The sequence below is a fragment of the Acomys russatus genome, chromosome 21 (genome assembly GCF_903995435.1).
Source record: "Acomys russatus chromosome 21, mAcoRus1.1, whole genome shotgun sequence".
NCBI lineage: Eukaryota > Metazoa > Chordata > Mammalia > Rodentia > Muridae > Acomys > Acomys russatus.
This window is the reverse complement of record NC_067157.1, coordinates 59211132-59355310: the sequence shown is the minus strand read 5'-3', so window position 1 is coordinate 59355310 and position 144179 is coordinate 59211132. Positions and strand designations below refer to the sequence as shown.

General features: G+C 42.4%; 2 protein-coding genes and 1 pseudogene across 4 annotated transcripts in view; 1 reads left to right on the top strand and 2 right to left on the bottom strand.

Annotated features, from left to right (window-relative positions):
• Rgmb (repulsive guidance molecule BMP co-receptor b) overlaps positions 1-6003 on the top strand; it is a 25449-nt gene extending 19446 nt beyond the window's left edge. For all 3 annotated transcript variants that reach the window (XM_051164392.1, XM_051164391.1, XM_051164393.1), the window contains one exon: positions 5345-6003. In XM_051164392.1, coding sequence (XP_051020349.1) covers positions 5345-6001 — 657 coding nt within the window. In that variant the 3' untranslated portion in view covers positions 6002-6003. The remainder of the gene's footprint in view (positions 1-5344) is intronic.
• A 28836-nt stretch (positions 6004-34839) lies between these two features.
• Positions 34840-35097, bottom strand: LOC127205204 (U6 snRNA-associated Sm-like protein LSm1; annotated as a pseudogene).
• Positions 35098-45341: 10244 nt separating this feature from the next.
• On the bottom strand, positions 45342-120523 carry Chd1 (chromodomain helicase DNA binding protein 1). The gene is made up of 36 exons (XM_051164394.1): positions 120414-120523; positions 118285-118481; positions 99169-99346; positions 98286-98375; positions 95164-95225; positions 92314-92463; positions 91905-92173; positions 91067-91292; positions 90482-90582; positions 89386-89564; positions 88083-88210; positions 86263-86479; positions 84949-85038; positions 83321-83511; positions 82179-82367; positions 79524-79686; positions 78664-78816; positions 73042-73113; positions 72308-72457; positions 70636-70784; positions 70064-70160; positions 69883-69978; positions 67152-67328; positions 64156-64316; positions 62310-62351; positions 61284-61414; positions 60670-60808; positions 60372-60522; positions 59437-59559; positions 58477-58605; positions 57484-57624; positions 53821-53999; positions 49938-50034; positions 49034-49091; positions 48000-48210; positions 45342-46588 (listed from the first exon to the last, which is right to left on the bottom strand). The coding sequence occupies exons 2-36, from the start codon at positions 118335-118337 to the stop codon at positions 46261-46263; spliced, it is 5070 nt and encodes a 1689-aa protein (XP_051020351.1). The 5' UTR covers positions 118338-118481; positions 120414-120523; the 3' UTR covers positions 45342-46260.
• Positions 120524-144179: the final 23656 nt, after the last annotated feature.

Here is a 144179-nt window from a genome sequence, read left to right as displayed (position 1 = left end):
CTCCTGGGAATGTACCAAAGGACTGAGAGCCTTGCTCTCTGCCCTCCTTCTGCAGCCATGCACTTAAACAGCCTCTCTATGGACCTTTACTAAGAACAGAAACGCAACCCATTAAGTGAAGGAGTTGAGTCTGAAAGCGGCAAAGGAGCTGAGCCCGGCACCCTCAGGTCAGGTAACTTGGCTCCTGTGGAGCCTGTGAGGTACAGCACGGCCACTGCCATATGCTTCTCTGGAACTGATGAGGGGTGCCTGCCTTTCTCCCCACAAGAAAACTGCTTCTCCTCTCTAGACCCCTAACACTGCCAGTCCTAACACCAGTCCCCTCGTCTCACTTTCTCAGGGCCTGCATGCCTGCAGCTGCCTCTCACAGCCAAAGGTGGGGAAGATGTGTATCTGAGAAGAGGTGAGGTGTGTAGGTGTGCCAGAAACTCTTGCAGCCCCAGGGTGGAGAGATGAAAAACTTGCCCTGGCTTCCCACCTTCAGTAACAGACCTAGCTGGCAAGCTGGCCCACCAAGCACAGCCTCCTCCAGGGAGCAAGACAGCAGCAGGCGAAGGGCAGGAACAAAAGCATGGAGGCCGGGAGAAAGCATACTTGTGCACACCATGACCATCCGGAAAACAAGCCCTTATTTTCACATGGGGAGGGGAGGGCCAGTGTGTAGAGAACAGTGGATGGAGAGAGAGAGAGAGAGAGAGAGAGAGAGAGAGAAGAGAGGAGAGTATCTAGGTAGAGAGGGAGAAGGGAGAGGGAGCAGGTATAGGAAGATGACGGGAGCATATTCTAGAAGGCGACATTAGATGGAGAGAGAGAGGGGGGAGAGGAGAGAGAGAGAGATGGGAGAGAGAAGAGAGAGAGAGGCGAGGAAGAGAGAGAGAGGGAGAGAGAGAGAGGAGAGACAGAGAGAAGAGAGATAGAGGTGAGAGGAGCGTGAGTATAAGCGTCCTATCAAGACTAGAGCTATATCGCCTACTCTCTCTTAGGAGCTCCCTTCCCCCTTCTGCCTCCTCTGTCTCTTACTCACTCGTCTCCACCTGAAACCCTTTCTTTTATACTATGCCCCTTAGTCTCCTTTGGTCATCTTTTTTAATTCTGTTTAGAGTTGTCCGCGGTGACAGGTGGGAGACCTCACTAGTTTAGCTTGCAGGTGGCTGGCTCAAGAAAGCAGGCTCTCAGAAGCCAGCTGTCTTAGTGACCTCATCGAGTAAAACAGCCAGGGGTCTAGCATTTCTCTTCAGATTTCAAGTGCATGGAGTTTTAAATATAACACTTGAGCTTCACAGTTGGCCTTCCACAGGGGCATTAGTCAGTCTTCAAGGGCAGTGAACACCGCACACAGGTCACACAAGCCAGTTAGTAAGAGCAACGCACAGTGCGGAGAGACTCAGAACCGGCCTAGGTAATCATAATCCAGAAATTCTCAGTGAGACAATGAAGTATGCTCCAGACTGGGCTGGCAACCCACTGCCCATCAGAGGGCTCTAGCGACAAATTGACCTTTCATGGATTCAGAGTAAGATAGCATGGGGGGAGGGGTGGACGCAGGTGGGACCTAGGTAAAGAGAGGTCACCTCCCCAGAAAGTGACACCCTGTCCCTAGTTCTCTTTTCTTCTCTTTCTGTCCAGCCTGATGCTCCCTAAATCCGGTATCCTGTCTTGCCTGAGGCTCAAAGCAAATAAAATTCCAGGGTGTGTTAGGAATGGAGACAAAGCCAGTGTGGTAGACGTGTGTGCTGGTGCTGGAAAGGTCTCGTTGTTCTGTCTAGAAGACTGAGCGTCGACTGAGCGTCGAGGTTGTGTTCCACTTAACATGTGCAGACATGAAGGGGTGCTGAGCCCAGTCTTGGTCTCCTTGAGGGTCTACTGTTTTTTCAACATAATTATACCCAGACATATCAGCTAATTAAATGAAGTAGAATTTATTTTAACTTCCTTGTACATGGGCAGGATTTTAACCAGATACAAATCAAATTGCATTTCAAGCCTATATTTCTTTGCTTCAGTTTCATGACTAAAGTTCAATTCTCTTGTTGAAGATTCATTCTAGAAAGTTCTTTGCATTCGCCCTAACCCTGACTAACCACTGGTAAATGTGTCTTCCACTATATCTGCAGAGCTGCAGTACATACAGGGAGCTACTACAAAGCCTTTGGGGAGTTGTGTTTTAAGACCTGTGCCTGGTGTTCTCTGTGCTATTGTACCTTGGGGCGATTTCTCTGTATCCTGGTTAGGCAGGGCCTGGATTTTCCTCATGGACTTGTTCAATTCCATTTCATATATTTCATTTTCTTGCTGGTGGGGGGGGGGGGACGCAGGCAGGTGCTTCTTAACCAGTGGTTCTCAACCTTTGGGTCGTGACCCCTTGGGGATGTTCAATGACTTTTTCACAGGGGTTACTTAAGAGCATTGGAAAATACAGATATTTGCATTACAATTAATAACCATAGCAGTACAATTAATAACCATAGCAGATTTACAGTTAGAAGTAGCAACAAAACTAATTTCATAGTTGGGGGGTCATCACAACATGAGAAACCATATTAAAGGGCTGCAGCATTACAAAGGTTGAGAAACTTTTACAACAGACCTTAAATTCTTGTTGCCTTTTTTTTTCCTATGTGGAAAAGTTGATTTGTAGCTGCTATCTTTCTCTTCCTCATAGGCCTTGTTGTGGGTGGTAAGGTCTCAGGAGTGAGATGAAAAATGAATGAGGAGAACTAGAACAGTCTGAGGTGAGGCTGAGCGGGACTCGATGGGGGAGGGTTGACAGAAGACATTGATGTTTTAAGTGCACAGAAACGCCACCATCAATAATCCATGGTGTGGCGTTGAGCAGATGAGCCGTTATTAGTGCATGCGGAGCAGTGAGTGGCAGTGAATCCAGCAGCACAGCCAGTGTTGTATGGTTTATAAATGTTGCTGAGTGAATGCTGGGTATAAGTTTAAAGACTCATTTTAGGCTTTTGATGGCTGAAAAAGTTTGGAATTTGCAGAGAGTCAGGGGAATTTTGTACATTTTTGAAGTGAGAATTATCACAGACGAATGAGTTTGCTCTTCTGGGGAAGGAGACGATCTGAAATGGATTTCGTGCTTTTCACAGCGGAGAGCATGTGTGTTGTAACTGTCCCAAGGAGTGACACTGCATTACAACACTCAGGTCATGTGAAACTGTTACACACCGCTTTCTCTACCTTGCACTGATCACATGTCTAGTGCCTACTTAAACTGCCGGGGCCTTCTCAGGGCCCTTCCTGTGCTGTGGATTATTTCATCCCCTCAGCGTGTTCATTCAACAAATAATTTTCTACGCATGCCCAAGTGAAATACCCTTGTCATTTCGTCAGAAAGAAAGTCACTTCAAGCAAAACATAGAGTAGAATATTTTTAAGTGCGAGTCCTAGAGAAGGGCCAGCGACACCTCCATGTGCCCTGTGTAGCAGAGACTACGTGTGTGAGGTGTTTAAGTGAGTCCTGAGTTCCAGAGCTGGGGTCGCTGCGCCTTGTGCACACACCAGGCTTGGTTAACACGAAAGCCCCCAGCCTGTCTGCATCTGTGCCCCGTCTGCAATGCTTCGTTACCCCAAACAAAAGTGAATTCCTAAATGTTCACAGTTCTTGTGTGCAGTGCCAAGTTGGTTTAAACTTAGTTCGTTAGACTAGAAAGACACATTCCCAAGTTGTTGGACCTTCTCAGCTTTTGAACATGTTTCCGGTGAGAGGATTTTCCTGGCCATGAACATCAAGACTGTGGAAAGGTATCATTGACTTTAATTGTTGACTGTCAGCCATCTGCACTGGTTAACTGTCAGCGTTTCCTAGCCTTCCTCCAGTGTTTTCAGGTGCAGAATTTACTTGAAGTAATCTTTTCACCTCCTAACAATCCCAGTGTGTCTTAAAGGACTTGTCAAACTGACTCTAGAGCCACCAAATAAATCTATTTTATAGTCTCTGTAGATACCCACTTCGGAGCCCCTCAGTGGAAGGTCCCGTGCTTGGAATCCGCAGCTTTCCTGAAGTCATCTCTGGTCACCTTCGTGGCGTTGTTAAGGAGGTGGGGGTAATGTGAGAAGGCTGGTAGTGAAATCAGATTGTGGCGCTGGGTAATTAGGAGAGAAAGCCCAGCGTTTTCACAGCACATTGTCTGGTTTTCAGTTGCAGCTGCAAACAACGGATATGAAGGTCGCCAGTGGCTGCAGTGCAGCTGTCTCAGGTCTGGCTGAAGTAAAGTGAAATGGCTGGAAAATTCCAGTCAAGTAACACCAGTGGGAGCATGTGGAATTAAATAGTGTGAGCAAAAGCTGGCTGGGACGGGGGAAAGCTTGAGGGTGGCAGTCGGGACTGGGGGCATTTCTGGCCTTTTAAACAAGGCTCCATTGTTTTGACTAGTTCCCTTGGAGGGGCCAAGAGGCTCTCGCCATCAGTGTGTGGTTCGGCTGTCTGCCTTCTTGACTCACCCCGTCCTTTATTCTCTGTTTTGTTTATTTTGATTTGTTTTTAATTAAAAAACAAAAACTGTTACCACATAACGAACAATAAACTAAATCTCTGATGCCATGTCAGATGGCACTGGGGAAGTGCTCCCACTCAGGGGGCACAGCGAAACTGTTCCTTCCTAGTCACTCTCTCTCATCACCATCATGTGTTGGCTGCAAAAAGAGGGAGCCAGTTCCCTTGTTTCAATTGTTTCAAGTGTTATGAAGGATTCTTAAGGAAGAAAGTGGCCTTACTACAGGACAGCTTTGTGTTATCAGTGGGTAGGGCTTTTTTCTCTCTGAACTGTTTGCTTCATTTGGAAAGTTAAGTGCTTACTGGGAGAAGATGTAGGAGGGGGGGGGGGGGGGGCAGGGGCGGGACAAGACATTTTCTGTTACCAGGTTTGGGGCATGTTATCTCTGCCAGTGCTTGAGAGCTGCACTTGCCAAGTAATCTCTGTCACCGTGATGCAAAACATTTGATGAAGACTTAAAGAGATCTCTCCTGAGGTGCAGACATTCTCCTAAAAAAATAAATAAATAAAAGCCTGTTTTGTCTCTTTAATATTTATGTTACATTTATAGTGATTGAGTCATGCAAAATGGTGACAGCCCAGTGAAGGGTCTCTTTAGAAGGCAGGGATCTGTTAGATTTATCACTAATTCAGTCCCTTCGAGCTTCTGTATTGTGTATTCCATGCTGTGCCTTGGTGATCATTAGGAGGAAACAAACGAGTATTAATAAAAAAGGACTGTTTCCCAACAGTGGTACTGTGCTAGGAAAGCCAAGCCTCCATTCCAAAGTAGTTGTAGGGAGCTCTCTGTACAGTCCCCTCCAATTACACTAACTGGTACATCTTCCGTCCCACAGGTCACTATTATCTTCAAAGCACACCACGAGTGCACAGATCAGAAGGTGTACCAAGCTGTGACAGATGACCTGCCAGCCGCCTTTGTGGACGGCACCACCAGCGGGGGTCATGGTGACATTAAGAGTCTGCACATTGTGGAGAGAGAGAGCGGCCGCCACGTAGAGATGCACGCCCGCTACATAGGCACCACAGTGTTTGTGCGACAGCTGGGACGATACCTAACCCTCGCTATTCGGATGCCTGAAGACTTGGCCATGTCCTATGAGGAAAGCCAGGACCTGCAGCTGTGTGTGAACGGCTGCCCCACGAGTGAATGCATTGATGACGGACAAGGCCAGGTGTCCGCTATCCTGGGGCACAGCCCGCCTCGCAGCACGTCAGTGCAGGCCTGGCCTGGCTACACACTGGAGACGGCTACCACCCAGTGCCATGAGAAGATGCCGGTGAAGGACATCTACTTCCACTCTTGTGTCTTTGACCTGCTCACCACTGGTGATGCCAACTTTACTGCTGCAGCCCACAGTGCCTTGGAGGACGTGGAAGCACTGCACCCAAGGAAGGAACGCTGGCACCTCTTCCCCAGCAGCTCTGCCGGACGCAGGGATCTGCCTGTCAGTCTCGGACTCGCATGCTTCATCCTCATTCTGTTTCTGTAGGGGTTGTTCATTGGCTTTTGTTTCTCTGATTTTTTTTTTTTCCTTTCTTTTTCTTTTTTTTTTTTTTTTTTTTTTTTTTTTTTTTTTTGTCTAACAAATTTTTAAAATATATATTGTCATAATATATTGAGTGAAAGAGTATATATGTATATACCATGTATATGGCAGATGTTTGTCCTAGAACACCAGATTGTACATTATGTGTTTGGCTGTTTTCACATGTGTTGTTGGTTGTAGTGTTTTTTGGGTTTTTTTTTTTGTTTTTGTTTTTTGATTGTATCAATTTTGTTTTTGAAGTTTTGTGAAATGTTTTATAATGTCCCTGCATAGGGATCTCTTAGCACTTTATTTTTTATATATTAAATATTTATGTGTGTACCTGGTTAATATGTACAGTGCATATACACAGACACCACAGCAATTCATTTGAAGGTGACCAGTTTGTAGCTACTCTGGGTGTCCTTCCTGCACTTCCACTGCTACTGATCTGCCAAGGTACGCAGTTCCTGTCTGCTTCCTTTGAGGTGTCGGTCTGGGAGGAAAGTTGTCCCCTCACTTGTAAGTACTTTTCATTCTTAAAATGTGGAAATCACCACAGAGCCGTCCCTAACAACTTGATTTTTCAGAACATGGGGACAGTAGTGCTCCACCTGCAGCCCTTGTTCCTCCTGATTGTGACGTTGGCCGATGAGGTTGGTCACGTTGCCCCTTTTGAAGCTACTGTTTGCTAACCGTGAGTCTAGTGATGGCCGTTTCAAGTAAATACCAGGCATCTTGCTATACCTGAACTAGTAGCTCTTTCTTGTCACTTATCCCTATTTAAATTGTAGTTTTCCCCCTCCTTTAACTGTTTAAGCAAAACAAAATCATTAGCTTAACAGAGATCATGCCTTGCCCCTCCCTCTTTGTAGTTGTAGAAATCACATTCTTACCTGTCTCCTCCTTGGCTGCTCAGAAACAGTGCTCCCTGGCTCTGCCCCAGCATCTCCTCAAACTCCCCTCGGGATTGCAAATGTTGGCTCTTAATGGTTCTCTGATACTGAGCTCCAGGAGTAGGGCCTAAAGAACAGAAGATCGTCCTTGGTTTATATTAGCACGCATTTGCCCATGGATGCGTTGGGCATCGTGCTGCCCAAGTAGTGTCTGTCTTTTCAGCTCTCTGCCATCTTAACACCTGTAGTTGAACATTAGGCAGTTGTACCTGTCTTTTAGTGAAATTCCCATAAGGTAAGATCTTGCCTCTTCCATCCCATTGCTGGGACCAACGATAAAAGGAACATAACAAAGGCAGTGAGACTAGCAAAGTTAACTCCTAAATAGGTAGTTGTGTACTGTTTATCTAAATGTGAGTGTTTGGTTCCAAGAAGTGATACAATTTGTGTTTTAATATTTAAGGTTTACATTAATGCAAGCAAAAGATACAAACCTTAAATACTCTAGTTATTTAGGCTAATAATAATAGGACATTTACCATGTCCTATTGGCCAGTGGCACCGCCAGACTCAGGCTGGCAGCGAGAAGTGTACAGTATCGTTTTGTGAAGTTGTATTTCTCAGAGAAGTGATTATGAAAAGGCGGGCTTGTGTGTTTATCTAGGGTGGCAAACTCACCTTGGGGCAATTATGAAGGCACCCTGCTTCTTAAAGGCTGAACTCCAGAGAAGTGGAATCCAGCCTTGTAAAAGAGTGTTCTTTTAAGAATGCTGGGTTAAAACTGACCAATCCTGAGCTCTGAAGCATGGCCACTTTGTTCACCTACAGAGCCATGTGCCGAGTGCAGGAGCTACCAATAGCTAGTGACTTGTGACTGAGTAGAATGGGCGAAAGTGTTGAGCACTTAACAACCACTATTTTTGTACAAATAGTATGAAAGTAAAAACAATAGAAGTTGCTCCAGCATCTGGCTTTATAGTGTGTGTTGATAACCACGTTTATGCTTCTGAGGAGACATGGAGAACCATCATGTCTACTCATAGTTTGGAGAAGGAAGTTTGCTTGTTTAGCTGTACTGGTTAGCTGGCAGAGGGTGTCTGTGAGTGCCCTGCAGCAGTGTGGGTAGAATATAGTAAGAGTGTGAGGGGTGGTCCTCCCTCGTGTCCTCTATGTCCTTTACAGGCCCCACAGATGTGTCCTCTATGTCCTTTACAGGCCCCACAGATGTGAGGGGTGGTCCTCCCTCATAAGCAGCGTCCTCTATGTCCTTTACAGGCCCCACAGATGTGAGGGGTGGTCCTCCCTCGTAAGCAGTGTCCTGTATGTCCTTTACAGGCCCCACAGATGTGAGGGGTGGTCCTCCCTCATGTCCTCTATGTCCTTTACAGGCCCCACAGATAACTTTTAGAAATAAAAGCACTCGTGTAGAAAAGTGCTGGGTTTTCTTTAGGGTTTCTAAGGAAATTCTGACTTCTTATCCAGAAGAATTTCAGACCATACCAGGATATGAATAGGCTATAACTCTTCGCAGGTCTCCCGGGAGAGCTTAAAACTTGGGGCAAAACACTTGATTCTCTCAGATCTCTACATGGCTCTTTTAGAAAAAGACTCAAAAAACACTTGCCCTCTTCACTGTGCGTGGAAACCCCCACACTGTGCCGAGTCTTTGCAGAAAAACCTGTAGATGTAGTTCATAAGTAATTGAGTAAGTATCTGTGTAAAAACAGTGTGCAGTATGTAAATACTTTAATAAGTTATGCCAGAAAAATAAAGTTATAGACCACGCTGTTTTGTTTGTTCTGTGATAATAGTGACACCTACTGGGAGAGCTGAGAAACCTCTGCAGAAGAAAAGGAGCAAGGAATTCAATCCTAATAGTTTTTGACAAGATATACTACAACTTGCTCACCCCCACCCCCGCTCACTTGACTGCTACTGTAGTTTTTCCTTTATAACTTTTAAGCAATTACAAATAAAGCAGTGCCTGTGACACTGGTGCTACTCCTGGAGATTTGTCTTTAATGAGTAGCTTTGCCCCTTAAGGACACGGCACTCTGATCTCTTGCAGGTGGCCTGAAGTGCAGCAACTTGCCTTGATAGAAGGCTGTAGGATGTTTGTTTTGTCTTTGAAGACTTACAAGCCCTCATTTCCTGGGTATTTTAAAAGGAGGTAGGGATGTGGGTGGGTGGGTGTGTGTGTGTGTGTGTGTGTGTGTGTGTGTGTGTGTGTGTGTGTGTGTCTCGGGAAAGCAACTGCTGTTGCCAGGTGGGATGTAAATGGGGTGGGGTGGGGGCTCATAATTCTTAAATAGCTCTGTGTGTATAGTAGTTCAGAGCACATAAATGGGAAATTTTATGTCGATCATGTGAGCTACAGAAATCCAAGGTACACTTCTAGTACTGAGTGGCTACATGTCTAGCAAAGGAATCCACGAATTCACATTCAACATGAGACCTCCAGCTTTCCAGAGAACAAAGCTAGAGAAACTCCAGAATCGCAGAGAGGAGACTTCCATTTTCTTAAACAGCAAGTGAACTTGTGTTTTCTTAAACTCAAAACCTGAGAACCCTTTTAGCTGCCCGATTTATTTCTTTTTTTTTTTTTTTTTTAATACATATTGGTAAAACAGCCTTGGTTCGCTACAGATACCCTGTATTCCCAAATACCTTTCTGTGTGAATCAAGGAACACCTCCCACCCCCTCAAGAAGGTAAACAAAAACTAGTTCAAAATTCTATTTCTCGAAGAGATCCAAGATGGCGGCGCCAATCACATTTTGCTTCCGATCATCAGGACTGCACAGCAAGCTAAAGACCAAACAGATCTACAAAACACCAGTGCTGCTGATTCCCAGGTGAGAGGGATCTCACTGGGGAGCATGGGTGTGTCCGACCCCTGGCCACCCAGATAGCCCACAGAAAAATCCCGAGGGACAACCCACATTAACCGCCATCTTGAGAAAGACTGTGAGACATCCGGGCAGCGTAGGGCTCTCACCGCCCAACTGCTATCTACCTGATCTAAGACACAGAGTAGACAGACAGAGCTGAGTCCCAGCACTGGCCACAGTCTACATTAGCTGCCATCCTGAGAAAGAGTACGGGCAACCAAGCACCCTTAGGCTCTGATCTCAGCTTCCCGCTCCCCTGCCCCCAAGCTGCTTAAGGGCATAGCCTAGCTGGGTCACAGAGCAGATAGGCAGAGCCCTGCCATTTCAAAAAAGGCCTGTGGAGCATCCAAACAGCTTTAGGCTCTGATCTCTCAATCCCCTAGCCACTTACCAGCCTGGACCATCAGTGACACAGAGCAGACAGGCAGAGCTGAATCCAGGCACCAGCCACAATCCGCATTAGCTGCCATCCTGGGAGCAGCTTCGGGCCTGGGCCTGTCTCTGCCAGCCCACCTTAAGCATGCTTCTCTGACACAGCTAGGACACAGAGCAGACAGGCTGAGCAGAGACCCATGTAGGCCACACGCCACATTAGCTGGCATTCCATGAGCAGCTTTGGCCTGTGATCTCTCACCTCCAGCCAGCTGCTTACTGTCCTAGCTCAACTACGACACAGAACAGATAAGCAGAGCCATGTCATCTTAAGGCCTATGGAACACCCCAGCAGCTTTGGGCTCTGGTTCCCAGTCCCCCAGCTGCTGACCAGCCTGGCCCATCTGGGATACAGAGCAGATAGGCATCTCAAAAAGAACTGTAGGGCACATGAGCAGCTTTGGGCTTGGAAACCTGTCAGCCCACACCTCTCCTGCCTGACCCAACTAGGATACAGTCAGGGAACCCAGCTGAGCTGAGCTGCGTAGAGGCTCTAACACCCACCCACTGTCCACCATCCTGAGGAGGCCTCTGGGGAGCCCTAGCAAACAACCTTCAGCTTGGAGCTCTCTTTACTTGCTCCCAACCTGCCCGACCCACATGAGACACAGACAGTGACCTGATTGGAGGAACCTCTAGGCCTGCTAACACCAGAGACAGCCAGATGTCTAGAGGCCAATGCAAGAAGACTAGCAACAAAACTAAGAGCTATATAACACCACCGGAAACCAGTGATCCTACCACACCAAACCCTGCAGATATGAACACCCATGAAGTACAAGGAGAAGACTTTAAATCTGAGGTGATGAAAACTGTAGAAGCCTTGAAAGAGGAAAGTAAATCACTCAAAGACACACAGGAAAATACTTTAAACAGATGAAGGAATTGAATAAATCCTATGAAGAATTACAGGAAAATTCAATCAAACAGGAGAAAAAGAGGAATAAGACTATTCCAGACCTAAAGAGGGAATTAGAAGGAACAAATAAAACATAAACTGAGGCAAACACTAGGCTACTGTACCCAGCAAAACTTTCAATTACCATAGACGGAGAAAACAACAGATTCCATGACAAAACCAAGTTCAATCAGTACCTCACCACAAATCCAGCCCTACAGAAGGTACTAGAAGGAAAACTCCAACTCAAGGAGGCTAACTATAACCAGGAAAACACAGAAAATAAATAGTTCCACATCCACAAATCCAAAACACACACTACCACCACCAACATCAAAATAAAAGGAACTAACAAAAACTTGTCATTAATGTCTCTTAACATCAATGGCCTCAACTCCCCAGTAAAAAGACACAGGCTGACAGAATGGGTGTGAAAACAGGACCCATCATTCTGCTGCATACAAGAAACACACCTCAGCAACAAAGATAGACATTGCCTCAGAGTAAAGGGTTGGAAAACTGTATTCAAAGCAAATGAACCAAAGAAGCAAGCTGGAGTAGCCATTCTAGTATCTAATAAAATGGTCTGGAGAGATGGCTCAGCAGTTAAGAGCACAGGCTGCTCTTGCAGAGGTCTTGAGTACAATTCCCAGCACCCATGTGGCAGCTCACAACTGTCAGTAACTCTAGTTCCAGCGAAGCTGACACCCTTTCACAGACATACATGTGGGCAAACATTAATGCAAATAAATTAATTTATTTTTAAAAAACAATAAAATAAAATAGAGTTTCAACCAAAACTAATCAAAAAAGATGGGGAAGGTCACTTCATCCTCATCAAAGGAAAAACACACCAAAATTATATCTCAATTCCGAACATTTATGCCCCAAATGCAGGAGCACCCACATTGATAAAAGAAAAATTACTAAAGCTTAAATCACACATTGAACCTGACACATTAATAGTGGGAGACTTCAACACCTTTCTCTCTCCAATAGACAGATCATCAAGACAGAAACTAAGAAACAAGGAAACTAAGACATCATGAAACAAATGGATCTAACTGATCTCTACAGAACATTTCACCCAAACACAAAAGAATACACCTTCTTTTCAGCACCTCACAGAACCTTCTCCAAAATTAACCACATACTTGGTCACAAAGCAAACCTCAACAGATACAAGAAAATTGAAATAATCCCTTGCATCTTATCAAGACGCCATGAATTAAAACTGGAACTCAATAAAACAACCAACCAAAGCCTACAAACTCATAGAAGCTGAACAATCTCCTACTCAATGACATCTGGGTAAGGGACAAAAAAAAGAGAGAAATTAAATACTTCCTAAAATTTAATGAAACTAAAGGCACAACATACCCAAAAGTTATGGGACACAATGAAAGCAGTGCTAACAGAAAAGTTCATAACACTAAGTGCCTTTATAAAGAAACTGGAGCGATCACATACTAGCTACTTAACAGCTTACCTGAAAGCTCTAGAACAAAAAGAAGCAGACACACCCAAGAGGAGTAGACTGCTGGAAATCATCAAACTCAGGGCTAAAATCAATAAATTGGAAACAAAGAAAACAATAAAAAAAAATTAACAAACCAAGAGCTGGTTCTTTGAGAAAATCAACAAGATTGACAACCCTTTGGCCAAACTAACTAAAAGACAGAGGGAGAATATTCAAATCAACAAAATCAGAAATGAAAAAGGAGACATAATGACAGACACTGAAAAAATCCAAAGAACCATCAGGTCTTACTTCAAAAGCCTATATGCCACAAAATTTGAAAACCTAAATGAAATGGACAATTTTCTTGATAGCAACCAACTACCAAAACTGAATCAAGATCAAGTAAACAAATTGAATAGTCCTATCATACCTAAGAAAATAGAGGCAATCATCAAAATCTCCCAACAACAACAAACACCCAGGACCAGCTGGATTGAGCATGGAATTCCACCAGACCTTCAGAGAAGAGCTAATAACAATTCTTTTCAAACTATTCTGCAAAATAGAATCACAAGGAATATTACCAAACTCATTCTATGAGTCTACAGTTACCTTCATACCTAAACTCAACAAAGACTCAACAAAGAAAGGGAATTTCAGACCAACTTCTCTTATGAACATTGATGCAAAAATACTCAATAAAATACTTGCAAACCGAATTCAAGAACACATCAAAACTATCATTCACCATGACAAAGGCAGCTTCATTTTAGGCATGCAGGGGTGGTTCAAAATATGGAAATCCATCAATGTAATTCATCATATCAACAAACTGAAAGAAAAAAAACCCACATGATCATCTCCTTAGATGCTGAAAAGCATTTGACAAAATCAAACATCCATTCATGTTAAAAGGCCTGGAGAGAGCAGGGATACAAGGCACATACCTAAGCATAATAAAGGCAATATACAGCAAGCCTGCAGCCAACATCAAGCTAAAAGGAAACTTAAATCAATTCCACTAAATTGAGGGACAAGACAAGGCTGTCCACTCTCTTTGCATTTCTTCAATACAGTACTTGAAGTCCTAAGGTAGAACAATAACACAATTAAAGGAGATCAAGGGAATACAAATTGGAAAGGAAGAAATCAAATTATCAGTATTCATGGATGATAGGATAGTATACATAAGTGACTGCCAAAATTCTATAAAGGAACTCCTACAGATAATAAACACTTTCAGCAAAGTTGCTGGATATAAAATCAACTCAAAATTCAGTAGCCCTCCTTTATACAAATAACAAATGGGCTGAGAAAGAAGTTAGGGAAACTACACCCTTCACAATAGCCACAAATAATATAAAGTATCTTGGTGTAACTCTAACCAATAAAGTGAAAGACATGTATGATTAAAAAAAAAAAAAAACACTTCAAATGTCTGAAGAAAACAGAAGATTTCTGATGGAAAGATTTCCCATGCTCGTGGATTGGGAGAATCAACATAGTAAAAATGGCCATCTTACCAAAGGCAATCTACAGATTCAATGCAATTCCCATCAAAATAACCACACAATTCTTTACTGACCTTGAAAGATCAATTCTCAACTTCATATGGAAAAACAAAAAACCCAGAACAGCTAAAACATTCCTGTACAATAAAAGATCTTCTGGAGAAATCTCCATATCTGATCTAAAGCTGTACTATAGAGCAACAGTAATAAAAACAGCATGGTACTGGCATAGAAATAGGCTGGCTGATCAATGGAATTGGATATAAGAACCAGAAAAAAACCCACACACTTATGGACACTTGACTTTTGAGAAAGAAGCCAAATCCATACAATGGGGAAAAAAGACAGCATCTTCAACAAATGGTGCTGGTCTAACTGGTTGTCTACATGAAGGAAAATGCAAATAGATCAATATCTATCACCCTGCACAAAACCTCAACATAAAACCAGACACACTAAATCTGTTAGAAGAGAAAGTGGAGAAGAGTCTCATTGGCACAGGAGACAACTTCCTGAACGCCAACAGCTCAGGCCCTAATATCAACCATTAATAAGTGGGACCTTATGAAACTGAAACGCTTCTACAAGGCAAACGACACGGTCAACAGAACAAAATGAGAGCCTACAGACTGGGAAAAGATCTTCACCAACCTGACATTGGACAAAGGGCTAATACCAAAAATATATAAAGAACTCAAGAGATTAAACACCACCAAACTATATAACCCAATTAAAAATGGGGTATAGAGCTAGATAGAGAATTCTCAACAGAGGAATATCTAATGGCTGAGACACACTTAAAGAAATGCTCAATCCTTAGACATCATGGAAATGCAAATCAAAACGACTCTGAGATTCCATTTTACATCTATCTGAATGGCTAAGATCAAAAACTCAGGTGACTGTGGAATACTACTCAGCTATTAAAAACAAGGAAATCCCAAAATTTGTGGACAAATGGATGGGACTAGAAATGATCATACTGAGTGAGTTAACCCAGAAGCAGAAAGACTCACATGGTATATACTCACTTATAATTGGACACAAGCCCAAAAGGCACGTCCCACGAAAGTCTTCACTTACCAGGAGATTAGGATAGTTGTGAGGACATCCTACTGAGACTCTAGATAAGAGAAATATAGGAGATGGGGAAATAGAAGGACCCAGAGGGTCCTAGAAACCTACAAGAAGAACATCATGACGGGTGGATCAGAGCCCAGGGGGCTCTGCTCAAACTATTACACTAACCACAGACAATACAAGTAGTAAATATCAAACCCCTACTCTGATCTAGCTAATGAACAGGACATTCATTCTCCACAGTTGTGTGGAGAGCAGGGACTGATTCTGACATGAACTCTGATGCCCCATATTTGACCACCTCCCCTTGGTGGGGAGGTCTGATGGCACTCAAAGAAAGAATAAGCAGGCTACCAAGATGAGACTTGATAGCCTATGACCATATAGTGGGGGAGGAGGTCCCCCTCGGTCATAGACCTAGGGGAGGGGAATAGGGTGAAAGAGGGAGGGAGGGAGGAATGAGAGGATACAAGTGATGGGAGAACAACTGAGTTGTAATCTGAATCAATTAAATAAAAATAAAAACTCAGGTGACAGCACATGCTGGAAAGGATGTGGAAAGGGAGCACTTCTTCATTGTTGGTGGGAGTGAAAACTTATACAACCACTTTGGAAATCAATCTGGTGCTTTCTCAGGAAATTAGGAATAATTCTACCTCAAGACCCAGCCATACCACTCCTGGGCATATACCCGAAAGATGCTCCACCACACAACAATGACTTTTGCTCAACTATGTTCATAGCAGCTTTATTCATAATAACTAGAATCTGGAAACAATCTAGATGTCTCTCAACTGAAGAATGGGTAAAGAAACTTTGGTACATTTACACAATAGAATACTATTCAGCTATTAAAAACAAGGAAATCTTGAAATTTGCAGGCAAATGGATAGAACTAGAAAAGATCATCCTGAGTGAGGTAACCCAGACCCAGAAAGACACACATGGTACGTACTCACTTATAAGCGGATATTGGCCAAACAACACCAGATAACTACACTACAGTACAGAGACTGATACATCAACCACGGACCAAATGTGGTAGCACGGTCTCTTTGTGGGTCTCACAATGTGGAGAGTAGGGACTACTTAGGACATGGACTTTGCCAACGAACTTTGATCACTTCTCCCTGGCAGGGCAGCCTTGCCAGGTTACAGAAGAAGAGGTTACAGGTGGTACAGATGAGACTTGATAGGCTGAGGTCAGATGTTAGGGAAGGAGGGCTCTTCTTTCTGAGGACTAAGGGAGGGAGAGGGGATGACAAAGGAGGATACAATCAGGATGTGAAGAATTTAAACTGTGGAACACAGGTAACTTATAGTGCTAATCCCACTATATGGGAACAGCTCTGAGACTGGCTGAGACATGAATGTCTAGGCATAGACAATGCTTCTTGTTGGCTACAGAACCCCTGTGAACTACTATTAGATGCCACTCTTTATATGGCATGAATGAAGATTTATAGATGTCTTTTTTTTTTTTTTTTCTTGCTCATACAAAGAGCAGAGAACCAGCCTTAATTGTTCTGTGCAGCATGCACACCTTATACACTTATAGCCTTGGGACTGTACAATGCTTGTGAGAAATTATATCTTTTCAGAACAAAAGAACTGGACACTGACATTGGATCAGACCTGACAGGATTCATTTCTCTCAGCATGCTGGACACTGTCATCCTGCATCTTTCGTGTTCCAGCACCAAGTGCTTCCGTTGCTGTTCCTCATCAGAACAGGATAGCTCCCAGGAGACCTTCAAAGAAAGCTTCCAATCCCAATTGGTCCACCATATCAGACTGTCCCACACAGGACTCTAATTAAGCCTGGAATTTCTCAACATTTAGAAATTGGACCACAGATGATATTCATAGCTTGTTTAACCATTTTCCCAATTTTATTTGGGCCCAAACAAAAGTATTATTTGTGCTGAATCAGCTGGAAGAACCCTTAAGAGAACGACGCCCCATTTCCTTTAGGGGGGTCAGGTAGGTTTTTGGTTGCTTTCTTGGGCCATAGAGGGTTGTTTTCGATGGGAGTTGGTTATAGGTTATTATTGGTCTTACTTAGACAGAAAACAAAGTTGGACTCAGTGATGTCTCGCTTTTCCTTTATCTTCCATTCTTAGGTTTGGATCTAGGGGTTGCAAAAAAAGAAGGGAGAATATAGAAATATATAGGGAAGATAGAACAAAAAGTAGATTAGTGATCATCTACTCCGCAACTTAATGCCTTAATTGTGACTCACAAGGTTATTTTTAATTCACTGGTACAGAATTTTGTATATAGATGCAAAATAAGTTTAATTTTAGAATCAGTGGTCTATAATTCAAATGTAAGATTATTCTTCACACACATTATCTATATTTCTACTCTACTATGAGGTATTGTTCCCATACAACTCAATTATAATACAAGGTTCACTTCCAATACTTTGAAAGTGCTATTGCAGGCTGTTTAGGGTAAGTAAGTTATATAAGTTGGTTAATTGTTAGTTGATCAAATCATGGTCCTATCAATTACTAGTCTATTTTTATCACAAGATTATACATCTTAGGTGTAACAGATAGATATAATTCTATAAAAAGATAAGGTAAAATAATGACATAAGGTCTTCAAAAACCTCAGAGACTTACATAATATGGTGTTTTAAAATGTTTCTATTATTTTAAAGATTCATTGACAATGAGACAAGTTAACTCCTGGCAGCACCCAGCCTACCTCAAAGAAGATGAAGGTCATCAAAGAACCTCCTTATGGAGATGGCCTCAAATGTGGCAAAGTAGCCACTAGGCAAAATGTCCTTGTTTCTACCACAAATAGAATTCTGCCTAAAAAAGGGCAAGCTTGGATGCAGGTGGAGTCAACAGCCAAACTCTGCCAAGACAGGGTAAGCAAATCCTCAATAGTTCCTGCCTCACAAATATGTCTGTCAGATATATTGGGCCAGAAGGCTGAAGACGATGCTCCAATGTTATAGAGAGCTTTGGGTGACTATTCAGGTAGCAAACTGTCTCTGTCATCTTCTCATTTGGGAAGCTGCTAACCTGCACTTCCTGTATACTCAGGTAATTAATTCTATTACTTCTCAAGTCTCTGATGGGGTTGAAGACCAGATAGTTTAGTTTTACAATTAATCTTAGTTGTTCAGGGATTAAGATGGTTTTAGGTCTAGTTAGATGTTTTAAGCTGATAATGATGAGATATGATAGATATTGATTTACATTCAGAAATTTAGATGCACCAACAGGAAAGATATTTTCTTCAAGGCTGCCAAATACAAATAGCCAAAACACTAAGAATGTAACATTTATATAATTCCTGATTGTTTCATGATTCTTCTTGCTGTAGGTAGTTCACTATATATATGTGTATAATAATATAAATGTACATGTAAAAAATAAAAATATTTAATTAAAAATTTTTAAGATATACAAAACTGTAAAAAAAAAATCTATTTCTACTTCCATTTTCTGTATGTCTTCTAAAGGGAAGTCAATTCAATTTTTTTTAATTCACTCCCAGAGAACCTCTAGTAAGATATTCTACACTGTCCACTAAATAACATAGTGGCCGCAACCAGGGCCAGAAGGACACACTGTACACAGCCAGATCTCACTTCATTTTCATTGGAATGATGTCAAATTAACTGAGCAAGTTGGTTCTGTTAACCAGAACTTATATTGAGGTACATCTACCAAACTCCCATCAGAGGAAAACACAAGTAGGGCAGGGTTTCCTAATTGAAGGTTCTTTTCTTTATGTTTGTGAGCTGTCGCTTCATCCCTGATTGATTTTTTTTTATAAGTGATATATTTATCACCTCAAATTTTTAAAAAAATGGATTCTGTAATCAGATCAGATAGATCAGACTAAACCACAAACGAGTTTGCGAAGTGCAAATGCACCGCCATAAATAAGCAGTCTTCACAACTAGGACTGTTTCAAGGTCTGAGACAAGGCCCGGCGTGGTGGCACACGCCTTTAATCCCAGCACGCGGGAGGCAGAGGCAGGTGGATCGCTGTGAGTTCGAGGCCAATTTGGTCTACAAAGGGAGTCCAGGACAGCCAAGGCTATACAGAGAAACCCTGTCTTGAAAAAAATTAATTAATTTTTTTTAAAAGGTGTGAGACGATAGCCAAGTGTTTGCCACACAATGCTGAGGACCTGGACTCAGACCCAGATGTAGTAGCACAGGCTGGTGGTTCCAGGTCTGGGCACATAAAGCCAGGATGATCTCCAAACTGAGTTGGTGAGCTCGGTGTTTAGTGAAAGATGCTATCTCAAAAATTAAGCAAGTAGGCCACAGAGAGTGACACTCGGTGCTGACCTCTGGCCATTGCGTGCATGCACACACACATCAGCAGAACCCTGCAAACACCACACACCAAAAAGAAACTGACGGCATGAATAAAAATGACGCCGCCCCGTCCCCATAGGCTTATATGTTTGTATCCTTGGTCCACACCTGGTGGACCTGCTTAGAGAGGATTGGGTGTGTCCCTGGGAGTGGGATTTGAGGTTTAAAAAGCCATTCTCGTTCTCTTGCTCTCTTTGCCTCTTGCATGTGATGTTTCAGCCACTGCTCCAGCACCATGTCTGTCTGTTGTCAGTCCGTCACCATACACCCTGTCACGTTGGCCATGGAGCCGTAAGTGAGGCCCCAATAACCTCTATAAGTTGCCTTCTTCGTGGTGTCTTTTCACATCAGTAAAATGTAACTCAGAGGTCTAGGAACATTTCAGCCAACAGTGTAACACCTAATAGGGAAATGTTGCTGTTAGTGTCTCATTGGTTACCAGTGTTGTGGAGAGTGATGGGAGAAATGCGGATTGACTTGCTCTGAGTTCAGGAAAGACCAAGCGTGTGCCTTGTGAACATCACATTCTTCCTTTCTTGGCAGGGATGGGGAGGACGCTGAAATAAGTTGGAATACTACAAATACACAATCATTAGCTCCAACCGAATTGGAAAGTTATGGAGTTCAGGGTGTCAAAGGATGCCTAGGAAAGGGAACAGCAGCAACAGGTAGGAGACGTTTACAGATCAAAACTGGGTGCTTTGAGCTGCAGGGCCGTTAAGGGGTCCTTGTAATAGTCTGCTCAGGAGGCAGCATGACACCGTGGTCAAGACTATGGGCTGGGGGACTGCTGAGTTTCAAGCTTCACTCATTGCGCCTCCTGATGCATTCTAAATCATATCTAGACTTCTGTTTTCTCATCTTTCTATTAAGGATTCTAACATCATGCCTCAAACATTCCCTGTGAGAAGTAAATCTACTACTTAATCTAAATTTCTTAGCACAGCACTTGACTGTTTACCAGTCCATACCCTACTTAAAACTGCACCTGAGGTGGGACGTGTGTAGGTCCACCTTGGGGAACAGGCAGGCCCCTGGGTTATCCATAGAACTAGATTTAGTTTTAAGTCCCCATGAAGATTCAAGAACTTAGGACTGGGCCAAAGCTATGAAGAAAGTTTGGACATCCTGAAAGGAGACATTTACATCACAGCTTCCAGGAAAGCACCTGAAGTCAAGCCAAAAGCAGGCACACCAAGGACCTTCTGCTCCCTTCCTCACTGCAGCTGCACCCACAGTGTCATCACCAATCTGCTGAGGCTCTCACTAAGACAGGAACATTATCTTTTGAGCAACCATTTACCCTGAATTGGTCTTTGGGGATCAGGAATTGTCTGAAGACACAGAGAGCCCTGGTGAACTCATTGCTAAAGAGATAGTAGCCCGTGCATTTGTGCAATTCAGCAAATCAGAGTCCCAATGGAGAAGCTTGTAAAGACTTCCTCGAGTGTTTTCCTTAGACTGGGTGGTGATAGATAGAGTTACTTGGTGTCTCACACATAAAGCAAAGCTAATCCTTAGGCCTAGATCCTTCTAATTGTACAAACTAGGCCAACAACAATATTTTCATCTTCTCAGAGAAGAAACAGAAAAGGTCATCTGTAGAAGGCTACGAGATGCAGGCTGGCCTGACCAAGCAAAATCCTTTCCCTCTGATGTTACTATCTCTTCCAGAAGCTGAAGAGATAGCTCGGCACTTAAGAGTGCTTCTTGTTCTTCTAAGGATCCAGGCTCAGTTCCCAGCAAGTACACTAGTCAGATACCACCTGCCTATAAGTGTAGCCCCAGGGGATCTGACACCCTCATCTGTCCTCCCTGGGCATCCACACATACATGACATAGCCTCGTACAGACAAACGCATACACACTTTTTAAAAAGTAAATCTTTAAAATAATATGTTTTTCAGCCAGATGGAGATGGTACACGCCTTGAATCCCAGCACTCAGGAGGCATAGACAAGTAGACTTTTGTGAGTTCAAAGCCAGCCTGGTCTACAGAGCAAGTTTCAGGACAGCCTGGGCTACACAGAGAAACCCTGTCTGAAAAAAAAAAAATGGTTTTTTCAAATGTGAGAGGTGAGAGTGGAGAAGTTATGAGAAGTTGCGCACACACACGTTCAATGAAAACACAACAAATAAAAAAATGTTAAAAAGGCTAAAAAGCTTATTAAAGGGAAGGGGTATATAAAAGGTGTCTGGACAGAAAGGTTATGGAGACATAACCATGAAACCTATAAACAATGAATATACTGAATTTAAAATCCCAAGGTGCAGGGACTACTCGAGGTTTCCAAGATCAGAGTAGTGACAGAACCACTTGTTGGGCTGGAGAGATGGCTCAGAGGTTAAGGGCACTGGCTGCTCTTGCAGAAGTCCTGAGTTCAATCCCCAGCAACCACATGGTGGGTCACAATCATCTGTAACGTGCTGTGATGCCCTCTTCTGGCCTGCAGGTGTACATGCAGGCAGAGCACCATATACATAATAAAGAAATCTTTTAAAAAACAAAAAACAAAAACAAGAACACTTAATCTGCTGTAATGTTTTCTTTTTAAAATGATTATATATCTCCTGGGCACCAGGGAGTGTGACAACTAGCCCAGATTGTCCAGCATGAGCTATTGTCTCCAGCCTCGGGGTGGACAGGAGAAACTTATTGCTCTGTTGTAGAAGGTACCTCGTGCAATCTAAGGGCAAGAAGGCAAAAGCCGAAAGACAGAAAATCGAGCCTGGGAGCTGCTAGGGCGTCACTCCTGCTAAGGCTCTGCAAGCCCTTCCTTCTCCCACTACAGCTGATTTTCCGTCTCGTGGATCCCCTTTGTAGAACAAGGGTACCTTCAGTTCAGTGTAAGCCGCATAAAACAGCACAGCACACACAGAGTCATCCCCCAGCTTTCAGATGAAATTTCAAGGATTTTTGCCATAGAAAAGCAAGCATTCTTCCTCCAGTCTTGCCCATCAGAGACTTTTTGGTTAGTATTTGTAACATGAGCTACTCTGCTGGTGGAGTGTTTGCCTGCCGTGCACAAAGCTGCCCCGGCAGGGTATAACATCATCACTGTCATCCTGTTTTACAAATCAGTGGTGCCACAGATGAAAGACTAAATGTGTAAGTATAACCTGGTCAGTCTGCGCAGTGAAACTCGTCTGTGTGTTTTCAGGGCTGGCCACTCAGTAATTCATAAGCAACTGCTGTGCTTTTCCACAGGGGAGACTAATTCTGCGGCTGTCAGCAATCCTTAGTTGCCTCTAGGGTTTTGGGTAGGGTTGGTACTTCCCAGGCTTTCCCACCCCAACACCCCTACCCACATCAGCATGGTATGTGTCCTCATTGCTCATCTCATGTTTATGTCGTCACACTGGTGAGCCTTATGATGTAGCTTCTGACATTCCTGGGAGACACGATTTTACAGCAAACTCACTGACCCTCTGGCTCTTACAATCACTATGCCCCTCCTCCGCAATGATCTCCTGAGCCAGATTTGGAGGGAGTGAAAGGAAAAGGAGAGGGGATGGTGTGATTATATTGCAATCTCAAAAAAAAAGAAAAAAGAAAAAAATAGTTAAAATAAAACTAAGTCAGGTGTGGTGGCGCACAGCTGTAATCCAAGCACTCAGGGAGGCAGAGGCAGGTGAATCTCTTAGAGTCCAAGGCCAGCCTCGTCTACAAAGTGAGTCCAGGACAACAAAGGCTTCACGGAGAAATCCTGTCTCAAACAAACAATCCTAAAGACTAGCTAGCCTGTTTTGTGTGTAACACCAGTATAGAGGCATTATTATATTCAAAATAATTCTAAAGCCTTATGTGGGTCAGGGTTACTAATCACTTCAAAAATACCTGCTGGAACTTTTTTCAAGAGCATCAGAATCATGCTCATCGGCAATAACGGGAGATTATTAATTTGATTCATAAATCTGCTAACTATAGCTAAGTAAGGATTTCACTGACTAAGAAAATAGGGTCGAGTATAATACGGAGGGGATGTTACATATTTAACAACAACTGAATACTGGGGTCCAATGTTGAAAGCCCCTAATTCCTTATCTAGAAGAGCTTATAGCAGGAAAAATAAATATTATTTCAGTTCTCAGTGCCCAATTTTGAAATGTTTTAAACTGAAATATTTTATATACCAAGTGTAATTCATCTTTATAATACATAGCAACAATTTCAATAAAAAGCACTTACGTTCATGGTCTGTGCACTGGATGGCCTCAGCTGACTGCTTGTTCCGGGGATGAACTCGTGCAGAAGTAGGGTGTCAGTGACTGCAAGCCTCGGTTGAACTAGACGTCCAAGATAGTCCATTCAGACGGCTCACAATCATGGAAGCTCCCTCTAGAAGATCAGCCGGGGCTGTGAGATTGAGTGCCCTCTTGTATTAGTGAGGGTTTTGTTGATAGGATAAAACTCCAGACTAAAAGCAACTTGGGGAGGAAACGCTTGCAACTCTTACTGAAATCACAGTTTGTCATTGAGAGTAGTCAGCGCAGCAAAGCCAAGGCAGGAACATGGAGGTAAAAACCAAAGCAGAGGCCATGGCCAGGCGCTGCTTACTAGCCTGCTCTCTCTGATTTGCTCTGACTGTGGGCCCAGGGGTGGCACTGCCCTCAGTGGGCTGGGCCCTCCTACACCGATCATTAATCAGGAAAATGGCCTACACTCTTGCCTACAGGCCAATCTAGAGTAGATATTTTCTCAACTGAAGTTTCCTCTTCCAAAATGATTTCAGCTTGCATCGAGTCGACAAAAGGTTTTCCGGTGCGACTTTGGTTTTTCATAGCGTGTTGGCTCTGGAGATAGCATGGTAAAGGCAATCATAGGACAGCAACAGCTTCTTAATGACCATGGAAAACACAAGCACAGTTAACGAGCACGCCGAAGACCAGCGTGTTTTCACTCCCATTATCTCCTTCTGGCTTATCCAAATTCAAGGAAATGCACAGTAAACCTCACCTCTTGAGAGGAGGGGAGATGTGTGTCAAGGCCAGACTGCATGCAGTAAATCGCACAGGATTACAGATATTTTGGGATGTCTTCAAAAATGCCATGTGCTGCAGGCATAAAAGTCATTGATTCATGCCGTATTTCATCTCATATTATTTTAACCTAGTACTAAACTTTTAGATGCACTAGATCACCATAAATCTAACAAGACGGTCCCGTCTATGATTTCTTACTGTAAATAAGGGAATATCTCAGTTGGAAAAAAAAAGGCCTCCCACAAATAGCAAAAAAAGTATATACTCTAGCTTAACATTTGCCCAGGAGGTACCCACACTCTCTGTATTACAGAAAGTAACTGTGTAATATTCTAGACTAGATAACAAGTACAAATGCCTTCAAAGGCTCACCTCAGGACAGCCTTTCAACTCAACCTAACAAAAACTAACCTGTAAAGACCATTTGTTTGATACTGTTTCGGGCAACTTAAGAGCATACAAGCCAGAAATCCTGTCTTCCTGGAATTAACAACAGAAAAAAAACGTATCTTCTAGAGTATATGTTCAGAAAAAAAAATGTAGCAGCTCTCAGAGACAGCTGATGTGTCTCTTATTATTGAGTGGGTGACTCCATTTCTTCAAATAACTACCTAAATAAGTTGCATAGGGTACAGAATTAGATTTATGTGGGCTGGATTTTTAACTTTCATCCATTCAAAAACAGTTTTAAGTATCTCTTGCTTAGCATTCAACAGAGTGTAGGGAGCAAGTGCACCCTGTGAGAACACTCCTGATCACAGCCATGTCAAGGACATCCACACCTCAGACCCATGGGTTTGGCAAGACAGGCCTTCCCTTGATCCTAGTGTGGATCCCTGTATGCAGGGAGTACGAACCACAGCTCCCTCCCCCCAGAGACTGCAGCCCTGGGTCTGCTCCCCTACAGAGAGCCGCTACTAAGATTAGCAAACACACCACCTCCTTCAACCATATAGAACAAATGTATTGAGTGTCCAGGCTGTGTCTCCACCGGAGTGTGTTCTCCACCTGATGCCAGATTTTTTGACCATAGGCTTTTCATTTCTCTTGCCCTGTTGCCCATCAGCTCTTCCCCACAGCTACACAGGACCTCACTATTGAGGGATCTAACACTCACCTCAGGACATTATATCATTTCCATTCAACAAAACTAATGTGTGAAGACCATTTGTCCAAAGAAACAACACTATTTTTATTTACTTACTTATTTATTTATTTTTTTACTATTTTATCCCTGAGTACTCCACATTCAAAACATAAGCAAGAGGAGTCTGGAGAGACAGTTCAATGATTTCAAAACTTTTGCAGCCCTTAGAGAGGCTTTGGGCTCAGTTCCCAGCACCCACACGGTGGCTCCCAATCACCTGTAACTACAGTTCCAGGAGATTCAGGCCCCTCCCCTGGCCTCCACAGGCACCACACATGGTTCACATACATATATGCAGGCAAACGCTCATGTACATTAAATAGAAATATATATATTGGTTTTTCAAGACAAGGTCTTTTTGTGTAGCCTTGACTGTCCTGGACTCACTTTGAGGACCAGGCTGGCCTTGAACTCACATCAATCCACCTGCCTCTGCCTCCCAAGTGCTGGGATCGAAGGTGTGCGCCACCACCACCCAACTGAAATAAATATATTTTAACTTGTTTTCAAAAAAGGAGGATGAATGCATTTTGTAACTGACATGATCTAGCGTTAGGAAACTGTTAGCCCACAGCAGGGGGAAGGCTTGGAATGTTAAACGATTTCCCCAATGTTTTGAAACACCTGTGTGTATTTTAGTCTTGTTGAAAAGAACATTCAATGAAGTAGGGGCCTCGAGCAGCCTAGATGGCAGTAAGAGGCTCTCACGCAAGATAAGAGGACAGCATGTCAGAAGCTCCTCCTACCTTGCTGTTTGGATCAGTCGAGAGAAGCTTGTCCGGTAAGTCTCATAAGCAAAGTTCCAACCCCTTTCCCTGGCTGTTGGCCCAGTGTGACTCTTGCTGCTGCTTCTTCTCCGTATAGGTGAGCTACTTCCAAGCTTTCTGAATGGCATGATTACAAAAACTGTACCTGAAGACTGTGTCATTGGAGGACACTGGGATTAACTGTGAGCACATGCTGTACATGGGCCAAACGCTCTTGTGGCTCAATGGGCTTGGTTGCTTCTTTGGGATATTTCCAAACTCAATTTAAACAACTTATTTTATCACCAGGATAAACTGGAGAAGCCAATGGACAACGCAGGAGTTGTGCACTTTGAAGCCTCTCCTAGGCCCACAAAGATATGACACATTTAGATCTTTGAGGTGAAATTAATAGGGACCAAAAGCAATAGAGGTGTAGAAAGAAAATTTAAGACCTAAGATAAACCATGTGTTTTTCAGAAGAATAGATGAGTCTGCGTTCTGAACATTGTATGTCATTCATCAACTTGACTCTGTTATCAACAAGCTGGGCCGCTGGCGAACAATTGCCAATAAAGTAGAATTTTCCTTCCAATCTGCCTCTACCCAATAGGTACATTTTAAAAGCACTGAGGACCAAACCCAGGGCACCGTGCACACCAGGCAAGTGTCCCTCCATTGAACTGAACCCCCTTAGCGCTTGCAGGTTAACATTTCTTAAACCGATTTGCACTCACTCACTTGCGAGTATTAGTTCCTTTCTCCAACTCACTGAGCTAACCTTGCCCTAAACAACTACACTGGCCTCGGTTGCCCTCACCCACATCTACTGCCTTGTCCCGCCTAGCTGTCCCCAGGTACTTAGGCTACACAGGGAAACTACTGAACGAAAACTGAGGCGGCGTGCCAAATTTCAGAGAAGAAAGGGGTAACTGCTCTCTTCACTCCACCCATGGAATATGAAAATGATAAGAAGAAATGTGGGCTTACAAGCCAAACTCCTGCTGCAGGCAGGGATGCGGTGTTTCCGGCAGGGATCTGGGACACTCTAGCCCTGGGCAGTCAGTGCCGCCATCTCCCACCTCTACAACCTGGTTGAGCTGGCCTTCCCCATCTGCCACTCTCACAGAGTTGGTTTGTCATGTAAAACAAGATGGGCTCCCTAGCAGTGCTTCTCTCTCAGGAGATGCTGTGCAAGGCCACTCTCCCTCTGACATGTATAACACAGCACAGTATTGTGTAAAGTGTAGACTAATGTCGCATGCATCTCAAGAGCAATTACCAACCAGATGGCTTTAGCTATCTCAAATGCACCTGAAAGTAGAAAATGATCGGTTATTTGAACCACTAAAGAAATCTTTCGTGTGTGTGTGTGTGTGTGTGTGTGTGTGTGTGTGTGTGTGTGTGTTCATATTTGTGTCAGTACACATACGTGCATGTGGAGGCCAGGTGTTGTACTCTGCTGCCATGTAGCTTGCTTTTGTTGGTGTGTGTTCCTGTGGGTTGATGTACACGTATATATGACGAGTGTGCATTCAGACATGTTTTGCACACGTGCAGGCCAGAGACCAACACCTTCCTCAGTCGCTTTGCATCTTACATTTCTTGAGACAGTCTCAGTGATCCCTGGAGGTTTGCTCTCTGCTTAGCTCCGGCATCTGCCTGTATCTTCTTACTCCGTGCCCAGGTGCCCAGGCGCCCAGGTGCCCAGGTTTTTGTGTAGGTGTTGCCCATCTATTAAATAAATTAAATCCTTACCATGTGGCTACACGCTCCACTCACATCCTCTACCTTTTGTTTCTCATTTAAGATAGCTAAGGCCTGAAAGATAAGCTGTCTAGATAGTACTAATGGCAATCTCAAAGTTACTTTTAGTCCAAGGCAGGCAATAAAGACACAGAACTTCTCAGTGATGCTCTTGCCCTCCGCAGGTGGGCCCGCCATGGCTCCATTTTCTCTCAATGGGCTGTTTATGATGTGATAGAACAAGGTGATAAGACACAGCCCCAAAATAACATTGCCTGCACTTACTGTGTTAATCAGTAGAAATAATAGATACTAGAACCTCAGGGTTCATTTTCTCGTATTACGATAAGGACCAATCACCTATTATTGGTGTCATGAATCCACTTCTCCTGTGTTGCCTTGTGTTATAAAGCTCAAAGCCAAGGTAATGACCCACTGCACTAACATGAAAGAATCCAGGACATTTTCTTCTTGCATTTTACTTTCATGCTTTTTGTCTAGTTTTTCCCACCTGTTCTGAATTTATATTTGAGATGTTAAAATATTAGCTATTAGATTATTTTTGTCTATTTATGATGTTATGGCAAAATTCCTGACCCTGAGAAATTTATAAAGAAAAGTAGCAGAGCTGGAGAGATGGCTCAGAGGTTAAGAATGTTCCTGCTCTTCCAAAGGTCCTGAGTTCAATTCCCAGCAACCACATGGCAGCTCACAACCATCTATACTAAGATCTTGTGCCCTCTTCTGGAGGGCAGGGGCACATGCAGGTGAAACACTGTCTATATAATAAATAAATAAATCTTTTATAAAAAGAAAAGTAGCTTATGTAGCTCACAGTTCTGGAGGCTGGATGTCCAATGTAAGGCATCTGATCAATCTTATCTTCTGGGAAGAACTTCACACTGTTCAGGGCATGATCAGAAAACAAAAGCCTGAGCAGGGGCATGTGGAGGGAGTCTGTGTGCAAAAGAGCAAAGGATGGGAGCCTGTTGTTACCACACTGCCACGGGGATTTCACTGATCCCTTCACAAGGGTGCATCCGGGACCCAGTTACCCTGAAAAGTCTCAGTGCCTCTCTCACACTGGGGACTGAATCGCTAGCATGAACATTCAGGCAACAGATAAGTCACATAATATACAACTCTCAGTGTGAGTAAAATCTTACAATCCGCAATTAGTTATTAAATGGACTACATAGAAAATTCATCTATATGGGTATTTCCACTTCCCAGTAGGATCAGACGTATCGGCATGTATATGTGCACATGCGTGCATGTGTGCCTGTGTATACGCACACGTGTGTGTATGTGCACATGCGTGCATGTGTGCATGTGTGCTAGCTTACATTCACATGACAAAGCTGGACATGGTAGTGCATACCTATAATCCCAGTTCTTGCGAAGTAGACACTAGAGGATCCGGACTCAAGGTTATCCTCAGTTCCACAGTAAGCAACAACAAAAAAAGAAGAAGAATACGAGGGGTATTGACTTGTCTGTGGTTTTGAGGAAACATGAAGTCAGTGTTTTGTAACTTTTCTGGGGTGCCACAGAGAAACACCTATTTCACCTCAGATAGGCACTCACAACAGACCTAAAGAAACAATCCTACTCAAGTCTCACTTAGAGCGACAGTGAGTTTATTGGGGTTACACTAAAATCCCACTGCAGCACAGATGTGGACTCACGGAGGCCACTCAGCTCCCAGCCAGCTCTACCAGTCCCAGCCAGTCTCCTCTCTAAAGCTTGCTAATGCTTGTTTAACCCTGGGGAGGAGCCTTGTCAATCTAGCTCCGTCCTTTCCCAAGACATGAGTTCTTTATACTTAATTTCCATTCCCCCCTGAGTCTTAAACAGATGTCCCCTTTGGGAAGGAATGTTTCCATTAGATTAAAAACCAGCTATAGGACAGACAGACAGATAGACAGACGCTGTATTGGTGCTACAGGTGTGTTCCACCACATGCACTAATTCAAATGGTTTCAAAGTACTTTTCTAGTTCTGGGGGAGTTTAAGATACTTTGTGTTATAGTAAAAAAACACCTGGGTAATTAAGTGTGGGGAGGCCCTGCAAGCTCTGCTGCTGGAGAAATGAATCGTCAGGAGAGGCAAGAAAGAACTCTAGTTCAGCACAACTTAGGTTACCAGTAGGGATGATAGGACAAAAAGTAGATGATTGAATCTGCTCCTCAACTTGAGGCCTTAATCGTTACTCACAAATAGGGTTAATTTTGATTCATTGATATAGAATTTTGTATATTGATGCAAAATAAGTTTAGTTTGGATGCATTAAAATAAAATTCAAGTTTAATATTATCTTCACACATCATATTTCTGCCCTATTGTGAGGTATTGTACATATACAACTGAATTCACACATTGTTGCTATTGTAGACTTTTTGGATAATTAAGTAATACAAATCAATTGTTGATTACTTCATAGTCATGTCAAGTATGAGAATACGGATGCAAGGGTTAACAGATAATTCTATAGATGCTTTTGGTAAAATAGATAAAGTCTTCAAAAACCTCAGAGACTGACAGAATATGGCATTTAAAAATATTTTTATTATTTTAAGGATTCTTTGACAATAAGACAGGTTAACTCCTGGCAGTACCCAGCCTAACACAAAAGATGATAAACATTAAAAAAAACCTCCTTGTGGAGATAGCTTTGAGTGTGGCAAAACAGCCACAGGACAGAAATGTCCTCGTTTCTCCCACAGACAGAATTCTGCCTAAAAATGGGCAAGCTTGGATACAGGCTGAGTCGACAGCCAGACTCTGCCAAGACAGGGTAAGCAAGTCCTCAATGGTTCTGCCTCACAAATATGTCTGTCAGATGTGCTGGGCCAGAAGGCTGAAGAAGATGCTCCAGCATTATAGAGTTCTGGGTGACTGTTCAGGCAGTAAACTGTCTCTCAATTTTTCATTTTGGAAGCTACTAACTTGCACTTCCCTTTTACTTAAGTAATTAAATTTATTCCTTCTCAAGTCTCTGATGGGGTTAAAGACCAAATAGTTAATTTTAAAGATTTATTTGTTTATTTTTATTATGTATACAGATTTCATTATAGATGTTTGTGAGCCACCATGTGGTTGCTGGGAATTGAACTCATGACCTTTGGAAGAGCAGTCAGGGCTCCAAATAGTTAATTTTAAAATTAAGCTTAGTTGTTTAAAAATTAAAAAGATACTTTTAAGTCTAGATAGATACTTTTAGGGTGATAGATTTGAGCTTTAATAGATGTTGATTTAGGTTCAAAACTTTAGATTTACTAAGATAGAATAGATAATATTTTCTATAAGGTTGCCAAATACATTTTGATTAAAAATAATACATGTAAGTCTTACCTATTGGTTTTTATATATACTTACTATATATAAAAATGCCCTTTTTTATTTAAACAAAAAAGGGGAGATGTTGGGATAATCTGATGTATTTTGATTTTAATTACTGCTTCCTGCCTGACTCACCTTTTGCCTAATAAAAAGCCATCCCACCCGGGCAGGACAAAGAAGATAGGTGGGGCTTGGAGAGAGAGAGGAATTCTGGGAAGACCGCCATGAGGAGAAAAGAGAGAGACCTAAAGAGAGGAAGGCTGCCATGGGTTAACTGGTGGAGAAGCACATGGCCAGCGGCATGGATGGAGAATCCAGCCCAGATGAAGAACACTAATAAGTATTTGGGGTTATGGATGGGAGGTAGCTTGATAGAAGTCATAGAAGTAGATGGCATGGGATTGAGGCAGGGATCCCATGCCTGCCCCGCTATGGGAGGTAGTTTAGAGGATTGATATCTGCCCTGCCCCAGGTTAACTAAGGCTATTTTAAAATATAACAAGTGTCCGTGTCTTAACTGATTGCTAGCTGGGCCTACAGGTAATACAGATAAATTTTAAAAACAATACGAGTCTGACTCCTAAACAGTTTACCTTTGAAATATTTAAGCAAAGCACAACTTAAGGGAAGAAGTTTCCTCGTGACAATTATCACAGTAAAGCCGAGAGCCCAACTGCACCTAAGCTCCTTTGTGTCTTTTGCAAAGTACCTGTGACCTCTTCCACAAGCTTGGGTTCTATTGACTGGGAAACAACACTCAGGATAAGGGTGAAGCGAGCTCTACCGAGGAGCTAAAGATCGCCAGGCTATTAGGCAATGCCCACTCCACACTTCTGAAGAAAACAGGTTGCACATCCCTTCTGTTGAAGAGGAAAGCCTGCGTGCATACATTCCTGCTTTCTCTAGAGCTTATCTGAGAGCACGTGGGCTTCGTGCCCTGTACAGTTAGTTAGTCACTACTATGATAGCTGCTTCAGGCTTGTCATCTGAGGCATGCTTGTCACACCTTCCCTGGTTGTCTGTAGTCCTAACCATGGACCAGCATCATACAGCTTTTTACCTTGTATGATACACTGAAGCCACAGCAGGTCACAGAGCTGAGACTGGCACAGGCAGAACAAGCTCTTGAGTTCTCGAAGCTCCCAACGTGCCAGGGGCCAGCACAGAAACGCATTCTGCAATTGTTTCAAGAATTCTCAGATGCTGAGACTCACAGCCAAACATTGGGTGACACATAGGGAGTTTTGGGGAAAGTGGGGGGTGGGGGGAGGAGAAAAGGACCTGAAGGTGACAGGAGCTCCACAAGACCAATAGAGCCAAGTAACCAGGGCCCAGAGGGGCTTGTGGAGACTGAAGCACCAAGTAAGGACCATGCATGGCCCCCTACACAGGTGTAGCCAGTAGGTAGCTCAGGCTTCATGTGGGTCCTGTAGTAAGGTGGGAACTGTCCCTGACATGGACTCTGTTGCCTGCTTTTTGATCACGTCCCCGTGGTGGGACTGCCTTGCCAGACCACAGGGAAAGAGGATGCATGCTCAGCCCTGATGCAACTTGAAGGGCTGGGGTGGGTGAGAAGGGGGGGTCCCCTTTGCTGAGGAATAGGGGAGGGAGCGGGGAGAGTGGAACAGGGAGAAGAGGAGGAAGGGAGCTATGACCAGAATGTAAAGTGAATTAATTAATTAATTAATAAAAGAAAAAGAATTTAGCACAACATGCTGGAAATAATTTCTTAAATTAATGAAAACCATAGAACCGTTGGGTTAACTTCTGGAGTACACTTGAGCAAGTTACCTGGTGTATAAAACCTGGCATCCCTTCCCTCCTGGAGCTTGACTTTGAAAGTTCAGAGGCCTCATGAGACGCCATCAACTCAAGCAAAGCTAATCTCACTACAAAGTACAAACTGTCGAGGAACTGACTAGTCAAGTCACTTTAAAGAGACTCAAATGTGGTCAACAAAAGCAGAAATCTAATTTTTATGAGAGTGAAAGAAATCCATGTTGCTCAGATCCTATTTGAGTAACAAGTCAGAGGGGAAGATGCTGCCACCTACCCCTGTGAGGAGGTTTGGGCCGCAAGGGAAGGTGACTGTGAGAAGTGACTGACTTGGCACAGTTTCTCAGCCAGCAGGCATGGAAGGCTTGGGGAAGTCTGGCAATGAAATTAGGATACTAAATATAACGCAATATAACTCTGCATCTCTACTTGGAAACAAATAAACAAACAAAAACCTGGTACAGCAACAATAGCCCTGTGGGTACTGCAGTAGATGAGAGCAGTGAAAAAAATAATAAATGTGCTCCCAATAACCCACCAATGAGGGTCATAGACTGTGTCAGGAACACCCACCATGTTTATGCAGCTTTTCGTAAGTCTCTGAGTGTCCTAAACATGAACAGGAAACCAAGATTTGCCAGCAAATCAAAATACCACCCTGTAAATGAGGTGAGTGCGCCACCTCACTCCAGACCTTCACCTGAGAGAATGCAGAAGGAGAAATGCTGACATCAAACCTATTTCCTGGCCAGGAAGCTGGATTTCGATCCTAAGAACAAATAACAAGCTCTTGTAAAATATAAACATTTAATGTTGGAAGTCAGTGACTCACTGGAAAACTGAAAAACTGGCCAAAGAAATCTCCAAGAGCAAAGAGCAAAGTGATAGACAACAGGAGGAAAGTTTTGTCCCTGTTTTTCATGTAAAGCAGCTAGTCTGGCTTTGGATATGTACTTAGCAACTAACAGAAACTAAGCTTAAGTAGCACAGGAGGAAGAGAGCTAGGGAATGTCAAAAAAAAAAAAAAGGAAAGTTGAAGTCAGTTCACTGGACACAAAAAAGCTGTAGTTCATTGTTGAATTCATTTTTAAATTAATTCTTATTTTATTTTATTTATGTGTATAGGTGTCTTCCTTGAAATTTTTTTATGTGAATGACAGTTCTGAGGTTCATTCTTTATTTACAAGTCAATGAAGAAAGAAGTGTAAACTCTGAGACAAGAAAAGCAATATAAAGACATGATTCTTGGCTCCACAGTGGCTTGTGAGGGGAGGTCATGTCACTATTTCTTTAAACAATAAAGCTGGGCACAGTGGAACACACCTGCAATCCTACAAGTTAGAGTCAGCCTGGTCTACAGAGTGAGTTCTAGGTTAGCAATGGTTATGTACTGCTTGAAAAAGCAAAGCAAAGCAAAATACATAATGAATGGTTTTGTTAAAAAAAACAAAACAAAATCCCATGATTTCTTCACATTGGCATATGTGAAAGACCACTTTTCAATTCTGCACTCTGGTCAGGTGTGTGAGGTGAGGAACTCAGTACTCATCCGGAGTATGTGCCCGGGGAACGGAGAGGCCCCGATCTTTGAGGGCTGCCTCCAGGCTGCTCTGCTGCTCTACCCTATGTTCTAGGATCTCTTCAATAGACACTTGCTGGAGGGGCGTGTCACTCTCCTTAGCAAACTGATCAATGCGTCTTTAAAAAACTATAAGTGTCCTTCCATCTCGAAGTAGGACCAAATGCTTTTTGTCGATGTCCTCAATGAGGCTTGTGGTGCCCGGCATATAGTTCATTTTGACCTCTCGCAAGGCAGCAAAGGACAGCGCGACCAGTTGCCCGTCAGCGGAACGCAGACAGGAACCCACGGCTCACCTGCACCTCAATCCTCTTCCTTGAAATTTTGTCTGCATACCATGTTCATACATGGCGCCTTCATTTAAGTGAACAATTTTTAAAAGTTTGTTTCATCAAATAGAAGGGTGAGGCTTGACTGGACACAAGAACAAGCACCACACAGGTGGGGCACATGTTCCTGGGTGTCCCCCATTTCTTGCACTTTGCCATACAAAGTTTAAAGACAGGTGAAGGCTATCAATGATATCTATGATACATAGATTTCTTTCAGCATGTGGAAGTGGTGTTATTTATTTTAAAATGTCAACATTTAAAATACACCAGAATTTATGTTTTATTATAATTCTGTATGTATCTCGAAAAATGTTTTATAGAATTTTAGGATGTCTGAAATGAAATATTTTGCAAACACCACTCCAAGGTTGATAGATGGCTGCAAATTTAATTTATAGAGTCATGCTGCCCCCTGGTGGTTAAAATGGTCAGCAGACCACTTGGTGCATAGCATTTGGGGGGACATTCATTTCCTTTTGTGGCATTAGATAAATAGAAAACTTTGTAAAGTCTGGATACACAGAAGAAATGTTCTGAAAATCAGTGTTTGCAACTAACTGGGTGGACCGTGATAACTACGTGTCTGCCCTCTGCTCTGATCAACAGTCCTGTTGCAATCTTTACTGGGTCATTTCAATAGTAAAACACTTCTTCACTTCCAAATATTTTGCTTCTGCTTCTTTTAAAAATAGCTCCCCATTAAAAACAATTGTTTGAGCTTGCCTTGAACATACCTCATCGTCCAAACAGCTGGGTCTTCAGGCATAGTGGCACCATACCGGGTCTCCACACTTTTAGAGCTGTGAGCCTGCTTCTCTGCCCTGCAGTGTTGACTTTTTGGAGAAGTTGCTGTAACCACATTTTGTATTTTCTCACTGAATTCACACCTGGGTTGCATTTTTCTTTCCACTTCGCTGAAGCTTTCCTGTTAGGCTCTACAATTAGTTCACTTATAACAAATTCAGTGAAACCTTCCCTGCACACCTTGGTAGCTTTGGACAGCTGATCATTTAATTTAAAAAAGATATTATGTAAAAATGGTCTCCTAGGAAAGACTTAATGGCTTAAAAAAAAAAAATCATTCAAAATAACTCCCGAACAAAAGGACTTTTTAGAAAACTCATATGCACTCTCACAAAATACCGGGACACTGATTCACTCTGTCTGTTTTCTGCCTCTTATCTGTCCCTTTGAGGATTGCCAGCGGGTGACGACCAGGGTTGAGGAGGCGGGGCTCAACAACAGCTCCCATGAGAAAAAACCCAACGGACCCAGCGTGCAGCATCCATGGCTTCTCTGCTAGCTGTGTCAGTCCTCTGTGATGGCAAAACCTTGCATATTGTCTAGTCTGTTCAAGAATCAACCTATATGTTGTGTGGAAGGCATCTTCTTAGGTGTGTCATATTTCCTAACTGCCCTGACACATAACAAGTATATTACAAATACACGGTCATAAGAAAGGCATTCACTATTTTATAATTTTTGCATATACCAAACAAAAAGAAACAAACCTATAATTTAACTTAAAAATGTGAACAAAATAGTTTTCAAATAAATTGATATAAAGATGATAACGCAGGAAAATGGTTTGTGGCCTATGTATGCAGAAGAGACTTAATTAAAATCTAATGCTTTACCCATAAGAAAAAAAAAGGGGGGGGAACCGTTTACTATCATTAAGAATTTCTGGATAACCATTGAGATGTAACAAGAATAAATTAATAAAAAAAATTTTTAATTTAAAAAAATTAAAATTAAAAAAAAAAAAAAAGAATTTCTGTTCATACTCCAAGATGACTGTGCACACAGTCTCTTAGTAGTGGGTCAGAGACTGCGGACCAAGTGAGTGATCTCGCTGCTGACTCCAATAAATGCCAATGGCTGTGTTCATGGAGGAGAGCACACATCCGGTGAGATGGCACACACAGATGCAGGCCCTCGTGGACAGCTCCCGGGTCCAAGAGGCACACACAGTCCTAGGTTCCCGGCCCAGGCACCTTCTGTCTCAAGTTCCAGAAACACATGGCTCTAGCATCCAGGCCCCAGCCTCCTCCCCCCTCCCCCAGGACAGCTCACAGATAACCAGGGGCTGGATCCCAGCCTTCAGTCCACGGTTCTACCTGCCCCTCAGTGGAGACTGGCTAAACAGTAAGAGCCCAGTGCACTGGGAATACCAGGAACGCAGTGTCTGCAGGACTACAAGACGCCTAACTGTAGACGCCAAACCACCAGCGTCCTTTTGTGTTTCCCAGGAGAGAGGAGAAGATCCTAGCTGCCAGACACAAGCGGTACCACCCTCAGACCTCCCAGCTACTCCCAACAGCCTGAGGATGACACCGGATTGCAGAGAAAGAGCCAATCCGACCCACAGTCCTACAGTCCGTAGCTCTGCTAGCTTTGAGGAGACTTGCAGGACCTCAAGGTCACACAGGTTAGAAACCCACGCCCCAACACCCTACCTGTAGGTCCAGCTGGGACGCAACCAGCAGAGAAGAGCTGTAGGCTATTTAAGGGGAACCAGTCCATGACCTAGTCCCCCACCCTACATGCCTGAAAAGTCCAGCAGGCTCCAGGAATAACCAGCCGATGGCGAAAGGCCAGCCTAAGAACACAATCAGCAAAAAGCAGGACAATGTGGCAACAAGCTCTGTTCATCCTAACACAGCTGAACCACAGGAAAAGAACCTTAAATCTATGCTTATGAAGGTGGTAGACACCCATACTTGCAACTTCACAGCTCACCAAACAGCTTTAGAAAAAAAGCTAACACACCCAAGAGGGGTAGATGGTGGGAAATAATCAAGCTCAGGGCTGAAACCAGTAAATTAGAAACAAAGAGAACAAACAATACAAAGAATCAATGAAACCAAGAGCTGGTTCTTTGAGAAAATCACAAGATACACAAACCCTTAGATAAAAATAACTAAAAAGGCAGAAAGACAGGATCAAAATCAGAAGTGAAAAGGGGAACATAACAGACACTGAGGAAATCCAACGAATCGTACAAAAGCCTATACTCCACAAAATTGGAAAATATGAATGAAATGGACAATTTTCCCTCATAGATTCCACTTACCAAAGTTAAACCAATATCAGGTAAACAAGTTAAATTGTCCTATAACTTCTAAGGAAATAGAAGCAGTCATTAAAAGTCTGCCATCAAAAATAAAATAAAGCCAAATAAATGGTTTCAGCACAGAATTCTACCAAACTTTCAAAGAAGAGCTAAACCCAATACTCCTTAAACTAGTCCACAAAATAGAAACGGAAGGTCATTGCCAAAAACTCATTCTATGAGGTCACTTCCTGATACCTAAACCACACAAAGGCTCAACAAAGAGGATCCCAGAGCAATTGCCTTTACAAACATTGATGTAAAAATACTCAACAAAACACTTGCAAACCAAATCCAAGAACACATCAAAGTAGGATTCATCCAGGCATGTAGCAATGGTTCAATATACAAAACTCCATCAATGTAATCTACCATATGAACACACTGAAAGGAAAAAAAAAAAAAAAAAAAAGCACATGTCATCTAACCAGGGCCCAGAGGGGTGGGGCAGACTGAAGCACCATCAAGGACCATGCACAGACTGGACCTAGGCCCCCTACACAGATGTAGCTGATGGGCAGCTCAGGCTTCATGTGGGTCCCCTGATATGGGGAGCGGGGGCTGTCTCTGACATGTACTCCAATGTTTGTTTTTTGACCACTCTACCCTAGTGGAGCTGCCTCTTCAGGCCCAGGAGAAGAGGATACACTCAGTCCTAATGCAACCTGTCGAGCTGGGATGGGTGGAGCTCCCCTTTTCTAAGGAATAGGGGAGGTGGAGGGGGACAGGGGAGGGAAGGCCAGGATGGGTGGAGCTCCCCTTTTCTGAGGAATAGGGGAGGGGGAGAGGGGTGGAGAGGGAAGGCAGGACCATGATGGGAGGAGGGAGGGGGCTATGATTGGGAAGTGAATAATTAATTTTTTAAAAGGAATTTCTGTTCTGGAGCAAGGGAGATGGCTTGGTGATTAAGAGCACTTGTTGCTTTTGCAGAGAACCTAGATTCAGTCCCCAGCACCCACATGATGGCTCACGACCCTCAATAACTCATTTCAGGGGGATCCCGTGCCTTGCTCTGACCCCCATGGGCACCATACATAGTACAGAGACATACATCAAGATTGTAGTCATTTGAATAGGGATGGCCCCATTGGCTCATGTTTGAATAATTTGCATAATGGTTCACTTGTTAGTGAAACAGTTTGGAAAGGATTAGAAGGTTCCTTGGAGGAGGTTGAGTCACCAAAAGCAAACTTTGACGTTTCAAAAAGACTCCATTCCCAGTGTGCTGTCTGTCTCCTGCCTGTGGATCAAGATGTGAGCTCTCAGCCACTGCTCCAGCACACACTTGCTGCCATTTTCCCCATCATTGTAGACCAGGCTGACCTTGAACTCACAGAGATCTACCTGCCTCTGCCTCTCAAGTGCTGGCATTACAGGCATGTGCTACCAAAACCCCTGGTCATGGGCTCTTAAACCTTCTGACACTGAGCCTTGGCCATGGTGTCTTTGTGAGACTAGAAAAATAACTAGGGCACAAACGCTCAGCACATGAAAAGAAGAATGGATAAATCTACAACAACAAAAATGTTTTACTCAGAAGGGCTGATGAGCTACTCTGCTCACCAGATCCTTTGGCACAGGATCTCTCACTGTTGGGATGTAGTAAAACGGCTTACAAGCTGTGGTCCAGCTAGTCCAACAATGGCTGCCTACCAACGGAAGGTTCAAGAGTCCAGAAGTCCTTCGCTCCAGGAGGCTGTATGTCTCGGCTGGTCTCAGGCTATGCCCGAATCCCGAGGGAGCAGATTCTAATGCCAGTGAAGAGATGGACTTGCCAGCAATTGCGACGGCAAGCAAAGGGCCAAAGCCTTCTTCCTCCATGTCCTTTGTCTAGGCTGCCACCAGAAGATGTGGCCAGACTAAAGGGGCATATTCCCACCTCAAAAGATCTGGATTCAAATGATTGAGGTAAGAAAACCCTTCACAGGTGTACCCAGCCACTTAGGTCTCAGATGATTCCAGGTGAGATCAAGTTGACAGCCAATGACAGCCGGCACAACAGGTCAGACATCATGTCCCAGGACATACGTGCATGGCTGATAGATTCTTGGTTCTAAATAAAGTGGCTAAATAACCAATTAGAAAAGAGTACTGTTTTCAACAACGATGCCCAGAAACTCCAGTCTGTATGGGGGACTGACAACTATCAAGTTGCAGTTCTCCTATAAAAACTAGACTGTGGGAGCCAGAGTGATGGCTCAGTGGTTAGAGCACTGGCTGCTCTTCTAGAGAACCCGGGTTAGATTCACAACGCCCACATGGCAGTTCTCTGCACAACTGTCTGCAACTCCATTTCCAGAGAATCCAACACTGTCTTCTGGCCTACAGAGGTAACAGGCAGGCAATTGGTGCACAGTCATACACACGAAGGCAGAGCACTCACACACACAACATAAATAAACCCAAAAAGGTTTACTTAAAAAATGGATTCATGAGCTGGGCGCAGTGACACATGCCTGTAATCCCAACGCCCAGGGAGGCAGAGGCAGATGAATTTCAGCCTGGTCTACAAAGTGAGTCCAAGATAGCCAGGGCTACACAGAGAAACCCTGTTTCAAAACAACAACAACAACGGAAGAATGGATCCACCAAGTCCACACTTATACCGCACTGTAGCATTTTACTATATGTAGCATTATCAGAGCTCACCAAGTCCACATTTATAATGTACTGTATGCATTTTACTATACATAGAGTTTCTGGATGAAGCTGACAAAGAAAAAGAACAATTCATTTTAAAGTTTTGCTTCTTAGAACATGGACAATTTACAAAAGAATGCCCCTCTCATTTAAAAAAAAAGGAGAAAACTAGAGAACCATATATATATATATATATATATATATATACACACACACATACATGCTCATGACAGCAGAGATCACCAAGCAGTGAATCCCAAAGAGTGTCAAAACCCTTTAAGTGGAGCTGGAATACACAAACTGTATACTCAAGTTATGGCAGGAAGAGTGCAGAGAGCAGACAATCAGACACATCACAGCGATTACTTACGACTCAGCGTGAATGGGAGCTCTCTTGCATGCACACTGGTCTTGCAGGAAACTGTCCACTGGAAAGCCAGTGATAATATTTGGGTACCCAAACGGTATGAATGAATTCCCAGCTTCTGATGGGTCAACATCACCAGAAGATTCCAGAATATCAGAAAGCCCTTGACTGGTCATTTCTCTGAGACAGAGCAAGTACTGTGAGATCAACACAATAAAGGAAAACAGTGTGGCGGGGCCAATGGGCCCTGTGACAGTCACTTAAACAGCTGCAGATGCTGTCACAAATTAGTACATGGGGCTAGGTCAGGCAGTGGTGGCACAGGCCTTTTATGCCAGCACTTGGAAGGAAGAATGAGACGGATCTGCACTTGAGGTCCAAGCAGGCAAGGGCTACATAGTAAGGCCCTGCCCAACCCTAGCTACACCTCCTCAAAAGAAAAAGAGGAAGAGAAAGAAAATTCATGGGTAGCAAAGTCATAAAAGAAAGTATTTTACGAAATCTTAAAAATTACAATTATGTAAGGTATTAAACATCTAACAATACATATAAAAATTGTGTAACACAGCAATGAAAGAAAACATAAAATAATGGAGAACTATATTAATGACTTGGAAGTCTCCATACTGTGAGCGACCATCCCCAATGTGACCTCAACTAACACCCCAGAAAACTGCTTGTCAAATGTGAAAGCAAAGAAATTCAAACACTTGTAATCATTCTGGAAAAGCACACAGGACTCACACTTGCAAACTTGGGAGCTTCCTGCCAACAGTAGTGAAAATATCATGTGCTGCTACTGTAAGGACAGAAATACAAACGGGCGGTGCAAAAGAGAGAGCTCGGCGACAGACTGGCATGTGTATGGTGCCTGTTCTCAGAAAGAGTGAAAAACGAAATTCAGTGTTCAGCAAACTGGAAAAATCTGGTGAAACAGCTTGTACTATTTTTGTAATAAATTCATTGAAAATCTAACGGTTACCTGGTTCTGTTTTGCATGTGTAAAATAACATTCTAAATGCTTGGTAGTTGTGTTTTTCACTTCCTTAACTTAGACCATATCGTGCACAGAACACTGTGTATCTACTAAAATTATGTGCTTATTTCCTGCATGGTACCAATATATTTATTTGGCCTCAGTTTAGGTCAGCAAAATTTAAAACTCATATTTAAAGAAAATTTAAGTAGAGTAGATGACAGAATGTAAAGTATTTCATTTGGTAGTTTGTTCCTTCTTTGCTGATACAGGATGAGCAATGGCCTTCTGCATAAATGTTACAGCAGAGGGTGTACCCTGGAGAATTTATGTCTCTACTTAGGCTTAGTTTAAAAAGCAAACATTAAGTTTTTACAAAAATTATTCACTGGAGAAAACATAATTTCAATGGAACCTATAACTGAACATTTAACCCAAAAGGTATCTCCGGATATAGGCATGATGTTACGAGTCAACACCATAGCAAAGCATAAAGATTTGTTTGTCCTGAATTTTAATATGTTTGGTAAAAGTATCTATTAATGTTTTATATACAGATTCAAAAACATCTAAAACTTATTTGCTACGAAATAACCACTAAGAATTTTAACCAAGGTTCCTTCGTACTAAGATGAAGCTGGTAGATTCTAACAACTCCCAACACCATGACTGGGTGTTTTCCCAAGCTCCAGCCCCGACCCCTGTAAAGCTGTTGTGTACAACTACAACAGTTACTTATCATCCAAAGATAATTTTCTAGCAATTTTCTAGTTTTTTTAGTGCAGATAAAATGACCTAAACATGAACTAAACAACAATAGATATGCCAAAGTTGACAGGGGAAAGGCCACAAGGCCTCAACTACACACAAAGAGCTAGAGACAACTGAGGAGTGCTGAGGGGAGAGAGGTTGTCTTCCCCAGGGAGGAACAGGACTATGCCCTGAAAACATACAAACAAGGAACATCACACAGACTGACCAGGTTATATTTAGGAATACTGACACACACACACACACACACACACACACACACACACACACACACACACACACACACACACCACATCCTAACAACAATAAGAATGAGACCATGCCATGATGTGACCGCAATAACACACTGGGGGTGTGACGTAATTATATTGTAACTTCAAAAACAATTAAATAAAACTGAAAAAGAATCACGCCACTTCAGTGCGACAGCTTTTCTCAAAGCTGGCCTGTGCTGCATGTAGTTAAGTTTCAGATATAGAGAAAAGTGTCACAAAACAAAAACCACAGAAGGCTGTGAATATCCCTCGATAATCTCACCAGAGTCCACTCAACTTTTCATTGTAAGCTGCAAAAATAGGTAACTGAGATGACCACAGAGTTAACAGGCCATGTTACACAAACTGCAGTGGTTCTGCAGCACTGTGGAACTGCTGAGGCTGTTCTGGTCTCGCTGGTCTCACGCCCTAAACACAGAGGGTTTTCTTTATAAGCAGACAAGCCATTGCTTTTAATAAGAATCTTTTATTGTTTATTATTAAAATGGAAGGTTAGTTGGTACAATGCTATGCATAATCTCTCATGTTTAAAAAAATTAAACAAATGGATAAAAATAGAATAGCAGAATGAGCATGTAAAAGACCAAAAAAATCAGCATTTTCATCACGCCCCTGTCAGACCTGCGCACTGATGCTGCTGCCTCATCACGCCCCTGTCAGACCTGCGCACTGATGCTGCTGCCTCATCACGCCCCTGTCAGACCTGCGCGCTGATGCTGCTGCCTCATCACGCCCCTGTCAGACCTGCGCACTGATGCTGCTGCCTCATCACGCCCCTGTCAGACCTGCGCACTGATGCTGCTGCCTCATCACGCCCCTGTCAGACCTGTGTACTGATGCTACCCAGAGCGTCCTAGTAACTTTATGGCTTGCTCCTTTACTATGTAATTGTTACTTTTTACAAATAATTAACAGACTCAATAAATGTTACAGTTTTAGAAGTTTCTTCATTCAACTCAGCTAGTTAACTCGATTACTCAATTAAATGTCAAACTTTTTAAAAAAAGAAATTAAGAGCCCATTCTCCAAAAAATGCATTATTTTCCTACAAAAGCTGTACAACCAGCTTTTAAGCAAATGACTTAGCTGCAAAAGCATGTACTTCCAACCCTGAGCTATTTGCTGTGTTAATATCAGGATTTATGGGAAATGTTCTTTGGAAATAAAATGATCATTTACATTAAATGTGGACAAAAGTGAAAATATAAAAAATTGTGTGCCAGCACTGAATTCTACCATCATTTTCATTTTTAATTATAACTAGATGTTTAAAAGTTGAGTTATTTCCCAACACATATCAAAGACAAAAACATATTGTTTGCTTCAGGTCAAACATAAAACTGCTTTTTTAAAAAGTCTGTTTTGAACACAGCATAAATTTTATATTTAACCATATAAAAGGAAAATATGAAAATACAAATCTAGATTACCCCACAGCTAGGGGGACATGTCCAGAAGCAAAGATTCTAATTGGTTACATAACATACATCCAAAATTCCCACTGAATATAAGGAGGAAAAATTGTCAACAAGTAAGGCATCCTAGAAGAATGACGTCTATATGATCTGTTTTACTTCACAGAAAGACTCAGAGTCATCAAAACAGATATAGTTTAGTACTACATATTATCAATTTTCAATTGTTTATGAAAATACCTTTTTTCTGGCAGCTGTTACTTAAAACAAAAAGGAATAAATGCTTGAGGGAACAAGAATGCAGCATAAAACTACAGGAGCCCACATATCCTTTTTCTTAAAATTTAATTTGTCATATATAAGGCTTTTATGTACAATCAGTGTGCACTGTAACAGTTTATATCAAAAAGTCGGTCAATTCATCTAAAATTTTAACCTGGCTGCATAGCGCACTTGACATTATTGCCCGTGGAAAGGGGGAACGAGTGGATTTACAACAGCGTTTGGCCAGTTTGGACTCTGAAACTGTTCGTACACCCAACCCTTTAAACCCAATGCACCTGAAAAAGTCCCAGAGCATCAGGCTTACATTTCACACATTACCCTCCCCATTTCTTTTGCAAAACTACAAACAGAATATTGACTTTCAAAAGGAGTGGCAAAACAGGTATCTAATAAAAATATTCAATATGAAAAGGACTAAAAGAAATAAGTGGCCCCTTTCCCCATTTTTACATTCTAAACAATGATTCCATCAAGACAAATCATTAAAAAGTGTTATTACACTGATTTTTTTTTTTTAATAAGAAGGCCTGAGTTGGTAGGGAAAGGAACAGTCAAGAAAAGCCTGAGAAGGGCTGGGAAGGAGCTCCTTTAATACATTTACAATAATTTACAGCCATCTTCTTGTAAAAAGGCATAATAATAATCACAAACAGGAAATTCCCGGCTATATTACAGACATAGGTACAGGGTTTAAATATTCAAGCTTGTGATGGGAAGCGGCAAGGTGGTCGCAGGGTACAGTGTAAACAAGTAGCTTTGGAAAGTGAACAAAGTCCTTGAGTGTTTTTCCTTAATTAAGAAAAGAACTCTCTTTCATTCCTTCCTGAAACATGATCACAGGTCAGAGCAAAGTTCATATACAAACATAATTTAAATGAAGTCAGTCTAAAAACACTGACATATAAACAGTTTCATTCAGCCTATACGGGGAGGGCAGTGTTTGAGGTCCCTGTTATAGTAAACATTTTCCATTTCTTTAAAAAAGAAAAAAAAAGTACTACAGTATTTGCAGTACAGTGCAGCATAATCGTTAAATATAAAAATATCTTCTCTTCTGTTGGGATAATAGGCCTTGCGTCCTGGAAAGAAGTAACAATACTGCCACTGATAGAAGAGCTGTTTGTCTTTCAAGTCATGTAAGGCAATCACTGTGTTGGTTTATGATCTATGGCTAAAATAAAAGTCCAGAAAGACCAAGTATCTGTTATGTTTTCCGACTACTCCAGGTGTGCTCAGGTGTGCTTCTGTGTTCAGCTGAATGCTCAAATGGAGACCTTGAGCCATACGGAGACCTCTGATCTAAAGGTGACCTCGGGCCACTGCCGGCAGCTCTGTGGTCCATCTGCCAATCTGAGAGATACCTGTAATCCCTGGAAGATTTATGATGTGTGTATTCGGAACCTGAGCGATGGTCTGAATGCAGTCGGTGGTCCGAATGGCACCTGTCCTTTACGCTTCCTTCCAAACTTGACCTGTGCTCTCGACTTCGGTGGTCATCCAGTTTTCTGTGTTTCTCTCTGTCACTATAGTATCTAATGAAAAAGAAACTTAGCCTTTTAGTCAAATTAGTAAGTTCCCAAATAAAACCATACAGAAAATCATAAATACTTTAAAGCGCATCCTAATCATGCAAAAGCTGACAGAACTTCATGAAAATATTTCAGATCTCCACAGAGCAGCTGCCGTCACTAGCCCTCTCCCTGCACAAGACTGACGAGAACCACACAGGGCACCGGAAGCTCTTTAAGGTCACTTAGAGATCCTTTTACCGGTGCCCCTGATGTCTGAGCCCAGCTGACAGCCACCAAACCCTTAAGAACCTCTAGGAACTCAAAATACTACAAAGTAGTTTGAAAATTATATCAAAGAAACTTTTTAATAGTTTGTTGATGTCAAACATTTTCTCATTCAACTAGTTATGTAATAACGTACCAAGCAATTCACCCTACACACAATGTGGCAGCTGAACCAGCAGCAATCTCTAATATGTTGCCTTTTCAAATAAAATGCTCCTGTGAACCAAAGAGTCTGATCACAAACACTTTTTCCAGAAGTTTGTGAAATTACTGTTATAAACAGTTACAGACAGGGCTTTTCTTTTTATTATAAGTCTCTAATAGAAAGTCTTTCTATAATTAGTGTACTTATGGTGATGGCTGTGAGTACAACTGAGTCACAGAGTTACTTGGGACTTCTATAATTTAAGTGTGTGATCCCGGGACGCTCTCCAGAATATCACACACACACACACACACACACACACCACCACCACCACCACCACCACCACCACCACCACCCACATTTCTCTCTGACCCTTACTTTTTTTTTTTTTTTTAAAGATTTATTATTTATTATTATGTATACAGAGCTCTGCCTGCAAGTACACCTGCAGGCCAGAGGAGGGTATCAGATCACATTATAGACAGTTGTGAGCCACCATGTGGTTGCTGGGACTTGAACTCATGACCTCTGGAAAAACAGTCAGTGCTCTTAACTGCTGAGCCATCTCTCCAGCCTTGACCCTTACTTTTATTTTTCAATTTTCTGAGTTTAATTTCACCAATGGTCATAAATTAGTAAGGAAACTCTTTAAACTATAAAGGAATAAAAATGTATTTTGCAGTTATGTCTTCCCTCACAAGGATTTCAATATCCAAAGTAGAATTCTCTCCATAAATACCTTGTACTTGCACCAACAAACTGCACTATTTAAATTTACAAAACCTTCAACTCTCATTGCATATTCTGATGCCAATTTAATACTTAAAAAAACATTTTAAAGAAAAAGTTATATAAACATTAACATGAAAAGTGTTACCAATTTTTTTATTTATAAGCAAAATAACACTTGATGTTCTCTCATGAAAACAGACTAGGTTTATCTCTAGTGCAGCGAAGGAAGTTACACAGAAGCAGAACACCAGCAGCTGCTGCCCAGCCTACCTGCTGTCCGGCTTGTAGTGGCCCCGCTCACGGTGGTCTTTGCCGTTGCTGAAGGAGGAGTAGGGCCTTTTCCTGGACTCGCTCTTTTTATAGGAGTCTCCCTGATGGCGGTCTCTGTGGTGGTCGTGGTGCTGAGACAAGTGTCGGTCCGAAGAGCAGCTGTCCCTGCTGCTCTCATCATGGTTGGCGGTCTCCTTTGCCCTTTCCACATCTACAGACAAACAAGTAAACTTAATGGATTCCAAAATGTGTTACAAACACTTAAAAGTAAGCAACAAAAACTCCAGCAAAAAGAAAATCAATTCTCAGATGTAGGTACCTAAAGCATTTAAAGGTGTTTTTTTATTAAAAAAAAAAAAATTATTGTTATGTACACAGTGTGCTGCCTGCATGTGCACGTGCACACCGGAAGAGGGCACCAGACCTCACTACAGATGCTTATGAGCCACCATTGGTTTCTGGAAGAGCAGACAGTACTCTTAAACCTCTGGGCCATCTCTCCAGCCCCTAAAAGTGGTTTATAAACACAGAACTAAAGCTTTTAAGAGTTTTCAAGTTGGGTATAGCTACCAACCCTCATCATAGCCTCTTTATAGCAAATGGAGACCATCACAGAAAACCCAACTGGACACACCGAGGACTCAGCCCCAGTGGATACATCGACATCACAACTCCTCATCATGGCTGAGAGGACACTGCTGAAAAGCAGGTACAGGAGCCAGAACACCAGCAAGTCTGTGGTAACACATGTCTCCTAGAAATCACTGCCGGAATACGGCCACAGCAATGGCAACATCAATGCACATGGTAATAGTGGAGGGAAAGTATAGTGGGCCCCACCCCAGACAAAGAACTACAGGCGACTAACGACTGCCCAAGGAGAATGCTGAGCCTCTCCCAGGGAGGAGCCTGTACCGTTGTCAGCGCAGAATGGCCAGCCCTGAAACTACACACAAACCACAAGAACAGATTCAGCAGCTTCTATTTATAGATGAGAGACAGACAGACAGAGTCAGACAGTAAGTTTTCCGTACCTGGATTCCTAATCACAGGAGTCGCAGTAGTAACGTTACTATTCTGGTCACTGTTTTGCTGAAATCAAATGCATACATATTAGACACATTTAAGTAGCCTAAAAAACTCTTATAAAATAGTGTTAAGGGGTTGGGTTGCGTATCCATAAGAAAATCCTAATGATGAATAAGGTCTTCAAATACCACATAAACCTAAATATAAAACGTACATATCTTTTTAAGCAAAGCAATTTCTGCCATGTTTTTTGAGACTGATTCAGTAATCATTCAGTAGTTTTATTGAGGAGCCCTCCAATGCAGTTTATCTGAAATTTTCTAATGGCTAGATTAAAATTAGACATTATTGACAATGCCACAGAGAGGGGCTGCTTCTCTATCCTGTAGAGAGGGTTTCACGCTGTCCTGTGTGCATCTGTCTGTCACAGCTGCCGTCTCTCGGAGCCAAGACTGAATCTCCTGCTCTCTTGCCCAATAACTGAATGTTATGCTTTGGATCTTGTTTATACCAGGCACAGTGCTCTAACGGTGCTTGGTTTAACATGCTCATTACTTCTACATTTACTAACTGAATTCCCCACTTAGTACTGGATAATAAAGACTACATGTATGGCAGACATAGCTGATGGGCGGCTCAGGCACCAGCAATGGGAGCATAGCTGTCTCTGACACAGACTTTGTTCCCAGCTTTTTGATCACTTCCTGCTGGCAGGCCACAGGGCAGAGGACACCTCAGTGCTGGTGCAACTTGATGAACTGGGGTGGGTGGGAAGGGGGGCTCCCTTTTCTAAGAAATAGGTGGGGAGGGGAAGGTGGGGCTGGAGGAGGAGGGGTGACAACCAGGAAGTAGAGACTGGGGAGGTGCGGGTCTTATTAATATGACTTAAGAGAGTGAAACATTATATACCTGAGATTCTTGTCGTTTTTTAATGGCGTGCTTATATAATTTATGTAATTTTCTTGCATCAAACTCAGTAAACTTAGATACAAAAATCCACAGGTTTCTAGAAGAAAAAAAAATGGCAAATAAATCTGGTAATAAATATTTAGCTTTATCACAGACCTTCTTATAACCCTCTTTATGCACTAAATAGTCATAGCCTTCTATGGAACAAAGTCTATGCCAAAGAAATTAATTAGGCTCAGCAGGCAGAGGCGCTTGCTGCCAAGTCTGACAGCCTGAATTTGAACCTAGGAGCTACATGGTGGACAAGGCTTCTTCATACTTGTGGGCGTGCAGGGAAAAGGGGGGGGTGTATGGATTTTTTAAGTAATAAGAGAAACTAATCTTCATGTTTCCTTTTCAAAATTTCATACATGTATAAATCTCCAAACACATAAATGGTTTTATTTCTCTTTCAAAGCCTTCATTTTAATCTTGGAATGAAATCTTGTGTTTCACCCTAATGTGAAATGTAGCAAAACTAGGGAAGCAACCAAAGATTCCCTTTGTAATGCAGATATGTGTGCAACATTAGATACACTCATAGTTGAGTAAGAAAAGAACAATAGCAGATAACAAATTAAGTTTGCAAAAAATGGTCCTAAAAAACATATTACAAAAATTATCAATTTTTAATGGTAATGAAATGGCCACAAAAATAATATGAACAGGGCCACCACAGTACATCAAGTGTCTAAGGTTTTTTCCCGTCCAAAGGCAGACATCAATATAGCAGTCACAGCTGTTATTTCATAATATACATATGTGCATAGTCATGCTCTACACATTAAATACAGTTCCAAAAATAAAACATGGTAAGTTAGTGTCTTAACATATAATTTGAAGGCAAACTTGGTTGAAATAACAAATTGAATGACACCCAAAATCTACAGAAACACAAAATTCACCTACCTTTTAAATTAATTTATAGCCTAGCTTCAACATATATACATTCTACCATTACAACAATACAAGTCAGGGTATTAGCAAATTGCCTTTTTGTTAATTAAATTCTTCTATAAAATACATTTGCTTTAGAAAACTCGAGCTAGAAATCAAATCTGGGTCCTGATTACACGTCACTTGGACAACTTCTCACGCTGGCACAACTCCAGCTCTGCGAGTCAGGGCTGCGTCAGAGCTCATAGGAAGCAAGGAACAAGCAGCTCCTCCAATGCTGAAAAGTGGCATTTCCTGCTGCCAGTGCCTCTTCTTCCCACACACGGCTTCCCTTTCCCTAGTAACAAAACCTGAAGCATGTGAGTGTGTCAGTCACAGAAAGTGGGCATGCCTCTCCATACGCCTCTCCATAACCCTAAAGACCGAATACTAATTACAAGGCTATAAGAACTGATATCTAGTGTACAGTGAGAAGCAGCCCTCAGGAGTTCTCCCAAATGGTAAACCATTCTTGCCAAAAAGGCAGTATTTACAAGTATTGCCAAACTTTCAAATCTGTACCCTAAGAAAAGAGAAAACGTAATGGAACTCTTTAAAATAGCTAAATTGGCTTTAAGAATAGTTTATCGCACTGTCTTCACTTTTCTAGTTTTTATCAAGGGCAACAAGACATGTGTCTGAAACATCTGGAAACCACTGAAAGCAAAACAAACTTAGATCCTGACATTATTGGCTGTTACTGCTTTACAGTCCATGGTTCTATGCCTTTGGGGCTACTATAAATTGATGAAGTTAAAAAAAAGAAGAGAAAAGAAAGAAAGAAAGAAAGAAAGAAAGAAAGAAAGAAAGAAAGAGGGAAGGATGTATGGAAAGGGTACAGAGAGAGAGAGAGAGAGATAAAGAGACCCCCTTAGGAAGGGCTAATTCTATTTATACTAAGGAAAAGCATTGAACTCTAATATTTTAGTGCTTCACAGAGCCTATGGTTTCTCTTCCTGAAGTTTTAGCTACCAAGAGTCTGAAAATATTAAATTGAAAATTCCAGAAATAAACAGCGTCTACATTTTTAACTTGCATGTCACAACACCATTGCATGAGGAAATCGTGCCCTCCCACATAACCCAAAGACTAACTGCCCCGTTAGTGCACCGGAAATGACCTTCTGTCTTCCTCCAGCACACCGGTGCTGCACACACCGCCTGTGGCTGTCCTGAATCAGACTGACTCTGCTTAAGTTCAGGCAACCTTATTTTAATGATCCCTCATTTTAATGTTGATAATTTGGAAATACCAAAGAGGCGCTGTTAAGTCATTTCATTTATATGAAAGATGTGAATATTTCTAATTTAATAAAGATAAAAATCATATGATAAAATTGGAGTTGTAGTGAGGTGAGTGTGTGTTTCTGTGGAATTGTAAAAGAAAAAAAAGCACTAGTTTTGTTGTTGACACCTCAAACTAAGTTTACAGCCACAGCGTGTGGTAGAAGGTCAATAGAGTAGAAAGAGAGCCAGGTAAGGCAGTGCAAATCAGGATTCAAAAACATGCTCGGTGAGGAAGGAAGACAGGAAGTGTGAAATCAGATGAGGTCACATAAGGAGTTCAAATTCAGCCTTGGCTACAGAGAGAAACACTGTCACAAGAAGAAAAAAATAAAAAATAAACAGAGGTAGAAGAAAGGGTGGGGGGCGGCGTTTCATCATTTACTGAGCCCAATTTACTAAATAAAGGTTGTTGCAGGTAATGCACACATAAGGACATGATGGTGCTGTGGTGTCAGGCATCCCCGGGAGACAGCGGTCCCATCGAGAAGCGGATTACTGCATCCTCAAGTGAGAGCCAGACGTTGTGAATATAGAAAGAACTTCAGGGTTGTTTCTCATGCTTGTAACATAACAAAAGGATACAACAGTTGAAAAGTGAGCCAAGTGACCGTGGAAAGCCTAACCCAATCCTAACCCATGGGACACCAAGGTGGAGGCTGAACAGCACGGCAAATTTTGTGGTCACTCCATGCCTGCAGGTGTGCGGGTTCTGGCTAGTATCTCTGTCCACACACGGCTTTCGTTTTTCTAAATGTGACGGCTCAATTCTTATTTAAACACAAATGCTTTATTTAACCTCCTAGCTTCTTTTTACAAGTGGGTCCTCCATGAACGTGAGAAGACGTGGGGGCAAGAACAGGGAACTTCAGTCACCGTTACCCTTACACAAGTGGCATTGGCTATGGTCGGCTGCGCAGCTGAAATGACCATAGAGAAAAGCAGCCACCAGGTTAGCAGGCCAGCACCACCCAAAGGTGCCTGTTTTCTTTCTTCCTAACTTGGATGATTGAACACATCCCTGTCTGATAACCTTTAAAGTGGCTGTCCTGTAAAACAAACAACTTATCAGATTTGTAATTGTAAAACTGTTTCTACTAGTCCTAAAAAAAAAAAAAAAAGCTTGTACTTTGCACTGTCAATAAGTTTGCAACATAAATATTAGATGCTGACTTAATTTTGTGAATGTAAGCACATTTTAAAGTAGAATGTAACCTGGATTTTAGTGAAACTACTTTTCACTATTTTCTAAAGGCAGAGATGCTTTTAGAAGCATAATACTCATGAACAACAACAAAAAAAAAACTATAGAAGAAAAAACTGAAACGAGGTGCTGGAGAGATGGCTCAGAAGTTAAGAGCTCTAGCAGGGCTGGTTCAGTACCTAGAACCCCTATCAGGCGGCTCACAGTGGCCCGCAACTCCAGTCCAAGGAGACAGAAAACCCTCTTCCAAGGAGACAGATAACTGCATACACAGAGACATAAATAAAAATAAATCCACTCACAGTTTACTTCTCTAAGCACTGTTTTTCACCTCAAGTTTAGAAGCAGAAAAAGAAATCAAGAAACACAGCTAACATTTAAAACTGTGAGTTCAGCACCTCCTCAAAGGTGCAGCACTTACTTTCTCCACTGCTTGATGTGCTCAGGGTTGGAATATTCCTTCAGACACTCTGTGATGTGGTCTCCGATCTTGATTAAACACTGCCTGGTGTGCTCCAGCTGCTCTCGTTCTGAAAGGCCTTTCTCAGGCCGGTCAAGTTGTTTCAAAGCTGCTTTTACCGGCCTCATTCGTTCTTTACACTTGAAAATGAGATTGTAATTTTAAAAAAGAAACATTTAAAAAAGAAAAAGAAAATGGCAGAAATATATGTTTAAAAGCCAACATAAAAAAAAAATAATAAAAAATAAAATAAAAAAATAAAAGCCAATATAAACTCATGATATTTACATAAATGAACAATGCACTGCCTCATTTCAAAATAAGTAACTGTGCATCACCTCACACGTGCACATCACCTCACACATGCACATCACTACTTTTTCCCTTTGGCTTTTCTTCAGGCCTCCCATTACCACCCGACGTCGGCTTCCGTGGTGCTGGAATGACCACTCCAAGTGGCCTTCAACACTAATGACTACAAGTACAGCAACAGCACCTTCCAGGCCGCGCGCACTATGACAGACACAAACTGTTAGAAAAGAGCTCCACATAATTAGCTCACTAGCAAATAGAGGAAAAAAAAAAATTAAAATGAATTAAGCAAGTAGTATGAACTGGCACTGTTTAAAGCCTCAGGGCAGAGCAAACTGACTCTGCTACTTTTCTGGAAGATTGAGGAACAGGGAGTAACCGGGCAGCAGAAACCAGCTTTCCTAATCAATACCTTACACAATTGTAAAATGGCATCCAATTTTCTGATTCAGTTTTACTGAAGTTATACTAAAAAGTGAAGAGCTTTAGATAAATTTATAAGAATGATTGTTAAAAACAAGTTCAAGTTTATACTGATAGGAAAATTGGTTTAGTTCTATGAACATACAGATAAGTCAGTGTCAGACAATATATTTAATTGATCCAATGCTATTTGGTTAAAAGAAAAAGACTTTGTACTCCTACTCCAAAGGCCATCATAAATTGTCTTGTTTGGCTGTAGGTTTGTTTGTGAGTAATTCATGCTTTACTGCCCATTTATGTAAGTTGGTAATAAGTTCTCCATTCTTTGTCAGGAATAATTTAAAATGAAATCTATGAATTATCTTTTTCTTCAACTGAATGTTGAGGCACCATAAATACAGTCCTGCTACATGACACGAGGCAGGAGAATCAGGGGTGTGCCACAGGAGTGTGCGTGGCAGACAAGAGAGGACTCTGCATGCTGGGATATAGCTCGGGGCAGGGCACATGTCTAGAAGGCGTGAGGGGCTGGGCTACACCTGCAGCGTGAGAGTGTAAAACCGTGTGGTAGCCTGATCCAGCCTGGGGAAGCTACAGCAGAACCAAGTCTCACAAGCCACCTCTGGCTTCCATGTGCATATATGCCCTGCTGCAGGTATGTCCACTGACACATGACACACACATACACACACACACTAAACAAACTCTCAACCTAAACAGACAAACTGTATGTATACAGAGTATATGTGTGTTGTTTTCTTAGGTTTTTAAGAAGTAAACAAAATAGACAGTTACTTTATGGAATCAAGACTCCATGACAACAATGATGGAGAGAAGAGAGGACAGTTTATCCACCTGGAACCCCAGGGGAAGCAACAGTTGTGAAGACGCTTAAAGAGCTTGTGTTGACAGTTTTAGACCAAAACAAATGACGCTGTGTGGGAGAAGGGGAGGTGATGAGAATTAACCAGACACTAAGCCTTTTTCAAGTTCGAGAGGAACTTTTAATCCTGAGAAGATAGAACTTTGAGGACACTGTAAACAGAAGCGACACATGTGACTTTACCTTCCTGATCAGTCTACCTGCAGTGGGTGCCGTGTGAGTGCGAGCATCCATACAGAAAGAGCATGGGTTAGGATGGAGAGCACAAGGCAGCCAGAGCCTCTAAGGACACACAGGACGTAGGCAGCTCTGACGCGTCAGACAGTGTCTCTGGCGTCCTGAAGCTCAGAATGTGTGCCTCAAGAACATATTCCAGCAGTGACGAGCTCCCTACAAGAACATGCCTCTCGCAAAGCATCTACGTCCTTCATCCCTCTCCAGAAGAGAGGAGGAAACACAAGGAAAAGCGCCTGGTGCAGAGCCCCAGGTCACAGGCTATGATCATGAATGCCAGGATGCTATGAATCACCATGGTCTTTAGGCATGCACACACGGTCATCTTGTGTGCTGACTGCTCCACTGTCCTCTGTCAGCCCACAGGAGAAAAAGCAAGGCCGACAGAAGGGTGCGCCTGCAGAAGGAAGCAGCACTGACAGCACCTGATTCAACATGAGGGTGAACCACCCCAACAAACACATTTTGGAGATATATATGTGTAATATACGCTTAAAGTTATTCCGTTCTTTTTCTCTAGGATGTACAAAAAATAAACAAATGCATACATTGGGCACAGTAGGAAACATTCTATTTTAACAATTACATGAAAATCAGAAGGCTAAGAGGACACATGAGGAAGAAAAGCAAGTTAAAGGTACCATCTGCCTTTACTCAGCACAGGGAAGAGGGGGCGGAACTTCAGGTGAAACATTTGATGTTTCATCTCAAATCAGAGCACATCACCTCTACCACTCTCACCCAAGGCAGAATAAACCAAAGGATTAAGATAGATAGATGATTGATAGATAGATAGACAGACAGACAGACAGGCAGACAAGACAAGGAGGTTAGACTAAGATCTAGCTAGTCACAAACAAAAAGGTCATTCTGAAAAAGAAGAAAAGGAATCTCAGGTCATAAAATGCCAAGTAAGGAACGTGGAAGTAACAAAAGTAGTAGCAACCATTCTATTTAAAAGAGCATGAGAAGCCTGCATTAGAGCACACCTCAGAATCAGATATGAATCCGTGTCGTTACAGTCCCACTGAAGTCCAAGAAGAGAAGAAAAGAGGGGCAACGCCAGCGCTGGGGACCAGGACACAGGGTGAAGCAGTTTCACACGCAGTTTCTGTGGTGAAAATGTCTCTTGCAAGCACAGTGACAAAAACTGATTAAGACTAAATTCAAGACTAAAAACAGCCGGGCAGTGGTGGCACACGCCTTTAATCCCAGCACTCGGAAGGCAGAGGCTGGTGGATTGCTGTGAGTTCGAGGCTAGCCTGGTCTATAAAGGGAGTCCAGGACAGCCCAGGCTACACAGAGAGACCCTGCCTCGAAAAACAAAACAAAACAAAAGACTAAAAACCAGGGACTCAAACAAGCTTGTGGTTCCAAGAGTCCAACACCCCGGTTCCAGCATCCCTGACGGGGAGTCACAGGGCAAAGGCGCAGGTGCGTGCACAGGAAAGCACCTGTCTACTTACACTCCCTCCTTCCTTTGCAGCCTGTAACAACACGTTTTCTAGTCTTAGTTTAAGCTTAGGAAGTTTCCCGCCTTCTTGTTGTGTCGCCGAGGCTTCTCTGCTGACGCATCTCACTTTCCTCTGCAAGTGGACTTGCAAGTCTTCACTCATCCACAGAATGGCTGAACGTAGTAAAAGCACTCTGCACATTAGCCCTCAGATACTCTAGTACTGGATCAGGAACTAAAAAGTTTTAAATCCTAAATATAAAAGCTGCCTGACTTTTAAGCCCTCTACTTCAGTCTCAGTAGAAACTCTGGTACTTACAATACTGAATGTCCTTTGATCCAGCTCCTCGGCCTCCTCAGCAATGGGCACCGGCTCTCCACTTGCAGTGATATGAACAGGAGCATCTGACACCACAGACTTTTTGGATCGGTCTTTACTTTCAGGCTTGGATTCATTCATCTGGAAAAGAGAAGACACGGAAACCCACACCTGAAGACAGCATAACTGGCTTCCAGGGCAATGTTTCCTCCCATGGGGCTTACTCTCCAGGGCAATGGCGTGTTTCCTCCCATGGGGCTTACTCTCAGGGCAATGGCGTGTTTCCTCCCACGGGGCTTACTCTCAGGGACAGCCCACCTACTGCTTCACCTGGAGATCCCCCCTGACCACTGACCATGCCCACTTTTACTATTGCTAGGTTTTTAAAATAAAATTTCCTTGCTACTTTGAGAATTAATGTCTCCTTTATAATGTTATCTTGTAAGTAAACCACTAAAAAGTAGTGCTCAAATCAATTCCTCCCCTCAACTATATGCCACACCGCTCCTGAGGAACTCAGTGTGGCTGACGTTAATCCAGGACATAAACAGGCGCATGTTCCACTTTCTAGGTTTCATGCTTCCATTTCCCGATCTTTTCTTTCGTAGATCTTTTTCTTTCTGCATAGTTTCTTTTATTGTTTTCTTTGAATTATTTTCCTATCCCCCTTATCTCTTTAGTTTTTTATCTTCAACTAAATCTTCACGCATATATGTGGGTGCTGAAAGACACAACTCAGAAGCCTTTTAATAATGATACATGTAATATCTACCTTCTTCTAAAGTGAGCCAGTCTCATTCAAATTCATAATAAAATTAAAAGGAATGGCTCATTTATTTGGCAAGGATTTAAAAGGATGGAGCTCATATACCTATCTATTACACAGTTATGACTTATAAATAAGTCTACGTTATAAACCACAAAAAAGAAAACCAGGAAAATCCCATTTTCTAAACTTCAACACTAAGGTTGGTGCTCCAAAAGTGTACCCACTTTATCGTCCTCTTCGTCAGACTTCTCTGAAGGCAGCGGAGATGAGTCGCTCTTTATTTCTTCTTTTACTTTTATGGACTTCATTGCTTTATTCTTTTTAGTTCTTGTTTTTCTCCTCTTTGAACCTCCCTAAAAGTAAATATATGTATTTAATCAATGTCACTGGTTTCCTTCCAGTTTTAAAACATCAAATAATAACCCAACATTTATACGCATATATTCCAAGTCTGTTGGCAATGAGCTTTACTGTTTAGACTCAATGTAGGAAACACAATTTATTTCATCAAATACCTCAAAAGTACAAACCACTGTAATTATTCCTTCAAAGAATGAAACAGAAGTGAAACCATCACTCTTAGATTCTATCACCTGCAACTAAATTCAGTGGTACCAACCTAGAAATGTTTAAAGCCACAGGCAGCTGCTGTCATCATGGCTACAGGCAAACTTGTGATGGTTTGGAAAGACCAGGGAGTGAGGCGCCATCACTCTCCAGCCTCATAAGATAGCTCAGTGGCTAAGCGCACTGGCTGCTCTTATGAAGGACAGAGCCCACATGGTGGCTTACCACCACATACTGTCTCAAGTTCCAGGAACCTCATGTCCTTTTTTAGACTGCATGGCCACCAGGGAACACACATGGTACACAGACACACATGCAAAAAAAAAATTCATATGTATACGATAAAAATAAATTTTTACGAAGTCTTTTTTGGTGTCTTTTTAAAAATCTTTTTTTGAAGTGTCTCACAAAGTCCACAACCCTGACTTAACACTGCCCATTAAACTTTACACCTTGACTAATAAAATATACAGGCCTGACTGCTCTTCTACTGTCATAAACAAGCAAAACAAAATTAAAGAACAGCACAGTTCTTACATTAACTATAGATTATCCAGCCCAGTCAAATAACTCTAAATAGAGAGTGAACTGTTCCTGAATGTCAAATGTTAACTTACTGCACCAGAGAGTCTCTGAGCCTCTTTTTTTGCAAGGTCTCTGCTGAGTAATTTGATGAGGTAGTCTGCACGTGTCTGTAACTGCTTGGCTTGTGGTTTTTTATCAGGATCATCTGGAAGGATCTGCGAGGGAAATGCATTTTTCAGGCTGTCCTTCATAAATATCATGGAAAATACAACTTCCTAATAAACATGCATATAGCTCCTGAATTCAAGTCCCTGATGCTCCCTGTGCTGTGGGGAGGACAGGACACAATGGCCACAGGAGGGCCACAGCTGGGGAGCAGCAACAACTCTTACACCCGTGCCATAAACAGTTAACTGCCTTGGAAGCAAATTCATTATTGTTTTTGTTGTTATTTACTTGTTTGTTTATTAGATACAGGGTCTCTATGTGTAGCCTTAGCTATTCTGGAACTCCTTCTGTAGACCAGGCTGGTCTCAAACTCAGGGACCACCTGCCTCCGACTCCTGAGTGCTGGATTTAAAGGCGTGGGCCACCACACCCGGCCAGTCTTCTCTTCTTTATTGAGAACCAGTCTTACTGCTGAACCTTGGCTGGTCTCAAACTTGTGGCAACTCTTGTCTCTGAGTACTAGGATTACCAGTGTTTGTCACTGTGTCTGTTTCTTGGGAATGAATTCTATTTAAGTAATCTCTCAATTTAGTCAGTTGTAATAGCAATCACAAGCCCTAAACCAGCCTGAGCGAATAGCTGGTGAGACATGCATCAAAACACAGAGACACACAGCCTCAAAACGCATACATACCCCGAACAAACAACAAAGGAGACAAAATCTCTCATGCTACAAACAGTCTGAGGTGCGACCTGAGCACGGTAGAGGAAGAGATGGGAATTCGCAGCGATCCACCTGCCTCTCCCACCATGCCCTACTCTCACAGCCAACATGAACAGTCAGGAAACAGCTAAGTACCTTGTGTGTCAGACTCAGGTCCGGGTCCATCTTGATCATTTCCCAGCTGCCGTAGCCGTACTCATAGATGCCAACTAGCAGATTGGAGTCGTCCTCTTTGCCCCAGTCTACGTCAAAGTGAGCAGCCTTTGTGTGACAAGGGATTGCATACCTAGATTAAAGGCAGGAATTACTTCAAGATACGAATGGTCTAAAGTGTACACTTCATAATATTTAAATAACTAAAACTCTTTATTCAAAAACGTAGCATGTTCATAACAAAATGTCTGGCACCAGCACGATACAGTGAGCGACTCACCGCTTCCTTTCTTCTGGGTCTGAAGGAATGGACTTATGCAAAGGCACCAATTCGTCTTCATGAGCAATGACTAGCTTTGCATTCACCTGTACTCCTGATATTCGAAACGTTGGCCCCTTCACTTTTCCGAGTCTGCCACCTTTTTAGAAACAAAAGTATAGAAAAATATACATCTATAAATAACTATGGGAAATTGTAGAAAACAGCATATATTATTAATCATGTTTTTATTTTTATTTTTACTATACATACTACTAGCTAAACCAGCAGATGTGAATTCCCAACAAGTCCCTCTGTGATTGCTCTGGTAAGTGCAGGAGGCAGACTGATGCCAGCAGCCTCCAGACAAGGCCGTCACCATGAATTCCTCAATGCATCAGATTACTAAATCTCATGCAGATATTCTTCCTCAGCTAGGTGAGAAAAGAAGCATAAGATGGATACGCATGCTCCAGACTGATGCCATCTGTGCGCATTTAAATTCTCTTCATCCCGTCATGTCCGCAAAAGACAGCAGGGCACACAGGGACACTGCGACCTCGCGCTGCCTCCAGCTGCACCTCATTACAGAGCGGCTCCTCAGAGGGACAAGCAGGCTGACTGAAGGTACTCACCTGCTCGCTCTGGTCCTGAAGAACTGTCTTTTAAAGCTTTAACACAACCATTATGCACCAATTCGCCCAGTCGTCTGAGGTCCGTCTCTGACTTATCAACCAACTCAGCGTCTCGAGCAATCGCATCTAACCTACAATAAAACAATTCAACCTCCAGCTTAATATAGTAAGTGAAACGATACAATTGTTCTTAAAAACTATGCTTAGTTTATTTCAAAATCCAAGTATCACTCTTGTCTATCTTGTAGATTCTAGATTTTTCTGACTGGTACAGAAGACAGAACACTAGGACACCTCATCAGAGGTTCAACGCGATCACACTCCTGAGCGTCATCCATGGTGAAGAGCTCACTACAGCACAAATAGTAAAGACTACATACAACAACCACGAAAAACCTGCTCAGATCTGACTGAAAAGGGAGTGAGAAAACGTAACTACAATTACAAACTAAAAGGCCCTGAAGTCTGTATTATCATGGAACTAATAAAGAATAACATCTAAGGCTCTATCCATCATCTAGAACAGCCATGCAAATATCACTATATTTTAAGCAATCTAGCACAAAATAAAATAAATTGTATCTGTATGTTGTGAATTTTTATAAGAAATGAATAAATTAACTTGTCTTGTCTTTACTGCTCTACATTCATTGAGATACTACTACAGAAGACAAAAAGGTCACCAGTCAGGTCAGTAATTTAGCCCCTCTGTATGTAGACAGATAAATCTGTACTCTTTCTTAAGTAGTTAATGGGAAGAGGAAGAAAAAAAAAAAAGATAAAGACTGAAAAATATATTACAGTTGGCAAAACACAATTTAAGGTGTGTTTTCCTGACATTTATTTAAGGATAAGAAAATTCTAGAGACTCAAATCATATAAACACATTTTTGATAATCAACCCGGACTTTGGTTACTGCCAATTTTTAAATTCAATCACGTAGCTAAGCTGGATGGTAACTAAGAGTGCAAACATGACAACACATCACACGTCCCACAACTGTAGAGAACAACAAATGTATTTACCTCTCCAGAGGGCCACCAAATTTCTTATAGCTCTTGATAAACCTAACAGAAAATAAATTCTTGGTTCAAATGTGTTTTACACCAATATGCTTATACATACATATATACATATATGTATTTTAATACATACACCCATGTATATATGTGCATATATACTTTATATTTAAGTGCACTGAGGCCACAGCGCAGTGGTACAGAACCAGTCAAGAATGCACAGGTCATGGATTTGATTCCCATCACTGTAAAAACAGAAACAATAATCACAGACACAGACAGACACTCTCTCTCTCTCTCTCCTCTCTCCTCCTCTTCCTCTCCTCTCTCACAGACACTCTCTCTCTCTCTCTCTCCTCTCTCTCTCTCTCTCTCTCTCTCTCACACACACACACACACACACACACACACACACACACACACACAGAGAGAGAGAGAGAGAGACACACACACACACACACACACACACCTCTGCATTCATAATGCATATAAAAATAAGAAAATACTTGGGGAGAAGTCAGGCATGGTGGTGCAAGTCTACAATTACAGCATTTGGGAGATACAGACAAGGGGATCAGGAGATCAAGGGCAGCCTGAGCTACATGAGAACCTGTGTTTAAAAAACAAAAACCAAATCAAACAAGCAAACAGAAAAAACAAACAAACAAACAACCTTAATTTAAGGTATTTTTTCTCTGCTTTAATAAAAGAAGAAACTAAGCTATGAATTGTCATACCAAATGCAACACTGTATCACCCAAGAAGAAGCTAAGACACCAATATAAATAAAACAATAGAAGCTAATTTTTATTTTAGAAATTACTTTATTATTTTCATAAGACAAAAAAGAAAGAAAGAAAGAAAAGGAAAAGGTTCAAAGCTACCTCAAGAAGAGGGATTGTCTCCAAAATGACTGTCAACAATTAGCCTCCCTCGTCACACTAATGCTGACCCACATTGACTCCAATGGTTTCATTCAGATGACTATTATACCAGCAATAGGAACAAAAACTTTATGTCACAACAAAGCAACTTAAATGGTTGATGGATGATGGAAAATGCCCAGAAAGTAGATGGAATGCGTCTTCAACTAAAGACAGAAAGTCCAGCAAATCAGATGGTCATAAAAGTTGGCTTAATGAAAACTAAAAATGCATTTAGTTTCCTTGTAGGAACAGTGAGAAGGAGCTTTGTCAGGTCTATGATTTAAAGGAAAAGAGTTAAAAATAACTTGAAAGAAACAAACTTCTAAAACATAAAAAAATACACAAACTTTAATCAAACGTTAGAGGTGAAATGCTGCCCAAGCGAAGCTGCTCGCTCCACAAGCGCGCCCTGGGAGGGGCCAGCTCGTCCTCACAGCCAGTCTGCCTCCCACTCGTACCTTTCTTGTGTGGTGCTGAGGGTGCCAGGATCTTACACAGCCCAAGCCTCAGCTCTACTGCTCAGGCCCGTCCCAGCCCTAGGAATGCATGGCTACTTTCAATCAGCAATCGCCTCAACATTACACAAGAAAAATACAGAGCTAAATTAATTGCCTGAGAATGAGTAATGCTGGGAAACACAATGTAATGTGAGCTGTGTAAAAATGTAGTTTTATTGTTCAAAAAGGTGGCCATTATGAAGACAGTAAGAGGAAACAATCTTAATGTACAAGTGGTGTAACAATAAATAACATGCAAACATTACATGTTACACCTTTTTTCCAATGTTATAATCAATAGATAGGCAGAACTCCCCAATTCCTATACAAATACCCATTTTTACCCTCTCAAACCACTCAATCTAGTTTTTATGTTTAGTCTCATGCTCTAAAACCAGCGAGTTAAACAAATGGTCTGTGTCCTCTTACCGCCTAATCTCTGCATCACTAAATCCTTTAATATTCTCCCGAGGGATGGTGCGTGGCCTCCCACGTTTCTTCGGCCGTTTCCGCTCCGAGACGGAGTCACTATCAGACCCTGAGTATCTTCTGCTCCGGCTGCGCCTCCCTTCGCTCCCGTTGAAACTTATCTGGAAAACAAAACCAAACACATACAAAGACAAACAGGGTGAACTACCTTAAAAAATTTAAAAACATATGCAACTTCAAAAACATATGCAAAACATTGCAAACACTGATCCATTAGAAAGTGGTGCAGTGACAAAGGGCTGCTGGGTTTAGTATTTGAGCCACTTACAAATATACAAGAAAACAACCCGCTTTCTGTAAACATGTGATAATGGCTATTAACTGGCAACCAGTTTAGTAACATAAACTATATATGAGATCAACTATACTTAAGAAAAATGAAGAGTACTTTTTTTTTTTTAAGACAAGGTTTCTCTGTGTAGCCCTGGCTGTCCTGGAGCTCACTTTGTAGACCAAGCTGACCTTGAACTCACAGAGATCATCCGCCTGCCTCTGCCTCACAGGTGCCAGGATTAAAGACGTGAGTCACCACTGGCCAGTATGTAATTTCTTTTAAAGCCCATCAACTTGATAAACATTAAACAAGCAATGATGATCACTATCTGCAATGCTAAAAAGCTGGACAAGGGTGTGTCTGCTGCTTGTTTAAAACAACAGGCTATTTGGGAAGATCCCACCGCAAGCATCAAGAACCATCATTCTGCTGGCAACTGTCCAGCAAGCTTCTTCACATGAAGAAACATAAAGGACTCACAAGACGGGTGCTGAAAAGCTACTCAACTCGTTTGTACAATTAACATTGTCCAAGAAAAGAAAACAAGTTCCAAATCTATATGAATTCAAGCTAATGTGGCGACACGTTACAGACACATTGCTAGGTGTAGCTGGGGAGAGAAATTCTTTTGCCTTGTTACTATTTTGCTCTTAAATATCATTCCCTGTTGCTTTTCTAATAAGCTGGTCAGATGTTTTCAAGGGGGAAAAGAGCCACATCACACATGGATTTGTAACTGTTGTTGTTGTTTGTTTGTTTGTTTATTTTCCAAAACAAAGTTTCTCTGTGCAGCCTTGGCTGTCCTGGACTCACTCTGGAGACCAGGCTGGCCTCGAACTCACAGAGACCGGCCTGCCTCTGCCTCCCAAGTGCTGGGATTAAAGGCGTGCGCCACCACACTAGCTAACATTTTATTTTTAATAATGTACCAAACTATTTGGAGTCTCTGGGGTTCTCCCAAAGCTTGATGTGCTGAAGGCTAAATAAGTCAGCAAATTCCTGATTGTTTTAACTTATCTAACCCTTTCAAAAGAACTAATGTTTGCTACACTTCCTACGCACTTTGAGCCAGGAATGGTGGAACACACCTGTAATCTCAGCACTCGGGGAGGCAGAGGCAGGCAGACTGATTTGAGTCCAGGACAGCCAAAGCTACACAGGGAAACCTTGTCTTGAAAAACCAAGTAAGATAACATAAAATTTACTTTGGAGTCAGCAGAAGTAAGCACAAACATTAAATACCACATAAAGGAGCCTTCAGGCTCCACCTCTTCCTGCTGGGTCAACTTGGTAGAAACCAGATGTCCAGCCTGACTGAAAACCTAATTTACAAAACTAAAGCTTTTAAATGTGTGTCACAACTAAAATCACAAAACAACAGACACCTAAATCAAAGTAAAGTATTTTAAGAAGACACTTGAACCCTGGCTCGTTTGTGAGGACACAGGTGGTTGATAGAGGGCTGTGCCAGCAGGTATGAGGACTCAGACTGCAGTTAACAAACATGAGAACACAGGACACCTGGAAGCAAGGCCTACAGGGACCTCCCGCCCCCTCCCAAAAACCTGCGCTGGGTGTGTGATAAAGACCAGCAGGGCGAATGACTTGGAAAAACTGACCTCCAGAGTGCAAGCCTAAGAGAAGGTGGAAGTCAGCTCCTCAGGATGGGCAGCAAGCCTAACAGACCCTTCTCTCCCACTGACTGGAGGGCACAGGAGAAGACCTCGCAGAAAAAGAAAAATTCTTTTTTCCCTTGGGTGAATGGCAAAGGACAGAAATAAGTTTCTCACTCGTTGAAAATGTATTAAGGTGCCAAAAAATTCAGTAATCAAGACATCTTAAAACATAATATTCCAATGAAAGGAGAAAAGTAATCTAGCGTTGGAAGGTTTTCTAAAAATCATACTGGGAAAAAATCTCCCAATTACATTATGAATCAAAGAAGCCAAAGTGAGAGACAACAATATTGTATTACAAAGGAAAATAACAACAGATAACAAATTCTTGAAGATTCAAAAAGGGCTGTATTTAAAAGAAGATTAGAGCACTACACGGTAACAGAAAAAAAATTCTTAATTTAGTGTTTAAACTCACACGTTAAGAAAGCAAAAAGAATAAATTAAATCAAAATCAAAAGAAATGATAAAGAACAAAAACAAAATTAAAAATAGAAATGAGTGAAACAAAAAGCTCATTCATTGAAAAATAAATAAATCTAATTATTCTCTACTTAGAATAATCAAGAAAAATATTACCAATATTAGGAATAAAAAGGCATGCATCACTAAGATAAGCCGTAAAGATAATAGGGAACGTTATTAAGTTCATGCCTATAATTTCAACAATAGAGAATAAGAGCAAAACCTCAGAAGAAACCATCAAACTCACTCAAAAAGAAACATACCCTGAACAGTTACCTATAAAAGAAATGGAAGCAGCTAACCCTTCTAACAACAAAAGCCACAGCCCAAGATGTTTCCCTGACAATGATCCGGTCAGAAAAGCCCCCAGATCTGCAGAAACCCACCAAATTAGGAGGAAATACTTTACTACCCATGGTATAAGGCAAACTATCAAAGACATTAAGAGAAACAAAATTACAGACCCTTACTGTTTATAACCAAACAACAAGAGCGTGTCCCGGCAACCCTGGGTGAGTCACCTGCTTCGCGCAGTTCCTCATGCGTGGCAGCAGGTAAATCTCCTCAAGCTCCTTCTGCCGCTCCTCCTCTTCTAAGCGCCTTCTTTGATCTTCCGGAATGATTTCCTCCCAGTTCTTTGAATTTCTTTCAGGTTCCAATTCAATATCGTCTTCATCCATATTCGAAAAGTTGGCAACCTGATAAATTCCAGAACTTTAACAGAGCAAGTATAGTAGGCAATATTTAACCCTAAGTCACAAACACTCTGTTAAAGGAGAAGTCGCGTGCCTAAGGACCAGCATGCTGTCCCTGGTGCTGACAACTTGTATGCCCATGTCAACTTTTAACGCCACATGTCTGAGCCCAGCTTCAGAAAGCATCTCAACAAACAAAACAAGAGCCTAAATATTTCAAGACAAAGACTATGCACTAGACTATGAAACTGCTAATTATCTAGTTACTTCTTCATTAGAGCAAAGTGCATCAAACCAGCTGACCTCCACAATTCCTCCTTCCAGCAACAACTGTCTGTCCTGTTGCTCGGTGTTATTAGCTCAGGGCGACAGGTAGTTAACAAAGCAGCAATAGATAAGCGAGTCCTAGACCACTCTATGATCCAGCAAGTGGATTCCTAAGACCTTAGGTAAATACCTAGGTTCTAGACCTGCATTCCTTCCTTGCCGTTTCTAAAGGAATGGACAGAAACTAACTTTTATGAGGATAATTTAATACATCTAAAGTTCAAAGAAGATATCAGCCAACACTCATTAAAGCTGTCACCAATACTAACAGGTGAACACTCATGACTGAGTGAAGACAAGAAAACACATGCCTACTGTTCGTCCCTAAAGACAGAGAGGCTGAGGGTGTTTACTCTTGGAATTTACAGGTGCTCGGGCAGTGCACATCTGTAACTAAAGTACTCACTAAGCTGTGTCTGGAATTTACAGGTGCTCGGGCAGTGCACATCTGTAACTAAAGTACTCACTAAGCTGTGTCTGGAGAACAAGCTCAAGGCAAGCATGCGTTCCATAAATCCTTACATCAAAAAACAAAACAAAAATAAATAAAAAGATATTAAACAAATAAGTAGCCTTAATTGTGGGGACCCATGCCAAATTCTGCCATGTCAGAAATCCTGTGCTTAGGCTGTATGCTGTGACCTTCGAGTTGCTGACCTTTACCTCACCACGAGGTCTTGTGTTCTAGGCCATCCTTGGACTATTTACCTTTGAAAGAAGTAGAGAAGTCTCAACTTGCAGCCACCCAGAGGATCTAGGAAGTTCTTACAGGAAACTACTCAGAGAACTAGGAAGTTCTACAGGGAGCGATTTAGGCTATTGCATTCTTGCCCGGGGGCTAGGGTGAGTGAGATGAGAATAGATCCTATTGACCTTGGCCTGTATATGTTCCTGCTGGTCGGCAATAAAGTGAATCTTGATCCGAAATTTCCTGACTTGATCCGTTATTTCTCGCGTCTCTGTACCCTACCTCCAATCCCCACTCCCTCTTTCAGGTGAACCCTGATTTGATTTTTCCCACGGGCTGGGACCCGACACTTAATAGGCAGCCATGTAAGAGTGCCACTTCACTTGTGTATAAATAATCTGCATTTTTTCCCTAGGTATTAGTGAGTTGTGGGTTTTTGTTTTTTTCTTTTCTTCTTTCTCCCCAACAAGTAGTTAATCAAATCAAAGAGCAATGTAATTATAAGGAAAATATTTTGCTAGATCAACCCCAGAGTGACAATTTTCAAAGATATTTCATATGTCTTCTACTTTGTCGCTCCCTCCCCCACCCCCAAGCCCGTCCTGTATCTTCCAGAGCTGATTTCTAAGTCCTTAATATTCAGCTTTTATAATTAGTATCTGCTGAATGCACAAATGCCAGCTGATTCCTAACAACTTCAGTTTACAGACTGGAGGAGGAACCTGCTTCTTGTCTTTTTTTGAGAACTTGAGCCTTTAAGGCCTGAGCCATTTCTCTAACTCAGAAATCTGCTTCTTTAAAAAACAAAAACAAACAAAACAAACACTGCTCAGGTTCCTCCCTGAACTCGGCAGTTTATGCTGTGCCACCCTCAGCAAACCAGGGTCTACAAAGTGAGACCAGGACAATCAAGGCTACACAGAGAAACCCTGTCTCAAAAACCCAAACAAAACAAAATCCAAGTTGTGAAGGAGGCCGCGTGCGAGGTGCTCGGGAATTTGAATTGTAGTAGTTGGGAATGTGTAGGCTCAATTTTTTTAACCGATACAGTTATTATTATAAACTTACTAATCAAGCATACATCACTTATAACCTGACTAACCAAAACAACAGGAAAAGAGGATTAAGGAACCATATTAACGATATCAGTTCCGAGGATTTCTTGTGCTGGAACCTGGAGCAACCAGAACCCGGAACCTCAGGTATGACCAAAATACACTGTATAATATACAGATTTTCCAAGGAATAAAAAAAATACTATCTAAAAATATATCAGCTCAAAGTCCTCAGTCATGGAAATCTGAATAAAGAGTGCATTCATCCTGTGTTATCCTAAATAAGTAGTTGCGTAATTCTGACTTCGAGTCAGGAACCCGTCCAACCCAAATTTAATTATCCATAAACAATTCAGTCTTATCAGGTGCTCATGGTTTGACTGAGCACAAACTTTTGTATAATACAGAAAATTTTAACATAGATACTATCTTGTTGTGTTTAACTCAACCCCTCACTAATCTGCAGTTCTGAGGAGAAGAGGCCTACCTTGAACTGGGAGAGCAGCTCGTCCCCCACAGTCAGGGGCCCTGCCTCGTTCTCGTGTGTCTCAGCTCTCTTCAAGATCTCGTCTATGTCCATTTCCTACAGGAGAAGAGTGGTTTATTTTGGATCTGCTTGGCTCTCGCTGTCTAAGAGACAGCAGATACTCTGCCACAGTGTTGCTCACCTGGGGCTCCTGCTCTTCTCCCTCAGCCTCCTTAAAAAGCTCCTCAGCACCGAATTTTAGAATGGCTGACAGCTCCTCTTTATTAAAGGGAGTGGAGCTGAAAACAGGAAAAACAAAGTTCAGTCTTAACTGCAATATTTTCAGAGCATATTCAGTATTGTCACCTTTATAAGAGAAGAGGAAGTCACACGGGTAAAGTTTTTTTTTTGTTTTTTTTTTTTTTTTTTTGATTTTTTTGAGACAGGGTTTCTCTGTGTGGCCTTGGCTGTCCTGGACTCGCTTTGTAGACCAGGCTGGCCTCGAACTCACAGCGATCCGCCTGCCTCTGCCTCCCGAGTGCTGGGATTAAAGGCGTGCGCCACCACGCCCGGCTCACACGGGTAAAGTTTTAATCTACTTATTTTAAAACTAAGAAACTTGAGATACATAAATTAAGAGAATTCCTCTGGATTATCTGTCTGCAGTGGTAAAGCCCGGTGTCTATGTGTGTGCCTCCAGCACAAATCACTAACACAGCACGCTGCCATCTACTTACAGTGGTATGACCAGGAAACATGGCTTGGGTGACCCACCTTGAGGGGGCGGAGCCCGTGTGCAGCACCGTCTTCCCCGTGGTGTCCATCCTCTGGATCACAAGATGATCTAAAACCATTTTCTTTTTGGCCCTTTCAAGAATGTCTTCTTCAACCGAGCCTTTTGTAACAAGGCGATATATATTGACCTGTAAGAGCGAGCAGAGAGGCAGCTGCGGTAAGGAGGCCTCTGCTAACTACCCTGAGTGCTCACGTGCTGTGCACAGATCAGCTCATCCTCCCAAGACTACATTGTCAAATAGAAAACAAAAATGTAAAAATCAGTTAACAACAACAATCAGTAAAAAAATCATGGCGAACCACAGACACAGTGGAAGGTGGATCCAGGCTGTGCCCCCGACCTCTCACCACACTGGCTTGGGCGACGTGGCGGCCAACCTTACTTAGCGCCCACAAAAACATAGTTAAGTGACCTGACCTTCCTGTGATCCGCTGCTGTCTCATCAAACTCCACCCCGGCTGGAAGCTGCTGGTGGAAGGCTTGCTCATGCCAGCTGCCTGCCTGGTGGCTCAGCCCACACCTTCCGCAGGAGGTCTGCCAATCCAGGCAGTTCTTTAGGCCTTGGCCACCTTAGCCTCGTGAGAGCTGCTGCCCTGCTCAGCACTTTCCCTGAGTCCTATTGTTCTTCCTACGTTTCTTAGGGAATTTTACTCTCTTATTTCTGTGTTAAAATATATATATATATAACAAATAATCCTTACACTGCATGTGTGTGTTTGTGTGCGTGTGTGTGTATGCACTTTGCCTGAATACATATCTGCACACCACTCTCGTGCTTAGTGCGCACAGAGGCCAGAATAATACCCTCTGAACTAGTTGTGAGTCTCCGTGTGGGTCCCAAGTCTTCTGGAAGAGCAGCCAGTGCTCTTAACCACTGAACCATCTCTCTACCTGTAGAAATGATTTATTTTTAAATTATAATTTATCTTGAAAAAAAAAAAACAAAACAAAACCTGCAACCATCTGACTGTACAGTTTCTTTTGACTCTCACGTTGTAAGTGCATTATGTTTGTTATACTACATAATGACACAACTGTTTGATCTACTTCCTAAAAGAAGCTCCGCTGTGAACAAAACTGAAACAAACTGACGAAAGCTGAGACTTAGCTAAAATCACCCTGAGTCACTAGGTCAAAGAAACACCCTTGTTTTGTTTAAACAGCAGCAGATGGTTTTACAAAACCTGCAAATGGAGCTAGAGAGATGGCTCAGCGGTTAAGATCACTGCCTGCTCTTCCAAAGGACCCGGGATCAATTCCCAGCACCCACATGGCAGCTCAAAACTGTCTGTAACTCCAAGATCTGACACCTTCACACCAATGCACATAAATTAAAATTAATTAAAAACGTTTTTTAAAAAAACCTGCAAATGGGGCTGGCGCCTGTGTGTGGAGACCCCTGCACACAGCACCCCCCCACCCCCGAACTGTCAACAGCTAATAAGCGAGCCAGCAAATGAAGTCTGTATACCGACTATGTAACATTTATTCTAGTTACAATCTCAGTGGAATTCGGGGCCTAGTATAAAGTCCTGGCAGTTCTGAAACTCTGGGTCTCAGTGACTTTCCCATCATCTTAGTCAAGTTTATACAGTAGTTTTTAAAAAGAAGAACAATACTCTAAAACAGTCAAGTGACAAATTGAAATACCTGCTTCTTCTGCCCAATCCGATGAGCTCTTGCCTGGGCCTGAAGGTCATTTTGTGGGTTCCAATCAGAATCAAATATAACAACAGTGTCAGCAGAGGCCAAGTTAATGCCCAAACCCCCAGCTCGAGTAGACAGCAGAAAGCAGAAATCCTGCAAGGAGTTTTAAATATGCAAATTTTACATCTTTTAAAGCTGTGACCAACATCAAACCCAGTAATTTTACAACTTATTTTCTGAGTTTAAAGTGTCTCACTAGTGGCACTGTTAAACTGAAAGGTAACATTAAAGATTAACTACTGCTGCTTTGTGCCTCGGGGGGTACACCACTTGCCTACCACCACAAGGCCCAGAACTTGATCCCCAACAATGTAAACAATGACAGTAACTAATGTATAAACCTTTATGAGAATCAGTCAACAACATTTCAAAACATAAAGCCATGTAGTAATAAAAACACAAAATTCAACATAGTGCTTACTTCAGATAATGATAAAATAGGAGGGTTGGAATAGGAGAGTAATTTTTTTTCTTCAAAAATCCAAGTCCCACAACCAATTCTGATGATACTGGGTTAATTTACATTGAAATTAGTAGCTGTAATGCACTGAAATATTGAGAGACAAGCCTAAAAGCTAATGAAAGCAGACTAGCACAAATTCTTTTAAAAACAAAAGATAATGACTAAACAAAACAAAATAATTAAAAGAAAATGTCTAATTTAGAAGCATTCATACCTCTGAGCCCTCAGCATTGAAATGATCTAAAGCTTGCTTCCTCAGTTCCCCTTTTATCGATCCATCCAATCTCTAGAATTAAAAATACAAATAAAAATACTTTACAAACCATGTTAATATGTTAAACAACTAAAATCATTAAGTCTAGTGTGGTTACTGGGTAGCAGCTTAGAAACACCTAAGAACAAGGAAATTGTAATTACAGAGTCCCAACTCAGAGCCTCTGAGCCAGGAATCCCAGAACAGGAGTCCCGCAAGCGCCATCTAGCTGATAACTCTGAGGACCACTCAGGCTGGAAAGGCATGGTGGGGCTGCCAGCCTGCAAGAGACCCACTGAGACCAGCGGCTGACCTCTACCTAATGGATGAGGCTTCTGATCCAAGCCCTGGCGTGGGGGAGGGGCTGCTCCCTGAGTACTGACTGGCTATACACCTGAACTAACTGGCTATTCCAACCCATCCACTCTTTTTTGTTTTTACAACACTGAAGAGTAAACAGAAGCCTCACAGGTGGGATGAGCACTTCACCTGAGCTGTATCTGCAGCCAGTGAGCTATGCTTTTAAGTGACACCCTAAAGTATTATTTTGGGAAGCAATATGTCAAGCTCTGCTTTGTTGGCATATAAATTTTTAACAGCTGATAATATTTAATAACCATTTTTGGTACTAATTCTCAATTGGTGAGTTATAAGAAAGAATTTTTAACCCAAAAAATTAGCATGCATAAATTTATTCATAACAAAAGCTACGATTAGTTTTAGACCATGATCATTTTCAGTGCTGTCAGAAGAAAAAGCTCTAACAACTAGCAGAAACATAAATCATTATTCAGAGATAATGACTGCTTAAGGAATGGAAAGTCCGAAGCAATTTTGCTTAAAATCAAGATGAATAACCAACTACCCACAGCACTTCTGTAAACCAGCAATGAACAGACAACAGAAAATTCAGACATTATCTTCAACAGTAAAGACAAATACATACAAAAACATTTTAGGTTTCCAGCAGTGTGGTTCCGTGGTGGTGCACTTTCCCACTAAGTACAAGGGACTGACTTTGACCTCAGTATCACAAAAAAACCAAACACAGAAGAAAGTGTGTTTGTGGCTGTTTGATAAGCTTTACTTACTTAGGTTTAGCCCATAAGCCAAAACCAATCAAACTGAAACCAGGCTAGGACTTAACTGTGTTTTAAGTTTCACGCCGAGGAGAGGCCAAGTAAAATAGGCTTGTGTCTGGTTTGTTTACTTGATTGCCTACTTGTTTGTTTTTGAGACAGGGTCTATGCATCACTCACTGGCCTTGAACTCAGAGATCTGCCTTCCTCTGTCTCCCCACTGCTGGGATTCAAGGCATGCACTAACCTGCCTGGCAAGCCTTATTGGTTTCCATTCAGAGTGGCTGTGAGGAATCCCTGGACTGCTGCAGCCTCTGCAGGGTAGACTAGTGAGCTGCTAACATTTCACACTGATGGCTAACCCTATGTGTGCTAGCAACCAAACTCAGGTCCTCTTACAGAGTAGCAAGTACTCTTAACTACTGAGCATTCTCCAGCACCCAGCACTAATTTTTAAAGATACCTGTGGGAAAGATTAAGCTTTGTCACAGGTGGAAGCAGTCTTGGAGGGCTTTACCCTTGGGGCACCCCATAAATACCTTGTGACAGACTGAGTGGAGCCATCCTGGACCTGGAATTCAGGAAGCAGACCTGGGAACCCCACCTGGGCTATTGTTTTTCTAATTGACCCTCAAGGAGAGAAGTAGACCGCCCTTTTTATGTGACTTAGGCAGGTGAGGAGGAGAGAACAACAGGTTCAGCCCAGGCTTGGGCGCATGTGGAGCAGCGAACAGGCGAACAGGCCTGACAAGCACGCGGGCCAGAGAGACACCTAAGGACCTGACAAGCACGTGGGCCAGAGAGACACCTAAGGACCCGTCCCGTGGAACGGATACCGGAAGGTTCACTCTTTTGTCCCTTTAACCTTTTTTCCTTCTTGTGTAAGCTAGTTGGGTTGTATAATAAAGTTTAATTGTTAAAAAACAGAGCCAACAGATACCCAGGGCTGCTGGAGCATCTTAGGAGGCCGAGTGGGATGAGCTTGTTCAAGACCAGCATGAGCAACACCTTGTTATCTATGTAAGAAAGAGAAGGGCGGCGATGTGGCTGGTCTGTAGAATACCTAGCTGGCATGCACTAGTCCCCCGCTCACTACACAGCACCCACAAATCAAGCACGGCTGCACATGTCTAGTGCTTGAAAGATATAGAAATAATGTAATCCATGGCTACACAGTGAGTTCAAGGCCAGCCTGACTTATAGAAAAGAAGAATTGTAATAATTTTATTAATGTTTCATCCCTATCAAAATACCTACACAATCCTTTAAAGACATTGAAAGATCAATTCTCAACTTCATATGGAAAACCAAAAATACTCAAAATAGCCAAATCAATCCTCTACAATATAAGAACCTCTGGAGGAATCTCCATACCTGATCTCAAGCTGTACTATAGAGCAACAGTAATTAAAACAGGACGGTACTGGCACAGCAATAGGATGGTTAATCAATGGAATCAAATCGAAAACCCAGAAATAAATCCACACACATATGGACACTTGATTCTTGACCAAGAAGCCAAATCTATTCAATGGAAAAAGTATAGCATCTTCAACAAACGGTGCTGGTCTAACTGGATGTCTACATGTAGAAAAATGCAAGTAGACCCATATTTGTCACCATGCACAAATCTCAAGTCCAAGTGGATTAAAGACCTCAACATAAAACCAGAGACATTAAATCTGTTAGAAGAAAAAGTAGGGAAGAGCCTGGGATTCATTGGCACAGGAGACAACTTCCTGAACAGAACTCCAACAGACCAGGTCTTAAGGTCAATAATTAATAAATGGGACCTCATGAGGCTGAGAAGCTTCTGTAAGGCAGAAGACACTGTCAACAGAACAAAGTGACAGCCTACAGACTGGGCAAAGATCTTCACCAACTCTACATCTGACAAAGGGCTAATATCCAAAATATATAAAGAGCTCAAGAAATTAAACACCACCAAGCCAAATAACCCAATTAAGAAATGGGGCTCAGAATTAAACAGAGAATTCTCAACAAAGGAATCTCGAATGGCTGAGAAACACTTAAAGAAATGCTTTAGTCATCAGAGAAATGCAAATCAAAATGACGCTGAGATTTCATCTTACACCCATCAGAATGGCTAAGATCAAAAACTCAAGTGACACCACATGCTGGCAAGTTTGTGGAAAAAGAGGAACACTCCTTCATTGCTGGTGGGAATGCAAAATTGTACAACTACTTTGGAAATCAATCTGGTGCTTTCTCAGAAAACTGGGAATAGGGCTACCTCAAGACCCAGCTATTCCACTCCTTGGAATATACCCAGAAGATGCTCCAGCACACAACAAGGACATATGCTCAATCGTGTTCATAGCAGCCTATTCATAATAGCCAGAACCTGGAAACAACCTAAATGTCCCTCAGTCAAAGAATGGATAAAGAAACTGTGGTACATCTACACTATGGAATACTACTCAGCTATTAAAAACAAGGAAATCCTGAAATTTGCAGGCAAATGGATGGAACTAGAAATGATCATACTGAGTGAGTTAACTCAGACTTAGAAAGACTCACATGGTATATACTCACTTATAATTGAACACTAGCCAAAAAGGGATGTCCCATGAAAGTCTCCACATATCAGGAGATTGGGATAGATGCAAGGACATCCTATTGGGATTCTAGGTGAGAGAAGTGTGGGAGAATGGAGAAATAGAAGGTTCCAGAGGGTCCTAGAAACCTATAAAAAGAACATCATGATGAGCAGATCTGGACCCAGGGGGTTCTGCTCAAACTACTGTACCAACCAAGGACAATACATGCAGTAAACATTGAGCTCCTGCTCTGATCTAGCCAATGGACAGGACATTCTCCATAGATATGTGGAGAGCAGGGACCGACTCTGACATGAACTCTGGTGCCCTATAGTTGACCACTTCCCCTTGGTGGGGAGGTCTGGTGGCACTCAGACAAAGAACAGGCAGGCTACCAAGATGAGACTTGAGTGGCTGTGACCATATAATGGGGGAGGAGGTCCCCTTCTATAACAGACCAAGGGCAGAGGAATAGGGTGAAAGTGGGAGGGAGGGAGGGATGGGAGGAGACAAGTAATGGGGTAGCAATTGATATGTAATCTGAGTAAATTACAAAAAAATTTTTTTACTAATGTTTCGATAGTATTAGTTTTAACTCTAAAAACTTTTTAAATTTTATTTTGTCGATTATGTATATATACTACACGCATATGCATGCAAATCCCCTCAGAGGCCAGAAGAGGGCGTACCATCCCAAGAAGCTGGAAACGCAGCTTGTGGTGAGCCCCCAAAGTTGAGCCCCCAAGGTCAGCACTAGACCTGAGCTCAGTCTTCTGTGGAATCAGGCAGGCCCCTTATTTGCTTCCATTTTTTTTATCTCCCCAGCCTCAAGAACAACATGAAGGATTCTCAGTAACTGGAAAGAAGTAGTCTATCTAAGCTTCCTCCCAACGAAGAGGTCTAAGCATGAAAAAAGATCATGTCTCTTTCCCATTAAAATACAAATTACAGTTAGTAAACCCTATGTATCGTTTCCCTATGGGAAGTCATTTAGAAATGGAAAGACTTGGGCCTGGAGCTCTCAGATACATTTCAATGTATGTTTCCATTTGATGATATACAAAAATGGTTTGTTTTTTAATTACAAATGATGATACTGTTCTGTTTTCCCTTAAATTTACAAGTATTTTTCATTGTGCTAATATCACCAAGTAACTGTCGTTCACAATACATAACAAGTACATTTCTATGTTGAAACTACATATCATAATGTAAGTTTCAATAGAGCAGAGACTATGTGAACTAATTTTCATTATAAGTCTTCTGTCTACATTAAATATGTACCACTTACTAGCTGTGCACACTGAACATTTGCTTTGTTTCTGGTACCGTTCCAAGAGGGCCAGTAAGATGACCTGGTAGGCAAAGCAAGTCTGGAGACCTGAGCTCAACTCCTGGAGCCCACATAAATGTGGAAATCCAAAATTGTCCTCTGACCTCAAAGAAAGCACACACACACACACACACACACACACACACACACACACACACACACACAACCATGGAAAATATAAATTATTATTAGGTGTAAAACACTGAGAAGAGTGTAGGCTTTAATTCCACTGACCAGATTCCCATGTGAGTGGCAGAACGTCCGCCCACCCTGACCTTGCCTCTTGTCTGGCTTTACTCAGCAACTTAACCGAAACCACAGTGTGCTCAGGGCAGCTCCTCCTTCCTCAGACTTTTTCATAATTCACAAAGCTTTCCCTTTGGACCTAGAAACACTGCCTTAGTCTAACATTTAACAATACACATCATAGAAAACAGAACTAAAATAAAATTTAGAGAATAAAATGAAACTCTTAGGAAACACTGACAAACATAATTCTCTAAGCAGGTATGTTTAAGAGAAATATAATTTATATGCAAAATAATGTCAAAGTAATTCTATAAAACAAGCCTAGGAATACGATGAAACCTGAAGCCTGCGCAGTGCCCACCTGGAACGGGAACTGCCGGTACTTCAGATACTCCGCGAGGATGTCCAGCATGCGCACCATCTGAGAGAAGATGAGCACTCGGTTGCCGCGCTCTCTCAGGCGAATTAACAGCTTGTCTAGAAGGATTAATTTTCCGCTACTACGGATTAAGTGCTAAAGAAACAATAAATTAAAACCATTACAATGTGATAAGTACAATGCTCCGCTCAATGCTGCAGCTGATCCAATTGTTTCCAATGCTCAAGAAAGAATTACTTTGGCTTTCAAAACGTTCTAGGACTTTCCCCATTTTACTCTGTTACATAAACTAAAACCACGGTGGCCATGCAGCACTAGACTCTTAGTTTTTTAGCAGGAAAATGATGCTTTATCACTCCACCTGCCAGCTCTACACTACTTCTCCCAAGTTTTAGCCAAAACAACACACATTTTTTTAAAAAGGGGAAAAATCAGCAGTTAAACAATACTTTTAAGAGCAAGCAAACATACTCTTTCTTCAAAGCACTGCTGTGGCTCAGTTCCAAACCTGTCCTCACACAGCCTTCCACAGTAACAGAGGGTAGGGTCTGCAGAGGAAGCCCTCCTTCAGATGCCCTACAGGCCCAGCCCCACCACAGCACACTAACAGACTCCTGTCTGATAAGTCACTACAACCCACTGACTTGGAAGGCTATGTCTACAAATTACACTTTTAAACACCTCATAAATATAAAAAGTAAAAAAGACCATTATTTAAATGGAAACATTAGCCAAAGAGAAACTCTCATGAATATATTAAATCACTGTGCCATTTTAAGCTAAATTGAAATATGTATTCTTAGAATTCTGCTTTACCAAAAGTAACAGTTTAAAAGTCTTACTTGTAAGGCCTCCTGCTTGTTATAGAATTCATTATTATCTGGTGGTTTAATGAGGTAGCAATGGTTACAACATTTCTTTAGCTCCATCATAATGTTCAAAAAGCCTGAGGTACTGCCCTTGGAACCTTTGCTGAGGGCTTTGTAATTCCTAGTTAAAATCCATCTTCAAAAACAAAAGTCATACAAACAATAGTCAGTAGATCACCAAGACAAGTTCTGAAAGCTTTAAAACAACACTATAGCAAATCTTAGTTCCACCATATCCTCTAAGCTCGTGGTCAGACACAGGATGTACTGAACCTTGTTAAGACTTAAAAATATACACGCATGCTTGATCCATCAACCACATACAGAGGCTTTATATAGTATAAAACGCACGTTCATTCTTGAGGTTTATGGAACAGTGGTCCACTGTATTAATCTTCTCACAAATTTCAACCCATCAGACAAGATATTGAAACTACATGTCTTCCATTGAGTCTCACAAGAATGCCTGGTTTTGGCCATACTGCCTTGTCTAAATTGCAATTATGTAATAATACACATGCATCTTAGGAAAAAGACACTTCGGCCCACATACAATTCTGCTCTCCAAAACCTTCTTTAATTACCTTTTATTAACTTCCTTTCTTATAAACTTACCTTATGAAGAGATCTTAAAACCCCAAAGTATCTAGGTATTCTTTCATTATCTTTCTTTTCTATTGGTTACCCAGCATTTGCCTGACTTGACTAAGACGAAAACAGGCATCCATGCCCAGGGCCTGGTTCGGAAGGAAGCACTGAGGCTCAAGGCTTACTTTACTCTCTTCAGACTTCTCCTGTGTGTTTCTGGAGAAGATGTTCTCTTTCTACTAGTTCAAAGCTAATCAGTCAGGGCTGTCTCCACCACCCATGGGAAGCACATACGAAACTACCATTAAAAACCCCATAAGGTTATCATCTATCATCAGCCCTGGGGGACTACAGGGCTTACTTATATCTTCTTTCCCCTTTAACTGTTGCAAATTCTTTTCCATTTTTAAATTTTTCCAATTTTTCCCATATAACAAAATACTTAATAAGATTATTTCTTTTCCATTATAAAACATTCTCTCCATAAACAAAAAACCAAGATCTAAACAAGTACTTGATCTACAAGAAATAAAGGGAATATTTTAAAATATTCCAGAAGAATACACTATGAAAAATCGATACTGTGTAAATACTTATTCAGAAAACCAATTCCTTATGAAAGGAATTTTAAGAGGTGGTGGGAAACTCCAAGTGAGGCGCTTAGTTTCCACAGAGAGATCATCCTCATTTCTGACGTAAGCAAAATGTGAAGTTTGAGGCAACACAGAAAGGCTTGAGCAAACACTGATATCATAAAAATGTTAAAATTTTAAAGTATGGCAATAGTATTTTTAAAAATTATTAGAGATATATAAAAAAAAGGATGAGAAAAAACTACCTCTGAATGTATGAAAAGAACGCAGAAAAAAACCGAAGAAACCACAGTGCTAATAAACTCAAACTTAAGTCAGAGGTACTTGGGAGATATATATATATATATATATTCTTTTTTTTGTTTTGTTTTTGTTTTTGTTTGTTTGTTTAAGGCAAGGTCATGTTTGCCGGGAACTTACTAGTGCCCTGGGTGGATTTGCAATCTCAACCCCTGACAAGCTCCTGGTACTGAGATCACAGCACGCCCCGCAACTCCATCAATAAATCCACACATCTATACATGGTACTAATAGATTTTCACCATAAAATTTAACTGTTTAAGATTCCAAATACAGGTACAATGTATTTCTTTACACAAGTAAATAAATGAACAGATGCTAGGGCACTTTTTCTTTTTATCCTTTGAAATGTCACTATATAAAGTTGACAAAGAACTTACACAAAATATAACTTGTTCATGCTCTTCAAAGGAAAGAAAGAGGAGGCTTAAAATTGTGTCTAAGGTTTTTTTTTTTTTTTAGCAATTACTGGATACATCAGGCATGTTGAAAGGTAAAAAGTATGAAGCCTGGGCTGGAGAGATGGCTCAGAGGTGAAGAGCATTGACTGCTCTTCTAGAGATCCTGAGTTCAATTCCCAGCACCCACATGGTGGATCTGGTGCCCTCTTCTGGCACACAGAATGCATGCTTGCAGAATTCTGTACATATAATAAATAAATCTTTTTTAAAAAGCATGAAGCCTAGGGAACACATAATGACGTGTTAAAAATGTGGCTTGGGGTTTGGGGACTGGAGAGGCGGCTTGGTGTTTAAGAGCACTGGCTGGCCTTGCAGAAGACCTCAGATCAGTTCCCAGCAGCCACACAGATGTTCAGACATCTCTAACCCTGGCTGCAGTGGGTCCTATGCTGCCTTCTGACCTCTGTATGCACCAGGCATGAACACAGTACACAGTACATAGACACACACACACACACACATACATGCGCGCGCACACACACGCATATATATAAGCAGTGGCTCATATACATAAAAGTAAACTTTTTAAGACAATGTTTAATCTTGGACCCAGTATTAAAGCTCCCTGCCAATCAGCCACAGAATAAACTTATTCTAAAATTGAATTAGACCTTGTATGTGAGGAGGTAGGGCACCATGAAGACAAGGGCAGTCAACTCTGAATCACGTGTTCTACATCAGCTTACTTGTAATATTGTTTCTGTAAAGCACTCATTTCCATTCTTAAAATCTGCTCAACTTTTGCAGGAAGAGATTTTTCTACATCTTTCTTAACTCTGCGCAACAGAAATGGCTCAAGCTCCTCGTGAAGGCTCGCGTAGCCGTACTCTCTGCCTTTGCCATGTTCTTCTTCAAAGTCTTCCCATGAAGAAAACCTTTTTAAAAATTTAAGGAACAATTACTGAAAATAAACAAAATTATATATAAGAGCTAAAATTGATCACCTCTAGAAGTCCCCTACCCAAGAAGTCCCTCACAGACCTAGACACACACTCTCTCTCTCTCTCACACACACACACACACACACACAGATATACAAATACAGACATCTGTGTGTGGGTATGCATGGGTCTTTATGCACACAAGCTAGCACACTGACTCCACCTGAGCTAGAGGGCACGAGAGGCAGCATGGCCAGGATTCTGACCCTCGTCCTGCATAACTATACAAAAACATGAAATATGAGTAAGTTGTAATGATTATTGTTGAATTAAATTCTTTAAGGACACAAATAATCGTTACTAAAATATTTCTCAAAATACCATATAAAGTTAAAGACATGTTGAAAAAAGAATGTGTAATTATTTAACTTTAAAGTCTAGTTTTCACTTACAAAATCTGATTATCAGCACTCTGTGGGTATTGTAACTGCTATTATTAAATATAAAGAATATTAAATTATTCTAGCTTTCCAGGCAAGGTATATTTTCCAAATGTACAAAACCAATTAAGAGATGGCACAGCAGTTCACAGTATTTGCTTGCTCTACAAAGGCTCACTCCCGGAGGCCACATGGCAGCTCACTCCAGTTCTATTAACTGTGCTTCTGGGAAGCCACTGCCCTCTTGTGGCTACCTCCGGCATTGCATGTTCATGGGGCTCATACATAGATGCAGGCAAATCACTCATGCACATAGATTTTTAAATGTATATACTGAAGTTTACGTATAAGCATTTAAAAACTCAAATGTACAAATCCGGAATAGTATTCCACCCATTTTTTCATTTTTAATGATAGGTAACCCAGTGTCATTCAAATCATGAACCTGATTTCCTAAATTTCCCCCACTGAATCTAAGCCTATGAACTATGATCACAGCTGTCTTACTTTTCTGGCATAATGAAATGTAGCAGTGACCAGAGCTCCTTCAGGGAGTTCTGTAGAGGAGTTCCAGTGATGAGCAGACGGTGATTGGATTTAAAGTCAATCAAAGTTTTATACAGAAGGGAATCATCATTTTTTAGTCGATGTGCTTCATCCACACCTATAAATGCCCAATTTAGACCACCAAGGAATGCCTTAAATGAACAGAAGAACAGTTAATACATTTAGAGAAATAAGAATTCAAATTTAACTTTCTCATCTGACTTGAATTCACTATTGCTAAAATGAGGTAAGTTAAAATTATTATTATATAAATTATATAAATTAAAACTATCATTTTAATCTCAGTACTTGGGAGACAGGGACAGGCAGATCTCAGCTATGCCACACAGTGAAACACTGAATTGAACCAAAAATAAACAAACAATTTTACAATTGAATTTAAATCCTCAAATCATGTAACTTATGCAAAATAAAATGTCTTCAATGGCTAATTTAACCATTAGAAAATGGAGACTACCAGTCTGTATTAGCTTATACAATGATCATAAATGAAGGAAGTGGGCACCACCTCTTCAAAGTTTTACACAAGATTTCCAGCTTAAGCCCAACGAAGGTTCCTATGAATGTCAACTCGAAATAGTGCCGTGCTCCAAGTGTAAGTATAATTAGTCATTATGACTTCCACAAACTGTGGGTTTCTAACACATAACTTTAGGTCTCTTGAGACTTGAAATACAGACAGGCCTGATTCTGCTATTGGGCTGTGTGACGCTAGGCCAGGTCATGGTGCTCTCAGAGACCTGGCAATAAAGTAGATACAGCAAACAAAGCATGTGAGAGAATCACAAGAAGCAACAGCTGCACGGCATCCGGGTGAGCTGCACTAACACTGCTTGGCACTGTGGGCCTTAATGGTCAAGGTCACACCTCAGTCCAGTCATCTTCTGAGAGAGTAAGTCTCAGGTCAACAGTGCTCAGGATAAGTCTGGCCAATCTTGACTGCTAACTACTGCAGGAGGGCTCAAGCCACCGCAGATGGCACTGTCCCAGAGAGGACGGGGATCCTGGCCGTGTGTGCATGCGGACTCAGCAAGTGGCCTTCCCCATGCTTTACACCAAGGGCCTCTACGTACACTCCTACGCTGGCTTCCTTCATGATGACTTAGATGGCCTCAGTCAAATAAGTCTTCCCTTCCCTGAATTGCTTTTGGTCAGTGTTTTATCACAGCAACAGAAACAGAAATGAAACTAAGACAGGCCTCTTCCTCTACTTCTTAAATGTTAGATATAACAGACACCAATAGCTTCCATTTAAGTAAGAATAAGTAAAAAAAAAAATTTTTTTTAATATAGGAAAGAAAAATATTTTAGACTTCACAGACCAATATACTATGTTACATCATTTCAATACAACCCTTTAAAGGACCCCTCTAAAGTCTTTTTAAAGTACAAATTTCATTCTCAGCTCAAGGGCCATTGAAAAAATAAGAAGCAAAAAACAGACAATAAAGCCCAAGGCTACAGTTTGCAGATCCGATCTATGACTTAACTATGTTTCCTTCTGATCACAGCACTCAACATAGTAAAACTGACAGTGAACAGAAAATACTCACAAAAGGAGTACATACCTTATCCTTCAACAGAATCTCATAAGTTGTTAAAAGTATATTAAATTTTAACCGTTTGGTCTGGGGATGCATCCATTCATGAGTTCTTATCTATTATGAGATTTCAAGGACAAATTTAAGAAAAGCACTAAGCAAATTATATTTCTACTTAAATACCTGAAATGAATTAAAAGCCATTTAAATACACACAAAAAAAGATGTAATAAAAGTTAAAAAAAACAACCTGGTAAGCTGAACTAAAACCTTTTATGAAAAAATGGAGCAAATCTAATTTTTATTACATTCCTCTCACTGAGGAAAAGTTCTCATATTTGGTAAACAAACAAGTCACTCACTAACATTCAGGGGTGAAATATGGTAACAGAGCTTTGTCTCCCACCACTACAAGGATAACACACAAGTACACTGAACAAGTGGGGCAACCAGTTAAAACAGCAAAACATGAGAATATATGAATGTTCATTTTGCTGTGCAAACAAATCTCATGAATACTAAACTTTTCCAAAAGAAAAAATACAGTTCATATATATTCATGATTGGTGCATGTGTGCTTATGTATGTGTGGATCTGTACGGATGTCTGTGTGTGTACATGTATGTGTGTATGTGTAGATGTGTGCTTCTGTATGTGTGGATATGTGTGTGTGTGTGTATGTGTGCCTATGTATGTGTGCCTGGGTGTGTGTGTGTGTGCGTGTAGATGTGTGTGTGCTTACGTATGTGTGGATGTGTGTGTGTGGCACATGTCTATGCTAGCACATTAGATGCTGAGACAAGAGGATTTTGAGTTCAAAGCCAGCCTGGGCCTCAAAAGAAAGTGTGTGTATGTATGTGTGTGTGTATGTGTGTGTGTATGTGTGTGTGTGTGTGTGTGTGTGTGTGTGTGTGTACATGCACGTGGGCGTGCACATGCATGTTTATATATAGAAAGAACACATATATAAAAATACATATAAATTCAACTATACCTGAACCAAATATAATTTTTAGAATTTATAATTTATTGATTTATTTTCCTGTGCTTATGTGTATGTGTAGAGGTCAGAGGACAATTTAAGAAGTCAGTTTTCTCCTTTACCATGTGGGTGAAAGGAACGAAGCACAGGCTGTCAGGCTAGTGACAATCCCTCAGCCACTGAGTCATCCTACCAGCCCCATAGCTTGATTTTCATTATAACCAATTAAGCATGTGTTAGACATTTATTTGTGGCAAGTTACATGCTAGAATTAAAGAGTATGGAGACAAAAAAGATAAAACACTTATCCTCAAAGATAAATTTGTCTAGCCTTCTAATTTTATGGAAAAACAACTTACCATGTTTCTGCTGTTGATGTCACCTAAGTAGACCACAGCGTTCATCTGAGCCGCCCACGTCTGAATCTCCCTTTGCCAGGACGTGAGGGTGGAGAGTGGAACCACCAGCAGAAAAGGCCCATACAACTGATGCTCATGAAACAAATAGTTCAGAAATGAGATCGTCTGTATTGTTTTTCCAAGGCCCATTTCATCAGCAAGTATGCAACTATTTCCTCTATAAAGTTAGAAAACAAAAATCCATGTTTGTAATAAAGGTGTAAATTCACAAAGAACTATTTTCACATCATGTGCTCCCATTTATGTGACATTGTATAAAACGAAACTAAGAGGTATTTTATGCAATACACTATTTCTATCTGCAACATACAATAAATACAAAACAATCAGTTACATTATAGGAAATTAATAATAAGTAACATTTAATGCCAGATTCTGTTTTAATACTTAGTATCATTATTCTTTGTTAATTACAAAGACAATAATTTATCTACCAGCAATAAATAGACTATAGATGTTAGTAAGTTAAAAACAAAAAACAAAAAACAAAAACAAAACAAAACAAAAAACTAGGAAAAACAAAGCGGGAAAAGTATAGCTCAACTGCAACCTGAAGCTGTGGACTCGTGCCGGGCGTGGTGGCTCACGCCGGTAATCCCAGCACTCAGGAGGCACAGGTAGGCAGATCACTGTGGGTTCAAGGCCAGCCTGGTCTACAAAAAGAATCCAGGACAGCCACGACTGTTACACAGAGAAATCCTGTCTCAAAAAACCAACCAAAAAAAAAGGAGTTGTGGGCTCAAGAAAAGGGAAAGAGTAGAGGACTAACTGGTTATTGGAAAAGCTAGGGACGCTGGGCGCAGTGGCGCCTGCACTCACAGCACGCAGGAAGGCAGAGGCAGGCGGATCTCTGCAAGTCTAGAGTCAAGGCTGCACAGAGAAGCCCTGTCTTGAAAAACAAAACAAAAAGCAAAGCAAAAAAAAGCTGGGAACGGAGAATACCTCAGAAGTGTGGATGACAACATACACAGTTTTCGGGTTGAGTAAAAACATTTAAGAATTGCGATCATCAAATACGTTAAGCTCAGCTTTGTTAACAGCGACCATGCCCAAAATTGTGTATTTATAAAATCTGTCCTCACTCCTACAGCTTCTCTGGTGCCACCATTAACCCGCCATGTCCTCGTCACGGCCGCACTGTGATGGCTCCCCACAGGACACAGCGCCTCCCCCTTTCTGGGGACCTACAGTGCTGGCCTCTGAGACATCCTTGGCTACAGAGTGGGTTTGAAGTCAGGGGGGCCATGTGAGACCCTCTCTGAAAAACCAACTGGGGAAAAAAAAAGAACTCAAAAGCACATCGTTGAATAGACCGAGAAAGTGACTTATCCAGTCAGGACAATGTACTGGTTGACCAGAGATAACTTCCAACCTCTGACCTCTGTGACTAATGTTTAGTTAAGAGACTGGAATGTATGTGTGAGTTCGAGTCTCACTATCAAGAGGAAAGCACTAACCCACCGAAGTTAAGGTGTGAATCCTAAAGATGTGAAAATATCCTTAAAACTCTCAAAATACTTCCCACTGTCAATTACAATTCTCATCACGGCCACTGGCTCCGCTTAAAAGACTTGAAGAGAAATGTGCCATGTTCAGGTGGCGCAGTGTTCCTCCGCGGCCTGCTGCAGACCCCACCCCCACTCTTACTGTCTCATCTGAGGGATCTCTGACACCTCTAGGTGGTTATCAGAGGAAACTGACACCCGGAGAAAGGAGACAGCCTCGTTCTCTCAAAGACAGATAACTCAGAGTACACTTACTTGCACCAGGAGTGAGCCAGCCAATTTAAACCATTCAGCTGGTAGTCCCTCAATTCTAACCCCTCATGTCCTCCAATATAGGATGGTTGCTTCTTCAGAGCTACAAATCTTGGTCTTTGTTTCAATACCTTTGGTCAGAATAAATATTAATATGCAGAATTACTGAATATAAGAAACCATGCAAAAAGACAAATGCCCTTTATAACCATAATCATTAATATTTCAAATTATTAATTTCAGAGGTTCAAAATGTGTAAGAAGCCAAGCACTATGGTATACACACCCATCTCCTGCCACTCAATATGTGAGATTAAAAAAAGATTTCTAAAAACCCTGAATCATGAGGAGCCCTCGCTCAAGGCCACCATGGGCAAGATGACAGAGTCCGAGCTCAGAGGCGCCACCAGCTGTGCGTGTGACGCTGTGGGGACGGGACGGAGCCCTGCTAAGTTCCTGAGTAAAGTTCCCTATCACCCAAACACAACAAAATGTATCTGTGTCTGATATGTCATTTGTGCATGGCTGTTTTCTATGACACTAGAAGGCATGCAGAATAAAATGTTTTGCCGATTTTCATGTGTGAACACCTCACTGAGGAGGTTCAGCTCCCGTATTTCAGAATGGAATGTCAAATCCAGCCCCAGCCCGTTCCAACCATGAACTAGAGATATTTGTAAGACTTCTATTTCATATGATTTTCAAAATACCACTATGAATTTAATTCAGTCCTATAATAAAGTAGCATCTACACTTTAAAACCACCACTAATATTTCAGGTAAACTATGTAAATTTCGAAAGTTTTAGGGAATAGAGTCCTGAACTCTCATGTCCTGATCCAGCTCTTACTCTCAGCAACATGTCTGCGACTTTTAAACCAAGCACAGATTTTCAATTTCCAAGGAAATATTCTCAATTCAGTCTCCACACATCATCATTATTACCACCAATTTATCATATTTTAAAAATAGTGCCATGAGGGCTGGAGAGATGGCAGTTAAGAGCACTGCCTGCTCTTCCAAAGGTCCTGAGTTCAATTCCCAGCAACCACATGGTGGCTCCCAACCATCTGATGCCCTTGTCTGGCCTGCAAGGGATACAAGCAGGCAGAGCACTGTATATATGAAAAATAAATAAATATTAAAAAAGAAAAAAAGTAGTGCCATGAGAGAACTCTCAGTTCCTTTAAAGGCATAGCCAACTAAGTATTCTTTCAGCCTGCATGACCCAGAATCCAACTCTCAGTATAGGCTTGTAACACTTATGACACACACGTTTGTATTAATCAAAAATGTCAGTACTCACTTTGCAATCTTTAAAAGGAGTAGTTTTTGACTGATTCCTGCTAAAATACTCATCAATGCATGTCTGGAACTTGTTGGAAATCAGAGCACCGTCCTCCCAGCTGCACTCTGAGTACGGAAGGCCCTGCCATTTGCAGTAATAGTCAGGCAGGCCAGCTGCTGACTTCTGATTGGAATGGGCTGTGAGATCAATCAGGTATTAATTTTAATTTATATTTACTTATACCAGAGGCATACTCAGTAAAGGCTACATGAGGGAGAATTAGTCATCTACATTACAATATTTTATTTTAAGCCAGGCGGTGGTGGTGCAAACCTTTCATCCCAGCACTTGGGAGGCAGAGGCAGGTGGATCACTGTGAGTTCGAGGCCAGCCTGGCCTACAAAGCGAGTCCAGGATAGTCAAGGCTACAGAGAAACCCTGTCTTGAAAAAAAAAAAAAACAAAAACAAAAGAACAAAACAAAACAAAAATTATTTTAGTAAAAGCAGCTACTATATTTTGTGTGTAAAAGGTACACTTCTTATGTTTCCTTACATGATTTCAAGCACAGATTTTAAAAATCTGGAGCCGGGCAAGGTAGTTCACGCCTTTAATCCCAGCACTCAGGAGGCAGAGGCAGGAGGATCACTGTGAGTTCGAGGCCAGCCTGGTTTACAAAGGGAGTTCAGGACAGCCAAGGCTACACAGAAAAACCCTGTCTCAGAAAACACACACACACACACACACACACACACACACACAACAAAACAAAAACAAGAAACAAGAAACAAAAAACAAAAAATCTGAAGGCAGCCAGGCATGGTGGCACATGTCTATAATCCCAGCATTCAGGAGGCAGAGACTGGCCAATCTCTGTGAGTTCAAGGCCAGCCTGGTCTACAGGTGTCCAGGACAGCCAGGGCTACACAGAGAAACCCTATCTTGAAAAGCAAAAAGTCTGAAGACAGGCTTGAGAGTACACACTTATAACCCCAGCTGCTCTGGAAGCTCAGCTGTGAGGCATCGGAGCTTGAGACCGTCCTGGGCAACATAATGGGATCCCATCTCAAAAACAGCAGACAGACAACAGTGTGTCACATGTATTTAATACTAACCAATTATGCGTTCCACTATCTGATACTGTTTGTGCAGATCGTCTGTAAGTTCTTGCTGGCAATTATAATATTCTACATCTTCTGGAGAAGCATTTTTCAACCTGAAAAATTTGTAAGGCAACAGACTTCAGATTTTCTCTAAATAACTTAATCTCACTGATAGACAGGCTCCCACTGTCCCCTTTAATGGTATGAACTACATCTCAACAATGCACAAACAGAAAAATATCACTAGTAGTTTTTTTTTCTCTTTGGCAAGACTAGAGCCTGAACCCTGCACATTACAGGTGAGAGCTCTACCACCCTAAACAACGTCGGTAAAATTTAATTTTACAAATTTTTGAGAGTACAACACAATCTGTGTGATTCTTATCAAAGACAAGTTCAGACCTGACTATCCCTAACATTTCACCCTGAGGTGAAGATAGACTAGAAATAGTTTGGGTTGCCATCATTCTAAATAGTTTGCGTTGCCATCACTCTTGGTTATACATTTATTTTTGTTTGTTTGTTTGGTTTTGGTTATGCATTTCTTAAGCCAAAAAGCTAACTCAGCTATAGAAGTTTCTTAAAAGGAATTTTTACCATCGTTTTGTTTCTTGATCTTTTTTCTTGTAATTATCCAGTTTTTTCATTCCTCTGACATTCTGCTGCTTCAGGGTCTCCTCCGTCTCCCACGTGTTGTGGATGTGCGACCACCCTTTCCACTTAATTAAATACTGTATGTCTCCTGGCTCTTTGTTCTTTTCAAATCCTGCATTTGGGTCACCATCTGCTTCAACAGCGTAAATGGTTGTAGTAGCACCAGTCGCTAGAGACAAAAGAAAAATTCCATGTAATTCTGTTACAGGGTTATCCTCTTCAAAAGTCAAAGTTTCAAGAATATGTGTACAAAGTCATTCATTAAATAAGGAAGCTATTATAATACAAAAATAAATTATGGGAAATTCTATCACATGTACATAGAAGATACTCAAAATTTTAGAACTGAAAAACTACCCAATTCAATCCCTCTCCTGAGTTAAGAAGTGAGATGGCTCAGCAGGCCCTGACTGCCTGAGTCCTAGTCCAGGACTCAGTGATGGCGGGGACCATAGCACATGCTTACACATACACACGGCGACACACTACAGAAATGTAAATATTTTAATTAATTAAGGAAAGCAAATTTTTCAAACCACAGTGAGAAATTGAACAACACCCCCATTAATAGCTTGTAACCCATCTAGAAAACAAGGACTGTGCACTAGGGACTTTTTCAGAGACATGTGAGCTAAGAATGTATATTTTAACAGCAAATAAGCAAAATAGAAAAAAATTACTTTCTTTGCTTTCAAAACTGGAAAGCATTTAAGAAATACTGCCATTTATGGTGGTACATGTTTGAATAAGCAAACAAAACAGTGCTCTTTGGTACCCTTACCTCCTTTCCGCCCAACTCTGCAATCCATAAACCTCTCTATTGTCTCAAACTCCTCGTCCTCCGGCTGAGGCACGTCCTCCCCACACACTTCCAGGAGGTCGTCAGAGTCTGTCTTCATTTCTTCGTCTTCCTTGTAGCTCACATTGACCGTGGCTTGGCGGCGGGAGCTCCGTTTATCATTGTCATAGTCTTCATCGTCTTCATCTTCAGATGAGTCAATCTGTCTTTTTTTTTGTCCAAGATTTTTTTTCCCATTTTTTGATTTAGACCTGGAGGAGAGAAGGGGAAAAGTATTTTACAGACACACTAGCATTAAAAAAATTTTTTTTTAATTTAAGAAACTCTACAAGAAACAAAACCTTCTTTAAATGGCAGTTTGTAGCATCAAACCACAAAATACCATACTCACCTACTTTGAGGTTTTCTGCTTTTGACTTTGTTTTTTGGCTCATAATCCGATTCTGTCTCATCAGAGCTACTTTTATCTCTCTCTTCTTCAGATTCCGAGTCTGAACCAGACTGAGATGGAGATCCTGACCCAGACATTTGCCAGTCTTCACTGTATATAAAGCATTTTTATTTATATATTAACAATATGTAATTTATATTACTAATAAAATACAATTATGACCAAAGCTAATTAAATTCTATTCCACTGAGTACAAAGGAGAGTATTGCTTTGGGCCACACTGAGGAATATTAGATGTCAGCTGAGTCACATGACAACTGCTTTGCAAAGTTTCTCTTATAACTTCAGAGTTTTACTGATCACTTAACTCTCAAATGAAAGAATGTTACGTTAACAAATGGTTATAGGATTACTGTTCTAAACAACAGAAGGGATTCTCACCCCTCTCACTGTAATTTCTAAAAGCCTTTTCTTTTGGTGCAGGAGGAGTGGGCTCAGCATGCTGGAGGTCAGAGGTCAAGGTCACCCAGCCATGCTGTGCTGCCCTGGCCACTTGCACCCTACTCAAGGTTGTTGCCACTTGCTGTGTCTTGTTCTGTCTGCACATGGGGGAACCATAACTCTGTCAGCAGTGCAGGGAAAGAGTCCCCAAGTACACATGAATGACAACTGAGCGCCTGCATGTCTGGATGACACTTCTTGCCTCTGAACGACCCTCCTCTGGGAGAGGGATCGACAATGTAGCGTCTTAAAAAGAACAAACTACTGTGTATGGGCTGGGAGGGTGCTGGGGACACATCCCTCTGTGTAAGGCGGTGTCTTGGTACACCCTCTGCGTTCCTGGTGCACAGAGCTCAGAGAGGACATCAGACAACCTGGATCTGTGATAGCAGACACTTGTGAGCCACCATGTGGTGGGTGTCGGGAACCAAGCCATTGCTCTCTGGAGGAGCAGCCAGTGTTCTTAATAACTGAGGCCTCTGTCCAGCCCCTAAACTGGTTTTTAAGGTATAGTACATGTTCTCTAGGGGAAAAAGCTTAATTATAGAAAAATGTGAAACAGAAACTACAGTGCAGCCAACCGAGTCAATTCAACCAATAGTCAATGAAAAATGGCCGTCATCGTCCCTGTGCTAACCTACTTAGTTTCTTTCCGATCAATAGGGACAGCAAAATACTGGGTCTGTGTGTTGATACTCTGCAGTTACTATATAAAGTTTAGAGGGAAAGGACATTGGGCTCTCATACTTAACTTGAGTATCCCTAATATGAAAATCTAAAGTCCTGAAAGTTTTGAAAAGTTTCCAATCTGGAATTTTGGGAGTTTGGAGTTTTGGGGTTGGGTACCAAAGAGGTATAATACATACAAATCTTCCTAAATTTGCTAAATTCTAAAACCTGAAACACTTCTGGCCGCAAGCACAGCTTGACATGCGCTACACCAATTGAGACTATGGTAAAATTACACAACAAACACACATAAGGTCAGATTATGAGAAAAACACAGTAGAAGCAAATTATTTCACCCTGGGGTCTTTTTAAAGCACTGACACTGAAGTGGCATTATGTATTTTATTCTTCCAAATAAAATTTTTAATGTAATTTTTAATTTTTATACCCAATCAACTCTACACATCAGCCTAAGTTACTCATTTTTTATTCACTTATGTCCAGGCTAATTGAGAATTTAACAGCTCAGTAAACTATTTAAGGGCACTGGAGAGATGGCTCAGAGGTTAAGGGCACCGACTGCTCTTCCAAAGGTACTGAGTTCAATTCCCAGCAACCACATGGTAGCTCACAACCTCTATAATGTGATCTGGTGCCCTCTTCTGGCCTGCAAGGGCATATGCAGGCAGAGCACTGTATAGATAATAATAAATAAATATATCAAAAATGAAAAATAAATAAACTATTTAAGTATTTAAGTAACTGAGAAGACCTCAGACTTGAAAATACAATAGAGTTTTCACAGAAAACTGGAATACAGGCAGCTCAGTTATCAGTGCTTCTCTGGAATGTGTGCAGCCTTAGGCTTTACCCAGCACCACACACACACAAAGTACACAAAGCTAGAAAACAGATCTGAAAAGCTTAGGCACAATGCAACACAACATACAAAGAAATATGCAGCATGACATAGTGAGATGCAGCGTGAAACTAACTTGTCCAAATCCCCCTGGCTAACAGGTGTGCCCGGTGAGAGACAGGCGACACCAAAGACATAGAAACTCAATTTTCAGAAACTAAAACACATGAATCTTACTACTATAAACATACAAAGCCTGTGAAAAAAACAATAAATCCAAATACACAGAACAAAGTAAATATACCAAGCACTCAAGACAAATAGAAAAATAAGACAAAATATTATAATGAAAAACCAAACCAGTGGAGATGGATCTAATGTGAGAAGGTGTTCTGACTGCATTAAGGGTCAGATTTTGGCACTTTGCGTTTGTTTGTTTGTTTGTTTGTTTGTTTTTCACTTTGAGTCTCTACGTGACTCCTGCAGAGGTGAACGCCACGTGTGGATGGACTGTGTAGGTAATTACCACAACAGCCAAGTCACGCAATCATCCTGCAACTTACATGCTTTTCTCCCATTATAAAAACTTGGAAAGCAGTACTTTGATATCATTTAAAGTCAATCTTATATCTACAAATACATATAAAAGAACTGGCATAAAAGAGACCTCAGCTGGTTACAGAAAGACAAATGTTATGTTAGTGGTTTAAATTAACTTCAAACACCAAGAACTGGGAATTGCTAAAACTCCCTTCGGAAAGGAAATGTACAAAGCCACAGTATTTCCACAGTGTCACACGTCAGCTGAGGAAGATACATACTCTTTATGCTTCCTCTCGACCTCGCGGGAGGAGTCGTCCGAGTCGTCGCTGCTGGAGGAATCCTACAGAGAAACACCGCAGGGTCAGTTGCACACCATCTAAGTCTGACCGAGTCAGCCAAGTGTCACTCGCTGTGACATTAATGTTCATTTTCCAACAATACTTTTTTTGTTCCGTGCTGCTTTATTAGCTTAAAGTAATTAAAAGCATCCTTGTTATAAATTAAAACAGTAAATTTGACTGAGTATGACAGCATCAGCATTTTAAAGATTTCAGCCCTAAAGATCATTAATTACTGCTGCAGATTACAGCTTCAAGAAAATTAGAAGTGACATTTTTTTCTTAAATGCATCTGTAGAAACATATCCAGGTATTCTTGTCAACACACAGAAATACTGTTTATTCCTTTAAAGTCTATTAATAGAATATTTCAATAATTTGGCGTTATCCATTAATAAACAAATAAAAGAAATATGGTGTATAGACACAATAAAACACTATTCTACCATATAAAATAAGAAAACTCTGTCATTTGCAGCCAACATAAATGGAAGAGTGTGTTCACCTACGTGAAATAAGTCAGACACACACACACAGACAGCACGCATGTTCACATGTTGACTTCAGGAGGGCTGCTGGGTACAGGGTGCAGCTGGGTAAGCCGAACCTGGTGTGGGACGGCTACAGCTTATGACAACTGGTTGTTCTGACGTAGCAGTAGAAGATATTCAATGTTCCCAACACAGAAAGTGACGCACGTGTGAGGTTACAGACATGCCAACAGCCCTGGCCTGTTATAGTGTCACATGCACTGACATGTCAGAGGATGAACCGGCAGTGCGGTTGGCAGGCTCCTTCCTCATGCCCACAGCCTGGCAACAGGGAAAAAGTTAGTCGAATCCTTAGCAACTGAAAAGTCATAGTACTCACCCCCAAAAAACACATACAATTTCTATGTCATAATTAAAAATAAAAATTCTGTGGTAAAAAAGCTGGGAACAGAGTCCACGTCAGAGGCAGCCCCCGCTCTCATTGCTAGGGGACCCACATGAAGCCTGCGCTGCCCATCATCCTAGGTCCAGCCTGCGCATGGCCCACCCCTCTGGGCCCGCTAGTTGGCTGTTGGTCTTCTTACGGAGCTCCTGTCTCCCCTGGGTCCTTCTCTCCTTCTGACCACTTTTCCACAAGGCTCCCTATGCACCCATGGCAGGACTGCCTTGCCAGGCTGCAGGGGAAGGAGACACGCTCGACCCTGATGCAACTTTATGGGCTGGGGTAGACGGGAGGGGGGTCCCCTTTTCTGTGGATGGGGGGAGGGAGGCAGAAGAGAGGAGGTGTGGGGCTATGACCAGGATGTAAACTGAATAAACAAATAAAGGAGGAAAAATAATTCTGTTGACTGAACAGAGAATCCAGTGGTTCTAGAGTGTTCCGTGCTCTCGAAAAGAGCCGGAGTGTGGCTCACAGCATCTATAGGAGGTCGCTCACAACTGCCATAACTCCAACTCCTGGAGACCCAACAAACTCTCATTGCCTCTCTGTGTATGCCCAGACAGACAGAAAAAGACACACAGTCATAGACAGACAGGCACATACACGTACACACGCACACACGCGCACACAATGTAGTGGTTTGAATGAAATGTCCCCCATAATCCTGGTTATCTGAATTCTTAGTCCCAAGTTGGTGGCACTGTTTGGGTAGGCTTAGGAGGTGTGTCCCTGGAGACTAGCCACCCCAGTGTGCCTCTCAGCTGCCAGGTCATGACAAGCTGTGAGCAGCTCTCTGGCTGTCTCAGGTGCCATGCCTACCTGCTGTCACACTTCCCCATGTAATGGTGACGGACGCTTTACCCCTCCGGAATGTCAGGCCCCAGATAAACCCTTCCTTCTATAAACTGCCTTGGTCTTGGTGCTTTATCACAGCAACAGAAACCTGAAACTTGTACACATAACGGCACACATGCCTTTAATCCCAGCACTTGGAATCTCCATGAGTTTGAAGCCAGCCTGGTCTACAGAGTAATTCCAGGACGGCCAAGGCTACATAGAGAAACTCTGACTCGAAAAAAATCAAAGTGGCAGACACACCAGTTATCTTTTAAAAAGTAAAACTTCTTAAAGAAACGGGTTGACAAATAGAATAGACAAATATATACAATCTGTGTCCTGATAAGAGGAGATTAACTCACTGCAGGACATGTACGTAGTATATTGTATATACACTAAAAATTAATAAATTCCAACAATACACACACACTGGGAATAATTCAGACCAAGAGGCCGTGAGAAGGATCACGTAGGGAACCTCGAGTAATAAAACGCCTCCGTCAGAGGCCCGTAGGCGCGTCTGTGGGAGCCCAGGCCACTGCACGGGGTGCCATCGTGGGCAGGGCCTGGGAGACATGAGCAGCGTAGCTAACGTGTGAGCAGCGCTCCGCAGGGCCTCTGCTTCAGGCCCCGCCTCCCAGCTCCTGCCCCGGCGTCCTCTCACGAAGGACTGTACAGTATGATGAAATGACCCCTCCTTTCCTCCCCAAGTTGCTCTTGGGCAGTGTTTATTATAGCAATAGAAAACAAACTAAGAAAATATATAAATATTCCAAATAACAGGCCTAGGCTCATATTTTATATAGAACTAGTATATCTAATAATATATACTAAATATTATGTGTCTGTTACATGTAATGCATACACATAATAATAATATCCAGGTCACAATCCTTTCGCCTCCGTCTCACAAGTCCTAAGGTTACGGACATACACTGCTATGCCAATTCATCATATATAATATTTCTTGAAATTTCACCTTTGGTTTCTCTAGTATCTTACTAGGTATCAAGGTACCGTAGGTTGATCTCAAGTCTACATGGCCAGTGGTAGACTCTAACTCACCCTCTTCGGCCTCTGGAGAGCTGGGCAGCAGGCGGGCACCACCACAGCTAGCTACTTTATGCCTTTCTTGCTATGATGAGCAAATAAATGCATATAAAGGTTCCACTATTTTTTTATTAACCTCTAAAAGTAGGAATACCGGTCTGTGTGTGTGTGCGTGTGTGTGTGCGCGTGTGTTTCTGCATGCCAAGGTTCCTGATACGGTATGTAATGGCAGCGTGTCTCACCTCTTCGGACCCGCTGTTGGATGAAGCCGGAGGCTGTTGCTGGGGCTGCTTCCTAAGCATCGCGGAAATACTGGGGTTCGATTTCCAAAACTGTCCAAAAACAAACCAGGAAGAAATGAAATGTGGCCAAAACTGTAGTTTCAACATTTATACCCCTCCAAGTAAATTATTTTCTCCACTCATCATGTAAATGCAGGGTCCCTGCAATACAACGGAGTCCACCACGCTCTTGGCACTATGTGGTGTGCTCGCCTGTTTTCTCATGTGTTAGGTAAAGATAAAGCCAGAGTCAAAATATGAACATGTCACTCTGCAAACAGTTTTTGCTCATAGAACTTGACTTTTTTTGAGGGTGTGGGGGGCTCCATAAACAAAGCTGCACATGACTTGTGTTCTGGCTCAAGCACCTCAGCTGCAGGGACTGGCACTGAGTAATGCAGCATACACAGCCATGAAGCATGGATGGGCTTTAGTAACGGCCACAGTGCTATCAAGTCCGCCTGATGCTGGCAATAACGACCCTCGCAGACCGCAACAGCGGGTCCTGAGAGCCTAACAGGACGACCACAAGCACCTTTACTTTTATCTAAGAAATTTCTATCACCTGGTGTTTGTGGTGCTGGGGATGGAATCCAGAGTCTCGCGCATGCCCACTTACAAGAGCCAACTTCCGTCTTAAAGAGACAAACAGACTTTATTTCTGTATACAAGTATTTATAGCCATTTGCTTCTTTAAGCCAGCTAGTTTTATGGCTACAGCTTCTGAATCACGAAAAATAAGTCTTCCTTTCTCCCAAAAACTCTTAATACAAGCAATGTGAACTGTTTAAGCTTTTCCAAAGTAATTAAAAAAGCAAATAAATCCCACGTTGCACCGGATTACCTCAGCTCCATCAACTTTTGGTGGTTTTGATTGAACTTTGTTCTCTCCGGATGTGTCTGACTCAGACTCCGACTGACTTCCTGAGTCAGAGCCAGAGTCAGAGTCGCTGCTGCCACTCTGGCTGCTGCTTCCATCGCTGCTGCTGCCAGAACTGGAGCCGGAATCGTCTTCTGACTGACTACAATTTGAAAATAAAAAACTTGAGGCAAAATTCAACAGGATTTACTTTTTCAGGAGAAACTGGAGAGTTAAATATTTCAATTATCTGTGGCCAAATACAAAGGGGAATGTTCATTTATAGTAATGGACATACATACTTTTGGCTTTGTTTTGTTTATTTGTTTGTGTTTGAGACAGGGTTTCTCTGTGTGGTCCTGCATGGAAGCCACTCTGTAGACCAGGCTGACAGGGAACTCAGAGATCCGCCTGCCGCTGCCTCCCAAGTCCTGCAACTGAAGGTGTGCGCCGCTACCACCCAGTAGACATACATATTATAGCCTCCCCCAAAGATAGTGTGCAAGGCCTACCAAGTATGGGACCCTGGGCTAGAAACTGGGAAGACACAATGTTTAAGTCGTGATTCAAAAGGCCTTTAAGAGGCTAGCTCTCACAGTTTAAGCTAGGAGCTGTGTAAAGAAATAACATGTTAGGAATTCCTACTACAGTGAGTAGAAAATAAGCAAATTTCTGGTTTCTACTTGTTTTCAAGATTATTATTTATATATTTCAAGATTATAGTGTGCAGTTTTCAAGATTATTATTTATATATTTCAAGATTATATTTCGAGATTATTGTGTGCAGTGTGCAAGCCAGCAATGCCATCCAGCACTTGGAGGACCAAGGCAAAAGGCTTAGCTCCTACTTCCTGTAATTTTCAAAAGCACCACCAGGTGGCACAATTTGCTGACAGGCTACACTAAAAGCTAGTAAGCTAGTCTTTCTCCTAGCTCCTACTCCAACTCCTAGAGTAATAAAGTTTCCGGAAAGGGCCTTTATTCTAAAAATTAAGTACATGTTAAAATTAACAGATATGTTTTGAAAATGTAGAATTTTGTTTCGTATCAACACAAAGCAAAACTTTGCCTCTAGTGAGATTCATGGTGTCAACACTGTTTCTACCAATATTGCCCTTTTTCTCCCCATTCCCACCCTTACCTCCTTCCCCAAAACATACAGTTCTGAGCCTCCCAGATATTATAAGTGTCTTTTAATAAAAAGGGAAATTACCTATTTTAAGTGAACCCCTTGAGACAAACTGTAGCAATGCCATTGGCAAAGACATTGTTTTCCTGACAATTTTATTTCTCTATTAACTCAGCAGGTAAGAAAAATCATTAATTCAATAAATTACTGAGAGCCACTCAGATATCAGGCCTGAGGAGATTGAAATGACACAAAATCTTTACCATCAAAACAACTTCCACCCTGAGGTAGCGTGTAGGCTGATAAGCAGCTTCCTGGGCTGTATTTATGACAACTCATCTCGACACAACCAGGTTTGGTAAAGCAATCAAGAGCATGGCAGAAAGTACTGTCAAATTTATTCTTTACATGAAAAACTTAAGAAGGTGGAAGGTCTTGGATTGTTACTTTTGAGGGTGCTTGTTTTCAATAAAGCACCTCACATAAACTTGCTTGCCAAGCATGCACAAGCCCTGAGTTCCGCCCCAGTCACAGAGCTGGGCGTGGTGAAGTGAGCCTGTCAACACACAGGGGTAAAGGAGGCGAAGGGGCAGCAGCTCAGTGTCATCCTTGGTGACAACCTGAGACCTGACGCAGTCTCCAATAGGAAAGAGTGCCTGCCGCCGGTGACAGTCGCTGAGGCTCGGCTGCAGAGCCTACTCCCGCTTGGCTGACGGACAGTGTTTAGTATTACACAGTGTTTAACTTTGTGTTCTTTAGTGGGATAAAGAATATGCCACGATGGAGAAGAAGGAAAACGTTTTAGCAGAAGTGAATTCTAGTGTCCGACTGCATAGTAGTCCATAGCAAAAATAACACACATATTTCCAACGATTCAACATAGTGATAAGTATTTCATGGTATAAATGTTTACCCTTTTTTTTTTTTTTTTGGTTTTTCTTTTTTGTTTGTTTGTTTGTTTGTTTGTTTTCCGAGACAGGGTTTCTCTGTGTAGCCTTGGCCATCCTGGACTCACTTTGTAGACCAGGCTGGCCTTGAACTCACAGCGATCCACCTGCCTCTGCCTCCCGAGTGCTGGGATTAAAGGTGTGCGCCACCACGGCCAGCTCCAACTTTCTCTCTGATAGGGCAAAAAGTACTGTATTGGGCTCACTTTATGTACTTCCTGCATCAAGCTACAAACAGTTATTTCATCAAAAATTAAGTAGAACGCAAGCATGAGGTAAACCTATCACTCTGAACTTGTCCTTCAGTGTGTTTAACAGAATGAACTACAACGCACATATTTTTAGAGAAACACATTAATTTATGCTAGCACTTCTAAGTCACAATTACAGGGTTCTTAGTTCCTCCAGTTTTATGTTTGTATCATTTTGGTTTAGTTTCTCAGTGCCAAATGACACTAATAATTTACTTGTTTTACCTTAGGGACAGATATAGATACATGCACACATACATATCCACTGTCATAAGCTTCTATCTTCAAAATTGATCATCCCTATATTTAAAATATGCCCTTAAAGTAAACTAATTTCTGTGTGACAACAACTTCATATAATCAGAATCATTTCTTTATTTTTAAAGACTTATTTTAATTGCTTTTATTTCATATTGCATTATTACTAACTTAGGTCTAATAGTTCAGAAATACAAAGTTATATCAGTTAATATTAAAATGTAATTTTAAAGTTTTCTAATTGCCATGCACCCAGACCTTGCCTCCAAAATACTATGGCACACCTAAATGACAACTCTAAGGAATAGAAGATTCTAGTGCTGTGACACACCAAGTAATAAGAACTAAGCCTAACAATCCTGATGTGCTAAATTTAAAGGAGGGGAGAAAGGCACAAAGAAATGAAAGGACAGGAGAGCTGGTGTGGGGAGGCTCACATTAGTCTAATTTGAATTAAGTGTCAAAACAGCAGCACAGAAAGGTCACTGCCAGTGAATAAAAGGCCCTAATGACGAGAGCTGCAAGCACAGCGGAAAGGTTGGACATGGCCAGAGTGGTAGTTTTAGAAAAACCATTTGACAGTCATCACAGAAAACACTAGCGCAGACGAGAGCCATCAGTGGGTGCGAAGTATAGAAGGGTTTGATAAGTAAAATATTTTCATTGCTTTAGACTTGTGTTTTGGGGGGCAGGGGAGTTTGGTGGCTGTTCTGTTTGTTTATTTGTGACGGGGTTTCTCTGAGTAACAGTCCCGGCTGTCCTTGAACTCAATTTGTAAACCAGGTTGGCCTTGAACTCAGAGATCTATGCCTACGCCTCCCAAGGGCTGGAATTAAAGGCGTGCATCACCACTGCCCAGCGGCTCTACTTGAACAAAAGCGATCTATCTACCTGTCTGCTCAGCCTCTGCTTCCAAAATGCTGGCAATAAAATATGTACTAATGTAGTCAGCAGTGGTGGTGCACACCGGTAATCCCAGCATTTGGAAGGCAGGGGCAGTTTGAGGCCAGACTGGTCTACAGACCAGACAAGTTCCAGGACAGCCAGGGCTACAAAAAAACAAAAATAAAAATAAAACAAAATGTACTACCATTATCTGGCAATGTTTATGTAGCTTTAAAGCATCTCTCCACACGGGCTGGAGTGTCAGTCAGTGGTTAAGAGCACACTCACACATTCCAGAGGACCTGAGTTCAGTTCCCACCACAGCCGGCAACCATCTCGACTCTGGCTCCAAGAGATCCATCCAATGACCTATTCTGGCCTGTAGGGGCATCTGAAACTCATGTGTAATAAAAAGTAACAATAACAATGAGACAGCCAGTCTCACAAGGACAGGCATCACACATTTTTTTCCCTCATATGTATAATCTTACTAGGGAAAATACGGCATGATAGTAAAAAGTGAGCAGTAGAGATACGAAGGAGAAAAGAGTGGGTAGCTAAGGAGGGCAAGGAAAGCAGCAAGTGCATGTGCACAAATGTCTTAGTCAGTGGTTTTCAACTTGTGGATCGTGACCCCTGTGGGGCTCAAAGGGCCCTCCCAGGATTACTAAGACCACTGCAGGTCACCACAACAGGGGCGTGTACTAAACGGCTGCAGCACTAAGGTTGAGAACACTGGTCTAAATCAAGCCTTACTTTTACAGTAAGTACAAGCTACAATAATAATTGTCTGTTTCAAGGCAGCAGCCCTAACAGGAGCAGATGAGAATGAGCTTCTCCTAAGACAGATCATTTGAAGGGTGCAGAACTGGGATTTAATTATAAATACATATCAGAGAAACACAAACTGAAAGAGGTACTGTATAAAATGACTGGTGTGTAGTCCTTAAAGACAACTTAGTAGAAGACAGAGCTGTTCCAGATTAAAAGAGCTAAAAGAGAAACAACACCCAATTGTAATAAGTGCCCTTAGTGTGGGTATGAATGAAAGCCTATGATGGCCAATCAAAATGAAAAGAAAACGGGAATTTCCTGAACATGGGTTTAGGTAAGAGAACAATGCATTCTTAGAAACGGTATACACTAAGATAAATGTGTAAGAGACACCAATTTTAGCAACGTATTTTCAATTTATCCAGACAGACAGACCACAGCACAAAGTCCCTGGGGCTAAGCATAAAGAAGAGACACAGCAGAAATGAGACTGCGCAGTGGGAAACGAGAAGATGCTCCTGTTTGGGTCTCTTCCTTCCAAGTCTGTAGGGGAAGCCACTCTACAAACTAGGACAGAGGTTTGTCCACAAATAAAAATATTCCATAACTCAGCTCTACCACTCCTAGGCTCCACTCCTCAGAAATATCTGTAGACTCACATTGTTGCTGTGCTGTATTCACAATAACAAGAAATGAAAGTACCCTAGATTTAATCAGCTCACAAATGGATAAGGAAATGTGGTGGTACCCACAGAATGGTATCTGCAGGAAAATGGATAAAACTGGAAATTATATTGTGAAGTAACAGACTCAAAAAGACAAATGCCATGTCTTTTTAATTTTTATATGTGCAAATGTATGTGAGTGGGTACAGATTGTGAACCCAGAGAGGGGCTACAAGGAAAGGGAGGAAAAGTCTTAAGGACACGGGGAGGGAGGGAGGGAGTGTGCATGTGACATGGAAACACAGTGGGGTTAGAGAGGTGAGGCGGAGGCAAGGTGAAGTCAACAATTATGAAAATGTGATCATGATAAGATTTGTGTAAAAAGTAGTGTGATTGTTTTTAGAAATAAAAGCCAAAGTAAATCTTAAATGAATAAAAAAATTTTAAAGTGTATAGCCAAAACCAAAAAGGAGAAATATGCTCATCTGTAGTGACTTGTTCTCTTGCAGCATTCCCTAAGGTGTTCACCAGCCAGTGAGCTCAGCTTGAGTGCTTAGCAGGATAGGAGCATCCTGATAACAAAAACACCACAATCATTTTAATTTCTCAAAGAATTCTGTGCATCTATACTCCTTTCATAACTAAAATGTTATGAATCTGTATCTATAAACTACCTGTCGGAAATGTTTTTCAAATTCTAACCTGCATCACGATGGCCATTGCACCCCAGTTCTAAACTGTGGGTACCTGGAATCCCTCTCATGCCTTCTAACAGCTGGTCAAAGACTGGCACGGTTATAGCCACAGCTTCTTCTTGAGGTTAGTAAAGGCTCATGTTTACGGCCCAGTCAACCAGCCTAAACTTTGAACTCTGTGGCTCCCTGTCCATTTAATCTAAAACCATTTTGCAATTTAAACATTGTCTTCCTTCAGCCTTGAATCCACATGCTCTGATGCAGCCGTGGTGCGAGCGTTTACCCTCCCTGCCAGACGCCGAGCAACACTACCCTATGGCCCAGAGTCCTTACTCCACTCAGCCGACTTTTCAACTTGTGCTTTTCCATCCAGCAATCCACACACGACCAGAGTACGCCAACACAGCAGTGCAGTGCTGACTTAGCAAACACATTTCTGTTTCCTAGCATGCTACCTGCTAGGAGATTCCAGATGCTTTGAGTTAATAACACTGCTGAAGCCACATCCTCTTTCCTTCCATGTTCTACTGTGGCCTACGTCTGGCGTCTGTGAACATTCTTTCTCTTCTCCAGTTTTCTTTGCCTCTACATTACTTTGTCTTATTCTTCCTCAAAGTCATTTAATTAAAACTGTAACTTTTTTGGAATAATGGTAAATCCCGACACCCTGAATCCACCTCCCACATGCTCACACTGTCTACAGGTGACGCTGCTCCTGTGGGTGACATGGACACTCTTCTGCCTCAGGCACCAATTCTCCAAACCTCTAACACCAGGCAGGCATCCGCTGTTCTCTGCTGGCCTGAGGGTCTTTCGTCACACTCTCTTCCAGTAAGAAAATTTAAGACATGACACCCTACAGCTTAAAAACATTCTCACTTGTTTTATTTTCCCTGAAGGCCTACATAAGAAGTTCTCACAGACCCTTTCACAGGAGAGAATCCTTCCTGTTTCTTTCTGGCTTTTTGAAACAGGGTTTCTCTTGCCATCCTGACTCACTTTGTAGACCGGGCTGACCTCAAACTCACAGCAATCCACTTGCCTCTGCCTCCTGTGTCCTGGGATAAAAGGTGTGTGCCACCATACCCGGCTCCTTCCTGTTTCTTTAAGAAGAAAATTACTTTCTTCAAATCTTGCTTCAGCCAAATATCAGTTCTAAACCCAGGCTGCAGGTCAGCTCGGGGCAGTCTTCCTTACTGCTCTGGCTTTTGTGGCATATCTAAGTTCACCTATACAACTTTTTTAGCCTATTTCATTTTCACATATTTAAGAGAAGGGAGCACAAAGTTCACATTAGTTCAGCCCACTAAACGACAGAGTGATAACCCTCCTTTCTATATTCTTTCCATTCAAATCAGTCCTTTGAAATTAAAAAAATGTTCATCTTTAGATCAATAAAAAAAAAGAGGGCTGGAGAGATGGCTTAGTGGTTAAGAGGACTGACGGCTCTTCCAAAGGTCCTGAGTTCAATTCCCAGCAACCACATGGTGGCTCACAACCATCTATAATGTGATCTGGTGTCCTCTTCTGGTGTGCAGGGACACATGAAGCATAATACTGTATAAATAATCAATAAATAGAGAGACACTGAGAAACAAACACAATTTTTTAAAAAATGAATGACTTCTATGAAAAATGGTAGCAACAACAGCTATTAGATTCCTAACCAACAGAAAAAATAATCATAAGAAACTTTGGAGTAGATCTAAGATGCAAAACAAAACAAAACAAAACAAACACAAAAAAGATTCGAGTGGGTGAGAGGGGCAAGAAGAAGGAAGACAGCAAAGGCAGCAGCAGCAAAGAAAAGTGACCACTTACACACACATGAGCACTGAACTAGACCACCTGTGTCACAGCCTTAATTCAGTGGTATTTTATTTTAATTTAAAATAACCAATATATGTTAGCCAGGTGTGGCAGCGCACGCCTGTCATCCCAGCACTCAGGGAGGCAGAGGCAGGAAGATCTCTGTGAGTTTTCAGTTACCCTGTCTCAAAAAACCCTGTCTCAAAAAAACAAAAAAAGAAAGAAAAGAAACTGCTTATAATCTATAGAAGCAACTGTACTAATTTTCTCTCTTGCTTCCAGCCTTGTAGTACTACTTAAATCTCAAAGTCATGCAAAAAAAAAAAAAAAGGAAGGGGCGGGCTAAGGAAGGAAGGGGGGAGGGAGAGGGCTAAGGACCGGGCTCCTTTGTGTCTTCAGCTGGCGGTGAGATGGGCAGAAAGAAGCGATGTGTAGTTCCTGTATCTTTTCCCCTCTTTCCCACACCTCCTGCTGGAAGGGAAGGACCAGCACTGGATAATTAGAGTGCTTACGTTACGGACAATGAACTGTCCCACTAGCCAGGTCAAGGGTGAGAACAGGTATCCGTGCTGTGGGAACACAGGTCATCAGAGTAGCACGCACCCACCTGACAGTGAAAAGATTTGCATTTGAGACCCTGCGCTGGGGAGGGGGGTCTCTATGTCTCTAATACACTTGGCTGTTTATTCAATGCACAAACCTTTTTAAAGGATGCTAGGTTTCTGTACAATCAATAATTTGATCTCACCTGCTTTCCACTTTAACAACTACTGGGCAGGAACAAAAACCTTGTGTAGTCTAACAAAACAGCTAAAATTCCTGAGGGGTAAACTAGAGGGGGCGGGGCGGGGGCGAAACCAGGGAAAGCAGAATGGAAAGTGAGATAAGAAGTCTTTGGGAGGCCAGAGACGGCAGGTCTCAGTGCATCTGAGATCATCCTGTCTACACAGCAAGTTCCAAGACAGCTAGGGCTACGTAGAGAGGCAGTCTCAGAGGAAACAGAAGTCCAGCACAGGTGCCTATCACTATGCTTGTCCTTGTCTGAAAACGCTTCCTCTTCACAGAAGAATTGGTAGAACCAAAACTCCACAGAGCATCACCTCTTTTCTGCAGCCATTCCCACTGCCCTAGATGCAGGTCACTGCTACAGTCCCGGCACCCACAGTACTTTGCATGAGTTAGTCACAACGCCATTACAACATTAAAATAATGTTTAGACAAATAACTGCAGCCTAAGTAGATGCTGGGTTCATTAACTCGGGACCCATATGGCAGAGGGAGGTAACAAATTAATCCAAAGCACAAATAAAAAATAAAACAAAACCTTGTGAGCAACAGAATTTCAGTGTATCTGGAAATTACCTTTCCATCTGTCTAACTCTAAAACCTAGGTCATGCCATTTCTGTTAGGGCCTAACCATCAAAGAAAAACATTTTTTTTAATCATTTAAAACTACCAATCAAAGACAAAATAAATTACAGTATGATCCTATCCACCTGAAGCCCCAAACTGAAGAAACAAAAATAAAGCTGCAGAAATGGATGCCATAAGGGTGCTTTTTAGCGTGACTAAGTTGAAAGATAACTGGGTCAGTCATGCTGAGCTTGAGACTGGGGCGCTGGGGTCCTCAACCTTCCCAATGCTGCAGCCCTTTAATACAGCTCTTGGGGTTGTGGCGCCCCCACACCATAAAATTATTTTCATTGCTGCTTCATACCTGTAATTTTGCTACTGTTATGAATCATAACGTAAATATCCGTGTTTTCCAATGGTCTTCAGCGACCCCTGTGGAAGGGTTGTTCAACCACAGAAGAGTCAAGACCCAGGCTGAGAGCCACGGCTTTGGACTATCAAGGGGTGAAAAATAAGAACTATATACACATACGATTAAGCTACTGATAATCATTTCATAAAATACATATGAAATCACAATATCAGTAGGATGAATGGTTAATTCTACCATTTATAAGTAGGCAGCTTCTTCCCCCTCACCAGTATGAATGACTATACTGCACTGACGGACTTAAAAGTCATCAAGCAGGAAGGCAGAGCAGAGACAGACTGGAGAGCACGCTGCGCTGCCGCGGATGAGGAGTGATGCAGGCAGACACGCTGCAACGGTGGCTCCCACGGCTGCTGTCATTACATCAGTAGATGCCCCAATTACCCATGGTAGTTGAGCTAACAAAACTATCATGTTTTTAAAACATTAACATGCTTTAAGTTCCTCTAATGCTGCCACGAGAGATAACGTTCCCACCAGGTGTCACGGTGCTCATCTTAAAGCCAGCAGCCAAGAAGCAGAGGCAGGAGGGTCTCTAACGAGTTCCAGGCCAGCCAAGGTGACATGATCAGATCCTGTCTCAAAAGAAAACCAAACAAACAAAACAAAAACAATTCCCTATACTGTATAGTTTTAAACAAAATTGTTTATAGTTTGGTATGGCATCCGTATGCATGTGCCCACGAGAGAAGGCAAACATAAGCATAAATTACATCTACTGTGAGTCACTTACACTTCAGTGCAGTACACAACTAAATGACTGCACAGCCGGTTAATCCTCTGGGATCAAGTACATGCTAAGGCTAGGATTAAAAGCTATTTACAGTGTCAACGCTCATTTATACAGCCGGTTATTTAATAAACATTTAAGGGTTTTCTCTTTTTTGTTGTTGTTTTTATTTTTTTGTTTGCTTGTTTTTCAAAGCAAGGTTTCTCTGGGTGTATCCCTGGCTGTCCTGGACTCACTTTGTAGACCTGGCTGACCTGGAACTCACAGAGATCCATCTGCCTCTGCCTCCTGAGTGCCAGGATTAAGGGCGTGCTCTACCACATCCGGCAAGCGATTCCCTCTTATTAATGTATTTCAGGATTTAGTTACTTATAACTGTGAGGGGTGAAAACTCTAGGGGCTAGAGAGATGGCTCAGAGGTTAAGAGCACCTGATGCTTTTGCAAAGGGCCTAGATTTGGGCCTCAGCACCACATGGCAGCTCACTAACATCTGAAAGCCCAAGTCAAGGGGCTCCTGGCCTCCATGGACACCAGGCATGCACACAATACACTTGGGTACATGCAGGCAAAACACTCCTATAGTAAAGCATACACATCTTTTAAAAAACAAAACTACTGCCAGGTGTGGTAGCACCGCATGCCTTTAATCCCTGTGCTTGCTCAGGAGGCAGAGGCAGGTGGATCTGTGAGTCCAGGACAGCCAGGGCCACACAGAAAAACCAAAAGATAAAAAATAAACCTACTCTGTACACTACTGTGGATGCTACGCCAGCAGATGGTAATCACAGTTACCTCAGCCACAAAAGCACAGCCATCACTGTCAGTAAAGGAAGTAATACTGTTCTGCTCTCATGACTTTGCATTAAACTTCTACCTAAGGCTCCCCTACCTTTTATGTAAAATTAACTTGCTCTCTGCTCTTTTTCATGGGGTAGGGAGAGCATGGTAAACTTGAGCTAAGCAAGACTATACCAAAGACCTATCTCCAGCTATTCTGCCTTTTGACAAAAATCTGTACAGCAAGAAGGTATTCTTAATATACACAAAAATGTAAGCTTACAGGTTTTAGATAGTTTCTCTTTTTTAAAAAAAAAAAGAAAAAGAAAAATCTTTTATTGCAGAGAAAACTGTTTCTGAAAGTGGCACTGTGGGACTGAGAGGAGGGAGTTAGGGTCACCAAGGGGTTGAGGAGACCAAACCTCCCTGTTCTTTCTCCTGTGTAGACACTGAGCAACAATGTCTTTTCATTTCAGCCGCTTACATCTTACCTAATCTGCCCACACCAAAGAAACACTTGCATGTAGCTTAGCGCACGGAGTTAAGTCAGCTTCTGACTAAGCAGTCACATGACCACAGATAACAGCATGGCTTCGGTTAAGGAGAGCAGTTCTCACTTATTAAGTTATAGGCAGCTCCAGCACAATAGATTCTTGCCCTAAAACTAGCGGATCTGATAAGTTCATTTGTATGTTTGCATCTTTCTTTTTCTCTTCATCTACTATACTTTCTTTTTTCTTTCCTTCATTCCCCCATTCCTACTAAATAATCATCACAAGGACTCAGTCTCAAGGTAAAGACTGCAGAGCTACAATGTCCAATATACTTTGTTAGGAAACAGCTGTGCTTCACCCAGGGACATGCCTTCATTTCTTCAGTGACAGCATCACTCCTTCGTTCTTTGAAAACTACACCAATTATTACCAAGGTAATAAAAGTTCAGTGGAAATCTTCCACATAGCTCATTGCATCACTCTACAGTTTACCAGACTGTCTTCTGTCCTTCATAGGCATGAATACATGGCCCATGCGCACCTGCTTAATTACATGCACAAACAAGCATTACCTCTAAATTAAATCTAAAATTAATTTATTATCTTAAAATATGCTGCAATTCCATGTGAACAGCTTTATATATGTATGAATTTCGATACGAATACAACTATGCTGAAACCCCATTAAAATGAAAATTATGGTGCAGGAAATCTAACATACATAAGAAAACTTTCAAGTTAAGCCCTGTGTTCTGTACAGCACTGGGCTACAGAAAATGGTTTTTGGCATTTGCCAAAACGCAGAACTTAATACAGTTTGTTTTAATTAACAAGTATAATGGATTACAAATGTAATGAGAATCACAAATGAATCTAACTTTATTATAAATTTGAAAACACTGAAGAGGAAAATAAGCTAGTAAGTAGCTTTGGAAAGCACGGGGTTGAGTGGAGACTGCAAGACTAAACAGAAACATGCACTGTGCGACTAAATTCTAAAATTCTGAACCTGCTTTGCATATACTCAAGGTTTAATATATATGAACACATGAGTATCCTAAGCCAGGTTTCTCTGTTGGATGTTGAGAGCAAGAGTGAAGGTAGGATGAGCCTTGTGGAGCCTGCCAGGTGGTGATGCCCAAGCCTTTGAGGCAGAGGCAGGGGGACCTCTGTGAGTCACTTACGGATTTGAGTTCAAGGCCAGACCGGTCTACAGAGGGACTTTATGCACGCAGACTACCTCGCTCCATCTGCTGAGAGGGCCTCAATCTAAACCAGAGTTTGCTGCTCAGGCCCATCCCCCGAGCTGCTCTGCCATCTTCCCAGCACCTCACCTTTTTGTTTTGAGTCAGGGCCTCTCACTGAGCCTGGAACTCACCCACCAGGCAGCTGGTCCTCTGTCTCCAGGTCCCAGTGCTGGGATTGGGATTGCAGCTGAGTAGCTCCAGCCTGGCTCTTTATGTGGAGTCTGGGATCCAAACTCACAGCGCATGCTGTGTAGCAAGCTAGCATTTACGCACTGAGTCAGCTCCTAGGCCACTGGTGGCTTTAAAACAGTTACAGGAGATGGTTGCTGCTCTTGTTGAGGACCCAAGTTCAGTACCTAGTACCCATGTGGTATAGCTCACAACTGTCTGTATACAAACGTGGTCTACAAACACACACAAATAAAATTTTAAAATATTTCAAAACTGTTTATAAACCTTATTTTCCTACACAGAAAGCAGAATTCTAACACAGTAGATAACAAAGTTTTACGGGAATGTTTTGAAATTTCCTGTGACACACAACACCCTACATGCACCTTGCTTGGTTCAGTCAGAAAATCAACAATTATACTATTTGCCGCTATCACTGTTTCGAACAGAATAAAATTTACCTAGCCTCTTTCTGTCATTGTTCATGGCTTCTCCTCAGGAATTCACAGAAAATAGAACCTTCTGTAGTAAAACACCAATAACAAAAACTTCACGAGTAAGTGGCTAAATCACTCTAGGCAGACAGGCTCATTTTATTTACACATTATATGCATGCGCATGTATGTACCTATGAGATTAATTTTGAAACCTAACTCTACATTGCCAGCAGGCTCCAGGAGAATGAGTTACAACTGAGTTCTAACATTTATCCTTCTGAACTTTTTAAAACTTTCCCACTTAAAAGAAGAAAAAAAAAAAACGGTGTGGTGGCGCACACCTTTAATCCCAACACTTGGGAGGCAGAGGCAGGTGGATCGCTGTGACTTCGAAGCCAGCCTGGTCTACAAAGTGAGTCCAGGACAGCCAAGGCTACACAGAGAGACCCTGTCTCAAAAACAAAACAAAAAACAAAAAACAAAAAACAAAAAAAGAAAGTCACTTCCAGGCACAGTGAGAAACCTTCAATCCCAGAACTCCCCTCAAATCTCACCACTTGGGGGTAGAGCTCCCAATAGCTCCAGGACAGCTTCATTATACAGCAAGTGCAAAGCCAGCCTGGGCTAGAATGGGATTTTGTCACATACACCAAATAAAAAAATTTTAATAGAAAAGTTTAAAAAAAAAACTAATCTTTCCAAAAGAAACACTTATTTTTCAATATAGAGCTACAGCAGTATGGCGCAGCTAAGCACAGAAGCAGGCCACTTCGGTTTATCGCTGCCTGCACATTCCTTCCTTTACATACAGAAAAGTGCTGCACTACAAAAATCACACACATTCTCTTAAACTCACCAGCTAAAAGGAACACTAATTATAGTAACCTAGATTTACCACAATCCCAGGAAACTCTGAAATGTAACCTGGTTAGTTCTGCTCAGAAAATGACCTATTGCTAAAGCTGCAGCATGCCGCATACTGTGATTTCCAACAGCGACGTTGACTTCAGAAGTGTGTGCCAGATAGGAGGACAAGTGAAGACAAAGACAGTAGGGCTGGGCAGAGATGTGGGTTAAGAGAAGTGAAAGGTAGGAGTTCCCCTTTCCTGCAACTAATGACATCACTGAAAATGTCACAGCCAGATTTTTTGTTTGTTGTTGTTTTTTGTTTTTTTGAGACAAGGTTTCTGTGTGTATCCTAGACTCACTTTGTAGACCAGGCTGGCCTCGAACTCACAGAGATCCGCCTGCCTCTGCCTCCCAGAGATCTGGGCTTACAGGCCTGCGCCACCGCGCCCGGCTGTCATAGCAGATTGAACTGGCTGAGGCACATCTATACTATTCCTGAGGCTTCTGCTGTCCTGAACATGTTTCTTAGCATTACTTCACAAACTTCCTGAATTGAGTCTTTAAAAAGTGATTGTAAAACAAAGATCAAGCCACACCATTTTTTTACAATGCTCTTTTTTAAAGCATTCAAATTTAATGTAATTTTTCCAGATAGTGTTTCTCTGTGTTACTCTGTCTGTCCTGAATTTGTAGGCCAGGCTGGCCTTGAACTCACAGAGATCCACCTGACTCTGCCTCCCAAGTACTGGGATCAAAGGCATGCGCCACCACTGCCTGGCTAAAACCACTGATTTTTATGTGTGTAAGGTATGTGCATACTTATATAATCCTCGACTTGAGGTGGCTGAGGCAGAAACCCAGCCCAGCCTTCACAGGAGCCACAAGCGAGGCTTCTGATCCCAACACAGAGGAGGCTGCGCCTGAAAAGTCTCAATTCTAGGCAAGCCTGGGCTATATGGTAATCTAAGATAGAGTAGGCTACAAAACAAATCCTATTTCAAAAACAGACAACAAAAGACAAACTTTCACAAATGGTGTACCAAGCACCATTCCTCTGGTCACCACAGGAAAAGGGGACTTGTACCAGACAGACACTGCGGGCGTACACCTATAACCCCGGCTCTTGAGAAGCAAAGGCAGAAGCTGCAAGCGGAAGCCAAGCTGGGTGACACAGCAGGAGACCTGGAGTCAGGGACGGAGCTTGGTGCTGGAGCGCTCACCTAACTAGCATGAAGCCCTAGGTTAGGTCCCAGCACTAGGAAAAGGGAGCAGAGACCTGCAACCCGGGCTTGGTGTATATCTCCTCAATGCCCTGCCTGTCTCTGTAATGCTAGGAACCAAATCCAGACTACACTCTGTATAAGTTATCTACCACTGAGATACATTCTCTGACAAAACTTTCATCATTTTCTAGAAGAAATTTTATTTTGGTAAATCCAACTTATAAACTGAAGAAGAGACAGGCGTGGTAATGCACGCCTTTAATCCCAGCACTTGGAAGGCAGAGGCTGGCAGATCTCTGTGAGTTCGAGGCCAGCTTGGACTACAAATCTGTCTAGGACAGCCAAGGCTACACAGAGAAACCCTGTCTCGAAAAACCAGAATCAAAAAACAAAACAACAAATAAACTAAAGAAGATTTTAATTGGTATAATTATATATATATAATACCAATTAGATATAATATTATATATAATGCAACAATTAAAAAGAAAGTATAGCTCACACTGACCAGGTCCTCACTCAGCAGCCTTCTCCCCTAACCTATTTCCTCTTTCTCTATTCAACACGACTAAATATTGAGATCCTAAAAGCTTCTTCAAGCACAAACAAATTCAAGTCTTTTCTATGAAACATGGGAGTTTTATTAGTACAGCACACGAGGCCCCTCCATATATGTGTGTATGCATATAGAGTTCACACACACAGTTAAAGTATGTGCATTAGGGAAGAGAGACGGCTCAGCAGTGAGGAGTACTGGCTGCTCTTCGAGAAGCCAGCTGGGGCTCTGACAGCCCTTTTACAGGGTCGCATATCAGAGATCCTGATACTTACGTTACAATCCATAACAGTAACAACATTACAGTTATGAAGTAGAAACAAAATAATTTCATAGTTGGGAGTTTGCATGTCATGAAGAACTGTATTAAATGGTTGTCTTCAGCACCAGAAAGGTTGAGAATCAGTGATTTAAAGACTAAAATATCAAATTAGTAAGCCACATGACCAACTTACTGAAAGTTGAACCTAAAAAGCATCTATTAGCTGTCCAAAAAATAAGCAAAATATGATCACGTATTTTAAACATTTGGCTTAAACCGTGACTAGACAAAGCTGAGCAGAGGCTGAGTCTAACTTGTGAGGCCTTGGTCTTCATGTCCCAGATGCAAAGTAACAAGTGAATGTAATCTTTTAAAATGCTCAAGGGGGGGTTGAAGAACCTGAGACCACAACCCAACTCCCTACAGGTGGGATTGGTGCTTGAAACCTTCCAGGATTATGTTAGAGAGCATAGCTTCAGTAACATAAGACTTTGTGTTGGGCTGAAACCTACACAGGTCCATCTTGGCCTGCACTTAAAAAAAAAAAAAAAAAGAACTTGGGCTGGTGAGATGGCTCAGTGGTTAAGAGCACTGCCTGCTCTTCCAGAGGTCCTGAGTTCAATTCTCAGCAACCACACGGTGGCTCACAACCACCTATGATGTGATCTGATGCCCTCTTCTGCAGATAAAGCACTCATATACACTAAATAAATCTTTTTCTAAAAAAAAAAAAACAAAAAAACAAAAAAAACAAAAAAAAAAACCTTACTCTAGAAATACAAATACATGAGGATTTTACTTTTTTTTTAAATGTATTTAATTTACTTTTTATCAACCCAGGCTGGCCTAAAAATCACTATATAGAGCAGGGAGGCCTTGAGTACAGAGATCTGACTCTGCCTCCTGAGTGCTAGGATCATAAGGATATGCCATGAAAAATATTATCTTCATACAATTTACTCTGATGCAGCTTTTCCCTCTACTAACTCCTCCCAGATCTTCCCCAGAGAAGGAAGGAAAAGCCCCCCAAAAACAAAAATCAAAAACTACAATATACAAGACAAAGACAAATAAAATGCACAAACAAAGCAAAACACACACACACACACACACACACCAAAAAACAAAAACAAAAACGAAGACAAAAAAACCTACCAGAGATAGTTTTGTGTTGGCCAACCACTCCTGAGCTTGAGGCCTACCCGGAAATACAGTTAATATAGCACGTGAGACTCCATTGAAGAACACTAGCTTTTCCTTTGACAACATGTATCAATTGCAGACAGCTTCTAGGTTAGGGAAGGAGCCCGTGTCCACTTCCCTCTCAGCCATAACCCCACATTTCTAAACTAGAAAGTTTCAAAACTACCAAATATAGCACAGCCAAAGAGTCTATTTCTCAAGAATTCTTTATCAATACTTAGAGGCTGCTCTGTAAAGAAGAAATCAGCCCCTTCGCCTCCACATTTCTTTTTCTGTAAAAAGCCAAATCCAACCCAAAAATACCAAATGGCAACCTGGTTTCAGAAGCTTCCACAAAATAAAAGGGAAACTCTGTAGCAAACATACTTTACATTTCTTGGTCAACACAATCAAATTTGCTTAACTTTTACAATATATACTAACTTCAAAGGTGGATGGTTTTTCTCATTTTTCTAATATTAACATTTTCAGTTGTGACAGCTTCTGGGTTTTTGGTAAGAAACCCTATCTGAGTCTCCACCTCAGCTAAGGAGGCACAATTCCTCCTTTCTGTACAGCCTTACAATGAAAGCGCTGGGGCAAAGGGCAGGAAGGATCAATGACAAAGGGTAAGAGAAAATAGACAACAAAACAGGAAGGGCAAAGAAAAGAGAAAACAACCCCTCCTGGTCATGACAAATTTCTAAGTAAAGTCAGACCCCTCAGCAGTGATGCTCCTCAGAAGCACCAGAGTCCCATGGGAGAATTGCTGCCTCTAAAAATTACTCAGAACTATGCTTTACACTCACTTAAAATAAGTATGAATTGTGAAAGAATATAGCTTTCTAACCCTGGTCCTCCGCCTCCCTTCCTGGGAATACAGGTGCGTACCCAATGCCCAGTTCGTAAAGAAATCTTAGTAATTTCAAAGGCTTCCCCCCCCCCCATGTATACTATCAAACTGACTTAATTACTCCTCCTAGCTTTAGTTACCGCAGCAAACACTGGAGCAGGTTAACAGGTGATGTCCTAACCAGGGCCAAGCGTCCCACTTCCTATTCTCTGGGCAGCCTGGTCCCTCTGATTGCTGGCATCTGTCTGCTCACTAACCATTGCTTTGGTCCTGGTCCCTCTGATTGCTGCTATCTGTCTACTCACTAACCATTTTTTTGGTCCTGGTCCCCATGTCTGTGTACTTACTAACCATTGCTTTGGTCCTAATGAATGAAAACTTAAACAATGTAACTCTTTTATTCACTTACTACAATGTATCTACAAAGATGTGAATAAAAACTGAGGTGTTAAGGCCAGCAGTGGTGGTGGGCAGTCTTTAATCCCAGCAGGCGAATGAACCTCTGTGAGTTCGAAGCCAGCCTGGTCTACAAAGAGAGTCCAGGACAGCCAATGATACACAGAAAAACCCTGTCTCAAAGGGAAAAACAAAAACTAAGGTGGAAATACCATATATCCTGGCACTAGGGAGGCCAAAACCAGGTAGATCTGAGCTAATCCACAGCTAACCTGGTCTACATAGTGAGAATCAGGCTAGCTCGGGTGACATCGTGAGGCTGTCTCAAAACAGAGTAAAATAAAAACCCCCACACAAATCGTCTGACTTCAAGTCCCCTGATTCTATAAACCCTACTATATGTATCTTTACACCTCCGCTGCCACCCCCCCCCCCCCCCCCACCCCCCGCCGCCCCAGTGTTTTTGAGGCAGACACTCCTAATACATTTATTTGGACAGTTCATTAATGGTCAAGTCAATTGTAACACCTCTTTACAGTTTTAGCTTCAAGTAACTCAAAACAATATAAACCTCCAATAGATTATTTAAATCAGAGTCTTCTATAGTTGCTCCCTATCTTACACACTCTCTCTCTCTCTCTCTCTCTCTCTCTCTCTCTCTCTCTCTCTCTCTCTCTCTCGCACACACTTTCAGCTCTCGGGCAGCTATTTAAAGTGCTTGCTTACCTTGAGTCTCCGCTGCCATTCCTAACACTTTCTTCATCACTGTGTCCATTCATTGTAAATATCAAGAAGTTTTAAATATAACACAAGTCTCGGGTTAATAAAAGATGAATATAAATGCTGACTTCCTCAGATATCAAAATTTCAAAGATGAATTTTCTTCAACATACACGGATTTCCTGGGGCCCTCTTTGAGTCACCTGGGGAGAATATATTAGCAGTTAAGAATATTTGCTATAGGGAAAAGATGTAGCTAGGCCATTAATTAGAGGTGGCAAGGAAGACGTAGGAGTCTTTTATTTACAAGAATGTACATTCTTACTTACTAAAATTTAGCTAATGCTATTTTGGCAGAAAGAATCTAAAGATATGCAGGGCAAACAAACTTTTCCAGACTAATTGCTACTGTGTAGCATTATTTATGTAGATTACTAAAACCAAGTGGTACCATATAGCATACATACACGTAGAGAGTGGAAAACGCTACTTGGTAAATTCAACAAATAAAGTGAATTTAATGAAGCTCTAATTCCTCTGGACCAAGAACTTCATGTTCCAGTAAGGAAAGTTTTTAATTTAAATGTTCATATTGAGAAGACTGTAGTAAAAAGTATCATGATCTTAGCAAAAATGCGAACGTCAGAATAGGTGGTTTTTATAAGGTAAATCGATGATAGAGTGAAAGAAAAAATCATTTTATCCAGTGTGATAGTTAGAGATGCCTCAAAAAACAATACAAAGAATATACATTGTATCTTATTTCCAAGGCAAGCGATGGAGGGCAGGGGGGAGGGGATGCCAACACATTGTATATCCATCCACCTCTCAAGATTTTCACCAGAGCACTAGAGTCACCTACAAGCCAACCACGAATAAACAAAGGAGATCTCTGGTAGGGGAGGGAGAGGAAGAAGCGGGGGAAGAAGACGTCAGATCCTTCCCCAGCCAGAAAGTACCAAGACACACACACACACACACACACACACACACACACACACACACACACACACACACACGGAGCAAGCAGAGTTGTCTTCCGACTCCGGCAGAGACCTAACTCTCTGGACATATCCCCACTCTACAGAACAGAGGGGACAAGCAGGCTGCTGCCACCTCCGCGGGGGCCCCGACTCTCCAGCACCTGGCGCAGGATCTCGAACCTGCAGAGCTCAAGCTCCATACCTCTGAGAGGACAAGGTGATCTAGAAGCCAGGAGCACCCAACAGTAATCCCTGACGTTAACTATTAATTCCAGCCTCCGGGGAAACCGTGCCCCAAGACCTCCAAGCCTCCTTCTCTCCGGAAAAGTCTGCGCGCTAAGAAAAGTTCACTTCGCCTGGGCGCTCTTTCCCTTTCACCTTCCTCTCGCCCCTCAAGATGGCTTTCCCTGTCCGCTGGACTTCCTTTCCAGCCTCGCCTCCTTTTCTCCGCCTCACCGTCCTGCCCTAAGTTCTGCTCCGAGGGGCCCCCCGCCCCGGGGGACTCAGGGCGCTCCCGCGCCTCAACAATGAGAAGCCCCCCGAAGTCGCCCGGAATGTGCAGCAGCCTCCCTCCCGGCCGGCCGGGCGGTTGCCCGGGCTCCGGCTAAGTTTGCCGGGCGAGCGGACGGGCAAGCGGCGCTGCGCGGGGGCCACCGCGCCTCCTTTTCCCCGCAGCCCGGCGCCGCGGCCTCCTTCCCGCCTCCCCGATCCCGCAGCCCGCCGCGCGCCCTCCCGGGCTCGCCCGGTGGCGGTGGGCGCCGCCGGCCCCCTCCCCCTCGCGCTCCCACGTGCTGGTCCCCGCCGCGCGCCGGGCAGCGCCGCCAGGCCGCCGAGGATGCGCCGGGCCGCTCTCCCACGCCCCCGGCGCCGCGCCGGGCCGGGCCTCGCGGGCCTCCCCGGGCCTCCCCCGGGCCTCCCCGTCCCTTACCGGCGGGCGCGGGGCGGAGGGGTGGCGCGGGCAGGCGCCTCGGGCGGAGGATGCCCCCACGCGGGGGGAACCCGCGATCCTGGACTCCCGGGCCGCGGGACCCGCGCCGCGGACGGCAGAGGGGGAGGGGAGGCCGCGGGCGGAGACGCGCGGGGGGCTGCGAGCCGGTGTCCCGCCCCGCCGATCAGTTCATCTCCGGGCGCCGAGGCCGGAGCGGGAAGTACCGAGGGCGCCTCCTCCGTCCGCGCTCCCGCCCCGCCGCTTATCGGCCGCCGGCCGCCGCCATGACGCCGAGACCGCGAGCGAGCGAACGAGCGCAACCGTCTCCGCCGCGCGGCGCCGCCGAGGTCGCCGTCGCCTCCGCCTCCCGAGCGACGTCACCGCCTCGGCTCACTCCCCTTCCCGGCGCGCGGTAGCGGTGGCGGCGGCGCGCACGCCCGGCCTTTCCGCGAATGCGCGAGCGCGGGGCGGGGCTGCGGGGCGCGCCGGGGAGGTGGAGGGGGTGGAGTGGTGATGGTGAAGCTGCTCGGTGCTGGCGAGGGTCGGTCAGGGCACGGGGTGTGGCAGGGGCTCCCAATCCACGCTACCCGTGGCGATCGAGGGGGGAGGGGGTGCTCCCGGAGATGGGCGCTCCTGTCACTGCGCCACCGGTGCGCAGGGATCCGGAGCAGAGGCCGGGGACTGTCTGCGGTGGGTGTCGGCAGCGCGCACCGAGTGTCCCGGAGTCGGGCAGGAGCTGCTGCGTCACCCGGGCGGCTTGGGAACCCAGCTATTGGGCAACCGTGTCGCCTCCCGTTGCGTTCCTCGCCCCGGCGACCCGCGGCTAAGTCTCCTCCCGGGCGGGGCACTTGTGAGCCAGCGAAAATAAGAGTTCTGGCTGTTGACGTCCCGTGACGCTACTTGATTCGTGTGTGGGTAGCCCATGCCTAGTTCATAAAAGAACTTTTACAACACTGCCTGGCTAGGGCCCTCCCTGGAGAGCGGGTGGAAGGGTGCCGTGCGGAACTGGGCACAAGAAAGGCCACTGGCGGGGCTTGGTAACTGTCTGGATCCAGGGTGCTGCAACTGAGTTGACAATTTCTGTCATTACTGTATCCGCGGGCCTCAGCATGTCGGAAGCAGGATCTCTTCAAGCATGGTGATGTAGCAATCTATGTACGGTTTTTTTTTTTTTTTAATTTTGTTTTTATTATGCTTTTTTGGTTTTGAAAGAGCGTTTTATTATGTAGCCCAGGGTGGCCTCAGGGTGATCTTTCCAAGTGTTGGGGTTACAGGCATGCGCCACCACACCAAAGTTGACTGTTTTTCTAAGTGTTTGGAACTTTTGTTGTTGTTGTCGTTTTCTGTTTTTAAATAAAAATTCTGATTTCGTTTTTCCGGTCTGAAATTTTTATAGAGGTTTTTTGTTTTGTTTTGTTTTGTTGTTTTTTTAAGACAGTATACAACCCAGGCTGGTTTTCCACTTCTCCATCTACCTGCCTCAGCCATTAGAGTGGTGTTTGTGGGATTACCGGTGTCCCCACCATGTGGAACTAATTTTGAAATTTTTCTAACTTATTATTTGAAATTACATTTGCTGTAGAGGCCCTCTTTCAAAGTCAAATGAGTTTGACTGTCATATTCTCCAAATGGTTCTTAAGCTATCTGGAAATTGTCTAATAAAAATTTTAACGTTGAAGCTTTACGTTTTGAATAAAATCATAATATACTTTATTGCTCTGTAAAATTCTTCGAATGACTTAAGAATATAGAAAAATACAATGTATAAAAACATTGCAACAATCTTGCCTATTCGAGTCTTAAAGGTCAATGCGGAATGCAAAAGTACGTTTTGGATACTTGTTTCTGTGTGGTTACATTCCCAGTCTCAGGGTTTTCCAGGAAACAATCTCCTCTCTACATTTTCTTTCTTGCCAGTGACTGTGTCCGACACAGCACACGCGTGGGAGTTAGAGACAACTTGCAGGCATTGCTCCTCACCTTCCACCGTGTAAATACAAGAGACAGAACTTGTATTAAGACTCAGTGGCAGGCGTCTTTCCCCACTGAGCTATTTATAAGTAAATAGCAGAAATTCCAGAAAATTAGCATCAATCATAAAGGGGTTCGTTTTGTTTATTTTTCTGCTGTTAAATTTCTGTTTGTAGCCGGGCGTGGTGGCTCACGCCTTTAATACCGGCACTCAGGAGGCAGAGGCAGGCGGATCACTGTGAGTTCACTGTGAGTTCGAGGCCAGCCTAGTCTACAAAGCAAGTCCAGGACAGCTAAGGCTACACAGAGAAACTTTGTCTCAAAAAAAAAAAAAAAACAAGACTGGGCAGTGGTGGCACATGCCTTTAATCCTAGCACTTGGGAGGCAGAGGCTGGTGGATCGCTGTAAGTTCAAGGCCAGCCTGGACTACAAAGTGAGTCTAGGACAGCCAAGGCCACCTCGAGAAAACCGAGTCTTGAGAAAAAAAAAAAAAAAAAAAAAAAAAAAAAAAAAAAAAAAAACCCAAAACTCTGTTTATAATACTTTGTAGTCATTTGGGAGAGGATGGCATCTACAGAGTAACACAGGACTGTGTGAATCCTCAATTCTGATACATTCTCCTAGTGGTGACTGCCAGTGGGTGTTTGCAGTGGTTCTTCTTCATTGTCAACATGATTGGATTGAGAATTATGTAGAAGATATGTAAACAACTGGATGTATTAACGAGGTCGTTTCCAAAGAAAAAATAGATTAAGGTGCCCACCTTCTGCTTGCATTCAAATTTCTAATGACTAGTGGGATGCTGTGGACGTGTGTGGTGAGGGCCTCAGTGCAGAAGGGACTCACTGGGCCTGTGCTTTGGAAAAATATACCTTGGCTCTGGCCCCAAAACAATTAGCCAAATAAATCTTCCTATAAATTGGCTTTCTTGGGGATCTAATCATAGTGACATGAAAATGACCCCACACACTGTCGTAAGTAGATACACTAAGAAACACTTTCAGAAGAGTAAAACGTGTCCCAGATAGAAAATGGTAATTCTTTCTCTTCTAACCTTGTGAATGCCAATGTAGGAATAAACATATTCTTTCTCCTACTCAATACAGAGATGGTCTGACTTAAGTTTCCGTTGCTATTTTTTTATTTTTATTTTTTTGGTTATGCGGAATTGACACACATTCTGTAGGAACAATTTTTTAATTTTGATTTTTTTTCTGGGCTAAAGAAATGCCCTATAAGGCACAGTGCTTACCCGTAGACCCTCATCTGACTTGTGATCATAGGGTAGACAACACACCCTCAAGTAGCACTATTACTGAGTTTTTTCATTCTGTAGATCACATGTGCTATATGCACTTTTCACTTAAAGAATATTCAGTTTTAACCTGTGACAGCAACTCAAGTGCCTTGCCAAACAGCAAGAATTTTCCAAATGTCATGTGTAAATTTACAAAGTTCTTTGATAGGTTTGTAAAATTTTAAGTCATAGTAAATGTGACACAGTTCCACTTTTCTAGTCATAATTTTATAAGAGTGACTGTTTCCAGCATTAGGCAGAACAGTTTCCTCAGAACAGATGCCCAGCACTGCATCCCACCTCTCCCAACCTCTGTAGTGTTTGGAGAACCTCCCACTTCATTCCAACACCCATCTCAGCTCAGCCATCTTGATTATTATATTTGGGAATTTTGACTGATAAGTTATTTTCTCTTGTGTATTCTTACATTCATTTGCTGTGTGTGTGTGTGTGTGTGTGTGTGTGTGTGTGTGTGTGTGTGTGCACGTGCGCACGCACATGCATCTGTGTGTAGGTCAGAGAACAACTCAAAAGAGTCAGTCTCTTTCTTTCATCTTTTGGGTCCAGATCAAACTCATGTCCTCAGACTTGGCAAAACTGCCCTTACTAGTTGAGCCATCTTGCTAACTAATAAATCCTTTTCTAAGACATGGGTGCCTGTAGGAAACAGAGTCTCCCTAGAGTAACTAGCATGGCTTTGATTCCTGAACATGATGCCCCTGAGAGTTGGAACTACCAGCCTGCATGATTCTACCTTTTTAAATGTTAAATCCTTAATGCCAATAAAATTTCAAATGGAAAGTCCTTAAAGGTGATTCTAAGAAGCCACTGGGTATAAAATCTCATAGGCATTGGAAAAATATAAAAGAATAACTTCTTTCAAAATTAAATGTATATATACATATATATTTCAAGAAAAATCTATCAGATTACCTCACCAGTGTTGCCATGCCTTCCTTTCAGCTTTTTAAAACTCTTGCCCAAGTACCAACCATTTCATGTAAGATATTTTGTATTTTTCCTTCTTACTCCCTACTAATGTTCTACTAATAGTTTAGGAGCCTATTTCTTCTTTATATCTTTCCAAACCTCAACATAAGTTTTAGGTTCCATTTTGATAATATATACATATATTTGCACATATGACTACACAAGCACAGTATGTGAATGCACTCTGTAGTAACGTATGCAAAACATGTAACTTGTATGGTTATATACATATGTGTATTTCCACATGCCTTATCAATGCCTGCTACCATTCCTTGTAGGTATTTGATACTATATACACATTTCTTCGGGTCATTGGAATGTTGTTTTTATTGTACAAGGTTACAGTATACCTGTCTCACAGACCTATCTGTGACTTAAGTAAATAGCGAAGACCTGCTGGGATTGTACAGACAACCCACAGACCTGTCCAGTTTCTTGTCTTCCTTTTATGACATAGAATGGGTGTTCTTTCAGTGCTGTAGATCACTGTATTGTCACATAGTATTTGCTCTGTGTCTTCACTGGGGTTTTATTGCTGTGAAAAGACACCGTGACCTCAGCAACTCATATAAAGGAATTTATAACTCTTATTAAGGAATTTGCATTTAATTGGGCCTGGCTTACAGTTCAGAGGTTGAGTCAGTTATTGTCATGGGCAAAGCACAGCAGCACACGGGGAGACATGGTGCTGGGGAAGCTGAGACCTCTACATCTTGATCCAAAGGCAGCCAGGGGAAAACTGGGCTCCACACTGGGCACAGCCTGAGCACATGAGACCTCAAAGCCCGCCACCACAATGACGCACACACCCCCACAGGGCCACACCTCCCAATAGTGTCAGTCCCAGGCATTCAAACACCTGAGTCTATGGGGGCCCTACCTGTTCAAGCCACCACAGCTAGTGACTCTAAATTTAGTCAAATTGACAGGGAAGATTGACCATCACAGTAACAGACCATAAAAAATACATTGTGCTGAGAGACCGAACAGCAACTGAGAGGGTCAAAGCAGACAAGCTATTCAGGGACCAAGTAGATTGTGTAGGAAAATAGGAAACCATTAAAGGGATTTTATCTTGGTGGTAACTAAGCAGGATTGATAAACTGAAAGTTGTACTGTAGATAAAAATACCAAAGATTAGGATGTGCAAAGTAGTTAAAATATAGAGGAATTTTAATTCAGAACATGGCTGCTCTGACAAGAGATCACATCCAAAGACCTTCTAGGTCAGTGTAATCTGACTGGAATACAGACATATCTTTTTTAACCATCACACTTCTTTTGTTTGTTTGTTTTTTGAGACAGAGTTTCTCTGTGTAGCCTTGGCTGTCCTGGACTCACTTTGTAGACCAGGCTGGCCTTGAACTCACAGTGATCCCCCTACCTCTGCCTCCCAAGTGCTGGGACTAAAGGCGTGCGCCACCACTGCCCGGCCAGACACATCTTTAATACAGGAGACAGAGTCAAACAGATCTGAGTTCAGGGCCAGCCTGGTATACAGCAAGTGTCAGGTAGAGAAAAGCTTAGGTCCAGGCATGGTGGGTGATGCTTTTAATCCCAAACAATGAAGTTAAAGTTACTTTGTAGAAAGAAGTACTGGAAGAGTTTTAGGGAGAGGTTGAAAGAGAAGACAAGCTTAGACACAAGTGAAGACAGAAGGAGAAGGATCCAGAAGATTAGAAAAGATTGCTGGACTTAGTTGGAGGCCAGCCAAGCAGAGCAATTCAGAGGCCAGGAGAAAAAACAGATTGTATAAGTCAGCCAGGAGAGGAGTTTGAGGCAGAACAGCTGAGCTGAACCAGCCAGTCCAGAGCTCAGAACAAGAAAGGGTAAACTTATTCAGCAGTAAGTCTCAGAGGCTGAAGACATTCTAGGCCTAGGTCAGATTATTCGGAGACTAGAAGCTTCCAGGACTAGGCCTAGCTAGGTTAGCAGACAGAGACAATGACCTTCCGAGATGATAGTTGAGACAGGCAGATAAAAGTTCTTTTTACAATAAAATACTCCAAAATTAGTCAGAGGCTTTTGCAGATAAAAGAAACCAGAGAGAACATGTTGGCCGAAGGAAGTGGGAAGCGGGAGAGTGAGTGAGTCGGAGGAATCATAGAATACGCTCCCTGGGGTTGGACTGAGCATTCAGAGGAAGAGGTGATGTGTGTGCGCGCGCGCGCGCGCTCGTGTGCGTTTACAGCTCAATGGTGGCGGCATACACTTGAGTATTAGTGTGTGAGGAAGGAGACGAGGAGTTGGGGAGACCATTGATCTGGTATTTACTGAAGTTCTGATGCCTTCGAATCATCTAAGCAACTTCTGAGGAGAAGTGTGGACCCAGGAACAAGCCCTAGGGAAGAGAAGACTTATATTGGCTCACCGCTCCGGGTTATAGTCTGTTACCTCAGGGACGTCACAGCATCGGGGCGCCTGAGGGAGCTGGCCATGTCCCTTCTAAAACAGAAAACTGGCAAGTGTATGGGGGACTACACTCTCAGGTGCACATGGAACAGCTGAGGTGCCGGGCAGAGGAAGCCAAGCTACAGGAGCTGCGGTTCCCAGAGGGCTTCCAGACAAGTGACCAAGTGCTTCAAGGAAGGAGTGGTAAACAAATAATGGCAAATGCCATTGTGAAGTCATGTGAAACAGACCTGGGAAATGTCCATTGAATTTGGTGACGTGACGGTCATCAGTTGCCATAGCAACAACTGTTCTGGTTGGGCAATATGGCCATAAGCTGGATTGCATTGGAATGTGGGAAATGATAAATAAATGCATCTAAACTTCCCACAGGATTTGACTTTTAATTGGGAAGGAATATGTCTCTTTCTGTTATTTTAAATATGGGTATGTGTCTGCGTGTAGGCAGACGCACATGCCTGCGTCAAGAGCTGCAGTCAGAGACAGTTACAAGCCATCTGACAGGCTGGGAACTGAAAACATTTAGCCACTGAGCCATCCCTAAAGCCTGAAATGTTTCTTTTTTATCTTTGAGAATTTTGATTATTTGCTTTGATAAAAGATTTAAGTTGTTCCAAAAACAGAAATACACACACACACACACACACACACACACACACACACACACACACACACACCAGGGGTAGAAGGATACAGACAGAGTCTTACAGCGTAGCCTAAGCTTGGTAGCATCACATAGGCAGTCCTGCTACTATAGCCTGAGGCCTGAGATAACTGCTATACCTGCCACAAAACTCCCTCTTCCCTCCCTCCCTGCCTGTGAGGGTGAATTTCAATTGTCAACCTGACACAACCTAGAAAAAGGCCTCACTGGATGTTTGTCTACATTTGGTTGGCCTACAGTCATGGGGCAGGAGACAGGGCTGTCTTCAGTGAGGTGATGTGAGGTGACTCATCCCACTGTGAGTGGCACATTCCCACAGGAGGTCCTGAACATGCAAAAGTGGAGAAGTCCAGCCGAGCACAAGCATGGAAGCAAGCCAGCATGTATGCATGCATTCTCCCTCTGCTCGACTGTGTGACCATCGCCAGTCCCTCAGTTTCCGGCCACTGCGGCTTCCCAGAAGTGATGGGTTGTAATCTGGAGTGTTGGGTGAAATAAGTGCTTTATCCTCTCAGTTGCTTACTGTCCATATGTTACCACAGCAACCAAAATGAAAGCCCTTCTTTTTGGAAATTTTATTTATTTTATTTTATTTATTTTTGGGTGTTCAAGACACTGTTTCTTTGTGTGGCCTTGGCTGTCCTGGAACTCACTCTGTATAGACAAGGCTGGCCTCGATCTCATAGAGATCCGTCTGCCTCTGCCTCCCAAGTTCTGAGATTAAAGGTGTGTGCCACCACCACCAGCTGGCATTATTTTTATGTCTATTGTGTATGTGTGTGTCTGTCTATGTGTGGGAATATGCATGTGGGTAAAGCTGCTCATGGAGACCTGCAGGCCCAAAGGCGGCAGACCTGGTATTACAGGCAGCTGTGAGCAGTCAGACATGGGTGCTGAGAAACCAAGTCAGGGCTTTCTCAGGAGCAGAAAGAACCTTTAACCATGGACTTCTCGCCCCAAGTCTCTTTCTTTCCTTTTAATAACTTTGTTTTTTTACCATATAGCCCAGGCTGGCCTAAAACTCATAATCTTGTGCCCCAGCCTACAGAGTGCTGGAATTACAAATGTATACAACCATTCCTTCTTCTGGCAGGTAATAATCTTTTGAGATAAAGTTGAATATATGAAAAAAGAGTTGGGTATAAGAATTGGCTGCACTGGCGAATGGTGGCACACGGCTTTAATCCCAGCACTCGGGAGGCAGAGGCAGGCGGATCGCTGTGAGTTCGAGGCCAGCCTGGTCTACAAAGGGAGTCCAGGACAGCAAGGGCTACACAGAGAAACCCTGTCTCAAAAAACCGAAATAAAAAAAAAAAAGCATTAGCTGCAAAGATTCAAAAATATTCATCACTAAAGAAGGTAAATATATGAATTTTAAGTATGATTTATACAAGTATGTTTCCTATATTTTTAGACTAAGGAAATGAACAAAAACTAACATTTTAATAACAGCAACATGGCTGTTCTGGGAAGCAATCACATCCAAAGAATTTCTCAGTCTATGTGATAGGGCTGAAATGACACACCTTTGATCCTTCTGGCTGGAATACAAACACTCCCTTAGCACACACCTTTAATTACAAACAGTGAAGGTAAAAATAGTTTATAGAAGGAAGCAGCCATGTTGGAAAGGGTTGTCTAACTGAGGAGCAGACAAAATGACGAATCAGAGAAAGATTTGTCAGAATGAGTCGTGTGAGAAGAGGACAGGAAAGAGAGGCTACTTAAGAGCCGTAGGTGGAGAGAAAAAAGAGGGTGTTTTTTTCTCTCTTAACCAGTACAGTTTTACAGAGACAGGCTGCAGAGAGAGCAAGCTAGAAACAGGTGAAGACAGAATGAGCCAGAGAATGAGAAGGAGCCAGAATATTAAAACATATTGCCAGAATTAGTTTGAGGCCAGGCAGGACAATTCAGTCGGAAGCCAAAAGGACCTGCTTTAAACCAGTCAGATTTGGAGAGGAGTTTTGGCCAGAACAGCTGAGTTGATCCAGCCAGTGAGAGTTCAGAAAGAGCTAGAAAGGCTTTGGAATGACTCTCATCTCTTCATCTGAGGAAATAAAAGCAGCAATTATATTTATGTTTAGAGGATATGGCTGGCAGGCTCATCTGAAAAAGTCTCAGGCATTTGAATACTTGGTCCCCGTTGGGGCCTGTTGGAGAAGGCTTAGGAGGAGGTACGACCCTGCAGGAGGTGTGCCCATGGGGCTGGACTTGGAAGTTTTTGGGCTTTTTGTTGTTGTTGTTGTTTTGTTTATTTATTACATATTACATATACAGTGTTCAGCCTGCATGCACACCTGCACTCCAGAAGAGGGCACCAGATCTCATTATAGATGGTTGTGAGCCACCATGTGGTTGCTGGGAATGAAACTCAGGGCCTCTGGAAGAGCAGCCAGTGCTCTTGACCTCTGAGCCGTCTCTCCAGCCCCTGACTTGGAAGTTTTTAAGCCTATGCCATTCCCAGTTAGCTCTCTCTGCCTTCTGACTCTCGGTGGCAGCTCTGGCCAACTGCTGCCATGCCTTTGGCTGCGCCATCATAGACTCTAAGCCTCTGAGGTAAATAATTTCTTCCATAAGTTGTCTTCTTCATCGTGTTTTGTTATAGTAATGAAACCAATACAGGTAACCATTTAACTATAAGAGTTGCTGTGAGCTCTCATGTCCCCTACTAACGCATATAAGTCCAGAAAGATTAATATGTTTAGAAGATATTTGCTAACTGTGCCAAAATTTAGAGCTGCCTGAAAGGCTTTACAATGAATCACTCACGCACTACCTCAAGAGGGTCTGTCCCACTGTTCTGAGGTAGATCTGAAAGGGAACTCTTTCGGAGTTCCCCAGGGGGCTATAAGGTGCCATTAGTCTTGAGAAACACTGATAGCATCTTCATAACAACGATGTGGAGAGGCCAGGACACAAACAGTGGTTTTTAACAGCAGTTAAAAGGGGAATTTTTGTCCCCATGTGGGATATATGGCAAAATCTGGAAACATCCATGGCTGCCGCAGTGGACGATTCTCATGGAGTTAATAAGGTAGTTTGAAGACAGGAACATTTCTGGAGATCCCACAGTATGCAGGACAGCTGGTTTCTTCCCTCCGGAAAAAAAAAATTGACTCAAATGACAGTGGTGCCCTGTTGAGATAACTTACAGATTGTTGTTGGTGATGACGATGTTTGTTTTGTTTTGCTGTTGTTTTATGAAAAATTTAACTCTGAGTCACATCTCTCCAGATTTTACCATTGCTTACAAGTAGGAACAACGAACATCACAAATTTTGAAGAAATTTGAAGATTGTTATAGAGTGATTACAAAAAATGCTATCTTGTTAAAAAATTAATAGCGCAGGGCCTGGAAAGTGGCTCAGAGGTTAAGAGCACCAACTGCTCTTCCAAAAGTCCTGAGATCAATTCTCAGCAACCACATGGTGGCTCACAACCATCCATGATGAGATCTGGTGCCCTCTTCTGGCCTGCAGGGGTACATGCAGGCAAAAGCACTTGGTATACATAATAAATAGATCTTTAAAAAAATAATAAATTAAATTTTAAAAATTAATAGTACAACTGAAAATATTATTGCTGATGGGGTATGTCAGTTGTTGATTGGTTACAAACGCTTTGTAAAATCAGCAGGTAGCACCTTTTATCCTAGAATTTAAGCCTACGTTTTAATCCAACAGCTCCATCCTAGGTATATGCCCAACAAATGCATGTAGTTAATAAAAGACTTACTACCCTGAACAGTTCAATTACACATCTGTAAATTTTACTACATATGTTATTCCCTATATTTTATTTCTTTCTAAAAATGCATATTTTATTGGGCAAGTGAGATGGTAAAGGCACTTGCCACGCAAGCCTGGCAACCAGAATGCCATGCCTGGAACCCGTGTGAAGATGGAGGAAGAAATGTGACTCTCCAAAGTTGCCTTCTTACCAACACACACGTGCACACACACATGCCATGGCTCTGACACACACATACAAAGCATCATCACCACAAAGGTTTGGGTTTTTGTTTTTTGTTGTTGTTGTTGTTGTTGTTTTTGTTTTGTTTTGGTTTTTCGAGACAGGCTCATCACAAAGGTTTTTAAATATCTATTTCTTATTATTGTTCAAAAGATCAGATTTCCTGCCAGATGTGGTGGCACACACCTTTCATCCCAGCACTCAGGAAGCAGAGGCAGGCAGATCTCTGTGAGTTCAAGGCCAGTCTGGTCTACAGAGCAAGTCCAGGACAGCCAAGGCTACACAGAGAAACCCCATCTTCAAAAACAAAAACAAACAAAGAACAGGTTTCCTAATTGAATTCTCACACATAGTTATGGTTCCTCCTGGTCCCCACCCCCACTTATGCACAACTCCCTGCTCCCGCTCCCCAGCCGTTGGTACCCACTTTCCATGTCCACATTGCATAAGTGCTGTCGGCCCATTTCCTTAAAGGCTCCTGTTATAACCTTCTAGTTCCACACCCTCTAACGCACATACTCACTCACACACATATAAAAGGTTGAAGCTTGGATCTGCACATGAGAGAAAACATACAGTGTGTTTCTGAGACCGAGTCGTCCGTTTAATACAGTGCTCATGTCCATCCATTTCCCTGAAGACCTGTTATTCTTACAGCTGTGAAATCCGATTGTGGTATGTGTGTGCCATGTTTTTAATCACCTATTTCTTCACTGATGGACACCTAAGCTGACTCCATTTCCTCGGTATTATTAAAAAAAAAAAAAGAACATCAATAAATGTGGATGTGCAACATTTTTACATCAGTCTACGGAGTACTTTGAGTATATTCCAGGAATGGGATGGCTGGGTCATATGCCAGCCTTACTTTAGTGTTTAAAAAAAAAAAAAAAACCAACAGCCAACACTGAAGAAATTTTCCTTCCTTGTGCTGGGCTTAAAGGTGTGCTCCACCACACCCAACTAAAAGATATGTTGGGGTTTTTTGTTTGTTTGTTTGTTTGTTTTGTTTTGTATGCAGTGCTCTACCTGCATGTACACCTGCAGGCCAGAAGAGGGCATCAGATCACATTATAGATGGCTGTGAGCCACCATGTGGTTGCTGGGAATTGAACTCAGGACCTCTGGAAGAGCAAACAGTGCTCTTAACCTCTGAGCCACTTCTCCAACCCCAAGAGATACATTCTTAAGGTTTCTAGATGGAAGTGTATTAATCAAAGTTCTCTAGAGAAACGGAACTGATAGAATGTGTGTGTGTGTGTGTGTGTGTGTGTGTGTGTGTGTGTGTACATATCTATATGTATGTATGTATGTATATTTTAGAGGAGCTTACAAGCTGTGGTCTGGCTAGTCCAACACTGGCTGTCTCCTGACGGAAAGTCCAAGAATCCAGTGGTTACTTGGTCTGTGAGGCTATGTGTCTCAGCCGTTCTTCTGGAAGGAACAAACTTGCCAGCGACAGTTAGGGTAAGCAGGCTTCCTTCTTCCCTGCCCTTTATATAGGCTGCCACCTGAAGGTGTGGCCCAGATTTAGGGCGGGTTTTTCCACTTCAAATGATTTAAAATAAATAAATCCCTGACAGGAGTGCCCGTGCACGCGCGTGGTCAGGTTAACCAAGGACAGCCGTCCCATAGAGCAGATTGCCAGATCTGCTGCAAATCTGACCAATTTGAAAGTTTCTGCTTTCCTTTGTGCCCATCCCCTGTGGCCTGGGAATGTAAGGACAAAAAATGAGCAAGCGCTTGAGGTAGAAAGAGTCCCCCAAGGTGCAGGAGACGGAAGGCACACCAGTTCCTCAGGCCCTTCCAGAGCATCTTCCATTGCCCACCCCAGAGTCTGACACATACACACAGGAATCAATATATATATACTGATTCCTTCACTGTCTACCAGCAGCCACCAGCCCCAGAAAGGCCCACTGTGTATAGAGATATCACTCAGGGTCAAGCAGCCACGCCTACTTATCCCCTAATTTGAGTGGAGGCTGAACCAGAGAAGAATGCGGAAGGACAGGGGCCTGGCTGTTGCTAAGAAACTGAAGTCCAGATGAACTGACATCTCACAGTGAAACCTGATCCGCTGTGGTCTTAGGCTTTAGCTAAACACAAAAGGAATCTTCCTAAGAGAAAATGGGGAGGCAGTCGCCACAGCAAGTCTGCAGACAACGATCTATCTATACTCCTCACGCATAGCCCGTCCATCCTCCAATATGGAAGATTCTTCCTTTCCCAAATTCAGCATCTGCAATGTCTGCCCTCCGGACTAACCATGAAAGACCCTGCAAAGGGAATCCAAATTAAGCCGTCTTATGTAACTTTTATTCTCCTGACTCAGTTGTCTGGGAGACTTACCGTCTCTTTCTGCTAACCTAGGCCTAGTCCTGGAAGCTTCTAGCCTTCGGACAATCTAACCTAGGCCTGGAATGTTTTCAGCCTCTGAGACTTACTGCTTAGTAAGCTCACCCTTTCTTGTTCTCACTGAGCTCTGGGCTGGCAGGTTCAGCTCAGCTGACTTATTCAATCTGCCTTCACTCTGGGTCCAGAATTGCTCTGCTTGGCCTCAAAATAACTCAGCAATCTGCTCTATCTTGTGGCTCGGTCAGTCTTCACATGAGCTCTCTCTCTGCAACTTGTTTCTCTGTTACTGTCCTGGTAAAAACTGCCTCTTAAGTGGCTTCCCGTTCCTCTCTCTTCTCATGAGAGTTGGGCGTATCCTATGCTGTCAGATCTTCTCTGATTTGTCATTGTTTCTGCTACTCAATTAGACATCACCTTCAAATTTTAGTGCTTCCTGTTACAAACTAACTTTACTTTTGTTTGGTATTAAAGGCATGTATCACTACACCTAGATCTACGTTTTTCTTTACCTGAGACTTGCTCTTTACCAGGCTGGCCTTGAACTCAGATCTGTTTGCCTCTATCTCCTGGATTAAAGGCGTGTTTGTATTCCAGCCAGATCACACAGACCTAGATCTTTGGATATGATCTCTTGCCAGAACAGCCATGTTCCAAATTAACATTCCTCCACAGTCTTAGTTACTTTTCTCTTGGTGTGCTAAGACACCATACCAAGTCAACTTCCAGAATCAAAATTCTATCAGGACTCTGAGTTCTAGAGGACAAGAAAGGCCTTCAGGGGAGAGCACGTGGCAGCACGCAGAGAGGCATGGTGCAGGGGCAGAGGCTGAGAGAGTACATTGTTTTTGTTTCGTTTCTCTGGTAGCCTTGGCTGTCCTGGACTCGCTTTGTAGACCAGGCTGGCCTTGAATTTACAGCAATCTGCTGCCTCTGCCTCTCAGAGTGCTGGGATTAAAGGAGTGTGCCGCCATGCCCAGCAAGATTACATCCTTAACCAGAAGAATAAGGCAAAAAGAGAAGTAACAGGGAATGGTGTGGACTTTTGAAACCTCAAAGCCACCCCCAATGACACATTTCATCAGATAAAGCCATACCTTTAATCAATCCTTCCCAAATAGGTCCACCAATTGGGGACCAAGCATTTAAATATATGAAGCTATTTGGGCTACTCTGATTCAAACCACCACACACATATAACCAGATTTTCTAATAACTGGTTAGAAGTGGTTCAATTAACTCATGCCTTTGAAGCTTCAAGCAACCCTGTTTGCACATGGTCACATTTCTGCTGGACAGAGTAGTTGGGGGTTGGTCTGCTGCTGTGTATTCTAATGCTAACTACTGGCCCTCAAGATCTGGGTGGTTGCCAGAGAAGCACGGTCTCACATGGAAGCTTTGCTCTACCTAATTTAAAGTTGGTTAATTTAAAAAAAAAAAAAAAAAAAAAAAGACTGCTTAAGTGGGCTAGAGAGATGGCTTGAGTTGATTTTCCAACCACATGGTGGCTCACAACCACCTATGCTGAGATCTGGCGCCCTCTTCTGGCCTGCAAGTGTGCATGCAGCTGAAACCCTGCATACATAACAAATAAATCTTGTTTTTAAAAGTGCTGAAGCTTGGGCTTTGGCAGAAGAGAGGGAGGTGGATTTAAGGTTCCAGGCCTGGGGTCAAGGGAACCACAGGCAAAGAGAGTGCAAAGGGGTGGAAGTGGGGCGAAAGGACGGAGGATGGACTAAGAGGATGTGGCCTGATGAAGGAGACCTAGTCCAGAGTGGACAATTTATTGGCAAGTAACTCAGTTATGTAGCTGAGAGATGGCTAAATAGCTTAGAGGGTTGAAATCTGCCCAAACCCAGTGCTTTAAGCATGTAAATAAATCGCAGTCTCAGTGTGTGGCTATTTGTGAAACTGCTGGCTGAGAAGTAACTAAGACTTTACTAATATATAGGTGGACATTTATTTATAAAATTCTTCATACAAGCAAACGTTCTTGTTGAGCTGGTTTTAAAACACAGCACCAATCACAAAGGATGAGCCATCTAACAGGCAGAAAAAAACTCTGTGCTGATTGTCAAAGAAGAAAAGATAAATAAATAAATAAATAAGCAACAAAACAGCCGGGCAGTGGTGGTGCAGCCTGTCATACCAGCACAAGGGAGGCAGTGTTGAGGCCAGCCTGATCTACACAGAGAAACCTTGTCTTCTTTTTGGTGTTTTGAGACAGAGTTTCTCTGTGTAGCATTGGCTGTCTTGGACCCACAGAGATCCACCTGCCTCTGCCTTCCAGAGTGTTGGGATTAAAAAAAAAAAATCAGAGTGTGAGCCCCCTCCTCTGATTTCCAATGTTTCTGTAAATTCACATTTCTTTTATCCTCACTAGAGAACCAACTGAACAATAATATGTAGCTCAGAGATGGTGAAAGCCCAGGAACCGCAAGGAAAGGGCGTCTGAGCAGCAGGGGAAGCCGGCCTGTGAAACAGACTGTAAATTCCGTGCTTCTAGTTGTGAAAATCAGCATGGTTCCCAGTACAGAATCAAGAAGATCTGTAAGATACCTGGTCCTTTATGGAAGAGTCTAACAGCCGTTACATCTCGGTGTTAGCATTGTTTGTACCCACTGTAGCTCTAGGATAAGGTCACTGTGTGGCTAGTGCTCCTGGTCCACCCATAACTCAGCCCAGTCAAGTTCGCAGTTTGAAACTAGGTCCTGGCTCCATCTCCCACAAATTGACTGCAGAGATTAGCAAATGCTGCCACTTGGGACTATTTCTTTCCTTTCTTTTCCCTTTTTTTTTTTTTTTGAGAGCTGGTTGTTAAAACATTTACACAGTGGCAAATTTGGCTGCAGCACACAATTAGATTAACTTTACACAAATGTGTGTATTGAAGTCCTAATCCCCAGTTCCTCATAATTTGGTAATCAGAGCCCTTGAAAAGGTAACTGACTTGAAATGAGGTCATTACGGCAGATTCTAACACAATATGAACTGTTGTCCTTTTGTGAATTGAACCCAGGTCATTGGTACACAGGGAAGGCCCCAGGATGAACCATCTAGGGTTAAGGACAAAGCCTAAAGTGAACCCCACCCTAATGACACCTTGATATTAGACTTCTAGCCTGTAGAAATAAGCGGAGTCAGTGTCAGTTTTCTAAGCCAGCCAGTCTGTGATACATTATCAGAGCAGCCCTAATAGATAATTACTGTTAGTGACCCAAGAAGGTCAAAATTGCCCCAGAAGTTTGATCTACCCAGTGTCCACACGGCCCAACCTAGTTGCATGTTGTTAAAACTTACATCATGTACTCTGAGTGCCAAGCAAGACTTGGGAATTCCTTAAAGACCAGTTTCCCTAGAAAACGAGCCAAATTGTAGGACAGAGGTACGTATCAGGCCACGCAACTTTTTTCCCTCTCCTTTTCTGCACCTGATTTGGCCTCATTGCTACAAAGAAAGAGCAAGGTAACAAGTTGAAGGCTTACTGATGACAACTTTCTATGGATTTCTAAGTAAGCCAGTGAGGTGACACCCCAAGCTCCCCAACTTGTGTTCAGTACTTTTAAAAATATTTATTTAGAAGCAAGTAGTATGGCTCTGTTACTCCTTGTCTAGTGTGATCTCTGGTGTTTAAAGTTCTTTATGGTTTGGTGTAGAGTATTTCTTAACAAGAAAAAGACAGAACTGGTCAGAAGCGGATTTATACCGTATAAGAATGGAATAATTGCCAGATGTGGTGGCACACGCCTGTAATCCCAGCACTCGGGAGGCAGAGGTAGGTGGATCACTGTGAGTTTGAGGCCAGCCTGGTCCACAAAATGAGTTCCGGACAGCCAAGGCTACACAGAGAAACCCTGTCTCAAAAAACCAAAAGGGGGGGAAAAAAAAAGAATGGAATAATCAGAGCTGGAGAGATGGCTCAGTGGTTAAGAGCACTCACTGCTCTTCCGAAGGTCCTGAGTTCAATTCTCAGCACTCACATGGCAGCTCGAAACTGTCTGATTTGTTTTCTGGTGAAATGTAATATAGACAAAGTATCCATATACATTAAATAAATAAATCTTTAAAAAAAAAAGAAGAATGAAATAATCTTGTGGGTCGTGGTGGTGTATGCCTGTAATCCCAGCACTCTGGAGGCAGAGGTGGTGCGGGTGGGGGGATCTCTGAGTTCAAGGACAGCCTAGTCTGCAGGAGTGAGTTCCAGGACAGCAAGTGTTACATTGAGAAACCCAGGCCTGAAAAACAAAACCAAAAGAAAATAATAGAAGAACCCTGAGTCCTAGGGAGGATAATTTGATCACTAGAGTAAAGAAAAGCATGCGTAAGGATGTCAACCCATTCATCTGATTTGACACTCAGCTGGTCATGAGTCTCTCTGGCCTTTGGTCCCCTGGTCTGCAAAGTAGTGGTTGAAGAGACAGGGGATGGAGTCCCTCACAACCCAGGTTCACCTAGGCAACCACGGCAGAGATAGGCATCTCAGTTCACAAGTAGGCAAGGCTGTAACAAGGAGGAAGCGGCCCTGACTCAGTGACCCTCATGTCTTAAGCTTGGGAAACATACTTCTTTTTTCTTTCTTTCTTTTTGTTATTTGGTTTTTTGAGACAGAGTTTCTCTGTGTGGCCTTGGTTGTCCTGGACTCGCTTTGTAGACCAGGTTGGCCTCAAAGTCACACTTTAGGAGTGCTGGGATTAAAGGTGTGCGCCACCACACCCGGCTGGGAAACATGTTTCATTTGTTCCCACTGTTACATTAATCTATGGCCAGGAACAGATGACCTCAACCTTGTCTTGCCTAACTGGAGTTAATAACAAATGTCCACAGTTTTGTTTGGAAACTCTGATATTAAGAGTCTGATTTTAAGAATCTGAATTGAGCCAGGTGTGGTGAGGCACGCCTTTAATCCCAATACTCGGGAGGCAGAAGTAGGTGGATCTCTGGGAGTTCAAAGGCAGCTTGGTCTACAAAGCTACTCCAAGGCAATGCCAAGGCTACACAAAGAAACCCTGTCTTGAAAAAAACAAAAACACAAAACAAAACAAAAGACTCTGAATTACAGTGTATGAATCAAGCAGAAATCTGGCACACAGTATGCATTAGTAGCTGCCCCTTCTGGATATGCTAAAAAAATAATAATAATAATAATAAAAAGTCCTGTAAAACAATAAACTTGTCCAGGATAGCCAGGGCTATTACACAGAGAAACCCTGTATTGAAAACAAACAAACAAATCAAATCAAATTAACAAACAATAAATTTGTTATATGTGAATTAAGATTTAGTTTTTTAAATTTTATTTATTTAATTACTTCATAGCCTGAACCTAGCCCCCTCCCCCTTCTTCTCCTAATCCCACCCTCAAGCACCCCTATTCCTCCCTCTCCTCCTTCTCAGAGTAGGGGAGGCCCCCAAGGGACACCAATCCACCCAGGTACCTCCAGTCACAGCAGGACTAAGTGCATCTTCTCCCACTGAGGGCTACAGGAAAGGGAACCAAAGGCAGGAAACAGAGTCAGAGACACCTCTTACTCTCATTGTTAGGGGACACATATGTTGACTAAGATGCACATCTGATACACGTGTATAGGGGGTCTAGGTCCAATCCATGTAAGCTCTTTGGTTGGTGGTCCAGTCTACGTGAGCCCACATGGACACAGGTTAGTTTACTCTTCTTGTGGTGTCCTTAACCCCTCTGGCTCCCTCAAACCTTCCACCTACTCTTCCACAAAATTCCCCAAGCTCGGCCTATTGTTTGGCTGCGGGTCTCTGAATCTGTTTCCATCAGCTGCTGGGTGAAGCCTCTCAGAAGACAGTTATGCTGGGCTCCTGTCTGCGAGCACAGCAGAGTATCATTAATACTGTCACGGGTTGGCTCTCTCCATAGGGTGGGTCTCAAGATGAGCCATCTGAAGTACACAGAGGGAGGAAGCTGTTTTTGGTAGAGGGGGTGGAGAGGATAACATGGGTGGGATCAGGTGTGAGGAGAGCTGGGGTTGTCAGTAGTGGGTAGGGGTGGGAGGGGGAGGACTTGGAGAGAGAACAGAAGTCGTAGGGAAGCATCTCTGGGACAGGGAGGCCCCTGGGAGTCTATGGGGTGACCCTAACTGAGACTCCTAACAGCCGGGGTCATGAACTGGTCAACTCCTGCAGCCCAGTGGGCTTCAAATGGAGGGAGGGAAACACCAACCCACCCATGAAACCTTTGACCCCAATTTGTCTTGCCTACAAGAAGTATAGAGATAAAGATGGAGCAGAAATTAAGGAAATGGCAAACCAATGGCTGGCGATTATATTTATTTATTCAATTTTTCTGAAAAGGGGTTTCTTTGTGTAGCCTTGGCTGCCCTGGACTTGCTTAGCAAACCAAGTTGGCCCGAACTCAGAGCGATCCTCCTGCCTCTGCCTCCCAGTTCTGGGATTAAAAGCATGTACCACCACTGCCCAGCAGGCAATTTAATTTTGTTTTGTTTTGGCTTCTTTTGGGGTTTTTTTGAGGCAGCGTTTCTCTGTGTAGCCTTGGCTGTCCTGGACTAACATTGTAGACCAGGTTGGCCTCGAACTTACAGCAATCCACCTGCCACCACTGCCCGGCAGGCAATTTAATTTTTAAATGAATGAATAGATGAATTAATTAAACAGTTGGAATTTGAGGGTAAAAGGAAATTTATGTTGTCATTTTAAACTTCTGATTTCTGATACACTAAACAAACTACAATAACAGCAACAACATTTTTTTAAAAGAAAAAAAATTTAATCAGATACCGGTTAATATAACCCTTTGCCAGGAGACATTAAGGTTACAGTAGCATACTTTGATGTTTTGTTTCGTTTTGTTTTGCTGTTGTTGTTTCTTGGTTTGGGGGAGTTTTTGTTGGTGGTGGTAGTGGTAATATGTTTTGTGTATATCTATGAGTGGGTGTGAGGGTGTGTGTGTGTCTGTCTAAGTGTACGCCTGTGTATGTCTCTGTGTGTGTATGTGTCTGTCTGTCTCTATATGTGTGTCTGTGTGTGTGTGTGTGTGTATGTCTGCATGTCTCTGTGTATGTCTCTGTGTGTCCATGTATGTCTGTCTGTCTATGTGTCTGTCTGTATGTCTCTGTGTGTCTGTCTGTGTGTCTCTCTGTATGTCTCTGTCTGTCTATGTGCCTGTCTGTATGTCTCTGTGTGTGTCTACGTGTCTGTCTGTGTGTCTGTGTATGTGTGTCTATCTGTATGTCTGTGTGTGTGTGCCTGTTTGTGTATCTGTCTGTCTGTATGTATGTATGTCTATGTGTGTGTCATGCTTAGGATAGGGCCTGGAGTTGGCACATGCTAGGCAAGCATTTGGCCACTGAAATGCTTCCCCAAACTTTTTTGAGACAAACTTTTGCTACATTGCTGGGGCTGACCCCAAACTTGTGATCTTCCTGCCTCCACTTCCTCAGTAACTGGGATTACAGATTATGCCAGTAGGCCTCACACCATACATTCTTAAATTTAAAAATTCTGACAAACATGCTATACCATAAACTTCTTCTTAGAGATTTTCATAGGCAAAATGAAAAATAGATCAATTCTTTCCCTAAATCTTTGCAACATTTTAAAATGTTTTCATGCTTTGTAAAATGTTTATACTTATTGCTATAAATTCATGAAATGCCTTATATAATTTTCTTAAGTTATTTTCTTGCTGCAGTGAGAGTCAGGGGTTTTCTCATTATCTGAAACATTCTTAAATGTTTGATCAAATGTAAATGAATATCACATTTAAATATACTTTATTCTGAGTAAGCAATTATGTATTAGGCTAATCTTATAAATTAGTTTTTTGTAATACCTTTGTCAATATAGTTAATGGAAGAGGGCAATCGGAGACAGCCTTTCCAAACTTTTTGTATCATACTTTTCAGAGCCAAAGTCTTACACATCAGTTTTTAAAATATTGCAGTAATATATAATATACATACATAGTGTTGGTGTAATTTACACTCACCACTGATAAATCATTCACACCTCTGCTGTGTTGGTTAGACATGAAGGTTCCTTAGTGTCTCTCTCTCTTTCTCTCTCTCTCTCTCTCTGAGACAGGGTTTCTCTGTGCATCCCTGGCTGTCCTGGAGCTTGCTCTGTAGACCAGGCTAGCCTCAAACTCATAGAGATTCACCTGCCTCTGCCTCCCGAGTGCTGGGATTAAAGGGGTGCGCCAGGGCAATTTTCTAATATTTTACATAAGTCTTTCAAAGGCCTATTTGAGACAACCTAGCAATGTATTTTCTAGAAAGTATAAAATTCTGGTTTACCTTGAGCTATAGCATCAAGCTTGACAGTTTTCTAAAAATCATAACTTATAGAAGAGTTTAATGTCATCTATCTGCCTGCCAAGATTATTTTATCAAGAATTTTGATGAACTTGGAAATTTCCTGACATCCCCCACCACCACCACCAAAGAAACTCTTTGGTACTATTTAAATATTTTGAATAATATAATGTAATTCCTGCTCTAAAGTTGTAACGTGTGTCACTTTTCTCAGCCTGGGTTTTTTTTCCCCCCACAGACTCCTGGGTGCAGAATTGAGTGTTCACTAGGTGTCTTTTCTCAGCCTGGGTTTTTTTTCCCCCCACAGACTCCTGGGTGCAGAACTGAGTGTTCACTGGGTGTTTGCCTGCAGCAGTTTGCACATATCTATGAATGAAACAGGAGAGAAAGAGAAGCCTGAGGAGTTCATCAATGCTGTGCTATCGTGGAAGAAAGAACAAGGCGAGATGATAACAAGTTAATTTCCTGTTTTATTCCACGATCTTTGTATTTTCCCTAAACTTCAGATTCCTGTATCCTTCCTTCTCTCACCCATGCTCATAACTTTATAGCAGTATTTCTGAGTCACTTTAGTCAAATAAACGAATCACCTTATAAAAAATTCTGAAATCCTTGAGGTCTGGATAAGATTTTTCAAACACTATTTTTATGTTTAGGGCTGGAGAGATGGCTCAGAGGTTAAGAGCTCTGGCTGCTCTTCCTGAGGTCCTAAATTCAATTTCCCGCAACCACGTGGGGGGTTACAGCCATCTATAATGAGGTCTGGTGCCCTCTTCTGGTGTACCATTGTACATGCAGATACAACACTGTATACATAATAAATATTTTTTAAAAAAATAAACTCCTTACCTCTTCTCAAAACTACTCTCCATATAAAAACAACTGTGTGCCAGAATCAGGCAAAGTGGATCATTGTAACATTGTTGTTTTCTCTTTTATCCTGATAATCGTTTGTTATTACTCTTTGAGACAAGGTCTCTCGATGTAGTCCTGCCTGTTCTGGAACCCAACATGCAACCACGTAATCTCTAACTCAGAGATCCTTCTGCCTCTGCCTTCCGAGTGCTGGGACTAAAGGCCTGGTCACCACGGCCAGCTCTAACCCATCCAAGACCTAATCAGAATGTATCTAAAAGCCGACACCCTCCATCTTATTCGAGTTCCCTACATTCCTTTCTTTCTTTCTCTTCTTTTTCTAATTCTTAGTCCCTATGAAGGGACAAAGGATATTTTGTTGCTGTTGATTCTAGAACTAGACGTTTCTTAAAGAAATTTGCTTAGATACGTTTAGAAACACAGCAGTTTTTGTTTGTTTGTTAGATGGTTTGTTTTTAAAGATATTCTAGGTAATAAGGGCACAAGAGTAGGTGGAAAGCCCTGTCCTGCTGGCGGAGATGCGTCTGTTTAACTCCAGACTGTAAGGAAGTAAGGGGGGTGGGGGGTGCTAACCACAATGTTTACCATACCCACCTGGCTGACCTAGTTTGCTAAAGAAAAACTTTAGGAGAGAAACTGCCTTCCTGTGCGTGCCAGTATTGTTCATCTGCTTGCTGCTGTCGCTGCACCCTCTTCACCAGCGGCTGGAGCCAGTGAGGAGAGCTGCCTCTGTGGCTTAAAACAACCGAAACTCTGTGTGGATGCTGACACTCAAAATGGTTATGGCTGATCGGATATTTCACAATTTATGCTGACAGCTTTAATTCCTCTTTGCAGCCCTCTCACTCCCAGGGCCGAGGTTTACCCCACACAGGCCGGCAGAGGATTGTTGCACAAAAGAAGCTACACCAAAAAGGACACTGATTAGCTCTGAGAAGCTGACTTTCTTGACCCCCATAGGCAGATAATTGTCTTGCAAAACTAGAGAGTAAAAAGGTTTCACCAAATTCTTTTTGCCTTACACTTAACATATCAAAAGCTAGGCCCGCCAACAACCGAACTCTCAAATAAATGCCCAGTTCAGACAAATTCATAATAGTCACTATATGTAAGTTATAGCTGAAAGTGAAGTTCCACACACAAGAATATTTTCAT

Excerpts from the sequence above, each read along its gene's own strand:
- Chd1 (XM_051164394.1), bottom strand. The coding sequence starts at position 118,337 with ATGAATGGACACAGTGATGAAGAAAGTGTTAGGAATGGCAGCGGAGAC. Across the intron at positions 62,352-64,155 it reads AGTGATGCAGAGATTAGGCG|GTTTATCAAGAGCTATAAGA; the intron begins GTAAGAGGACAC and ends ATTTTCTGTTAG. Across the intron at positions 46,589-47,999 it reads CACTACAAGCCGGACAGCAG|ATACTATAGTGACAGAGAGA; the intron begins GTAGGCTGGGCA and ends CTTTTTCATTAG.